General features: G+C 36.5%; 1 protein-coding gene across 1 annotated transcript; it reads right to left on the bottom strand.

Annotated features, from left to right (window-relative positions):
• Positions 1-64,119: 64,119 nt before the first annotated feature.
• Positions 64,120-134,317, bottom strand: LOC108675245 (dipeptidase 1). Its single transcript, XM_018163239.2, has 12 exons — positions 134,201-134,317; positions 124,785-124,968; positions 113,813-113,990; positions 112,302-112,458; positions 76,380-76,512; positions 74,769-74,919; positions 73,629-73,707; positions 71,927-72,103; positions 68,985-69,069; positions 68,594-68,669; positions 65,886-66,024; positions 64,120-64,264 (listed from the first exon to the last, which is right to left on the bottom strand). The coding sequence occupies exons 1-12, from the start codon at positions 134,315-134,317 to the stop codon at positions 64,163-64,165; spliced, it is 1,578 nt and encodes a 525-aa protein (XP_018018728.1). The 3' UTR covers positions 64,120-64,162.
• Positions 134,318-144,179: the final 9,862 nt, after the last annotated feature.

The following is a 144,179-nucleotide window of genomic DNA, read 5'->3' as shown; positions in this document are numbered from 1 at the left end:
CCAATTAATAACGTCACTTCCTGTTCCGTTGCGACTTGTTTTGCAAATTAAATTTGTAAACTTCAGGAAAATTAGTCTAATTTGAAGTGAATGTGAATGTTGATGTATACAGAAATTCGTGTATCCTTTGAAGTATATTGGTAATAAAAAATAGGTGCACATTAATTACGACACTGCAGATAGTAGATGCAAATCAATCAATAGTTTACTAATAAATATTAATTGCTTACAGAGGTTATAAGGAAAAAAATTATTTACTAAATGAAAGCTGTCTCATCTAGCGACGGAAATTAAATAGGCCTGCTTTACCAGACCAATAAGAAACTTCAAAATAGTCCGCAAAAAAATTCTGGCCTGCTTCACTATTTTCGAGACTGCAATCCATTTGAACCTCAATGGATCTCGTGGAATCTGGCTTGAGCATCGGCGTCCAATACTGTTCAATTTGCGGCGGTACTCTTAAAACATCGTCTAGAGGTTCGATACATCTCTTCCCAAACGGTACATGCGCGCTCTATATAAAACAGTGGTGAATGTTTCTGTGCCGGCAAGCGAACGAAGTTTCTTTTATTGACTGGGATTAAGTGAATCTTCAGATGTTAGTAGCAATAGCATAGATACTATCTAATACAATAAATATTTTACTGGACACTACCCAAGACAATGTTCAAAAACATTGCATAGGAGTGAGACTGCGAACATTTACATAATTGAGAAGGCTCTGAATCGTGCGATAGGTGAGTATTATGTGATGCTCTGAGGACAAAATACTTGGGAAAGACGCTTCGTTAATAAAATAAAGAGATGTTACTTGCAGTATGAAGTGGATATATTTGGACTCACTAAGTGAGTGCAGAAGAATCCATATTGTTCGATATCAAATGAAACATGATTCTTGGAAGATTCAAAAGTAAAAATCCACATACTCTGAATGCTCGCAAAATACATAGAAAGTATAATTACTTAACATAAGCTCACTCGATATTATAAACTCTATTAAAGCGCTTCAAAAATCGGTATGAGCTTATAAATTATTTTCTTATCTCCCCCCAAACTGTTGAACGTGTCTGCTTGGCAGATAAACGGATATTCGAGCGAGGAGAAATAATTCAATCTGGGATTGAAATCACATCTGACACGCATACGCTGGTGGGGGTTTTGACTTGACCACTCCGACATCAGTGTGACATATACACTTCATACATATCACATATCACACATATCATCAGCGTGACATATACATACACTTCACACATATCACATATCACACATATCATCAGTGTGACATATACATACACTTCACAGATATACACTTCACAGATATTGACTTCGCAGATGAAAAACGTTTCATCGTCACAGATGAAGTGTTTTACTACAGTCAAACACTTCACAGATATACACTTTAGTGCGTTGTGCAGTCCAATTCCCTTGTGAATTCGATACTGCGCGATAACTTTTAGCGAGCATTATTGAGCCGAAGTGTGTTAATGAACAAAAATGCCGCTGGTATTCGATTACAGGAACAAAGTTTTATAGGTAACCGCTTTATTCAAATACAAGCGAGTCGGTAATGCCTAGAAATAAATGAAACATTTTGTTAGCATAATTCCCACCAAAATCCGTAATAAATGTACAATCGAAATGACGTCATTTTCTCTATCTTTGACCAGAATTTTTTCAACAGTTATTATCAAGTTTTAAACATGTAGTTTTCATTTGTGACTGTAATTGCAGTGTTATGGAAATTTCTCATTTATGGAAAAAATGCACTATTGTGCTCGCCATGTCCGTCTGTCCGTGACCTCAAGTTTTCGTCGACGAGAAAATGTGCTCTCTGTCACTCACTGCAGTGAGTACTGAGTTATATTTTTTTATAGTGTCAATTTGAGCACATTGGCCCCAATTGATATCGTAATAGGCAACTTTCAAGTTTAATAAGCCAGCTAGTGCTGTAAAGTGCATTTACAGCCACTCCACCTACCTACCTGTCATGGCGATGAAAAGTTGTTATAGAATTGTGAAAAACCAGCACAATTACCACGCCTGACCGTAACAATGAAGTGAGCTCTCCCTATCACTGAAACAATTGATGGAAACGGACAGCCTGTTGGATAAATTCATTATGAGCTTTGTTCATGAATAAACTAACCTTGAAATTTGGATTTGAAAGGAGAATGATAATTGGTCGTGATGATGAGTAGTGGAGGTATATAATATAATCATCCCATATAATCATCCCACGTAATCATCTAAACGGCTTACTTGAAATACCAAGTTAGGTTATTGAACGATTTTTGTCTCGAATGTTTGTGCATCCCAAAGGAAAGTATTCAACAGAATATTCAAGGATATATATTAAATGAAATTATTCAAGTCGACCTCCTTCAGAAGTAGCATAACACGTCTTGGAGACTGGAACAAGGAAGTAAAATGATGACCTCGTTCAGCTTTCCGTTTACAACGAGACCAGAGAATCTCAGGCGTCTTCGAGCTTCAAGCCATCAAAATTCGCGCCCCGATCTGTAATTTGCATCTTTCTTAATCGGGCTGATAGAGCCGGCGTGGGGAGCTGATCGATATGCATGCAAATGAGCCGGCGACAATCCTTGCACGACGCGCGAAGCACGGCTTTTTATGGCAGCGGTGAAGCGCAACGCCATATTTACGAAGCTTTTAAAGGACGGAAGCGATGTTTGAGGACGCCGTAGTGACAATGGTTTTACGAATCTTTGGAGATTATGGAAGAGGAACAAATCATTGTGAATGAATGTTGAAGATTACTTTCGAATAAATACTTTTGACTTCGTCGTGTAATTTGTAAAGAGAACTTTTGTTGTTGTAACAGAATTTTTGTTGTTGTAACTGAATTTTTGTTGTAACTGAATTTTTGAGTGCGGATGAAATTTTGTGCGATTGATTTCAACCTTTAATAGCTCAATGATTATATCATTTATAAAAACACATTTGATTGTGTGTTTTTTTGTTCCAAGCGGGAACATAAAATGTCGTGTTGTCCCCACTTCGTTCTACTCACACGTGCTCTTGTCATTAATTCTGGAATAATTTCGAATTAATTTTTCCTGTGTATCAATCTCATTGTCTTATTTTCATTTCGTACCATCGATCACTGATATTAACTTGCTGAATTTTGGACCTAAAATTACAATAATATTACATAAATTATCCTCGAAGCATTCCTTAAATATACTCTTAGATGAATGTTTTTGTTTTTTGCTGAATGGAAGTTGGATTGCATTAGTATGGATTTATGGCTGGCGTAGGCTTTACTACAGCCCTTGCCTTGCTTCTGCTGACATTTGTATTCAAATTTCGGTAAATTTATAACATTACATAAACCTTCGAAATGAAAGTATAATTCATCAAAATAAAACGTAAACTTTCGAGCAGAAAGTCGACTGACAGGAATCATATTTGCTATTAGCTTCCCGTCAGCCCATTGAATTATTGCATTCAAAGTTAACTGTCACGTTAATCGTTATACTTAAATACTATACTCTAATAATACTTAACAAGTCTTTTCTGTTATTTTTTGTGCGTTGTTCTGCTATTCGCCAACCCGGGAGAAAGTGACACTTACCATCACCGACTGGAAGACTTCATCAATGTTGCTGAAAAGATTTCATATGTTAACCATGAACATGTATTTCTGGGCTGCTTGCTTGCAGAGCAAAATTTTAAATTTGTCATTAAATTTTCAAATGTTAAAATAAATTTGTACATTTTAAATTTAATTTTGTATTAAATTTTTAATTAAAATTTGAATTAAAATTTTAAATTCTTAATTAAACTTTCAACTGTAATTAAATATTTAACATTAACAAACTTAAACTAAAGTTGAAACTATACGTGTTCATAATAGAGTGAATAATTTGTTATATGTTAACTCGATCATTGACTGAGATGACGTGACGAAATCTTTCCTGGTCTCCCAATTAGTCCGCTAATAATGAGAGGCCCGCAGGAAACAAGGCCTGAGGAGCACAATAATTCAGAGTCTGTCTCCGCCGAGACCGCACTGGCTTTCATCTTCTTTCTCTTCAAAGAAGTAATGGTTCTATTAAGATTTAAAATTATTTTAGTAAACTTTGTCATAAAGAGACGGAACTGAGCAAGTATTTAAAAGCGAATGTCTTTCTATTAATGCGATAATAATAAATTATTTAGCTTTCTTTGTTGCATTTACTCTCAGGAAATTCAATTTGACTGCCGTTACCGTGTACTCTTCCATTTGGATATTCAAAAAATGGGGAATATATCAGTAATGCACTTCAACCCATAAAATACTCACTTGGCACAAATACGATAATATTATACACTAATATTCGCCCCAAGAGAAATAAAAAATAGTTTGAATGTGGAGAGGTACTATCATACTTCAAAAACAGAAAATTGATAACATAGCTCGAATATAGAGAATTGATATCATCGATTGAGTAAATAGAGTTGATACCTTAGTTTGAGTATAGATAGTTGATATCTAAGTTCGAATTTAGAGAGTTTATATCACATAGATTAACCATATAGAGTTGATACGATAGTTTGAACATATAGATTTGATTTCACATAATTTGAAAATAGAGAGTTGATACCATCGTTAGATTGGAGAGTGTTGATACCATATAGTATATATATAGTGAGTTTACATGCAACCTTCCTTTAATTACCGCGCTCCATAGCAGCGGATGATTGAGGTACGGCTCTCAGGCTGGAGCGTCAGCGTCGTAATGGACGAGCAAATTCTGTATTGTCCCGAAGGGTAGGGAAGTGATAGAATTATTCCCTATTAACTATCAAGATCATCAAGAAGCCCTGCACGGCGACGTAATCTAATTGTTTAGCCGAGTCGAAGGCGATGCAAGGGCTTGTTGTTCAGCTTTAGAACGTGTGTCGCGGAACGCTTGTAGTCAAGCCTGATTGACATCTTTGAGAAAATAATTAATATTCTTGGGTCTACTTATATAACCTAGGCTCATAAAATATAATATAATTAGGTTAGTCTTATACCGTGGATCTTTGAGAATATATGGAATATTCTTAGGTCTACATATATAACCTAGGCTCATAACATATAATATAATTACGTTAGTATTATACCGTGGATCAGATAAACTTGGTTCACGTTATTGAAATTTAATCAATAGTGGAATATATGAATTATTATTAATTTTGATGGTAGGTTTATGTTGTCCTGAATTTATCCATGCGTCTGCAGAGTAATACTCGTAGTGCGTATTGAATTCTGAACGTTTGGAAAAGTGAAACATTTCAGAGCATATTACGATAAATTGAAGCTCGATTAAAATATTAGAAACAATACCCACGTGATCAATTAAAGTTAGGACTGTCTTAAAAAATCATCGTGGCGAGAACTTGTCATCTTACTAGTACTTATTTGCAGTCTATTGTAATACAAACACATCGATAAATTGCAGTTGCTCGTTCTTAACGTGTTATATATTGCTTTCTATTATGGCAGCACTTCGATCATGCGTTTATAAAAATCACCATATTTCAGTTCAGGATAAATATTCAGTTCCAAGTGAAACATTTCAAGCATGAAGTCTTAAATTTTAATGAAGTATTAAAGCATGAAGTATTAAAAAAGTATTCCATAAATTGCAGTTGTTTTTGATGCGATATATAAACTGCTCTCTACTACAGCAGAACTTCGATCAAAGATTTAATAAAGTTACCCAGTGCCACCCTGGACAAATGTTCAGTTCTTCTCAGCAGTCGACAACAGCGTTGGATGGAACTGCGGAGAAAGAAGATTAAAAGTATTTGCCAAGTGCAAGGCATCTTACAAATTGGACGACCACTTAAATAACGAAACGAAACGAAAATACGACGTGGCTGTATCTGAGAGTGATTTCAAGATACTCGGTTCCACTTCTGGCTGTAGGATTTGAGGATTTTGGAGTCTCTACATATCTCCAAACGAAAACCATGTCTCAATAATGCGTTTAGCTCATATAATCTGGAAATAGCGAATCGCTAGGATTTTATATTCTTGTCATACCCCTAGGACTAAGTTGTTCCAATCTAGTCCTGTTTATTTCGATATAATGTTAGGTCTTGTTTAGGTTTTATGTCTGTCTTTGAATTTTGACTTATAAAATGATTTTATTTATTTTTAGTTTAGTCGAACTGCTGATGGAGCTGGACTCCGAAACGTTTTCAATATCGATATGGTGAATTTTCTTGGCGTTTTCTTTGCTTTTAGATTCCTTGAAAACAACTGAATTGCGCAAAATCTTATATATTTTCATTTGAAATTTGGTACGGCCTATATTTTTCAGGCATGGTGAAGATTTGTTGTTAATTCAATAAAGAAATCGTCTCACAGATCCCTCTCGTTTGTAAAAACAAAAATGTTCTTAAATCAGCTATGTCTTCTCCGGTTAGCACCTGCTCTACTAGATATAGTAAAAATAATATGGATATAATGTACGTGAGTTATGTGAACTATATTAACATTTCTCTCCAACCGTACGGAGAAAATACCTCAGCATAACATGAATATATTAAATTATATTTGTACTATTCATTATTCATTTTATTTGTGCACATCAGCCTTCGAGTTTATATCATCACATATAACCGGGTCCTGAATCTTGTACTTACTTTTTAAACATTGCTTTCATGTATGATTATTCAGAATTATATTGTAATTCAGAGGAAATGAGAAAGGCACTGAAAACTGACGATAAAATTTATATGGGCAGTTAGAAAATCATTGACATATATGTTCTAAGATCTAAGATCTCTTCTTTGCAAGAGATAGGGATTCACTCATACAAAAACATGCAAATCATTCTTCTTTCCAAAACTTTTCCGAAATGGCCGTAGAAGCATAAAAAGGTGCTTCTAACAAAACTTAAATTAGGTCAGATAGGTAACAAAAAATAAATTGAAGGACCTTCACTAAGAACGACTTTAAACCAGATTCCTAACTAAGTAAAAAAAATTTTTTTTAGATCCAGACTATTTTCGTCCAAGGATAACTGTTTGTTTAGCATTTTAACCGTCTGGCTGCTACCATAAGACTGCCACTCATAGGGTTCCTCCTCCTCGTAAACAGCACTTGTGTTAATTAAGCTTCTTCTGTTAATTGGCTGCGTCTTTTACATGCTTTATGCAAAATAAAACGCTCAGTATTTACGGACTAGTCGGTGATGCTGTATCAACTTCTGCACGTTAATAAATCAGGAAAAATTTACAACTTTAAAGTGTCTTCAAAGAAATTCAACAGTTTTCAATCTTCACCGAATATTCATTGGTCATGAATTCTTTGTGAGTTCTGAGAATATCTCAACAGAAAATATACTGTGTAGAAATTCTGCTGCAAGGCAGGCAACTTCGACCTCACCAAGAAGCCGGCGGACTGTGCTGATTGAATGTTTACTCTAAAATAAACTTCTAAGATTGAGACATTTTGTCGTCAGGCACACGGCGTCTCAGAGGACAAGTTTATACATCGCTGGGGGTGCATGCGGACGCTGCACAACTTCTATAAATCTTTGTTCCTGTGCAATCTGGCTTTCAGACGTCCTCTAAAAACTGGTGAATTTTTTTCCATGAACGCAAAGTTCAGATGCTGATTATTTTGTGCGACGCTCGCGAACTTCAGAAAGTTTTTTACTTTGCCTTGAAACACTCACAGAAGTACAAAAAACCAAAAGAATCAAAACTCATATAATCAAAAAACCAAAAAACGAAGTGAAATATAGATTTATGTTTAATAGTTTTGTCATACATCAAGTAATTTTTTATATGCTGCTCATAAATGATTCTACTCACTAGAATGATGTCTGTAAGGTTGCAAAATTTCAAGATAAACTAGGTTTATTAGAGAAGTATGAAGAATGGGGGTAAATGAAAAATATCTTCCTTGATTTATGTACACACGAAGCTCCCTTTGAATAGCAATTAAGTGGTACACAGAAGGCACCTGTTAACACTGATTGGCCAAGTCAGAGGTCGTTTGCTCCCATAACAGGCAGTAAATAATGAAGCTCTTTATTGGGTAATTTCTAATGAGCCTAGACTTTTGCCAAACGTTCTGGTGAGGTAGCGGGAAACTTTCATGTGAAGTGGAAATTAGCCAAGCTCTGGCCAGTGCCATGCGTGTAGATGAGGAAATGAATCAGTGGCGAGGTTTATCTCCTTTATGAGGGCAATCGAAGCGTTTGCAAAGAAAGTCAAAGCATGAGGCTCCCGTCAAGCGATTTTATTAATTTTTTAGAACGAAATACAATGTTTACTAAACCTACACGACAGGCAGGTAGATGAAGATAGAGGTAGATAATTATTTATGATGAGGGCAATATACTTTATAAGGGCAATCGACGCTATTACAAAGAAAGTCAAAGTATGAGGCTCCCGTCAAGCGATTTGATTAATTTTCTAGACTTAAGTACAATGTTTTACTGAACCTACTCGGCAGGCAGGAAGATAGAGGAAGATAAGCCTATATCGGATCAGGAGGAATGGTCGTTATGCTGACGATCTGGTAAATACAAGCATAGTGTCCAAATTTATCAACGGCATTTAAGGTTAATATGGTTGAATAAGTCCTCTAAGGTTAAGGTTAATATGGTTGAGGACTTATTCTAAGGTTAATATGGTTGAAAAAGTCCTCATGTATGAGCGTTTTATGAATGCAATTCGTTCTTCATGAGAAAAATCAGAGACGCTCAAACTTTGTGATCTATCGGCAGCTACTAGGGCTAGCACCAACGGGGATGAGGTATTACGGATTTAAAAAACAGAAATGTCTTCTCAATGAATGCACTCATAAAACAGGAATGTCTTCTCAATGTTCTTTAAGTTTTCACGGTCGCACATTTCGTTCAATGAAATCATCTCGTTCAATCTAACAATTTTTATATAAGATAAGTTATCTGAAACAAAAATTATGATTATTATTTCTCTGTGAGAAGTTTTTTTGGCAAGCCTCACTCGCGCGGAAGAAGAACAGGAGGATTTTTTTTATTTTTTTTTTTGGCCTGCCCAGCATGATCGATTACGACGGCACAGCTCCGCTCTGCAGGAAGCCGCCTCAATCTTGCGAGCAAACACCTCGAGAGGTTCAACCACCAAACACTAGACTGAATCACCAAGCTTGATGGAGCCACAAACACAGACCAGGTCGTCCGAGCTTATAATGCCCTAAACATCGCCGAGGTCACCGAAGTTTGTTGTCCAACTGACATACGAGAGAGTAACTGAGTTGATTGTGCAACAAACTTACGAGAGATCAACTGAGTTGATTGGGCAACAAACATACGAGATCAACTGAGCTGATTGTGTAACAAATACGAGAGATCAACTGAGCTGATTGAGCACCGAACATACGAGAGATCACCTGAGTTGATTGTGCAACGAACATTAACTGTTGTGAAACAGTAACTGTTAACGAACACTAACTGTTATGAAATTTTAACTGTTATGAAATTTTAACTGTTAACGAATATTTACTGTTAACGAACATTAACTGTTAACATCAATAATGTAAGCACAATTGCAGACAAAGTTGCCCGGCAAAGCAGCATATTAAAGCTGTTATCGACTTATAGGGAGTCGCACGTGATTGAGTTCATCCAATAAATAAAATCAATTGTAGTTACTTTAATTCATATCTCAAGCCATTAAGTTTTATATATCACACAAATCGCTTGGTTGGCTTTCTAAAGTCGGTTAAATGAATTATGAATTAAACAATAAATTCTTTCTTTCTCGGTTATGAATTAAAGTTACTACAATTGATTTAATTTATTGGATGAACTAAATTATGGCTAACTTAATTACGCCATAATTTACTTCATCGTCAATGTTCGCCATCAAGTTTCAAGTTAAATGTTAGACCAATAAATTTTTTACCGTATTCTAGAATACGAAATGTGCATCCGCTATTGTCCGACGGTGAAACTCTGAATAATTTCAGTAAATACTTTATAAAATACACTGAGGCGTCTCTAGAAGGTATTAGTTCACGTTACAGAAAACACTAAATTGGATCCATTAGCCAGTCCGCGTCTGCTTCAAGCCTCATTTCTCTCAGGTCGCTGTTGAGTGAGCAGCTGTTAGGGGGAGCTTGAATTGGAACTTGGTTTTATTCAGATAATCTACTTCGAAATTCCATTGCTCCTATAATTTAACAGTTACATTGAGTGCCGAGCTCGTTTTATAGGTAATAATGTTTATAAAACTTAAAGTGCACGTATAAAACTTAAAACTATATAAAGTGCAAACATTATAATCTTAGAGCAATTCTAGCAAAAGGATTAGAACAAAACTTTTTCTCAAATTTCCTATCCAGTTAATGACTCAGTTGACTTTTCAAAATACATACTATGCGTAGCCTGTCCTTGACAATTTTCGTGGAATTCAGTTAATGTACAGGTTCCATCTAGATATTCCGTTGGCCAGTGCCATTCTTCAGTCACTAAAAAGAACCCATCGTTGCAGCCTTTAATTTCTAATTTAGAATCTAGCTTTTCGCTTTTACCTTGACGATAACTTTTAAAGATTTCTCAGGACTTCCTGAGAATCATCTGAATCGTATCCCGATGCACAATATACTGCGATCATCTCAAATTAATTTGCTATATTCGACCATAGAATATAAAAATATATACTACTACAGTCCTAATAATCTGCAGCGTTTATAAGAAAACTAAACATGTACCAAGCAGTGAGCGTAATTAGATATTAAACAAATGAAATTCTACATCTTCTAGATATGACCCTCATAAGAGGAAATCTTGGCAGAACTTGTAGTCGTTCAGAGAGAAGTCGAGAGAATCTCCTCAGAATTCTGCTCAAGAAATCCGGTCATTCTTCACCTTTCAAGCCACTTCCGCGCCCCTGTCACAGCGAACGCAGCAGAGCGCTTGTCCGCTGATAGCTTCGTCTCACAGCCACCCGCTGTACTCTTGAAAACGATCCTGCGTCGGCAACAACAAAACTCGAGTTCTTGTTTTAAATTGGAATCATGTCAAATGATGACATGTGCTGCTAGAAGGATTTTATTTCCATCCACGTCATATGATTAATAATTATTTTAGTTTATTATTATTAGTTTTATTCGTTTTCGTGAAATTTGATAATAGAATATTCTGCAGTGTATAGCACATAATTATCTTGTTAGCAGCACCAATTGTGTACCATCAGCTTCCCGAGCCATAAGGGCGCCCAAGAAAATGGATGTAAAAAGTACGCCTCTCTGAGCGTACACTCGTGCGTTTTGTGTAAGAAGTCATGCAAGTGTTAATTTGAAGCAACAGTTAATTTGAAGTTCATAAATGACATACTTTAAGAAATACCCCTCAGTCTATAAGATATTTAATATTAGTGACGTCCTACTTTTGAATTAGATAGTAATGTTTGATAATAGAGCAATTATTGTAAGAGGGAGTTCTTCAGTATTTCCTGAGCCAGCGAAGAGAGCTGCAAAGAAGGGCTCTAGAACAGAGCTCGACAAATGGCAGCGAATGTGAAGCCATCGAGACGAGCAGCTCTGGAGGACATAATTCTCGTCGAGCTTTAAACAAACGGAAGGAAGGCGAGACGCTGGTCGACGAGCACAGAATAAAAATGTACAAGGAAGACCTCAAGATCACCGCGAACAAATCGAGAAAAGAATGGGTATAGATCGTTGAAATTGATGAAACATCGAAGGAAGGTTTTTATGATGCTAGACTCGGCGAAGAAAATTGAAATGATAAAATTAGCTAGTACCCTTCATAGAATATTAATCCTCATTTTACCTTTATTTTATTATCGGGTCGTTGAGATAAATTGAAGATAGGTTTGCAACCAAAATATTGGGTCAAAGAGGAGACAAAAAAGTATTGTCAGATTTATGAAAATTCGGCACCAAATCCTTAAGTTCAAACAGAGTTGATTGATGAAACCGGTCCAGTTCAGTCTTTAAGTAGAAATATAGTACTATTATATAATAATAATTCCAGTGATATGTAAAACATTTAAAAAAAGTAATTAGGCGGCGTAAATAATTTTGATGATGTAAGGGTTAATAATTTGATTTAAGTGGGTAGTCCTCTACACAGAAAACCGACGAAAATTGGTGCACCAGAACCGGGTAATGGCCCGCTACCACAATCGTTGACCGTGAATCTCCGGTGCAAACTGTTCAGTTCAGTTGAAAAAACGCATCCACTGCTGCTAATGAAAGTTGGAAGAAAATATCTACAAAATCCTTACACAAGACTGAATAATTAAACATTTTATCTGGTTCCTAGACAGTTTTCGGAACATCGATGACACAACGGGTCAATTGAAAAACTTGAGTGTGCATCAGTAAATGCAACGAAAAAATGGAATTCGCCATTAAAAATACACGCACTGCAGTGGCAAGGCGTGCCGATGCCATACTTCAGAGCCCAAATATTTGCATGCAGGTGTCATGGTAAGGGTCATCAGCAGGCGGCAAGGCAATGCTCGGGTCTATGCTGCTGTACCACTCGCTGTCGCATAAATAAACTAATGACCTACATGAACATCTCACGCCGCCTTCCTTACCGTCCATTGTCTTGCAAGAGAAGCTAGCCTAACAACGGTGAGGCCCGAACATCCTCTAAAAAATTGTGCAAGGAAGTCAATGTTTGTACGCACAATGCACGCTAGGAGGCGCTCCTAAAAACAATGGAAAACGCGTGCGCGAATGAGGGTGCGTGTGAGCTAATAATTTAAAATCAAAGAAAATAATATTTTCTTTCACAATTGCTTAATATGAGAAAAAGTTTCGGTGTCCAGCTCCATCGTCAGATCAAAACCTGTTAGACAAGCAGAATCGATTAGAAAACTAAAATTCACATTGAAGACAAAAACCTAAATATTGACAATAGAAAAAACAAATACACATGAGGTGACAGGCCTATCTATTTAAAATTTCAAGGGGATAGGAGCTGAAGGCTGCATTCAAACTAGGTTTCTGTTTAAACATATACATGGATTCTGAAATTCGTAGGTCATGGATATGAGCTTTAAAAGTATATTTGTGATGAAGAACATGTGTGTCCGGAGCCCATTATATTAGCTCAATCTGAGAATCGGGTTCGTTGACTAACGCAGCGAAGGTAAATAAGACACATCTGTCCAGATAACGTGTCTTGTATACGGGGTTATAAGACAGAGTTACGGTACAGCTGGGGCCATATTTTCAAAACGCGCTAAGTGAATGTTAGTAGTTACGCTCTATTTTCTTGTCTATGATAGGTGGATTTTGTTTTTAAAAAGCCGGCAATGATTGGCTGATCAACTTACGATCTCTTAACTTTTTTTAAAGTATTGGCCCAGAGTTATAAGCTACGGCGTCGACCGTAACGTCAGAGAGTCGAACGACACCGTACATCGCGGAGCGCTTTTCAACTACTGTGGGGGCCTTACTTAAGGTTGCAGCCCTTATATAGGCTTTGGCTTCCGCCCACCACTAAGGTCTTGATCGCGTGATCTGTCACGTGTTTTCCAGATGTTGACTCGTCATCAATCTCTATCAGGTCAAGTGAATATTACGTCTCAATTACATACAATTATAATATTTTACTGAGACACCGGCCAGATTGACACCGGACATGTGTATCTCGCCTTAGAGTTAAAGCCTTCACTTTTTGATATATTTAGCAAACAAAACCCTAGAAATAGGGCAAAGGAAGCACCACCAATAAACTTCATCCAAGCAGAAAAACAGAACATGTTTCAGTAACATTGCGTGTGAGCTCACATGCATGTCACTCTGATAAAATTTACATGTCTTCAATTGCATGCCACGTGAATCTCAATACTAGAATCGTGTTGAATTCCGAAATAAATTCTAACAAAATTGAATTTGTGAGAATTCTTGTGCAACTCGACCGCCAAAAGCCAAATCAGCTGCCCACTTCCGCATGACGCGACCAGCCTGATGGCTTTCGAGGCGACTTCGGTCGCTTTTAGATTGAATGTAGAAATTCAGCGACAAAATTCATTTCGAAATCATTCTTCAGCGATTTCACGGTCTCATGCAGAGGAATCTTGAACTCCAAGCGTCATATATCGAGTTGAATATTTGTAAAGAACATAGCGACGGGGATTGAATTATTTGATTCTTAAACCATTCGATAGTTTCAAGAAATTTTTATAAATTCGCCAACTGAGATCATGAAAAGACAAAAATTGCGACTCATTGTAATTTATGTCGTGTCCCATTTTCTAGTAGATACAATATTCGCTTAACGATATTATTTAAATGAATGAGAATCAGGAACTAATTTACACAAGTTGAGCGTATTTAAAACTACGTTCGCAATTAATTATTCGCCTCGAAGCCCATTAAATGTATTCAATATCGGCTTAATTAAGGGCTTACGAATAAAATTATCTCATATATTACATAGAGTATCAACATCCTGCTCTACCCAGTTTCTGGGGGAGTAATCAATCATTTAGGCTGTAACATGATAGTAAAAATTTATGTAACAATACTTTTACTGATGTAACACAACAGAAATATCAACCCGATGTAGTCGCTTCATAACTGTAACGTTTCCAGTTGTCGTATATCTACGGCTAAAGTTCCTAACAGGATAGAGGAACCGAAGAGTTTTCTAAGCAGCATGGAAGCAACGTATCGTAATAGTACGCAAAGATCAGCATTTATCGTGGTCTCTGCTCCGGAAAAGCTCTGAAAGCAAGACGGCAGCCGGATTTCTCGAACAGAATTTTAAAAGGATTCAGAACTGCACCAGCCAGACGAGAATGCGGTTAGTTTCCTTGCTGTAAGATCTTGTATTTTCATCCAGTTTAATTTTTTTATTCAAGCCGAGGGTGCCATGGATGATGAAGTAGCGAGAGAAAATGTCTTATTGAAATACAGGTATTTGCAAAAGAAAATTAACTCCAGGAGTTACAACAATGTGTAACAAAGCATTATAAAAGCTTGTGCCATGAAAGTTTTCGCACAATAAATATCGAAATCCATGATATAAAAAAACAGAGACAATGCAAAGTAAATTTGCTATTGATATATTAAAACGGTTTTTATTTTTCAATTTGAAATTCAATTGCACAAGTTCCATCAAACGGATGACTGGATTTACACAGAAGCTAAATCAGGTACAGATTTGTGCACAGACTTACAGAGATCAAAAGCTTAACGCATAACGGCGAAAAAACGTAAAAAACTGTTGACGATTTCAAGTGGACATTAATTACCCTGGAATCTGAAACAAGTCTGTCATTTGGTTGTACTTTTATATTGTATTTTGAACTGAACAGTGTTGCTAGTTTTTGTTGAAAATATTTCTAACATCCTTCTGTAATTTTACGACTTAGCAAGAAAAAATAGAATAATGACCCAGCAGGCATTCGGTGGTTGAATCAACGTTGAATTAACTGCGCATTACGACATTGAAATCGGGGTGAGAGGAGGTTTAGAATGAAAATTGAAGCAACATCTTTCATGCAACGTCGTACTGACGTTACAATGCAACGTTGAATCGATGTTGCTACTACGACGTTGCTGCAACGTTGAATTCTATGGTTGAATCGACGTTGAAACAACTACGCATTACGACATTGAGATCGGGGTGAAAATAGGTTTAGAATGAAAATTGAAGCAATGTCTCTTATGAAACGTCGTACTGACGTTACAATGCAACGTTGAATCAATGTTACTACTACGACATTGCTGCAACGTCAAATTCTCTAATTAAATCAACGTTGAAGAACCAACCTGTTTTTCGTCCGTGGCAGGATTCGAACCCGGGATCGCTGGAGACCGCGCGACGCTTTAGCAATCTTGACCACGGCAGCTCGCGTGCATGAGCAATAAAATAAGCTAAAGAATTGTTCGACGCCTTGAAAATTGAACTGCATTCTCTGGTCATTAATCGTACACTTATGTATAGGTATTTCATTCAATGTTGGTGTGATAACATTAGTTCCATGCTGGTAAATAGCTAAACATTCAACGTACCGATATCGACCATTTTTCAACGTTGAAATAAGGTTGTTTTCAGTCCTCTCCAGTTTTAGTCAGATTTCGACGTTGATCGGACGTTTAATTTTGGTTGTCCAGCATTTCAACCTAAAATCAACATTGATTGAACGTTTAAAAATAAATAAACATTCAATGTACCAATATCGACATTGTTTCAACGTTGAAATAAGGTTGTTTTACTGTTTTGGTCAGATTCCGGCGTTGATCGGACGTTTAATTTTGGTTGTTCAGCACTTCAACCTGATATCAACATTGATTCAACGTTTAAAAATAAATAAACATCCAACGTACTAATTTCGATGTTGTTTCAACGTTGAAATAAAGTTATTTTACATCCGATCCAGTTTGATCAGATTTCGAAGTTGATCGGAAGTTTAATTTCGGTTGTTCAACATTTCAACCTGAAATCAACGTTGATTCAACGTTTAAAAATTAGTAAGCATTCACCGTATCAATATCGACGTTGTTTCAACGTTGAAATAAGGTTGTTTTACGTCCGTTCTAGTTTGGTCATATTTCGACGTTGATCAGACGTTTAATTTTGGTTGTTCGGCATTTCAACCTGAAATAAACATTGATTCAACGTTTAAAAATTAGTAAAAATTCAACATACCAATATCGACGTTATATCAACGTTGAAATAAGGTTGTTTTACGTCCCTTCTTGTGTTGGTCAGATTTCGACGTTGATCAGACATTTAATTTTGGTTGTTCAGCACTTCAACCTGAAATCAACATTGATTCAACGTTTAAAACTTAGTAAACATTAAACGTACCAATATCGACGTTATTTGCACGTTGAAATAAGGTTGTTTTACATCCGTTCTAGTTTTGGTCAGATTTCGACGTTGAATTGACGTATAATTTGGGTTGTTCAGCATTTCAACCTGAAATCAACATCGATTCAACGTTTAAAAATTAGTAAAAATTCAACGTACCAATATCGACGTTATTTCAACGTTGAAATAAGGTAGTTTTACGTCCCTTCTAGTGTTGGTCAGATTTCGACGTTGATATGACGTTAATTTTGGTTGTTCAACATTTCAACCTGAAATCAACCAATAATCAACGTTGTTTCAACGTCAGATGCCTGCTGGGGAAGGAATCTTGGAAGTTTTATTTGTTAAACAATAGAAGTTTTATTTTATTATCAAAAAATAACAATTTTAATAAAAATATATTGGAAAATTTTATTTTTAATGAAATCAGCTGCCTCTACCGTGCTATAAAAATTTCAAATTAATGCTGACATGATTCTAGAAGACTATTGATTTCAGACACGTGCTCACGCACGCCTATTTTTAGCGCATTTTCTCATTTATGGAAAAAGCGCGCTACTGTGCTCGTCATGTCCGTCTGTCTGTCCGTCTGTCCGTGACTTCACGTTTTCGTCGACGAGAAAATGCGCTCTCTGTCACTCACTGCAGTGAGTACTGAGTTATATTTTTAGCGCATTTTCTCATTTTGGAAAAAATGCACTATTGTGCTCGCCATGTCCGTCCGTCTGTCTGTCCGTCCGTCTGTCCGTCCGTCCGTGACCTCAAGTTTTCGTCGGCGAGATAAATGCGCTCTCTGTCACTCACTGCAGTGAGTACTGAGTTACATATATTTTTTTACCAGTATCCTCATCCCGTATGCGCCTCACCCCGTTGAAGTGGCACATGGAATCTTTGAAGCTCAGCAAGCATTTTTAGATGTGATGGCAGACCAAGAATCTGTGACGATTGATGAATGTAGCCTTCCTCATGTCAGTGGAAATGTCGCTATTCAAGTGATTTGCACAGCAAATTTAATAAATACTTAGTAATCTTACTATCCAATCCTGAATGAGATAACAGATTCGAAAAATTGAAATCTCAATGTTGCTATGTACTCGCCGAGTACAGTAAAAAATGATAAATCTTTAAAATTGATTTCGATATTATATTGATAAATATTAGGAGCATGTGGATCGTGAGAAATGTATTATATATGTATTAACTTTCCATTCCTTCTGCAATATTTTGAACTGATGCAAAGATTGATATCGTGCAGACTTTGTACAGAAAAAAATGTTAAATAAAATTTAGGCAACGTCGCAACTTCCTATCAAAGGAATTAATTAGCCAGGCAGATCAGAAGCCGTACAATCATAAATAGTTTGTAACTCCGTCAACCAATCACTGACGGCTTTACGAGCTAAACCCACCAATCATCGACGTAAAATCTTCGGCTAGACGGACTTTCGCCGCACGTGTTTTGATAGAGCTTATGATGGAGCGGTCATTGAATGCAAATGCTTGTCTTATAGCTTCAATGGCTGGGCGGTTGAAAGCTTAATCGAACTACTAAAATTAAACAACATAATGTACTTGAAGTAGAGCTTTATGACGTCAGTTAATAATATACAAAGAAGTATCTTCGTTCGATGAAGGCAAGATGGTCGTCTAAAAACAAATTCCATAGAGTTCACCATAAGTACTGTTTATATTTAGAGTAGATATGAGGTAAAATAATGGTAATTTTGCTATCAGTTTTTATTTAATAATCATCGTTCGGACGCGTGGGTTCCATCAAACAGTAATTGTCATTTCCTGGCTTGGACGAGAAGAATAACTAATTTTTCTCCGGCTTGACCGATGAACTTTTCACGTATTTTTGGAGAGAACGATTCCCAAGATGAGGCCTGGTCGCATTCCTGTTAAAAAATTGGAAAAGTTTTACTGCATTGGAGGTCATTGTGGCCTCAAGGGAAGTCTGTCGACCTGTTGCCTGAGGGAAACGCTAGCATCGTACGGTTTTTTCATCGCCCTGAACAAATGTGATTTTGACTTGTTTGAAATAAACTGGTGATAAATGTGTTAACATGGCTGGAATAAAAATTAAAATTAACTGGTGATCTTTGCATACACGATATGGTAGGTACATAAAGTTTTCAAACTGACAATTTTCTTTTACAGAATGAAAATTTAGTGCAAATATGTTCGTGAGAGACGCACTTCTTGTTATATGTACGTGCAAAGATCGACTGAAGGAAATATCCGTTCAAATTTGACGTTGATACTGTTCACTTCTCAGTTAGGGTAAACAATAATTATTGAAGTAATAAATTTAATAATTATGTTGTAATGTTGTAATAGCCCATCCTGGCAGTGGCGACTAGGGAGGGGGGGTGATAGGTCAGTTTTTCCGGGCACTCGGTGCCACTGGTAGTTCCACGACCATCACTGGCTCGCTGACCCGCCAGAACCATTTTATAGCATTACACAACACCCTGGAAGAGCCAGGTACTCAATTATCAACCAGAGTTGGATGAATGGCAGAGTTGACCATGAGCTGAGCTTCCCGGTAGACCTTGTCCTCAGTGGGACTCGAGCCCGTGCGCTGGGTGCGAGAGACAGAGTCTCTCACCACACAGCTCAATTATGTTGAATATACGGTTAAAATATTAATATTACAATTGTTACTCTCCAATCCAGATTTGAGTTATTTATTCACTTATGCGAATCCCCTTTACAAGAAAAAGTTGAGTAGGAATCCACAGCCTCGGAGACAAAAGGTCAGAAGTCCCAAGAGGCCTGCAGTCAACAGAAGCGCGATCGAAGGGAAGGGCTTCTGTTTAAATAATTCATGAGTCGAGGGCTTCTTGCAAGTGCAAACGAGATTACAGAGACCCTCAGTGGGCATTAAATTGCATTTTGTTACTCTAAGACATTCCAGCTAAGAGTATTTGAGTAAGAATGAAATTCATTTCTCATTCCAGCATGCGCTCGAACTCTGAAAAATTCTGGATGACTCATTCGAATTTGTAAATCAGTTTAGCGTTTCTGTGAGCGACGTAATTCGTAGTGTGTTGTCCATACGAAGTTCAGAACGGAGTACTGGTGTTTATTTAAGAAAATGTGATGGTGCAACTCTGCGTGTTATATTAAAACTTTGTCTTGTGTAATAATAATAATAATAATGTTTTGTTCTTCGATAATGTTGATATTAAGGATTGATATTAAGGATAATGATAAGGATTTCACGGTAAACCCCTAATTTAATGCGTTCAAATAATCAATGATTTTCAAAAAAGCCAGTTAAATCATATATAATATTTCTTAGTAATGACATCAAGAGTTTGTTTTATTTGATCTGCATTTCGATTTTAATTGTTAATGTCTCTGTCTTCACAATAGAGATTTATGATAGATTTACCATGATTTATGATTTACCATGATATGATAGATTTACCATGATTTTAACCATGATTTATGATAGAGGTAAGAAATATCATAGACAGGAACCCTGATAGCAATTTCACCCGCTGCAACTACGTTTGAAAAACTGGAAGCTTCCAACAAAAACTTTCTACTTTATAGTTAATTGCCTACGCGTATGTGTAACTCCTGCCCGAGGAACGAAAAATATTGAGTTGCCAAGTCGAGCAGACTTTTATGATGGTTGGCAATCTTGCGTTGCCGCTAGAGGAATGGTGGACTAAAAGGCAACAAAAAATAAATTGAAAACACACATCAGAAAGTTTGCTGAGGTTGCAGAAAATAACTGCCGACAAAGACCTATTCATTGAATGTCACAACGGCTTGATTAAAAACTCCATGGAAAGTTGAGATTTACTTGTTTCTTTCAGGTTAATTGGAGCAGTTCTTCCAAATAATATCGTATTTATAATCCTCCGATATTTTCCAGCTAATCAATTATCCTGAGCACTCCGTTCATTTCTGGAAGATTTTTTATTCGTTATGAACGTACCTCGATTATTTCTTTAGGAATCTAATTGAAGCGAAGAAAAAGACCACTAAGAGAACACAATAAAAAACATAGAACAATAATATAGGAAAAGTCACCTCCGATTTATTTACGCAGATAGCGGCACCGCATACAAAAAAAATATAACTCAGTACTCACTGCAGTGAGTGACAGAGAGCTCTTTTCTCGTCGACGAAAACGTGAGGTCACGGACGGACGGACAGACGGGCAGACGGACGGACAGACAGACATGGCGAGCACAATAGTGCATTTTTTTCATAGATGAGAAAATGCGCTAAAATGAATATATTCTCTTCTACTTCGAGAAAATCAACGCAAACAGTAATTTAGAGAGACTTTTGTGCCTTTAATGCTCGTTTTTTTTTTCAACCTGCATTTCATTCATCAGAAGCCAGGAAACACTGATGCAACTGATGCATCTTATAGAACATCCAGTTAATATCATCATACAAATTCATTTCATCATCCAAATTAATATCATCATCCAAATTAATTTCATCATCCAAATTAATATCATCATCCAAATTTATTTATTCATAAAAATTTATATCATCATCCAAATTTATATCATCATCAAAATTTCGACATCAGTGTCACTAAAACATATTTCAGCCACTTGTGCTTCTCATTTTTCCAATCTGTCATCCTAGCTCGGCAATGAAAGGTGCAGGAATGAGTATCACGATTGCGTGCTTTCAATAATGTGTTATTCTTCATTACTGAAACGACATTCATCCGTCCGAAATTGTTTCAAATTACGCTACATTTGTCTGGCAAAATTTAGTTGTTTATTGATATCCTTTCAATACAAGTAAAGTGCGAGTGCGAAGTTTATATACGTTATGAAAGCCGGCGATTTTTTGAAATACAAAATATCAAAATAATTTAATGAGAATATTATTATGCTTGAGATCTACCCCAATCGTCTTTATAATCCACCGATATTTTCCAGCTAATTAATTATTCTGAGCACCCCGTTCATTTCCGGAAGATTTTTTTTTCGTTGTGAACGTACTTCGATCATTTCTTTAGGAATCTAATTGAAGCGAAGAAGAAGACCAATAAGAGAACACAATAAAAAACATTGAACAATAATATAGGAAAAGCCACCTCCGATTTATTTACGCAGATGGAAGCACCGCAAAAAAAAAGAATATATTCTCTTCTACTTCGAGAAAATTAACGCAAACAGTAATTTAGAGAGGCTTTTGTGCCTTTAATTTAATGCTCATTTTTTGTCAACCTGCATTTCATTCATCAGAAGCCAGGAAACGCTGATGCATTTTATAGAACATCCAGTTAATATCATCATCCAAATTCATTTCATCATCCAAATTTATATATTCATCAAAATTTATATCATCATTCAACTAAATATCATCCTTCAAATAAATATCGTCATCCAAATTCATTTCATCATCAAAATTTATTTATTCATTAAAATTTATATCATCATTCAAATTAATATCATCATCCAAATTAATATCATCGTCCAAATTTATGTCGTCATCTAAATTTTTATACCAGTGTCACTAAACATATTTCAGCCACTTGTGCTTCTCATTTTTCCAATCTGTCATCCTAGCTCGGCAATGATAGGTGCAGGAATGACTATTTATTTCACGATTGCGTGCTTTCAATAATGTGTCATTCTTCATTACTGAAACGACATTCATCCGTCCGAAATTGTTTCAAATTACACTGCATTTGTCCGGCAAAGTTTAGTTGTATATTGATACCCTTTCAATACAAGTTAAAAAGTGCGAGCGTGAAGTTTATATACGTTATGAAAGCCGGCGATTTTTTTGAAAAACTAAATCTCAAAATAATTTAATGAGAATATTATTATGCTTGAGATCTACCCCAACTCTAGCTTGTCAACGAGTTCGGGTTTTAGATTAAATTAGGTTAATTTACTTTGCTGGTCTTGTGCACACATTTAGCTTAACTTACTTATAAAAATAAATAAATTATAGCGATTAAAAAAACTACTGTTCGGTAAATGTAATCTTTATGGAGTGCAATTGGCAGAGAATAAAATTCACGTGCATATGTTCTAATATATTTAAGTTTAACTGAACTGCCATTTATTCCAATAAAATTTATTGTCGTTTTGGCGTACGCAAGGAACGCTTACCATCTATCGTTTATAAATAAATTGATTAATAAATAAACGTTGATTAGTTGATTTAGAAGCGTGTATTAAATAAGTTTGAGCACGTATTGAGTGTCATGAGTCAAACTTGGTTCATTGCCAGTTGTGTCTTGTTGTCTAGGTTTATTTTGGTTCTTTAGATTTATTGTGGCTGTCTAGGTTTATTTTGGTTGTCTAGGTTTATTATAATTGTTTAAATTTCTTGTGGCTGTCTAGATTTATTGTGGTTGTCTAGGTTTATTGTGCTACTCTAGGTTTATTATGATTGTTCAGATTTATTGTGGCTGTTTTGATTTATTGTGGTTGTCTAGGTTTATTATGAGTGTTTAGATTTATTGTGGCTGTCTAGATTTATTGTGGTTGTCTAGGTTTATTGTGCTACTCTAGGTTTATTATGATTGTTCAGATTTATTGTGGCTGTTTTGATTTATTGTGGTTGTCTAGGTTTATTATGAGTGTTTAGATTTATTGTGGCTGTCTAGATTTATTGTGGTTGTCTAGGTTTATTATGATTCTTTAGATTTATTGTGTCTGTCTAGGTTTATTGTGGTTGTCGAGGTTTATTGTGGCTGTCTAGGTTGTGTGTTTGTTAAAGAATTTAGTGCATATCATTCAGGGCATATCATTCAAATCTGTTATATGGTAGAAATTCTAGAAGAAATTCCCTTTTCATCAGCTCGAAATGAGAATGCCATGAAAACTACATGTAGAGATTTCTCTGGATTTTAAAACTAAATTTGAATGATTCTTTGTCACGTAATAGTTTTAACAGGATCTTCTTTCAGTAAAATTCACACTATTATGAGAATTATAACCTTAGGTTGACACAATCAGAAAATAAATGAAACATTGTCTAAAAAATATAACTCAGTACTCACTGCAGTGAGTGACAGAGAGCGCATTTTCTCGCCGACGAAAACGTGAAGTCATGGACGGACAGGCAGACGGACGGACAGACGGACGGATGGACAGACGGACGGACGGACAGACGGACATGGCGAGCACAATAGCGCCTTTTTTCCAAAAATGAGAAAATGCGCTAAAAAGAACGTACTTTCTGCCTTTGTTTGGGTCATATTTGTTTGTTTGTCCCGGCAAAAGGGCGTGTCTGTGCTTCGTGTATTCTCGGATCTTGTTGTAGGTTTAAAAATAATATGCGTTTAAAAATTACTTTTTAAAGACAACACTTCCAAAGAATCCAGTGTCTCCAATCTTACAAATGTACAATGAATTTCTCATTTAATTTTTAAATTAAAAAATTAGTTTTTCAATTTTTTTTTAATATATAAATTTTTAAATATATAATTTTTTTCAAAATTATTTATTCTATTAATCGATTCATGCATTGCCTCTGACTTCACACAAGTGTGCAAAATTTCAGATCAATTAAGCAGGTAAAAGTGTGTCAAATATCAGTTATAAGATTTGTAACTGACAAAATTATTTTTTCATTTTTTTTAATATTGAAAAAATTTTTTTTTAATTTCTAAAATCATTTATTTTGACATTTGATTTACGCATTGTCTCCAACTTTACACAAGTGGGCAAAATTTCAGATCGATAGGATAAGTAGAAGTGTATTAAATTTTGATTACAAGATTTGTAGCAGACAGACAAATAGACAGACAAACAAGAAGTGAAGTTAAAGAGAAGTGTTGTAATGAGTCATAACTTGGACAATGGCCCATTCATTATCCTCAGTGCCTGGGATTCGTCCAACCAGTCCAATTTACGAAAGTTTATTAATCTCGACTAAAGGTAAGATCAGCGAAACATTCATAAAAATTGGTTCTAATTAAGTAAATGAGCCACTGTGCACTAACTAAAGTCTATTATATTATTAACATGGAAATAATATGTATATTATAATGATATTAATAACTTGTATATTAATAGGTTAACTAATAATCTCGAAAGAAAAAAAATTGTTATTACGTTTCTGAAATAACCAAGTCACTCTCAACAGAGTTTATTCGGATGTTTCTTCTGAAGAAAAAACGCTCAAAGTTCATTTCAGATTATCATGCCCTAATTTTAGAGCCATCTCGAAAATTAACTATCGACATTTTTCCTGTTGACAAAGATTTTGCATTACTCAGAGGAAACTTTCTGATCCTCAACAATCGCGACAGTTTGTTACTAAGCTTCATTGGGCCTCCAGCATCATCGGGATAATGTGGCAGTAATCCTAATTAGATGATTTTGATTTGGACACCACAACTCAATATCGGTATTTTGGACGCTCGTCTCGGTATATATGTAGGAAGGAGGCTTGGCAATCTGCTAACTTCTGATGGTTCTTTTGTCCGGGAAGATCTTAGGTTCCGGAACGCTCTAGTAATTCCGGATTGGCCTTCGAGATGAACGTCTTAATGGCGTTAATTAGCAGCCTGGTTTTCTTTGAAGCTTCCGAGAAGTAATTAAAATATTAAATAAGGTTTATATGCACAGTTAACTTTAAATTATTATTTCTATAATTTTACAACATGCAAATAAGGATTAAAGAATTAAAATTAGGGCAATTGGAAAGCTCATGAAACATTATTTTTAAAATTATTTTCTACCGGTGCCTCTGATTGTAATATACAACTCCGTATAAGTATAGGTAGGTGGGTTGAGTACACTAGGGTGGCTTGATTACAATAGGATACTTGTCTGAATATATCAATGAATGAGGTAATTTGAAATGCATTGAAGTCTACGTTCGGCGTCCGTATTCATTTCTAAATTATTTATATAAAGGAATATTAAATAACTTTTTAAATTGTATTACTTTTAGATTAGACATTTAAATTTACAAATAACTTTTATAATTCGGAATACCGTAACTAAAGATTTGAGTTGCGTGTTCGAGACTGTACCAAGCAATGAATATTCTGCGATGTTATGAATCAGCGACAGACATAACGTCAGCGACAGACCTTACGTCAGCGACAGACCTAACGTCAGCGACAGACCTAACGTCAGCGACAGACCTAACGCCAGCGACAGACCTAACGTCAGCGACAGACCTAACGTCAGCGACAGACCTAACGCTCTAATACATTTGGATTTTCTTCTATTCTCATTTCAATACACTGAAGAGAAATGCGAGAAAGTGAGCTGCGAGAAAACCCTTGGCAATCGCTCAGGCGCCTGCAGCGTCGTGGCTTCTTTCTTGTGCGGTTCCTCGACCTGCGCGCCGCTGTTTTTGGCCATGTGTGTCGGCTTTTTTCTATGATTTTATATTATGAGCTTTTACAATTAGACATTTTGTTTGAAGATGAATCGTAATACACTGTTCAAACACCACTGAAATTTTCATACGGTTAATTCAAGTGAAAGAGAATAAGCATAAGCTACTGAAAGGTATGAGATTTGTAGCGACGACTTTATTAAGACTAAAAATTGAGAATAGAGCATTTCCGTTGTGCCGTTTGTTTAGTTATGTGAGAGAAGGATGTTTTGTTTGAAGATGCTTTGTATTCCACTGTTCAAACACCACTGAAATTTTCATACGGTTAATGCAAGTGAATGATTTTAATCCGAAGCTACTGAAAGGAATGACATTTGTAGCGACGACTTTATTAAGACTAAAAATTGATAATCAAGCATTGCGGTTGCGCCGTTCGTTTAGTTATGTGAGAGAAGAGTGAACAGTGCAGTAATTAAATGGGATTTACTATATAAAAAACTATGATGGCTGATTTTAATGATAATCACCCAGAAAATATTGTAATGAATAATATAATAATAATGTAATAGCAGAATCCGATTTAAATTTGAGAGCTTGGATAATGAATATTAATACATGTAAAAATGAAAATATACGGTATTAAATTATTATTTCTGTTTTAATTAATTTTCCTTTATAATTTGAGGAGTAAATTTGAGACCGAAGTCTTACCGGCTGCACTCGTAAGTTTATAAAGGGCTTTATTTTCGGATAATTCTAATTTCTTTTCGAAGAAACTTCACTTCAAACTCGGGACGAAATTTCGCTGTTTTGACGCTGCAGGCCAAACTCTACGTCAGTGTACTTAGTTCATCGTTATTCTTGAGTCAATGCCCAGCAAAGAACGTTCTTGAGGTTTTTGAGTGTGTTTTTTTACCCAGAATTTCTCAATCATGGGATCACAAAACCCAGCCATCAAAGCCGGGATATTGCGTCGAAATCCAGTCGGAGATATCGATCGTTCCAATATTTTTAGTTTCATGAAAGGCTCTCACCTGAACTGGAAAACCTTGTTTAAAATCGTTCAAAAATTGTTTTATGAAAGTCATGAGAGGAACTGATGAAATTTTCTGTCAAAATATGAGTTTTTTCTTGATCTCAGGCTTCTCTAACATTTGAGAATTGAAGACATCGGATCCAACTGCTTTCAGTGAGAGCTGTCACATGAAAGATCAGCTAACTCCTATATTAATTTATTTTCGTGTGCTCTCTCGCAATACATTTATTTAACTCAAAGAATTTATTTTTTATTTAATCTAATTAATTGAATAAGATATTACATTTATCACATTGTTTGTGCATATTATAGACAACAGTGATGAGTCATCGTGACTCATGTTGGAACTGTACGAGGTTATAACTATTTAACTTCGATGGACCTGAGTATATGTCAACGAAGAAGCCTCATCATCAAAAACGTACATTTTATGTAGAGGAGGCAAAGCATAATAATTAATACGTACATTTCAAGTTGTTCAGGTACATCATACAAATCAAATCGTTCTTCTAACGATAGGGGGCAAGCATCATAATCAAAAAGTATTTATCAGTTAGTCAAAGCAAAACAGAGCAGTGAACTGTCAAACAGAAAAGTGAGCTGTCCAACAGAGCAGTGGGCTGTCAAACGGAGCAGTGAGCTGTCAAACAGAGCAGTGAGCTGTCAAACAGAGCAGTGAACTGTTAAACAGAGCAGTGAGCTGTCAAACAGAACAGTGAGCTGTCAAACAGAGCAGTGAGCTGTCAAACAGAGCAGTGAACTGTTAAACAGAGCAGTGAGGTGTCAAACAGAGCAGTGAGATGTCAAACAGAGCAGCGAGCTGTCAAACAGAGCAGTGAGCTGTCAAACAGAGCAGTGAGCTGTCAAACAGAGCAGTGAGCTGTCAAACAGACGGAACAAAGGCAGTCTTTGAGAGCGAGGGCGCTTATTAGTCCAAATGCTGCCCTTTTGCCCATTCATCAACGTGCCCTAAGTTCCCTTTAGAATTAAACACGCTTAAAACATTGACTTTCCATTATTGTATATTGTTGTGAATTGATATGTGCTATATTTGCTTTCTTGATTCTGAAGCTTATATGTTGATTTTTACATTAATAATTCTCTCCAGGAATTTAAAATTGCAATTTATTATAAAAACCCATGTCTAGTTTGCTGGTGTGGTTTCTGGAAGCGTTGTCATTGAAAAATTTCCTCTCATCAAATTAAAACTTGAGAACTTTCGTGTCAACTTTTTTGCTGCTTCTAAGATTTCCGCGTTAGTAAGGCTTTGCACAGGGGAAAAGCCATTGTGCTATAAACAGTTATTTAATTATATGCTACGGAAAGACTCATGAAAGGCAATTTCTATAGATATTTGAACTTAATATTTGAATGATTCGACGCACGTACGTAAATGATAATAAAATATTCCGAATAATTCGGTTGTTTTAAACCGATATTACATACAAACTTCGTCCTTTATGACCGAAATACAAACTAACAACTGGAAGGATCAAATGGATTATGAAAAAAAAAATTTAACTGGATCTTCAATAGTTTTAAGGCTACAATAATTTATATATTAGGAATTTTGTATTTGGCTGACATTTAATGCGCGATTCTTAACATATTTGCTGTCTCAATAGTCTCCATGTTATACCAATCAGGTATCCATTAATTGTAATTTCCATTAATTGTTATGCATCATCCGGGAAAAGAGAACTCAAAGTTTTTGTTCTGGTTTGCAATAACACTAGAAATTCATAGCAAAATAATTGAGAAACAAGGCGTTTCTACAGGAACTGAAAGAATCGTATGAATTTTCTTGTGCTATATACGCCCACATTCCATAAGCAATCAAGCATTTTGCCAAATTTTAAAGATGAATGACTTAAGCAGCCAGGTCCTTGATCAATTCTTGCTATTCTTGATGCTATTCCTATGGAACGATGATAGAAAAAGGTAAAGAGAATGACTGGCCATATTGCATTTCCATAGTAAATTTTGTTTTGAATCGAGTTTCGTAGGTATAATATCGGTGAGCAAGGCATAAATATCTGCTTGAGAGGATCTAGACAGGTAAACATATGTGAAGTCAAACATTATTATAAAGAAGCCTCGACCGACAAAAACTCCTGGAGCGTAATGCATGAAATCAACATGCATTGTGGGGGGAAGTTATTCAAACAACGTTATTCAAAGATATTTCAACAACAGTCGCTCTCTGGAATACTGCCAAAAATTGTAAATAAAATATATGGTTTCACGCTAAATCTAAGCGGCAAGAGCATGGTGATAAAATGGTAAATAATACTTCAAGTTTAGAGTTTCAATGCGTTGAGGCTTTCGTGAATCGAATTTAGGCAATCATGGTTTCTATCGTAGGTTTAAAAGGATTCGAACGATATAAAATGCCATGAATTTTACGCTGTACTTCTCTTTAAGGAATCTTTTGTTCAGGCCAGAGATCAAAGACCCTTGTGAACACAAAGTAATGCAAGGTTCCCTGCCTATATAGGTTCCTTAAGTAAAAAAACTCTTTGTTACCTAAATGTTAAATTAAAGAGTTAAAATACTCAAACATAAATGAAACTTGAGCCGTTTCACTGAAAATAATTCAATAATCTTAGAGTTTTAAAGCGTTGTTAAGAACAGCATTTCCACTATTTCTCTCATAAGTTTAATATGGACATGGTTCATGGACATGGTTCGTGGTTCTCTCTTAAGTTACCATATGGGCTATGGTATAGCCCATATACCATAGTAATGAATTGAAATAAAACTGACTGAGAGGAACTTAAAAAAATGTTATCATTCGGTCTGAGGTAAAAATCAATATTTAATGAGGAAAGTGATGTTTTTTAACAAAGCGGGTGTTGCAAGAGAAATCAAATGGTATTTCACAGAGGATAAAAATACGTAAATATTTGGTCGTTGTCCCCAGAGCCCGCCACCAGCAGCAAAGTTGTCTGCAGAGCGACGGACAAATGCTAAACATAGATGATCTAATACGAGATCTTATAACCTATGAATTCAATAAATGATTCTAAACTCTTTTGGTAACCAAAAATTTAACTTCCGTTAAATGATTCACTCGTTTAAATATGATTTACTCATAATTGAGTCAAGCGTGTACTCCTGATGCCCGATGAATGAATGCCTATTGATCAACCCAAGTGATCATTAATGAGTGAGTTTGAATAGCAAGAGATCAGATGGTCGTGAATGAATGATGGCTGGCCGCCAATTATTTTCGCTCGCTTTTTGGGATTTTTGTTTTCAGGCAAAATTTTCTTGTCGCCAATCAATTTCTTGCCAAGACGCGGCTTAGGGCAGCTTACCGAGCAGCCGAATCTTGATTAGTGTTGATTGCGGGATCAGTGAAGATTGTCGGGATTGAGAGCTCGTGAACAGATCTGATCGTCACCAGATTGCTGTTGTACGGATTTTTCCCACTGGCTGCATCAACTTTTTTTCTTTTCTGGGATGCATTTTGTCCGGAAGTTACGCAATGCGCGTATACGAAAAAGGGAAGATCAAATGCTATCTCATTGCATAAAAAATGTGTGTCGTAAACTTGCGAAGCTTGGGATGCGTTCTGATGTCAGTTCCTAAGGGCTGAATTTCGATTTATTTTCATTATTCAAGTTATACAAATTTAAATACTAGTGACCCATCATGACATATGAGAAATAGAATAAATGATATGCGGGATGAACTTCGTTGAGCGATATTCGAGATAAATTTAAAATCTTCACAAGTAAGAAAACATCCACAAATGTCATTTTTTCGGCTAGTTATGCTTATCTCTCTAATTCTCAATCGCACTGTTTATTCACTTATTTACATTTTCAACGTTGATTCGCTCACCCTAGAGCTCGAATCGATTGATCGCCTTTAATTGGCAATTAAATTAACTTTTTCTAACCTCCTCTTTGCTGTCAGCCACTTTTCGTAAATGTCTTGTGGCAATTATAAAAAACCGTTCTCTTTATCAAATGTCGATGCATAAATTGGGTCCAATTTGAATTCCAATTTAATGGGGCTTGCGCAAGTTGCAAGAAAAAGTTTATTTTCTTTACTAAGCTTATCAAACATATGAAGCTTTCTATTCATTTGCCGAGGACTTTGGCTGAGCGCAGCTAAAAATAAAAGTTCTGAACATTTTGTAGTGCAAAATGTTATTCAAAAATGCGTATCCACACAATGGCTAACAGTATTATTGATGTTACCCACTAAAATGAAGGAAAAGTTGTTATGACTTCTATATTTTTATAAATAAAAGTTGTCATGAATCGAATAAATCACCTCTAAAATGTTTACAAGAGTTTATAAAAAACTAATTTTGAACGAACTTTAATGCTGTTCGATGTAAACTGGGTTGTTTTTAAATTATAGTAAATTAAGGTTATCCGCTTGATGAATAAAATTGGTATTCAAATTACGATAGATATAATTTTATATTACTTTATTCATTGGCTTTACGGCATAAATTCTTCAGTTTCATGCCCGCTTATAATCGTGAAGTTGAATTATAGGACACTTATATAGGACATTATATAAGTGTCCTATATAAGTGTCCTATTATAGGACACCACAATCCATTATAGGATTGTGGTGTCCATCCATCCATCACCCTTCCTCCATTATAGGACACCACAATCATACACTATATTTTCCGGTGAAAGAAATTTCAGTAGTACGCAAATCTTAGGTTTATTTATAGCAACCGTTCAAAGTTTAATAAAGATTTTCTTTACTCCAGCTAATTTAATTTGCTATGAAGGTTTCTAAATACGCGCCTACTCACGAGTTCAACATTAAGTCTTTCGTTGAAAAAATTAAAATTCCTTATTTATCGGCGCTGTAGAAATCCATAGTTGCACAATCGCTCGAAAAAGTAAGTGCATCTGTATGCTTCCATAAACCTGTGAGCTTATCTTCAACATGTATGATGCCTCTATGTTATTTTAGCCAAATTGTATATGAGCTACAACAATGCCCGCATTGGAATTTGTTTATCAATTGTGCCTGAAATTGCATATAATACCCTCCTGTGCTAGATCATATGTGTGATCATTTACTGCGCACGAACTGGAAAATTATTTCCATCGTTGTCTGAACCTGTAATTGGTTTCAACTGTGCCAGAACCTGTATATATATTATATCCTCCTATGCTATTCGAGTAGCTATTTCAAACTATCATCAGTCATGAAAAGATCCGGTCAAATGACACGATTTTAGATTTTCTGTGAACAAGGCACGAAAATGAAAAGAATCGGCGACAGGCCACATCTGGTCCAATACCTTCAAAAAAAGTAAAGAGATCGTAAGTTCATCAGCCAATCTCTGACGGCCTTTCAAGCAAAATCCACCAATCATAGACAAGAAAATAGAGCGTAAGTACTTACGTTCACTTAGCGAGTTTTGAAAGTATGGCCCCCCCAGGCCTACACTTAAGCGCCGAGATCGCTATGTTATGCAAGAACCTGTACAGGGTAAATAATAAATATTTCCATGGATGGCTCATCGTACATTCATACCAAGTTAAGTAATAACATTCTTCCTGAAATTGGAAGCGAGCAAAGCAGCCTGTTCCTCAACATTTTCTTTCTAAAAAATATCTGAAGAAAAGAGTAGTTTCTAAACTCTTGTTATCTTTTGTAACGCCAGAAACACAACGTAAAACATTTATTTACGAACAGACCGTCTAATAAGGGAACGATTCCCTCGCGTCTCTGGAACGAAATCCTCATTCACGAGTGTTGCTGATGTGGTTATCAGTCACGTCGTCGCGGGATATTAATGAAGGATATTACACTGATCATTTCATTAATGGCTGGTGACGCTGAGTAATGATAGTCTTCGCCCGAGCGGTAGCTTCGGCCCAAAGATGGAGGCAACGTCGGCAAATTTTTACTGAAGTGTCATTAGTCGCACAAGGAGTGGATCGCAAACGAGCGTAGTGTGTTCGATGAGCACTTATTTCAGTTTAAGCTAGAAGTTATGTTTTTAATTGAAGTAAATATGCATTATATATAAATTTTTTTAACATCAAACGTAATGTTTCGGAAATCGAGTTTCTCATCCTAAAAAGTTTTCCTTGTCGAATTTATTAATTGATAAAAACCCTGGATTGAACATGTTAAATTCGTAAATCTATTCATGTAACTAAAAACTCAGGAATGAAAGATAGGAAATTCGTAAATTTATCCATGTAATTAACTACCAATGATGCAATTACTCGGAATGTTTTGAATTTCACTTCATCTGTTTCTTAATTACTCTAATTAATACAGATTTAGAGACACTGCATGTAATAATGTGAAATAACAATATATTTTCTTTGCTGGTTAACTTTCTCTGGATGACGAATAACAAAAATTTTCACGCACCAATTTTTACCGTAAATAACAATTATTACATAGAATTATCGGTAATTTAATGCCGCAGTAATCTTTATCCCGGAAACATTGGAATGAAAACAAACGACCGTCGATGAAAAAGCTTACCAATCGGAGGAGTCCATTTGGAGGTTGCAAGAAAGTTTGTCCCACAAACCAGAAACTTGAACTTTTTACAAAGTCTTCCAGCTAAGAATTTTCTGAAGAAGCTGTTGTTGGTTGAGAGCAGCAGATCAGGAGGGCGCCATCGTTTGTCAGGCAGGGCTCGAGAGCCTCCAAAACACGGCGGCCATCAACTTTGTTTGCTGTTCTTCAATCTGTTCAGTTGCTCTCGTCCAAGACTGCGCTCTTCGGTTGGCTGGAAGGTGGGTGCTGGTGTGGCCACTTCGTGGCGTATGCGAGGTATTTCAACCATTTGCGTTTAAATGGAATTCAAATAGTTGATGTGATTGTTGCAAGAAAGATATTGGAACTTGAAAGGTTCTCGGTGTTACTACATAGCAACAATAAAACCGTTGTAAAGTGAAAAGACAAAATTAATGAGAATTTTAAAATTACTATTTTGAATATTTCTCACGGATAGTATACTTTAAGAGGATGAATACAAATCCAGTATTTCTGCGTAGATTGTTGTACATAATAGGAATTTAAATCTGCTTTCGAAGCTGATTTTGTTTGTGATACATGAAATACATCTTTAATACATGAAAATACTATATTCCAAAATATCAAGCACGAATTGAAACTTTGTTGTATGAAAAAAATTTGCAGCGGTAATATATACCGCGCGGTAATGGGAACAAAATTAGAAAGAAGCCAAAACGACAGCTGAATTAAAACAAAAATTGGAATAAAGGCAGGTAATGATAGATCGATTTTTGATGTTCATAGACATCCTTTGATTTCCTAAGGTAAAAGTTTGGTACCGTATAAGTTTGGCCTCTTATGTTTGGCGTCCCCAAACACTAGAAGTGAAGCGCGTAAAGAAGTATTTCGACTTTGAGTCAACGCATAAAAAATATATTCATCCTCATTGGTCCCGTAACGTAGCACACGAATAGAAGAGAAGCCTATGTTTGTATCTGTTCTACGTCTCGCTCTTGTTTGATGACAATCTGGCTGCGTTTAGCGCCTCGATGAAGGCGAAATCACTGCAGCGTTCCCAAGTAATGGTGAACTCGAGCGCGACAATGTCGGAACAAAGCTCTGCTCCTGCTCCTTATCTTGTTATCGGAGTTTGCTCGTGCGTTTGCTTGGCATTGAGCACGTATGCAGATGTTATGGTAAGTGCGAGTTAACAGGGATTCTACGAGCGTCATGCAAACATATGCTTGGAAGATTATTTCGTCGGTTTTGATGCTACAAAATTGGGACCATTTTCTCCTCAGACGGAAGTCAAGAAAGACACACGGTGTATTAATCGAGGTGCTTGTAAGCCACTTGAGTAGAAGTTGTACTGACATTATACTTATAATTGTAAATAACTCGTCTTAGTTACATTATACTTCACTAGAATAATCTCTTAAAACTCGAGAAAGGTTATTCGTCGACGAGGATACTTTATCCAGAACATGAGCCTTGTAGCATCCTGGCCGACAGCCATCCTAATTTCTAAATTTAATCCACTAAAGAAAAAGCTCGTGTTCTGTGTCAACCTTGCCAGATAAATTTGCACTCGTGGCAGTTCATCACCTGCTCTGTATGCGAGAAAGTAAACTTGATTCACACCTACATTATGATCCAGCTTCTAGCGAACTTCTGTGTATTTTGACGTTACATAATTCAGCAACAGCTACTGATCTTTACAGCCTATCAGACAACTGTGTCAGTTATAAGCAGCAAAAAAATTCAAAATTAATACTATAACTACTTATTGGCTATGAACTAAATATATATTTGTATAAAGTTGTTGCTTTGTAACTTGCAAGACCAGATGCATGAGACCTTGCAGCGCCATCTCAAGTTCTGTTGCCAAGGTTCCCTCCTCAGATGATAGCTCGCTACTGGCATATAAATTAGCATTTGAATGCTACAGCGCCTTTACCATGCTTCCCGCAGCCTTACTCGTGCTCACTTCGACTTCATGGCTTGCGGTATCCAGGCATGAACTGGTGATGTGCTGCAGATGTATTAATAACGCAGATTGCAGTGTTTTTCTGGTGATAGTTTAAATGTCTTAAGATTAATCTTAATTACACACATTAAATTTCGGTGTTTAACAAGAAAATATCTCCTATGGGATTTAAGCGGTATGATTTCTGCAAGTACATATGACTAAAACTACTGCATGCGTACTTCAGTGGCTACATTGTTTTTTACGAGCTGATGAAAGTTTTGTTATAGGAAGCAGTTTATTGCGCCATGAAAATGTTTTGGATGTAAGAAACGTTGTAAGGTTCCTGAAATTGCATTGTACATTTTTTCCCCATTTTTTATTACCTGTTCTGATTCAGAATCGGAATGTTTTATATGTTTTATTGTTTTTTTACTATGGTGCGCTTCCACCAATGCGTGCGCGGTGGGACGGATTTTTATCTACAAATTTCAAAATTCTGTTGAAACTTTTCTTTGAGTCAGAAGCGACTCAAATGCAACGACCTGCGGTCACAAAAATAGGAATTTTAATAGTTATAAAAATAATGTTTAAATAAGGCTTTTCGAAATTATTTCATTCGGATTCAATTTTATTCAACTGTTCCACATAAATGATATGCTGGGAAAATTTGGAGGGCGTATTTCGACATCATCAGGGCACCGACGTTCTCTGGTTTGTTTAACAAGTTTTAGCCGCAACTATAAATCTTCGAGAAGTCTAGTATTTCTTTGCGTCAATTGATCCTGGAAACTCAAGAGTTTGGTGATAAATCTCGCAGAGCTGCTTCACTGTGCAATTTTAAATTCCCAAGGCGGAAAATTTGTTCCTACTCCGCAACGCAAACAGCCTGAAAAATAATCCACCATGTGGACGGTCATTCTGACCCGTTGAATTTTTAGATAATATAAAATCGTTGGATTTTTAAATATGCATTAAGCCAGGAATTTAAAATTAATAAGATTGGCATAAATTTCTCTGTCACATTTAAAAATTTGTAGTTAACTTTAAAATAAATCAGCGATTATAATGTAACAGACATAAATTATGATGCGCCGAAATTCATAACAATGATATGAGTAGACTCCATTTCATCAAACAGTTACACTCCGACTCCTTCGATTGTTTATCAGAAAGATTAATATTACTATTGAACTGAATAAATACGGGAATATTTTAGTGCAATTCATTTAGCCTTTCAAGATATTTAATTATTGCATGGCTTTAATTCTTGCATCGCTTTGATTTTTATACCAGATGAAGTTTGATTCCGGAGAACTTTCATGGGAAGCAGATGTAAAAAATGTGTATAGCAGTTATGTGATCTAACAAAGCACTAAAGACTTCCTTTTCGACCTTCTTTAAGAGTTGGCCGCACTGAATCTCATTGATTAACAGCCGAAAGTTACAAACGACTTTCTGCTCATGAAGCACACGCCTAGGGTGAAAAATAGTTTGATTTGTTATACCTTCAGGTTATTTTATCAAACAAACGTTAACAGAGTGTACGATACGTTGCATTCATAAGTTTCTTCGCTTTATTTGCTAACAGGGTTAAGACAGAATTTGATCGAATATGAACGTTATAAGACTGTAAAAAACGTTGCATTCATAAGTTTTTTTGCTTTATTTCCTACTAGGGTTAGGACAGAAATACAACCTCAAGTATAAAGAACATTGCTTAACTATAGGTAATTTAGGATAATTTATCAACCGGCATTTTCCCGCGGGCGAAAAAATCGGACGCCGGTTAAAATTTCTCGGAAGATCTTCGGTGAGGCCGGAGGGAGGTAATGGCCCATATTTCAAGACTACACGTGACATTTTCCCTCAAGTTCTGCAGGATGAGGAATTTAACGACCTGAAATTGGGGGTTGCTTAATCCCGAGCTTCATCGCCTCACATGCAATCCGACCTCGAAACATTTTTCATTATCTTGAGATTTTTTATATCTATTCTCTCAAATCCTACATAATTGAAACGTAAAATTCACAGGATGAAATGTGGTCTTGTATGAGTAAATGCAGTTATAGAAAATCAAGTCCATGTGCCGGGGTTGATTTTGTTCTTGTAAAAGAGACTTTCTAATAAACTAGTTTTTTTTAACTTGCAATATTCTTTTAGTTTCTAGAGAAGAACAAAAATACATTAGAAAAATATTCGAGGAGAAAGGTGTGAAATAAGAATGTAATGAAAATTTAATGAAACAAAATAAATCAATAATTGAGATATTCTAAACAAAAATCAATTTACCCGAATAGCTTGATACCTCGGGGTACAACAAGCATCTTAATCAAGGTCTCGAAATTAATGCTGGAGGCACAAGTGAAATAAACAGCGTATATAGATATAGTAGGTTACATATATTGCGGCAAATTCTAGGGTGCATGGAAATCGAAGATGTTGATATAATACGAACTGCTGTTATACAGTTCTTTTACTTGTTTAAAGCTTCACTCCCATCACTCCCATTTTGTAGAACAAAATTTTAAAGTCATTCTGCATGACACAAAATTGAAATGGCAAATTTAAACAAGATAAATTGATTTATTTTAGTTATTTCAAATAATTAAATCCAACATTCTTTTAAGCTGATGCAAAAAATTATTAGTTTTATTTCCATCTTATTCATGTTAATTTTTTTACGATACGATACCTTGACAAAATCAATCAAAAATCAAAACAAATTGATAGTATCATCTAAAACAAGAGAATGATTGACTAATTAATACCAAACTAATGCACTTAATTACTTAGTTTTGCGTAAAATTAGTAATGTTTTCCAGGGAAGCAAATACTAGCTGAAACTTTATGTTAGTAACATTTATTCGCTCGTAAATTAGTGATGCAATCTAAGGCAGTTTTATGGCCTGGATCGATGGTCTTCCTTTCAATTCCATTTAAAATATTTGCTATGCATGCATCTCCCCGAAACTGCGGTGGTTGTCGATTGAAAGAATACTCGCTAATTTAAAAGTGTAAATTGAATGCGTCGTAAAAATGCATCACGAAGCTTGCTCAACAAATTTGCGATGATCGGAATTTGCTAGGAAGCGACGTGCTCCGCTGTTATATTTTATTTATACCGTTCATGGATATAAATTGTTAGCGATTGTGTGAAACCATTGAGGGCATGTTCCGCACTCGAATATATTTTTAAATTGAATATATTTTTTCTTATAACAATTTCTCGAGCTCGATCCACCCAGAATCGGAACTACGCTTCAATGAAACTTGGGACTTTGTTCCTTTTTTATGAGTCATCCTTAAAAGAATCGATGACGTTTTCCTGTGCATCCATGCAATGATTGATCCTCGCTCATAGGCGAGGAAAACAAATAAAAACAACTGCCACATCTGAAAATTCTATAATAAATATTTTGTGATTATAATTATTAAACGCAGCTGGAAGACAAACTAGCGACATCACTGTACTCAAAAAGTTGTATTGTCGTTTATCATCTTGTATTTATTAACTCGAAAAACGAATTTATAAGCCGAAATTAATTGATAACTAAATGAGCAAATTTAAGCTCCGAACTGTGGAAAATATAATTTTCATTAATACATTTCCTTAATCAAATCAATTATAGCAAAATGTTTCGGAAGTTTAGAAAATTTTGATACGGGTTCAAAATTTATTTATGACGAATAGGATTTCCAACAACTTTATAAAAAAACTAATTTAACTAATGTGTCATAGACCTGCACGATCAATTCATTTGGTGTGTCATGACAGCAATAATAATCACAGCGATGAAAATTGTTACTGATAATTTAAGTCATGATAACATCACACATTTTAACATTTTTCAACGAACACAAGTTGAAGATACGCCGCCTAGAAAGCGATGATGGGTGCGAGATGAGGGCCCATAAAATATCTGATGAGTCTGCCCTAGATCCGCGTCATTAATCTGCTTCACATCCTTATAGAAATCACGGAGAAGAGCGAACAACTTTTTCAGTCTTTTATGGGCAGTTATCTGTGATCTAAGTTTTGGCAGGAAGCGTATGATATGATCCTGAGACTTTGATTTTAAGCTATATATTTGGAAATCTGGCTGTGATCTGTCAAATATTATAAATATTTGTCACTTTAGAACAAATAATCAAAATTTAAAATACTATCTCGATTGTAATGTTCGTTCAATTTCAGGTTAGTTGTCTTAAGGAGGTGTATACCCTAAAATTTTCGATTTGGCTTTTCCGGTTTTTAGTCTCATCTTAAAACTGACTTTCCGCCCTATCCAACGGTACCATTACCATCTCTGTACGTTGATTTATGCTTTCACGACAGATCATGAAAAGGGGGCGGGTGGGGAAGTTCTTTAACAAATTAGACAGGAGTTAATTAGCTGCTGAGCACTTTAAAATATAGTGTCTACTTGAGTTGCGCTTCAGTTACGTGTTTGGTCTCATCTTAAAGCTGACATTCTGCCCTATCCAACGGTACCATTACCATCTCTGTACGTTGATTTATGCGTTCACGACAGATCATGAAAGGGGGGGGGGGGGGGGAGTTCTTTAACAAATTAGATAGGAGTTAATTCGCTGCCCAGCACTATAAATACAGTGTTTACTTGAGGTGCAGCTCAGTAACCCGCCTGGCGTTGTATGAGGAAGTGCGCATGTAGTCGCTCCCACCATCCTTGAGTGGAATCAAGCTCCAGAAACGTTTAGTTTCGTATCCTAGCTACATAGAGTGCCTATTGCGATGCGGGCGGGACTTTGTCGCGCTCTCCTGAACATTCACACTTATTGTCACGGAAAACCTATCTTCTCCTAGAGTTTTGAAGCTACAGCGATGAGACATATACCATTCGATTAGTAAAGACCATACCTATTGAGTAACGAAGCCCTTTTTTAGATTTGTGCATAGTTTAGATTTAAAATGGGGGGAGGGAGGAAAATTTGACGAAAATGAGAAGAAAACGGGAAAATGCATGAAAGAAAATTTTAAGGACAAATTCAAAAATCGGGCTTCGTCACTCGATTGGTATTGTCTTTACGCATCGATTGATATGCGTCTCAATGTTGTAGCTTGTAAACCCTATGAGGAGATAGATTTCTACAGAACACCACCTTTTTTGTCCGTTTTCTATGAATTTCACGTTTTCTATTAATTTTTTTCGAAAAAATCATTTGAACGAAATGCTCTTGTATTTTGGTTTTACAAATATGTGTGAAGTTTCAGAAAGATCCGTTAGTAATTGTGGAAGTTTTTCTGGAGGGTATACCCCCCCCTCTCAATGAACGTATCATATATGCAGGCCATGATTGATTCGTATAAAAACGTACTCATTGACAATGGATGTCAGCTTAATATTGACTTTAACTGAGCTGCCCTACCAGTTTCAATAAGCTACAGAACAGAAATTACTACTTCATTGAACCTCCAGATATCCAACTTTTTACATCCATCAATTTCAAGCTGAAATTAAAACATCAAATGGGAGTACTCATGAGCTCCATTCGACATCAAACGATGAACCGAGTGTTCCCAATTCTGTACCTTATTCCAAAATAAATTGAAAAAGTATGTGTTTCTTCTCCGACGTCGATATTGGAAATATCTGTGGATAACTAAGGATTAAAAGTTAAGGGCCTATACTTTCAAAACTCGCTAAGTGAACGTAAGTACTTACGCTCTATTTTCTTGTCTATGATTGGTGGATTTTGCTTGAAAGACCGTCAATGATTGGCTGATGAACTTACGATCTCTCAACTTTTTTTAAAGTATAGGCCCAGGACGATCACAGGGCCTGTATAACTTTTACCACAACCGAAGTGGTTTGGGCTGACGATTAGCCCAAGTTACACTGCTGAGAAATCCGGTCCAGAATATTGAAGTTATGGCTAGAAACTCTTATGTTACTCAAATGGATCACTGAATGATCACTTCACTTATTAAAATTGTTTCAATTGTTTGAACTTTGTATTGTGCTCTATGTAATCCAAACAACGAATATATTGTACAAATTGTGTTAGTGTGCGATAAAAATTGTATTGTACTTGAAACACATTATTAGTACATTGGCGATGGAAAATTAAAACCTTGGTAGCACACATATGAATACTGAATGAGCTCAAACAGTGGACCGGAAAAGAACGTGGGCAACAAAGGTTCGGCAAGCGTTATTGCGTTTTCTAATTTATATTTCCCTGTGATATGAAATTGATCTGATGCAGGATCTTTTCATTCAGACTCCAGCCTCAATACTCCTTGAGGTAGCTTTTGTGGGATGTTCTCTTTGTTAGAAAAGAATACATGCATATTTCTGTACTCCGCACGGCCAGGTTACTGTTTGAGGCAAAAGATCTTTTTCAATTGTTCGTTGCCGCGCTGGGCGTACGAGCTCCGGCGCTAATGAGTAAAGCTCGTCTAACTTTGCTCGGGAGATTCCAATTTTTCTCTGAGGTTGCATTATCAACAGGGAAGCTTGCCCCCCCCCTCATAGTCTTGATATTGAATACTCAACCCTCTCAAAAATCTGGAAGAGGCTATTCTAGAAAGTCGGGTGTGAATTTTGCTTCTTCAGAACCTTCAAAGCATTCATTTTTTAAGAACATGACTTCAATATCATATGGTGGTTCAGGGCAAAGCATCTGATAAAGTAACAATGCAACTTCTGCTCAGCAGAACGATAGAAATAGTTTTCTAGGCTTTCTAGTATTTCAGAGGGCGTTCAGTGGACCGTAAAAATTCAAAAAAATCTTTGAACGCATGTCTTGGAACCTTAGTCAGTTTCCGATTTCCTTGCTCAGCAATGAGTTAAAATTCTATATCCGTGATTAAAATGCAACATTGAGAGCATCTATGGATTCCAGTCATAGTGTTAATTACTTAAAAATGTATATGCTTCCTTATAGAAGTGCTGAAATTAGACCTGAGTTCTGGCAAATTTAGAAATTGTTTTCTGACTGCACCAATCAAACTTTATTAAATGAATTGAAACAAGGAAAAAATTACTAACATCATAAATCTGTTTAAATAGCAAGTTCACACAAAATCTCACAATAAATTAATGTCAAGTAAATTTTCTATATCTTCATTAAAAACTTTTTGCAGACCAGCTAAATCCCCAGTATAAAAGTGAATAACAAAAGTACAATTAGTAGGAAAAATTTAATTAACGCGGAAGCGATTGAAGCCTAAGTAACGAAAAACCGTCGAGTGAACATGAAAAGAATTTGTACTGTATATAAGCGCTAGTAAGGCAATTAAACGTTTTTAATGAATTGCCTTATACTAGCGCTTATACAGTAAACGTTTAAAAAAAACGTTTTAATGGAGATATGACGAATATAATTTGGTGTTTTCTTTGCCTTTACATTTTTGACAATGTAGTAATGTTGTATCTAAATTCATATTAAACGTAAAATATTTTTTTCATGGATGTTTTTTTAACGTAACGTATGGAAAAAGATATATATATACTTGCACTGTGCTACATAAATTTTGACATCTTTGCAAACTAGATAAACTTGCGCTTAATCGGTTAATTATGAAGTTTATTTGGTATTGGACTAATCATTACTTAGCAAAAGTTACTTATGCAGTTTTATAGTTAATTCAATCGTGGTTGCGATGATCAACATTCCATTGCCCTGCATGAAAAATTCGATTATTGAGAGGAACTTCAATAATCAAACAGTCCTCCTTCCCGACGTGGTCTTATAACATCGCACGATTCTGTTGCTGTAGCTAATTCAGATGAAACTTATTGAGTTTGTCCTCTGTATTTCATGTCTTCGTTTAGTAGTTAATTGAATGATTCAACTGTGGCTTAGAGAAAAATTATCGTATAATTTTCATCAGGTGGCAATTAATCCGCTCAATTAGCGAATTTACCAATGAATGAACGCGCTTCATAATGAAGGGAATATTGCAAGTCGGCGCAGGGTCAGCAAATCTAATTTCCATTTACCCGTAGAATGCCACACACTGAAATTATTATTTGCGTTTCCCCTTCACGAACTTGTGACGTATGTACAGAATCCGCTTGAATATTATGCCTGAACAAAAAACTTCATGAATTTATATCTCGCGTGTAATCTCTCTTTATGATAACATCAAGTACGACTTGCATGAAATACGGGAATTTTTTCAATTAAATCATGAATTTACAAGAAGTTAATTTTTTGCACGATCATATATATGATCAATAAAATAAGATTTTTTTTGAACTTGATTGTTTTGACAAATGTTGTGACGATGAGCTCGATACTTAAATTTTCAGTCTACATTTTCCCTTTCAATAATTTCTTGAACCATTTTGCTCTAAGCTTTGATTCGAATTCAGGTTGTGCTTGTGCCTTGTGCTGTTTTGAAGCCATTATGTCGGGCACAAGCTACTGAGAATGGAAAAATGGATGAGGGCGAAATGATTGAATCTAGCTTCGGATGTCTTGTCTATAAGCCGCTCTAACCTTCTTATGAGTAGAACGCACCGCTTGGTATATATAGGATGTGGTGTCACTCGGCTGAAAATATTTCACTAATAAGTATGCTCCTAGAGGAAGGTAGAGAACGTCAATAGGTTTCGAGAAAAAGGATTTAAGTCCCGTAACAGTTGTTATGGTTGTCAAATAACATCGGAAATATTTTTTAGCAAAGAGAAAACAACAATTGCCAAGCAGGCAACCGTCGAACTATATTATTAAATCTTTGAAACATTTTATGGCTTCATAATTGTTGATAACGCCAAAAATTACAGCGTAATCTAAAGATAATTGAAGCTGAGGAATTTTTAAGGGTGATGTATTTGGTTGCTGGCATTTGCATATTGTTGGTGAGCGGCTGAGCGGGAATATTGGGCGCCGGAAACTGCGTCTAAAAAGGTCAGGCTCTTGAATGAAGGGTCGATAAGGCACCTCTCACGCCAGCGGTCTGACCATTGAAAAGATCGCCCCGAGAACGGCGCTGCCAAAGTGGATTTTCATATTTAGTAGCGGGCGATGAAGCCAGACTTGCTGAAAGCTCTGCAGTGAGGGTCAACTGAACGAAGGGCGGTATGAGTGAAGGGGATGCAGGTTGTGTAAGTCGATCGCTGCTTGGCAGGGTAGGATAGATTCTCACGTGTTGGACAAAATGAAATATAAAAAATATAACTCAGTACTCACTGCAGTGAGTGATAGAGAGCGCATTTTCTCGTCGACGAAAACATGAAGTCACGGACGGACAGACAGACGGACAGACCGACGGATGGACGGACGGACAAGGCGAGCACAATAGTGCATTTTTTCCATAAATGAGAAAATGCGCTAAAAAAGGGATTGGTCTGCACGTGGAAAATATTGGTTCTCTTCGAGAAGGATTTCTGTCAATGTTTATGAAACATGAATAATGATAAATAATAAGGAATTTAATGATGAATAAATTTTTGAAAGATATTTGCATCACAGTGTACATACTAACAAAAACTTTGAGTTGGGTTCTAGAAAACCCGAGTTTCAGAAAACTCAATAAAAAAATAAAATAAATTTGTGCACACACCGAATTATTTTGGACGGTTCTTGCTCTAAGACAAGGGAACGATAAATCTACTCCAGCGGAGACAATGAGCTCAGCTAAAAGGTGGTAGCAGCGTGTACATGTTGAACACTCAGGACAAGTGAACAAAATGAAAATTAAAATAAATTGTATTTCAGGAAAAACATGTACGTACATTTGATCGGAAATTTCAAGGAAATTCTAACCGAAGGCCAAAAGAAGCAGATTTCATACTATTATGTACACACTAAAATTTAAACCCATAAGTTTCAACAATTACAGTATACAGTAACAATTACAGTATGAGAAGACATGGTTGCAACGAGAGAGTAATGATTGAAAAGTCTAGTGTGGAAAAAGATCTCGGAGTTTATGTCGACAAGGAGCTGAAATTTAGCTCCTTATCGAACCCGGTGGAAGTCTAGTAGCTTCTTCAAACTATCGCCAGTCATGAAAAGATCCGGTCAAATGACACGAGTTTAGATTCTATGAACAAGGCACGAAATGGAAAAGAATCGGCGACAGGCCACATCAGGCCTACACTTCAGAGCCGACATCACTATGTTATGTTATGTTATGTTAATTCTCTGGATCCACCATTTGCCATTGATTTTATTCTTAACGCAGTAAAATGTTTATGGCATTTTAAGCAAATATTCAACTAATGTTGGCTTATATAAGCGGAATTGAAGAGTCTGTTCAAGAGCAGGACTGAGGTTCGTTTAAAAACCCTCTAGGTGCGTCACTTTTCAAATATATTCTAAACGATTATGAATGTTCAACTTTTGAAATATTTTCTACTCATAGTAAAAGAAGTATTCTAATGAAAAATGTACGGAAAAAAGAAGTTACATGAATTTTCCTCAACCAGATAAGAATATCAGTTTTAAATCATGTATGTCAAACTATTCAATAATCAAATTTTAGAGAATTGATAGCAAAAAGCTAATTGAAAAGTATAGAAATTACGTTGATAGAAGATAAATAACAGATTTGTAATTTATCAATAGTTTAAACTTCAAGTAGGTATAATTAAATATCATCCAATGAGATAAACTACATTTGACAATAAAAGAAAACATTTCAGTGAGAACTCCTAGTCTCCCGGGCCCATACTTTCAAAAAAAGTTAAGAGATCGTAAGTTCATCAGCCAACCATTGACGGCCTTTCAAGCAATATCCACCAATCATAGACAAGAAAATAGAGCGTAAGTACTTACGTTAACTTAGCGAGTTTTGAAAGTAAAGGCCCTGAACAGTAAACATCAGCTCAATCAATTAATTCTGAGGGATGACAGACTAATTGAAGAGCAGGCACAGTGCTTAGAAACATTGCTCGCATATCCTCTGCTGAAGTGTCTGAATTTAACGTATATATCCTGCATTCAGAAAATGTGTATACTGTTCGAATTTCAAGTGGTTTTAGTTTGCTAAGGACACTAATTGGAAAGCGACTTACGACTGAATTTTTTCTAAACTTTATAAGTTACTCCTAAAATATTTGCTATTGACCTTTATTTATTGAACTAAACTGGAGTAAATTTTGTAATAGTTTTTTCTGACACATGATTTTCATAACAGAAGATAACAAGTGGCCAGCATATAAGCATTAATAGATAACATCTAAAGCGTCAATGTGGAAATGTACGGGCTACCAGCCGGTGCATAGAACGTTTTGAACGTTTGCACAAAAAAAGTCAAATCAAGAAAACATGCGGAATTAGCATGAACACATCAAAACTTAATATTGTTACTTTAACTTTTATGAAACGATTTTTTTTAAAGTAGCCCTCCTTGCTTCAAGTCAGAATTATAAGAAGATTATCCTATATCGAGAACACTATAATTAATTTGATACTTTTTGGTATGATATTTTGATATTGTTCAGTTTCGATAAAGCAAAGTTTACCTGAAGGTTGTACTGAAGCAAGCAGAGTCTCTAAATCACGCAGGAGTGATACGTTTTGGTATGATATTTTGATGTTGTTTAGTTTCGATAAAGCAAAGTTTCCCTGAAGGTTGTACTGAAGCAAGCAGAGTCTCTAAATCACGCAGGAGTGATATAGTGACTAGGCAGGCATCCCGCCTTATAAAGTACGTCTTCCGCTCCTTAGGAGCGAGAAGCATAGCGCCTGCCGCTCTACTGTACGCCTCTTGTTGCTTTTGTGTTTGTGATTATCATAAACTTTATATAAACTATAAAATAATGATATATAATTATGATAGGTTATATAAATCTGGAATATAAATGTCAAAAATAAAAATAATAAGTAATGATTCTCTTAAAAGATTAACACAATCTTTGATAAAACGATGAAAGAATGAAAGATCTCCATAAAGATTATCACAAGCAACGATATAAAGGTGAAAAATAAATTATCTCTATCAAAGGTTATAACAATCTTTGATATAAACGATAAAAATTGAATAAATTATCCGCCTGGAAGATTATAGCAAACTTTTGCATAAATGACAATAAATGAAAAAAGCCCTATAAAAAATTAGTACAATCTGTCATATAATCGATGATTGAATAAAATATAAATATGAATTTAAGTATAATCTTTTACATAAATGATACAAAATCCTCATGAAAGATTATCAAGTTGTGACAATCAATTATATAAACAATGAAAAAAAATCAAATAAAGGATTTATCACAATTTGCAAACGGCAGATCAGCGGCCAGCGAGCAATATTCGTGATAGATTTTTTTGGGGGGTTAATTGCCACGTTCGCAGTATAGATGTCACATCTGAAAAAATAGTCTTGAATGTTTTCATGCAGTTTGGTAGCTTCGTTGGGTTGAAAGTGGAAATAGTCTTCTCCAGATTAAACACTGAGCAGCCTCGAATTACGCTGGAAGTTTACGAAATTTAACGTTGGCTGTCCATTTTCATTCACATGTATCAAGCAACAGCCTTTTATGACGTATGAAACATTAATGGGAATTAGGATATGACTGCTGACTCTAGATGATATGAACTCCAAGCTATTATATTAAATCAAATTATGTGAATCACAGTACTTTTATCTAGCTAAAAGAACACACATGGGATTTACATACGTTTTGGATGAAAAAAAAATCAAGCAAAATTTGAGTTTGGTGTTTTATCCAAACATCATTATGTACTAAAAGCGCTGAATAGCTAGCTGTCTTATGCATGTATACATGAGCCAGGTTTAACACACGTGTTTCAACACACGTGACGTTCATCTACAGACAATTCAATTTTCTTCCCGAGAAAACGCAAAAACTGGCCGCGCAACACCAACATGACATGATGCTAATTTGCCTGAGGCCGCGGAGCAGCACACCGCCTTTAAATTGGCCTTATCTATCCGGTGGGAAGCAGTTTTTTTCATTACACGGAGTGAGAAAGACAGAGATCGCGATAATCCCTCTGGAAGTCAAGTAATTCTTCTCAGGAACCTTTTTTTTGGATTCAATTGTCGAGAAGGGACAAGTTACGGTCGCTGCACAAAATGTTAGTATAAATACTTTTGTATACAACAGCTCCTGGCAACGAAGAACTTCGATTCGAATATTGGAGCCAAACTCTCCTAGGAAGTATATATAATATATATTGAGTATATATTTTTCTTTAATTTTTCTATGTATGGTTTCGGAAACACTTAGAGTGCACAAGAATGAATCTTCGCGACCTATATTCTTACATCGAGTTAAAAAGCACGAAATTCTCGATCATGAATATTTTAGACGCAACACCAGAAGCAACTCGGATATTTCAGCTTTTTTGAATAGAAGAAAATGAGAAGATTTTTATTTGCGTTCCTTCATTCATTTTCTGTCGTCTTTTGCTGTGGTTTTCGTAACAATTTCAAGATTAGTCGGGTAATTGTGAGAATGTATACGCAATATATCAATACTCACATTAATTGAGAAAAATTCTATAGTTGCTATGAAATTGAATAATCGAGTATTATAAAACTATATCACATTTTTATTAAATTTTGCCCGGTTTAGAAGAAAATCTTACATTTCCTAGACTCAATTGTACCAAATCACAACACAGTTGTCGATTTTCCAAGAAATAAAATATGAACGATTGCCTCTGAGACAGAAATTTCGACGTCCAAATCCTTCCGCCTTACGACCATTTTTGCTCAACGGACTGCGCGACACCTGCGATCCCGACGAAGATTTTCATTCTTTATGATTCCTAAATCCAGGAACAGGCTTGTGCTGTCACCGCTGACTCAGCAAATGTTTCCGTTCCAGGAGACGCTCCGGGATATGCTGCAGGGACAAGTTCATGTGCAAGGTTGTGTTCACTTCGCGTCGACAGTGAGGAAAACTATTGATGATAGAACAGTCGGATAAATATTCAATTTCCGTTATTCCCAATCACAAATTCGTTTACCTTTCCTGATAGGAAATATTTTGTACGAGCGAGAAATAAGGTTTCCACTCAAAGTTCGTCTGGAATTTTCAATCACTTTTCATTCATGTTAAAACTACCATCGATGAATGTCGATATCTGATCCTTCTGTTTGCACTGCCTCTTCCACTTTGTTTCCTTTTCATGAACCTATTTGATAATTTGAATTAGTAGTGATTTCCTCCTTTTGATTGCTTTTCATTCACACTTGATGTGAAGGCAATGTTCACTAGAATGTATTTCCTTCAGCGCGCAGCCTTGACGCGCTTCATGCAGAGGCCATCCTGGATAACAGCCTTATCGTTAGTGTCGGTGTCGTTTACATAATTAACCTTCGTCGCTGTGCATAAGAACATTAATTCCGAACTTGCGTCAAAGATGCGTCCAAAAATATGTGAGCTGTAGCAGTGTTGTCTCGACGCTTATAAGCAACTCTAGTCTCAAAACAATCGTACGTTATCAGATTCCACGGCCTTGGCAGTCAACATTTTTGTTGGCATCCACGACGCTGCCAAAATGTTGATATGCGGTTCTATTAAATCAGCGACGTCGCCTCGCTGAATACCTTATGAATTATGTAATATTTTTCTGGGTCCATGTCGTGGCCACTTTCATACTTAACGAAAATATAGCTTTAAACTGTAATCAAATCTAAGAAATTTACGATCCAGCGTGCAGAAAAAGGGAGTAGAGGTAAGTCAAACATTAAAAAGCTTTAAAAAAATATACAAACGTCGTTTAATTCAATATCTGTCAAAACAAATGCCTGCACTCTTTCTGACTAATGAGCGATGGCATACAAACGGCTATGAGGAGATTTTCGTATCGCAATGAACTAATGAAATGGTTACCATTTATGATTTAAAATCGAAGCTAATGACTCAAATAGGTAGTGTCAGTAACGAAAGATCTAAGTAAAATAAATTTAGTATTTGTGTAGCGCAGAATAACCAAACACATTTTTCTGTAACAATCAGTCCAGGCTGCGCAAACGGGATCTTCACAAAGAAAACCCAATAGAACTCTACTCTAATGGAACTATAAAGGCTGCCAAAGCGCCGTTCCAGCATCAATTCCAGGGCATTCGTGAGGCAGACACCAAACTCTGCTCGCCTCTGCGAACCGTACTAGGTGTCGGCATCCGGGCATTGTCCTATGATTACATTTCTGACTCGAAGTTTTTAGCGATATTTTTTCTTAATCGATATAACACAGAAAAAAGTGTTTCTGCTTTCGAACGAGGTTTTTGAGTTCAAAATAAATTCTGGGATGAACACAGAGCAATATATTGCAAAATTGCAAACATTTAATCAAGTGCTCCACGGATACATTAAGAAGATAATAGGATACAGTGGGACTTGGGGGAGATTGGTACGCTGCAATAGCTTATGTATTAAATTGTAACATAAATAAATATAATTAAACAGTAATAACAACATTTAAGTGCATTAATGTTATTCTATTAATGTTATACTATTAATTAATTGGCGCGTCACCCATATGCCACTACCCGTACCTCACTTTTCCTCACAATCAGATATCCGAACTTGAATCAGTTTCCGAATATCGAACTTGAAGTCTAATTTATTACTTGCAGACTTCTAAAAAATTTGGGTTTAGTCCGATGTGATTTATAAAAAATTAAATGATTATTTATTGAATTAAGAAATTTAATTTACCGGTAATGGACCATTTATCGTTTGAACGAGCGAAGCAATATCACTCCTCGTACCAATTCTCCCGTGTCACAAATCACAATGGCCCGGCTTACAAGAGTATAGCAAAGAATAAACTGCCGTCCCCTTTAAAACCATTGTATAAACTTTCGCTCGATGTGAGACCGTTCTAGGGACAGAGAAAAAAAAAGAAAAAAACGCTCTTTGTCTCTGCATATTTATGCCAGATTGGCACATTTTTCGGTTTTGGGAGCCGATGAATGCATTCCATTACAAAGTTCTTATTATCGTGGTGACCAACAGCAAGCTTGAGCTTAATTTTCAAGAATGTGACTAAACTTAAGACACGGTTTGAGACTAGACCTGAGAATAAGACTGAAAATACTTGAACAAAGTTACCCTAAATATATAACAAAGAATTATTCAAGAAAAAATGGCATCGTATGAATCTTTCTGTTGATGTGAAACAAAACCGTCCGAAATTCTCTCCCGTACAAACCCACGTATCACATACATCACATTCACAATTTCGACTAATTTCCGTTTACTTGATAACGTGTCTCACCTCAAATCAAAATTATTCTCTGTGCACACCTGTTCTATCAAGTCTGTCACAAAACTGAAAATATCTGCGAAATTTATAATGTGCGGCTGATCCTTAACACACGGCAAAATTATTATTTCCAATAATATTTCTCATAAATTAATTCTAAATAAAATTACTACAAAGTTCAAATATTTTTCTATTCTGAAGTGTCCTAGCAATTATTCCAATATTTATCCTAAAATACTGGCTAGACTCAGCAATAAAAGAAATGTAAAGACTCGCCTACACAGCGCTAGGTTGAATAAACAAAGGCGCGTCCATAGGCTGCTCTTGACTGAAGGAAACAGTCAAGAAAGGCACAGAAGCCTTCCAGCGTCCGGGAAACCGGATCTCTTGCAGAAAATTTGAAGGCACTCCGGAATTGGCAAACTTAACTGGGACTTTTTTTTCGCAAACTTTCAACTGTCGCGCTCCCAGGTGAGCTCGAGTATGCACTTCAATGGAAAAAATAATATTTGCTTGAATAATAATATACGCTGGAACTTGAGTGTATATTTGTGATTGAATGATATGTTATTGGGCTTAATATCAGGCTTTTAACATAGTCGTTCATGTAGAATTGTAGACTATAAAGAAAATAAATTTGTGTTTACCAAAAATGCTAGATATGTCGAATTAATTTTATTATTTGAAATGAATCAATGTCCTCTAATTGTGGTACATTCTTGTTCAAAAGAGAAAGTTCATTCGTTAATAGCAAAACTTTGATTACAGTTCCATTATTTTAATATGAAGCTGATTATGTAACTCCCAGTTATAGCTAGCATTCAATTATATTAAAAACGAATTTTTATTGAAATTTCAGACTTTCACTGCCTTTTCTGAATATGAATTGTCCTCAATGAATTGGTTGATTGTCTTTATCATGTAAAAACACCCAGCATGAATTTAATTATAAAAATGAATGGGCATTTTGAACTTCGTTAACATTTGTGTTCGTAGTTTACAAACACTGACCTGTGATGCCTTGCTCTTCCAGTGCTGGATCAGCACAACGGCCGCAGTTACTGCGTCAGTTACAAGAAGTGTAACAACAACTGCGTCAGCTACAAGAAGTGTAACAACAACTGCGCCAGTTACAAGAAGTGTAACAACAACTGCGTCAGCTACAAGAAGTGTAACAACAACTGCGCCAGTTACAAGAAGTGTAACAACAACTGTGTCAGTTACAAGAAGTGTAACAACAACTGCACCAGTTACAAGAAGTGTAACAACAACTGCACCAGTTACAAGAAATGTAACAACAACTGCGCCAGTTACAAGAAGTGTAACAACAACTGCGCCAGTTACAAGAAGTGAAACAACAACTGCGCCAGTTACAAGAAGAGTATCTCTGCAGCTACCGCACGACGGACACTCAAGTAAGCCGAGATGTTTCCTATAACATTTATGGCGAGTGTTTTTCTAGTCGTACTCCCGCAGGCGTTCTAGAGCTCAAACAGGCAAAGAACGTAACGAAAAATAAACATTAAAAATTCTAAAATTTATTCTTACCTTGCAGTAATAATCAGTCTGGTCTTCGAAGTATGTTTGTTGAAATAAAATTAACTGTAAAAAAGTAATTTATCAAAATCAACACTTTTAGAATCATGAATACAAAATCGTTCTAAACAAATTATTTCAACGTGAAATATTGTATTAATTCCTTTTACATTGATTCGTTGTATTCGTTATCGTAGCTATTCCTTCTGGCAAGAAACTATGCGAAAGTAATTTTATATCATATCAAATATCCACGTACGAAGCATCACTAACGTGCAAAGGACATCTCTCACTGAATCATCAATTCCAACAAACTGAATGCTGCATCGGTACTCATATTTTCCACCTATCCGACCATTGCCATTGACGTTCATCGAGAGCGTCGCCATCTATAAAATGGCCATGACACAACAGAATCTTCAGCAACTCTCAGTCACTGCCACGCCTAAATTCGAACCGCAGGAAATATGTGTGGTGTGCCACAAGACGAATCGCTCACTCTTTCTTTCAAACGGAGAGCTTTGGCGCGTGAAAAATGGTGTCGGCAGGGATAGTGAGCCATGTCGGGTGGACGAATGGTGCTGAGGGCTTCATATTATCGGACTGAAGGGACTGAAGGCTTGTGCACGACTGGAAAAGATGGCCAAAATTGAAAAAAACTGTGTAATTGATATCGCAGTATTTGTTCTCTGTGAATCCGTCTAACATTCATCAACAGGCTTTTTCAATTTTGTTTTTGATCGAAGATTTTTCACACTATATGGTTCAAAGAATGGACGTAATCTTGATTTTACTAAATAAAATCTTACACGCTTCGGAGAAAATTAAAGAATTAATAAGGGAACAAGGACTACTACACACAGGACATGCATAGCCTATGTCCAGCCTCTGCTAGCAGAGGCGATCGCCTACACTATGAAAATGCTGTTGTTTTAGGGGCATCAACAAATGATATGCCCATAATTGTTTCATACAATAGTATTTTGTAATACTATTGTATGAAACAATTATGGGCATATCATTTGTTGATGCCACTAAAACAACAGCATTTTCATAGTGTAGGCGATCGCCTCTGCTAGCAGAGGCTGGACATAGGCTATGCATGTCCTGTGTGTAGTAGTCCTTGTAAGGGAATGAAAGAACCAACACAAATACTATTATTATTTAATGCAAAAATTTTCAGAGTGGAAAGAAAGCATTCGATATTTAATCTGATGAAGGAAAATTGGCAGCTATAAAATCACAATGAATTTATATAGTTATCCAATATTCGAGTAGTTCCTATATGTACTCGTAGAATATTATGAAGAGAATATTACTCGTTAGTTTAAGCTCTTTTCTATATGTTGAACTTTTCGTGATAACGAGCGGGAGAAGCAGCAGCACAATCAAGACGTTTCAAATGATTAAGACTTTGAAAATCGGAAATGGGTGATGTAATTAGACAAGGCAATTAGGCGCGAATGTGCATGTGCATGCATTCGATGCACTGTCTAAATGAACTGCGAGAATGCGCATGTGCATGCATTAGATGCGCTGTCTAAATGAACTATGCTTCAGCCACAAAACTCTCTCCTTTCGCTAGCATCCAGGCATTCATCCTCCAAGATGATGTTGCTGAGACTAATTATTTACCTGAAACGAATTTTCCGTTTGGTTCTCAAAACAATCATGTTACACAAAAGTTCAAATGACTTTTAAAATGGAGATTGCGTGCAAATAAAATCGAAATGAAGAAGATCAAAATAATTTTCTAAATTCAACTATAAGTATTTCACCCAGCAATCAATTCAAAGGAGGTTAGTTCATCTTAGATTAAATTTTCATCAGATCAGACGCTCTTTTCAAAAGTTCAATTTTGAACTTCCGGCGCTAGCATTTTAGGATATAATCGTTGAATTTATTTTGCTGAAACTTGAATAACTCTCATATCTTTGCCTGAGTTTTTTGACCAGGCTGATCTCATAATCCTCGAATAATTATCTAAAGAAAAAATCAAGTCTTCAATTCCTTTGAAACAATTCTCAGAGTTTTGACAAGTCCAGAGAGGTGATTATGATGTCAAAGTTTGGCAATAAATCTTGTAAAAGATGGGCCGCTCGTTAGTAATCTTTTTAATGTCCTCAGAAATCTGATTCGAATTTCAAGTTAAAGACTTTCAGTAATAGGAGCATTTAAAATAGTGCAAAAAAAATGATTACGACGTTAGTTTCATGGATCAGATAATTCTATGTTTTTCTATCGACAAAAAAATAGGGAACTAAGAATTGAACCATTAAATCGTTATGATCTATTAACCCAGAATAACCTTGTTCGTAAAATTTATGAATGCAAAGAGAAAATAAAATTAAATTCCGTTGAATTTTATTGTGTCAAGATTTTGGTGAATAAAATCAGATTTAAATTCAGAATCTCAGTTGAATACATTAGTAATGTAATAACATATATAATGGTGTATATATATTATTTTATATAATTATATTATTTAATAATATATATATATATAATATAATATAATTAATATAATGTATATATAACACATTATATTAGTATATTAATATAATAATAGTTAGTTGTATTATTAAATTCAAAGTCCGTTGTATTTTTTAATGCATCCGCCTCAGATGCAAGCATAGAAATTTGTTGCAAATGAGAATATGTTTTGAGTTGATTTTAAGGGTTATCGAAATATAAGTTAAACTCTGCTGAAAATTCATTTAGGATAATATATTTTTAATAATTCAAATTACTTATAGGCACTGAAAAATTAAGCAATTACGCCTATGCTGCACTGAAAAAAATAAGCTGGAAAAAGAGAGTTAAATTTTTAGCTGAAACCTGCAAAATCCTTTTTCATTTCTCCTGCATTCAACTTTCATGAATGTATTTAAGTATCGCTTTGCCCTAGCAAACGATCAGTCTTCTTAAGGATCTCTCAAGTGCGGTAGCGCTGTACCATTGGGATACAGGCCGTACACTGGCGACATACGGGCCGTACACTGGCGACATACGGGCCGTATACTGGCGACATACGGGCCGTATACTGGCGACATACGGGCCGTATACTGGCGACAAACCTTGCTCTGTGAGGGCGAAAACACTTGTCAGGGACAAGGCAAGGCAGGGGAATACCATCAATACTGTACGACTGCCGTCTGTTGCCTAGCATTCTTCTATCTACTTTTGGCAAACTTCTGTTGTGTATGGAAAGTCTTTCTTATTTTTCTATTGTGAAACTCAGGAAAGGAATGAATTAAGATGAGTACACATCGAATGTTCTCTTTCGTTGGATAACTGACTGATCTGTTAATTTGAGAGTTAATAAATTTCCATCGAAAAATTGAGATTGAAATCATGGCACCGTACACTGTCACATCTGTGATGTATACATCAAACAACTCAATTTGTCATTAATAATTTCCCAGGAACTTGCAAGAAAGACACAATTTTTTTGCCTTTTCGTTGTCATCGATGGGATATATAAATGCTTTTCTTATGACAGTCACTGCACGTTGACGCAATTATTTATTCTTGTCGAATTATCTCTGATGGTTGCAATTAAAGTTTTTTATATAGTATAAGTTCGTCAATGCTGGTATCTATGCTGACATTTTCTGTTGTATTTCAAGTTTTTTTTACATCAGCGATCATTAGGAAATCACAGTCACTTGGGTCACTTCACTTCCTGAGTAATTTAATTTCTCGTCGATATAATATATAATTATTGTAGCATAAATTACAGCACGCAAATCTTGCTAAAGTTTAGCATATTTTATCATGAATAATATCCTTCTTTCGGATGTTCAAACGAAAAAAAATTATATGATTGCTGTATTTGATCTCCATGTAAATTTTTATCTATCAGCAATTGACCACGGAATAGATTAATAATTTCTCAATATTTGATCACAGATGAGTTCTAATAGAAGGTTGTATCATTAGTAGTAATAAGAGGGAAATAAGACACGAGTTCGAAGGAAAAACTGTACTAGCAACAACTGACGCTTCATCTCAGATGTAAAATACGAAATGAAATACAACGTTGCAACTTAAACCTTTAATTCGAGCCTGAATTCTAACAGTTTAAATAGATAACCTACTCTTTATTTGAGAAATTATTCAAATAAACATCTCACTTCTAAATCTCTATGAATATATAACAGAGTATCATATGAATTTATGGTCAAGGGAATTAACAGAACAGTATTTATTCACGATGTGTGAACTACAATCAAACTTCAGCCTTAAATGAAGTAAATGTATGCGGTTGACCAGAAATTTAATTATGTTTCTCTCCATGAAACAAAATTAGGACAATAAATAATCCTTGACGAATGCTAAAATAAACTTTAAGATTTTCAACAGCACGCAATATATTGTAAGTAGAGTAAACCACGTGAAAATACAACATCAAAAAGAAGACTTTACGAACATACGATCGGGAAATATTTTGTTATCAATAGAAAACAAATAAAGTTTATTGAAACTGGCGAGATAAAACGTCAAATACAAGCTGAGACAAGAAATGTAATCAATATTAGCAATACAAGTGCAAGATGAGGTTTGTGCGATTGGATTGAGTGGGCGTCTTTCTATATCAAACGAATTTATTTATCACAAACGCACTATAAAAACATCAGAAATTATTTGCAACGATAGTTGTACGATCGAGATACATAATGAATGAGCTCATGATCATTTATGAAGATTTAATTAAATTACTTTACGTTAGAAATGTGCTTTCAAAAGCATATATTTTACGGAGAACTTGTTCCAAAACTCCCGAAACTTCGTTATTGAGCACAAATTCGACTAATATATTGATAAGTTGCGGTTTTCGGTTAATTCGATTTTATGTATTTTATTATAGAAAGAGGAAGGTTTCATTAGCCATAAACTCTGTATGAACGCGCTTGGCTGTTCCTTAACTTGGATTGTAGGATGTTAGTATGTCAAACATTTTAAAATAAAAATTGCAGAAAATATCGCTTACAGCCCGATATCACTAAGGTTATTTCACGCTAATTAATGATGCTATGGGGGCATTTCCTATATTAGCTACCACTCGTCGACTAGTAAACAATAATACTACATAACCAGCTCTATCATAGAGCACATCTCTATTAAAACATACATAGAGTAACTTTGACCACAAACTAGGAGCAAATTCAAGTTTTCTAGTAAATCGATTGATATCCCGATAGAACTGTATTAAATTTCAGGTTCAATATTGCATTAATTTTGGTTGTGGTGTACAGTTTATTAAGAAGTAAGAAAAAATATCTACGCATTTACCGTATAGTTAAATATAACTTTTATAGGACTCGAAAAATTGGTCCGTGTCATTCGTCTATTCCGGAGATTTTTTTTAACTTCACGGTTCTTTGATAATCATTAAGATAATTCGTGTAATATTCAAAAATATGTTAAATGTTGCAATTTCTTGCGCTGCTCAGTCGGCCAGCATGTTGAAGGCGTTCTTCCTACGTTCCGCAAACTACATTGTTAGAAAAAAACGGTGAAAAAAAACGGTCCCACTGGCGTTCTAGTGGCCGGTCGGCCCGTGAAAATAAACTGTTTCGCCGTTTTTTCATATGTTTTACGGATTTCTAATGTTAAATTAGAATAAAAACGGCGACACGGTGTTTCTTTTCATGTGCCGACCGGCCACTGAAACGCCGGTAATACCGTTAACGGTAATTTTTCTAACAGTGTACATATCATCCCTTTTTCCCTACGGTCAAGTACTCTCTAAACTATTAGTAGATAAACTCTATAATAGGTTTGGAGAACAAACTTTAGCTCTACTTATGGGTAAGGAAATTTCATCCCCAAAAAATTATTTATAAATGTTTGGCCACTTAGAAATTGGAAAATTGTTACAACTTTCTTGGCACATGGCATTCAATTTCTCAGTATTTGAACATTCGGTACAATTATGTACTTTAAAAATTAATTTCCAGAGAGCGAAAATGACATAAAAAGTATTCTTACAAAGAAAGAAAAATAAGAAACTCGTGCAGAGAATTGTAACTTAAAAATGAAAAAATGTATTAAATAATTTTTAACGATCCTGAGAGCAGCTTATTTTATCAGATCCCTAAAGAAAACATTAAGTGAAGTACTTACCAGATTTATTTTCAATTAGGATGATATAGTTGGAATAAAAAACGAGTTAAAACTATAAAATTCATACACATACCATCTTTCAAATCACAGATAATTTAATCATGTAAATAGATAACCGTCCTCCAAAATGAAAGCATCATGAGACAGGAGCATTATTCTTTTCATGCTAAGGAAAATATTCATCAGTACTCCTGATAAAGTTTCTAGAATTAGGGGTTTTCCCCTTAAAGAAACACATCAGCATTTTGCTTAGGACTATTTATAAAACTTTTTCCAACACTAATTGTTATGTCAAATTTAAGTCACGTTAAAAACATAAAATTGCGCTACTTCGGTATTGAAAAGAAATTTATTGATTTAGTTTTTCTTTTTAGGCAAAACTCTTCATGTGTGTCGTAGGTGACGAAGTGTACGTAAGTTTACGAAGTGTACGTAGGTGACGAAGTGTACTTAAGTCGCTTGTCGTCTTGGCATGTCGTGCCCCGAGTGGCTGCGGCGGTGGGGCGCTGGCGGGGGCAAAGTCGCTACCCTTCAGGCAAATGACGTTGAAATAACGTTGATTAAGAATTAATTTCATTGAAACAACGTTTAATAAACGTCAATTTAACGTCAGATGCCCGGTGGGTATGCTGAAGCGAGCTTAAGGCCGTTAGAGCCTCACCGCCCGCGGTTAATGTAAGGCACTGGCATATAAGTAACGGGCACGACACTAGCCAGGTGCGAGAGCGACTCGTGGTCGACTCAAAATAATTAATGTCACAAGAAAATTGCCTTATGCGAATATTTTAGCTCATACAAAATTATATATGAGTTCACATTACGAGACAATATGCGAACAAAATATGCTGGTAAAAATTTTTGAAACTCAAAAATGAATACGAAAATTTTAAATCCCTTTTCAGACATTTCCGGATTATTAGAATACCAGAATCCCATCACCAGAATGGACAAAAATGGACAATGCAGGGATTTTGACTCCAAATTAGAGCCAATAGAAAGTAAAAAGCTGGACCAATTGACTGAAAATCGGTCAGTTTGAACCCTTGGTGGATAAATATAGATTTTAAGAATAATAACAATAAATCACACGAAGTACAATTAAGTTTACAGAAAACGATATCACTTAATACGTTCAATAACACAACTACGCTAACATATTAGATCGCGCGATCTAACAATAGGCTTGAAGATTATCGTTTTTTTTTATAAAATACTTTTATCTACTGTATATTCAAAACAATTATTGTAAGCAGATACTGAGAGTACCAGACTCTCGCGTGTCATTAATAAACCATAAACTAAAAACAGCAACTATTTGATAAATCAAAAATTTTAATTTAATTTCATTTACTATTTCCCTTACGAATAAGCTTATCGATAAGTCAATCGTGAGCAACACCGATCGTTTCCACATGGTTCAGCCAAACTGTATATTATATAATCTATTACACAGTTGTGCGGTAAACAATCTATGCATATCCTATTTCCACGTTCATGGATATCCCGATACCGCCATAATATTTTGCATTAAGAATATTTTTTGTTCAAAGCTATGGTACAGTAACGATATGCTATCTATCAGTTATTTATATATGTATAGGTATAAACATGATGACTTATTCAGAGGTATAGAACCATTAGAATATATTTCTATTATTTTTCTCAATAGCCAAGCTATTTATAGAATATTGGCACAAAAATAGTTTTGGTGTCAGCTCCTAGGAATCTGTTCTGAGCTCAAGATTGTCGCCTATTAAGCTTAGTACAGGAAATATAGAGGGATCAAGTTCTCACGTACTTCGAAAAGTGCGAGAATATCCTTCATGTTTTACACTGTACTATCCTTCATATTGTACACTGTAATATCCTCCATATTGTACACTGTAATATGTCCTCCATATTGTACACTGTAATATATCCTCCATGCTGTATACTGTAATGTCCTCCATGTTTTACACTGTAATATCCTCCATGTTGTACACTGTAATATGTCCTCCATGTTGTAAACTGTAATATCCTCCATGTTGTACACTGTAATATGTCCTCCATGTTGTAAACTGTAATATGTCCTCCATGTTGTACACTGTAATATGTCCTCCATGTTGTACACTGTAATGTCCTCCATGTTTTACACTGTAATATGTCCTACATGTTGTACACTGTAATATCTTCCACGTTGTACACTGTAATATGTCCTCCATGTTGTAAACTGTAATATGTCCTCCATGCTGTAAACTGTAATGTCCTCTATATTTTACACTGTAATATCCTCCATGTTGTACACTGTAATATGTCCTCCATGTTGTACACTGTAATATGTCCTACATGTTGTACACTGTAATACTAATATCTTAAATGTTGTACACTGTAATGTTGTAAAATATTTACGACGCTAAGCAGAGCTCGAACAACAGCTGACATTGACTGCTGTAACCGTCATAAGCTGAACTTCTTGCTGCTGTTAACCTTCAACATTGGTACTTGAGCTCGAAGACTGATTTATTCTTTGTTACTTTACCGCTGAACTTAGGATCATTCCTCAAAGAGAGAAAGACAAAATTCCCCTTTCTATTGTCTTTGTCTCGATGAGGCTTTATATAAGTTATAGTTTCATTCAATACTATTTTTCATTTCATGAATCATTGATCTTGTCTTGTAAAGTAAGTTAGTTGGCAAGCAAACGATCTGAAGCCTGATTGGCTTACTCACCAAAATTACGCAACTTCCGCTGTTTTGTTAGTTATATTAACTAATTTTTCAACAAAATAGTCGCATGCCGCCAGTATGATAATGAATTAATTAATAAATCCATTGGCTGGAAAATAAAATGAATATTACCATTCATGTATAGATGAATAAATTATTTGAGAGATATTTGTATCAAAATACATCGAAGAAAGCTTCTTTCCAGCTCCATTCCCCCGAGAAAGTTGGAAAAGAACTCGCTGTCGATATTAAAAAAATATATATTAAAGACATCATAGTTCATATGTCAAAGAATATGAAGGCTGTCAATGACCTTGGTCAACTTCAAATCATCTAGGAAGTTTTTTATGTAACTCTTCAGCTAAAATCTTCACCTGAAGAATAAGTTCTTCGGGGTCTAGTGATGTATGATGCAGTTCAATTAAATTCAGCAAATTAACTTTTTTAGTTTCTACTTTTCATATAACAGTTTTGGTCTTTAAATAAATTAACGTTAAAGGTTCCATTGTAACGACAAACGTTTAGAATTTGAATTAGTGTTGAATAAAAATAGTTCGATTTTGAAATTTCGTTGAATAAAAATAGTTCGAATAGTTGAAACTTCGATTTTGTTTGTATTGAGCGCCATTTCGATCAAGTACACTTATCAAGTCTCAATCCATCGTGGCCTGGGACTGCTATGTCCCAAACAAGTACCAAGAAGTGGATTCTCTCATCAACTTATGTTCACGGAGAACATTTCATATCATCTCTTCATATGGCACAGTTTTATAGGTAAAGGGTACATTTTATTATGATGAGCCGGACACTCTAGTCTAAATATAACGCACCGGTTGTGTATAGAGTAAGTATACGCTATTATTAAAACATGTAAAATAGAATTTCATAAGTGAACTGTGCGCCATTGCTGTCTACGTGATAAAAAAATTCTGTACAAACATTTCAACCTCTGTTTATGAATTGTCTCATAGCAGCTAAAAAATATCTATAGATACACCAGAAGTAATTCAAACCATTTCAAGGCAGCACAATAACTTCAATTGCCGACAAAATTGACTATCTCATATAAGCTCTGATCTTTTCAAGACCTTAGAGATTATATAGTGTGTAGAAAATTTAAATATGAGCAACGACCCTGAAGTGTACCAAAATCCTAGCCACCTGCATAACCGCAAAGTTTATGCTTCACACTCAGCTTCCCTGTGGAAGTTTTATGTTGGGGCTCAAAGTTGTTCTCCAAGCCAGCCGTTTGAGCGCTGAAGTTTCACATCCGTTCTGTGCTTTTAATTTGAGTCGAGAGAAGAAAAGTTCATAGCAAAAGAAGAATGATTCTCTGACACTGAACACACGGCCTGCCGTCTCACAGTTATAGATCGAGTCCATTATATTGATCACAAAGACATTTTAGATATTCTGAAATGAAAAATTGTTTTGATTAAGGTATAAATCTTTGGTATGAAAATAAATTCATGACAAATCTGTGGTATGGTGAAGATTTGACAGTCGTTCATGATGCAAGGAAAATAGTGTACCATCGAGGAATAACTCAAATAGTCCAGGAGACGAGAGTCTATTTAATGTCTATTATTCCCAAGTGACTCATGCCTTGCAGATTGTGTAACATTCCTTTCACTTCAAAGAAATCACGTTGCCCTAGTTGAATAATTGCCGTTGATACTGCAGGTATTCAATAATTGATAACTAATCTCATTTATAAGTTATTTAGCTTTTCCCAAGCATCAAATACTGGGACGAAAGACGGAAGCTCCAGACCAATTCGATGCTCTTGTAAATTCTTGAATTGCAATATCCGAAACCTTTCCAGTGCCTTAAAGTCAGTTTAGGAAGCTTATTTATATCATTCTTCAGCCATTTCTGATCATTTCAGTATGCTGTGCACATAAATATTGTCAGGCATCAGAATTCTTGATGAAAGACAACCTTCTTTCCTTTGATGTTCTCACATACGATTATTTTTGGAGTCTCTGTTTACTCATCTAATGTTTTCTTATGGATCTATGCCATAATATTCGCACATAGGTTTTCCTAATCAAAGGAATAAGTGCAGTTGCTTTTTCCTCTGAGATATTCTGGGTGCAACTCTTCTTCCTGTGGCTGGTATCCTGCTGCCTGAAGCTCATCTCTTTTCTGAAAACACAAAATAAATCCATCATTGTAAGGTAGAATTCAGTTACAGGTCATGAAAATTACTTCTTTAAAACTAATTTGTGAAGTATAGAAAGTAAAAATTGCATAAACATACAGCGTAGGTTAGATCAGTCAGGTAGCACTGCAGCGACTCAAAGAACATGACTTAATTTCCTGCGGAGAACAACATCAGTTCCATTATTTTTAATAATTCATGAGCCCAGAGTCTTGCTCGAAATAATGAGATTACGCGGACGCCCGGGGTGCATAAAATTGGGCATGGATGTTACTGCTGGAGGCGACTCGTGTGAGTGAATTACATAGGAATTATTAGAGGCTGGGATTACGTGTAAATATTTGTTGGCAATGGCAGAAAAATTTGCGCAGTATCATACAGAATTTTTAGTTATTAAATGAGCATTGATTTTTTCTCAAAACATTTAGGTATTAATGGATATGATAATATAATTCTACGGTAAAAACTCCTGACATTTAATTACCTCAGTTTTACCATCAATGAGGCGTTGTATTTTCATTTACTTAAGAATTTAAAAAATATACATGATCTCGTCAGAATTTCCCAAGAACGTCAAATGCATACTTGGCTATCATAACATCTGCGGCTTCGAAAATTCTAATCGATGTGACTCTAATAAACATATGGTGATTTCATTTTTAGATATTGTCTTTTCTTCTAAATTATATCATTGGTAGTGATCTTATGAAATATTCGTATTAGAAGTAAAGAAACGCAACAGGCAACTGATATTAGCGATATAAACAAAATGAGGTCTTAAATATGTCTTTATGTTTTCAGTGATGTTCTGGTAAAAAAAAGCAAATTCTAGAAACGACGGCTGTACAAACTAATTAATATTCAGAATCAGCGGAATCTAGGGCGATCTTTAAGAGCAATTGATTTTATTGAAATTATTATTGGATTTACTTAATGCAGTTTGTACCTGTTCAAAACTACAACTTGGAAGTTGAACAATAAAATAAAAATATCAACTTCAAGCCTGCCCGAATATGTAGGCTGAAATAGAACTATATATTCTTCATAAACTTTCCAATTTTATTCCTAATTTCCATTGAACGTTAGTATCGTGTCCCATAATTAGGACGACATGGATCAATTTAAGTGTTAATCGCAGCTTATGCATTCAATATTATTAATATGATTACTCTAACACTTATTTGAAAGTCAAGGTTCTCAAATTTATATCATTTTTAATTGCATTAACTTAGAATTAGACGCATGTTTCGCCACATGGCAACCCAATATTTGTTAAATTAAAATTTTTTTGCATTTCAATTTACAGAAAGAGTAGATGATAAAATAAATTAATGCACACGCAATAAAATTACAAAAAAAAAATCCGTTTTTCAATCCTGTTGCTAGAGAGTCCCACTCACCTTCTCCACTTCAGAGAACACTCGTATTACGTCCCACTCACCTTCTCCACTTCAGAGAACACTCGTATTATGTCCCACTCACCTTCTCCACTTCAGAGAACACTCGTATTATGTCCCACTCACCTTCTCCACTTCAGAGAACACTCGTATTATGTCCCACTCACCTTCTCCACTTCAGAGAACACTCGTATTATGTCCCACTCACCTTCTCCACTTCAGAGAACACCCGTATTATGTTGCCACCGATCAGTTTCTTGATGTCGTCGACACTCCAGCGAGGATCTCTTAGTAACTCGGCTATCAGATTGGGATAGGAGCTGACATCCTCCAAACCTTGAGGAGTTCTGCGGTAATATAGACCGATCAATTTTAGATTAGGATTAACAAAAAGAAAACACCTGAGCGCTAATGAATTTTTATCATCGCTAATACTTTTGCTCAAGTCGAGCATATACAAACATCTTTAAATTATTCGTTTTAACAAAAATTCACGATTTGCGGTGGAATTGAAATGTCTCTTTGAGGCTGTAGGTGGAATTTAAACTGACTTTAACTTTGGAATCGAATGAGCAATATTATTATAATCCCTATGAACATAAGTTATAAGAATTGCATATTGTTTGGAAATAGCGGAATGTTATCTCAATTCATTCGCCTAACTCTCAAAATAAATACGAATAGTGACGCAGCAGGATTTACCGCTTACTTTTTAAAACCTTGCCTTGGCGTGAAAAATGTACGAATCTATTGTTCACTTCGAAAAAATAGACGAGAAAACAAATGAGTCTGGTTACGACAGGAAGTGAAGAGACGTGTTCTATTTCTCGTATGAAATAATTTTTTTTAAGAAATAATCTTCTTGAGATGAATATTGAATCGATAGTACACACTAAATCTGAGTTGGTGGATATAATAATTGACGAAAAGAAAAGATCTGTGATGACATAGCAGTTAAATTTTATTGATCGACATTCAAGAAAATCATGAATCTCAATAATTTTCCTCTATAAAAAATAACTCTGAATGGAAAATAAGTTTTGAATTTCAACCGTAGGAGTAGCTTTTGATCTCATTTGATCATTGACCATCATTAATAATTTGCAACAATAAACAGAGCATTTGATGAACGGTCGATAACAGAAAAGCTGCATCAGAGTGACCTCACTAAAAACAGAGTTTCGTTGTGCCAAAACCTTACATGTTCTGTAATTTCAGCAAGAAGTTATCAGTGGTTATTCAGACTAATCATGCTGCATGAAAGTTACACTCAACTTCAAATGTAATTCAATAGCATTTGGAAGTTTCCTTCAGAATCATACAACATCAAAGCTTATATTAAACAACGTAATTAGATGAGTCAGTACATACAAGTCAATTGAACAGATTAGCAAAGTGAAGCAGAAGTTCTGCAGCTGCATTCTGCAGATTGCGAGACAAGGACTTCTTGTTGCTGTGTTTCGGATGGAAAAACCTGGATTACTAATGAGATGGGCTTACCCCATCGCGCTCATTCGTGAAACTGCAAGCTATAACAATTCATAGGCTTAATGAGGCGAAACCATTGAGTTCAACTCGGCCGGAATGTTAAAGGATTCAAGTGAATCCGCGAGGATATCGTAGACCGCAGCACTGCGCTTGCAGATGACCGGGCTGGTGCGGACATGAAGGGAATTCGAGGCCCTTCGAGTATATTTAATTCAGTAATAAAACAATTTAGCATTGAAAAACTAATGAAAATGTATTAGTTGTGACACTGTTAATTGAAAAATGAAATTTCAGCTGAGAAATAGCTTATAATTGGTATAGGGATATATTTATGGTCGAATCTTGACAGCGATGATGTAAGACTGCCAGTTATTTTCGATATGATTTAAGATGTACTACTCTCGTAATTACGCACGTTGAATGAAATATCAAGTGAGTTACAAACCATGCTTGCTGCATCGTCTTATTGCGAACTTCTCTTTACTAACGAGCGGTTTTCTATGATGGCCCTTATAGTGGAACTCGAGTACGAACCTCAAAGAGATTCTGGTTAAGATTAATTTATTCGAAGCCGTAAAACTCCGCTAGTTTCTAGATTCAATTTGAATTAAAACTCAGAAGGATAATGTTTTCTGCCGACCACATGAATAGGACGGATTTTTGTATTGCATTTTATGCTGGTAAAACCTTTTACGGCGGTCTTACTTTTTATGCTTCAATGCTATAAAAAGTGAAACTTCGAGTCTGGGTGAAAAGATTAATTCGAGAAGTGAAAAGATATAAGGCAGCAAACTTTGTTCCAATGAATGCGTTCGACGTGCATGCATCAATTCCTTGTTGGAGGAGAGGGGAAATTTAACTTTGTTAATGCGATAAATGAAAACGTTAACATAATACACCTGTCCATGGAGGCAAAAATAAATGACTATAGCTATGTCAGCACAATTAGCATGTAATCACAGCATATATCGTATGTTAATTGCTTGTGCCTACTTATAAATAAATTTTTTACGTTTCGTGATATGTTACGATGAACTGTACATGGATTTCATTTTTTGTCAATTCAACTTAGAGTGCGAGTCTTGACATTTAATGACTTCGTGGTTACGGATTTAGAGAACTTATAAACTGGTTTACAAAAAAATTTAGAGGGAAAAGAATCCATGGCTGAATATTTTCCCCGCTCACAAAATTCTCCTTCGTATGAGTGACATCTCACTTATTCGTTGGTCTATGTCTCATTTGGAACATGTTGATGTTGTGCGAGCTGCAGGGGATAGGTTCCTGATATTTGCAAGTTATAGTTAATTGAAGGAGTAATTTCATGCTGTGCTCAGAAGTATCCATCTAATTTAATAATTATCTAGTTGAAAATATATATAAATTGATTAGTAATGGCAATTGTAATAGAGAATTTAATTAACTTACTTATTGATGCCATCAAAGTCTGCTCCTATGCCAATGTGGTCCACACCTGCTACGTCCCTGATGTGGTTGATGTGATCTATTTTAGGGCAGAAATTCGACGAACACTTAGCAATTTTGATATGAAATGTTTACAACAGATCATTTCAACTGCAGTTGAATTTATTACTGATTACTTAACTTTTGACATGTAATCAGTTGGAGCTATAATTTATCACATGTGAACACATGGCTTTAAAAAGCATATAATATTGCATTCCTTGAAATTTATCACATAAGAAATTTATCACAATATTTGTGATAATAAAAAACCTTGAATTTATCACAATAACGAAGAAATGTTATACAGAAAATTACGATGTTGGTATGAAAGCAAGAGTTATTAAATATTCACCTGCCACGTGAGAGACATTGGCATTGCCATCACAACTTATGTGGTCGGCGTAGAAGGATACCATGACTATTCCTCGATTCAGTTGCTGCACAAATAAAAGAATTATCAGGTTTTCTTGAAGTGAAGTTACATTTAATTCTCAATGTTTCTGTGTAGAATAAATCGTCAATGTTTGGGTAGAATATATTATCAATTTTTAATGTGAAATATCAAATATCTCGCACAGAATTGAGCTCCGTCTGTGATTTTAACTTTTACCGAAGCCACTTAAAAATGTACAGCAATTAGACTGTTGTAATAATTGGCCCAATTATTCACTTGTTGCTCCTCTATCTGCATAAAAAACGTGTTATTTTTTCGCCATCTGATAGTTCACAAGCATCAGTTAAACGAAGCCTGAAAAATGTTCTCTGCCAGCGGGTGGAGAGCGAAAAAATTATCGTAAACTCCATGTTGAGCGCGAGATCAAAGGATTGCCAAGAACAAAGACGGATGGACAAAGAGAAGTGAAAGAGCAGGCTGTACCGAGGAACACTGACACTACAAGTTTGAGAAAAGGATCCTTCGATACAAAAGGAATATACGTGGAGAGCCATTATCGATTATAAATTTTACAATGTGAGTTTGTGGGTTTGTTTGATATCTGCTGCAAAAAAATGTGCAGAAGAAATTTAAGTACATATCATTAATGTTTATTGAAACTGTTATGTTTTCGTGCGGTATTGTGAGAGGGGTTTGGAAAAAGTAATTCGTATGAATGAAATTTCATGCAGATTTAAATTTGATTTTTTCTCGAAATTTCTCCACGAAAGTTCTATGAGTGTATTATGTCAAAATACATTTTAAAAAACATATTTTTCAGCAAGCTTTTCCGCGCTAGAAAATTATTAAAGGATTTGAGATTACGAGATTTTCAAATCTTTGGGTTTGTCTATCCCGATCGTCGCTGGAGCTTCGACGCTGGGGCTGAGTTTTAAATATTATAAACAGTTATTCTATTGTTTTTTATTTTCTAATTGAACTTTCGTTGGATAAATTTTAATGTCTTATTTAGTGTTTAAGGCTCAATAAAGAAATATAGGGCTGCTCGAGAGCGTGTGCACAAAATACCTAACGTTTCGTGTTACTTTTTTAGCTTTAAATTCTATTAATGTAGGCAGAATCAAATGGCACTGCAAACCAAAGTTTTAGCAACCCAACATAATGAAAAATCTTTCACAACTGCATTTTTACGCAAAAAATATTAGGAATTTATTCGGATTTCTTTAAACTTTATTTAAATAGACATCTTATTTGGAGGTGGCTGTGAAGAGGTTTTCTGTAATATACAGCGGTTTCGTTTGAAAGCTACTATGACTGGAGAAAACACAATAAGACGAAAAGGTAACTGTAATGGTATTTCCGTATTTCTCGTCTTTCTCTAGCAACACTGGGCAGATTCAATAGTTTTTTAAAGATGTTTTTAGTTTTTTTTTTGCTTGCGACATTCATGATTAAAAATATTTTAAATATTTGACCACTATGTAAATCATTTATTCTTTTTATTAAATGAACTTTGCACGCAAGCGAAAGGATGGTACTCGAAATCGCTTTTTGGATTAAGAATACATTTTTCAGACGTAAACAAAGTCCGAGTGCTTTTAGAATCTATCAAGAGAGTCCTTGAGCATTGCGCAAAATTATTGTTGGAAGCTTACGATTTGATGAATTCAGTCCCATTTGTCGAGCCCAAAAACGTGTAAATTGAAGCCCACCAACTCTTTGGATGTTGAAGTATAGTTTTAGTTGCAGTTAATTGATGTTACCACGCATTTTTTACTTTGTAACTGCATAACCCCTTCAAACTAGTATGTTCTTTGCAGGAGCCAGATTTTTTTAATATCCTTAATAATGGGAAAATAAATAATAGTTTGAAAATAGTTTGAAATAATAGTAATAAATGAATTACGCACTGATTATCAATCATTATATTGATTGCAATGAGAACCTTCACGAAATTCACTTTAGGTTCCGCTTGTATATGATGCTGCTATCGTGATCCTTGATGAAAAACTACACATCAATGAGTTTTCTGAGAATATATTTTTTAGCCTCTTCATCGAACTTGCTTTCACTCGTTAAGTTCTAGGAGCAGGATATTATCTTTCAAATACATTTCGGCAATTACAAATTGTATGACAGCCAACATTATCAATCTGCAGTCGTTATTTTGCTCCCACGTATACGCGTATGCATGCCTTCGCACGTCAAGTTCTGACGGCAATAAGGGCCTTCACAACACGTCTGCGGCCATCACAATCAACGCTTGTACGGTCTTGTTAGCCACCATACGATGCATAACAATATTACAATGCCACGTTGTAAGCTGGTGTTCTTTATTGATCTGCCATGCAGTAGCACGCGGCTTGCACATTTGTATGTCCGCTTAGTACAATTTGTTTTGGCAATGTTAGTCTAATCTGATTTGTTTAAAAAGAAACATTTATTACAAGCGGTGAAACCACTTCCATATTGGACGTTGCCGCAATCTGGCAATCTAGACTTGGGACCTGCAAGTCCTCATGTCAAGCCAATATGAACTCGGGACGTCAGAACTATTTCCATTAAATGTGTCTTAAACGAAGCAATCACTTGCATAACAACAAACATGGCATAAAACACAACAGGAATTGTTATTTGGATGAAGAATTTGATTTTTGTCATTGTCAAATCCATTCTCTACTATAGACTTTACACCATGGATATTCGTATGAATGCACAATACTCACGATCTGTCTGAGTACATCATCTGGCACATTCCTTGGATTATCACAAATTTTCCACCATGGATATTCGTATGAATGTACAATACTCACGATCTGTCTGAGTACATCATCTGGCACATTCCTTGGATTATCACAAATTTTACACCATGGATATTTGTATGAATGAACAATACTCACGATCTGTCTGAGTACATCATCTGGCACATTCCTTGGATTATCACAAATGGCGCGAGCGGCAGAATGGCTGAAGATGACGGGTGCCTGAGTGGTGGCCAGAGCGTCGCGCATCGTTTGAGTCGACACGTGTGACAGGTCCACCATCATGCCAAGTCTGTTCATCTCCAGCACAACTTTCTGCATCGTCACGCAAAACGAATAGCCATTCAGAATTATAGTAGTGAATATCATTTGATAAAATATAGGCAAAGTTATTTTTTTGAAACTAAAATAAGAATGACCGAATAAATATTTACCAACGATACTCTCCTTTACGCGAAAAGAAAAATGTATCGTTCTCTTTAGAATTTAGTAAAATACATTGTCTGATTGACAATCGAGTCGATAGTCGAAAGTGTGAAAAGGGAAGAAAAAAGAATTCGTATGCATGAATCGGATACTATTTTACACCATCATAAAATTACACTCTAAGTAAATATATTTAGGCGTAATTTGAAAATAACTGAATCGCTGTTATTGTCGATCTACAAAGATGAAACGGCTATGTTCTGTGCCAGTAAATGAAACTGGAAGACACATTGGAGTTAGAACAAAAATTAATTTTAGTCATACTTTAGACGTTTCCGTTGTAAGTTGGTGACGATTGTCAATTATTGTAAGAAAATTAATAGAAATAGATACATAAGTAAAATCTTATTTTGAGAAAATGATAGAGCTGAACGAATGAATAATTATAGTCATACTCTAGATGTTTCCGTTGTAATAAGTGGGTGACGTTGTCAATTTATATAAGAAAATTAATAGATGCTTAAGTGTAGTATTATCTTGTGAAAATAATAAATAATAATAAAAATTAATTTTAGTCATACTTTTGACGTTTCCGTTGTAATAAGTGGGTGACGATTGTCTATTTATATAAGAAAGTTAATAGATGCTTAAGTGTAGTATTATTTTGAGCAAATAATAGAGCTTAACGAATGAATAATTATAGTCATACTCTAGATGTTTCCGTTGTAATAAGTGGGTGGCGATTGTCAATTTATATAAGAAAATTAATAGATGCACAAGTGTAGTATTATTTTGAGAAAATAATAGAGCTAAATGAATAAAATAAAGCTGGGAGAGCGTTCATTGCGAGCTGCCACGGTCCACAGGTTGGGGAAGATGGCCTCGCAGAAAGATCTATTGTGGCGTTACGCCAATCAACTGATTGCATCAATGGGGCAAATATGCTGAGTAGTCATTTTTATGGAACTCTATGGAATTGCATAAAGCTTGAATAAGAGAGACAGCCAGGGCTCTATTTGGGACAAAGAAAATGTTCCTTATGATTAAAACGATTGATGGTCAAAGTCACCTAGATAAATGGTCAGTAATCTTAGATTGCTGCCAAAACATGCAAAAAATGCCCTATGAGTTTTTGCTGGTATGTTTTATCGAAAAAATAGAAATTTGTTAGAAATTTCTATTTCTTTATTTGCCACCTGTTCAAATTGTTCATGTATCAAGAGAAAAAACTTTATTACATGTAATTTTATATATATTAATTTTATTTCTGTGGAGCATAAATGTCAATCTAAAAATAATTATATAGCGAGAGATCGGAAATTTTGAAGAATTTTCCAAACTTTCAGAGGATTTTTGAGACACCTGCTGAGCATGCCGTTGTTTGATAGCAAGGAAGCCTCATTTTTCATATCACCTTGCCAAACTCGGAGAGGCCGACGCCTACGTAATCCATCTTGTTGTTCTTGCTCGATTCCACGATGGAAGAAGTTGCCCTGCAGCGGACGAGAACACCAAAAAATTGCTCCATAGAATATGCAAATGCAATTTGAGAGCAATGCATAACAGAAAACCTCCAGCACGGAAGTTCAGCATCCCTCGGTATTCGACAAACTTAACTTGCTTACATGGACAAAAAAATAATAATGTAGATCACTGGTTGTGAGGTTATTAATTACCTATCGATATAAATGCATAAATAAAGTTTTATTTTAGAAAAATACGCGAAAATAAAAAAAAATGTTTGAAGTTCTTCTATCATGTTACGATGACAAATTTTAATTTGAGGACAAAAATGTAACAGCATTTGGTTAATTTAACAAGACTTGAATACATAATCTAAAATATACAAACATTTCATTTAAGTGCTAAACTAAATAAAACAATAAACCTTCTCCTTAATTCACCCCAAACAACATATCCTTCCCGCAAGTTTGCACTAATTAAAAGTTCCCGCGTATGCTCGCATCAAGGGCAGCTGTAATTCAAAGTCGATAATGAACTCGGTGTCACTGAAGCAATACAAGCTCTCAGGAACAGACGGTGGGGGATTTGTTACATAACCTCTGGTATAGTGGCGTCACTATTGACGTTATCGTTTGTGTACGTCCACATCCATTAGTGCCGGCCAATGCAGCAGTGATTTACGTCCCTGCCAGTGAATACTCCTAATTTGCTCTATTCTCTGAACAAGCTACGCGTTAACGGCTGAGACGAGGACTCGACACCTCGCTTGATTTATGGACAACTGCTAGCCGGCCGAGCAACGGCCTCCACATATAGAAATTAATATGATACCATTTTTACACAGCGCCAGTTAATTTGCATCGTTTAATCCATCGTAAAATAAGGAAGTGAAATATTCATTATGGAATTGAATACATGAGCAATCGCTATTCTAAGTTAGGCTATGCATTTCATTAATTTTTCATATTTAAGTGAAGAAAATGCTGTGTGAGCAACTCTATTCATAAAATATTTAGATCCAATCGAACATTCTTACCCTCCTATAAAATACACCAAAACAAGCGCACTCCAAGCTACGTTAAATACTCACCAAGGCGTGTTGCACGTGTGCGTCAGCGTGAGGTACCGCACGCCGAGCTCGTACATCATTCTTAGAGACCCGAGGCTGTTGCCAATTCCATGGCCTCCCTCGATGCCAACCATGCTGGCCATCTTCCCTTGCTTGAACACCTTCAGAATCTCTGAAATATAACGTAATAAAATATGATATCAACGTAGGTATATATTTTTTTACTATATTATCACTATCTTGGTTATAAATAAGAATTTTATAACTTTCACTATGCTTGAAGTAAGCCCAGGTTAATGAGGGATCGTAATATGGCCGAAGACTTTACGGCCGTATCTAAAAAAGAGATCTGAATTTAAAGCATTTCGCTCGTATCTGGCCACGAAGTAATTTTTGTGGAGAAAGCTCGTCATTTAAAGAGGCTTCTTCATTACAAAGTAAATCTCTCGTTGGTGTGTCAAGCCTTCATGAGCAAACAGACCGAGCTGCCTCGTAATGAACTGTCATCGAAGAAGGCGTCTCGCCGACTTCTGTGGCGCTGCCGCCCACGCTCCAACCATCAAAGGCAAACAAGACTTTGCGTTGAAACATGAAACCCTCGATCAGCCTGACTTGAAATTGGCCGTTAAACTATTTTGATTATCTTGAAAAGAAAAATATAGAATAAATGTTTATTGAGAGTGATTTCAAAACATGGAAGAGGAAAATTTGATTATCTTGAGGAGGAAAATATAGAATAAATGTTTATTGAGAGTGATATCAAAACATGGAAATGTCATTGAATTATCACAGGAAGGAAAGACACTAAAAGTTTCGAATTAATTTTTAGAAAACGATTTCATGAAATTTCTTTTTGATCTAGAGCACACACTAAATTCATCCTATCCATACGCATCCCATCCCATTTCAGAACATGATTATCCCTTGCAAGAACTTCTTATTTCTGAACTAACTTACCCCCTGGCCACTCTCATCACTGTGATGCCAGATAGAAAAGACGGAAGTTGGAAGCATTTGCTTAGGAAGCTAAAAAATCCTCTTCATTTCCTCTAAGCTGTAAAATATCTCATTGTCGTACAGAATTATTCGTAAGTGTCTTCCTGAAGACTTCCATTAAAATACGCTAAAAGCGCCTATGGCCATTTATGAACCGTTGATCTTGCAGTAAAACTTTAACTGCGTAACTAATTAAACAGGATTCCCCTATAATTACGTCGCTGTGAGAACCTCGAGCTTACTTACACAACATTAAATCATCCATTAAATCAGGAACCAAAGCGGGCAAAAAAATCAACTGGACTATTGAAGTTTGGTCACACTGCACTTTTAAATCTATTCTCCTAAATTGGAACTGTTTCATATAAGATTCCACACAATGTTATAGTGCTCAAATAATGCATAATGTATTGTAATAACATGAATTTTCCAGTGCACCTTGTGAAAACCATTCATCGATACATAAAATCGCAATTTAATATATGAATTGTGCATGGAAGCTGCTACTAATATTAGTTTCACGTATATGATTTATAATAATTTAGGTTAGGTACCTACAATTAAAGAGAGAATAAATAGCGTTGCTCTAATTTTTTAGCAATTAAAGTATTTCTACAGCGAGATAAAAGTACTCACCTTGTGAATTTGTTACTAGCTGCATGAAGTCCGTGTACTTGCGTATTACTCTTTTGATTAGATCAATTTGTTCTAGAGTGAGTTGCACAGAATTGAGATACTGCGAGGCGCAGGGAGTGTAAGCTACCCAGAACTGTCAAGGAATAAAGAACAAATATTAGCATAGAGCATAATTTAATATACAGATTATAATGAATGTCAATTTTATTAATAAATGAAACATTTTAATGGAGGCAACACTAAAGTGGCACTAACACAAATCATGAGTAGAAATATCGAAGAACATACATAAACCTGTCATCTTTGAAAAGCTTCGTCGTAAAAATATAACATTAATTTTCATAGAAGTTTCCATATGCAAGAATTAAATGTTATGGTACTGAGTTAATTAAAGAGTTCAATTGTGGTTTCATGAAAATACAGGAATGTAGCTTTCTAGCGCACCTAACCCCGAAAGGAGCATAAACAACATCCAACGCAGCACCAAGGAAGTATCTTCCATAATTTAATAGAAATTACTCGTAAGCATTCAAAGATAAAAATACAACGATGAAGACAAAGGCGATGAAAATAAATTATTTGCGAGCGTGCAAGCAGATAAAATACAAGTACATAGATAAAAGTTGTGTGTTATGACACACAATTTTTATCTACTTGTATTTAAGATTAAGGCCAATAAAAATTTCTTTGTGGTTTTCAAAAAATATTTTCATATACGCAGGAGGTGGTCGCTTGCGTATTTGAAACTTGAGGCCCTCTCCCAAAAAATACGTGCAGTTACCGCTCAAGTCAGCATAATCATCGATATCGTTTGCTGCTAGGACAAAAGTATATATCAGTAAAATACCGCATTATCGATGCATTTATTTTGATATTCTGAAGTGGAAAAAAATTGTGCTCAAAAACCTTGAAACGGTGCGTTTCACTGACGCAGTTTTTTGTTAGTCGGCTTCCATTGTATTCCAATTCCAATTGACTTGTTGATTGTATTTTAAATTCCGGATTTTATTGCGAGCTGATTTCCTTGACATTTATAGTTTTTTATTCATATAAGCTTGCCGCTGCGCAATAATTGTTTTTTAGGAGCAATACGCAACTCTTAATCAGCCTGCATCAGCGTATAAATTTCAGACCCAATATTAAACATTCTCTCGAGCAGTTATCTTGGTTGCACAGGCTGAGGGCATCTTCAACTGAGGGGTAGGGGCGGCCGTGGATGTTCCAAGCTCGTGACTACGGCGATAACTGGCGTCGCCTCCGGTGATAGCTGCGGGCAGTCGCTCACAATTGCATGGCGCGCGAAATACCGAAAAATATAACCCAGTACTCACTGCAGTGAGTGACAGAGAGCGCATTTTCTCGTCAACGATAACGTTAAATCACGGACGGACAGACAGACGAACAGACGCACAGACAAACGGACGGACATGGCGAGCGAAATAGTGCATTTTTTCCATAAATGAGAAAATGCCCTAAAAAGAGAAAACTTCGCCTCATCGACGCGTTGGTGATACATATTCGTTGTGTCCGACGACGTAGCATAGGATCAGAGTTAAAGGGTTTCATTTTTAATGGAACATCACATGTTCAGTTTGAAACTAAAGCGATTAGCTTAATACAAGTTAGCAAATACAAATTATTACAGATACAAATTACAAATACAAGTTAGCAAATACAATAAATTGAATCATAAAAAACAAGAATGTACGTGAAATGTTTTTACTTGTTCAACTGAACAATGAATTATGTTTAGATCTAAATCATTGAGACGCTTCACGTTCTTCGTGAATTAGCTAAATATTAGGAATGTAAGCAGGAAAGTTTGTCTCGTAATCATGGCATCCTTTAAAGCGACTAGAAAATTACTGTGTTTTCTAGCACGAATTTCTTTTTGTATATCATTCTATAATATATGAAAGTTTTGGACTGAATACGTTGGCGCCGTAGAATATCAATTCGCCATCCTCTTAATAAAACATCAATAAAACGAAATAAAATGAAACTTTCGAATAAAATATAAATCACATAGGTATTATACTGAATTTTTATATTTATTTACTTTTAATTCCCTTTTCCAAAGATGAGAAGCCGTGTTCAGCGTAGTCATCATTGGAATATACAAGCCTCTACTTTCCTATCAATAATGTTCAGTGAGACCACATTTCCATATCACAGATGCCTTATACGTTACGCTGCAATAAATCTACCATTGGTTGCCACATAGACCCTTGGTATTTTGGAGCACTAAGACATTCTTTGTAGCCCATAGCTCAGACGTTGTCTTAGATGCTTGCGTTGCATAAGCTGCAACTAGCGATTCTAGGTGGCATTTGGCCGGTGGCGCTGTCTTGCAGGTTACAAATGGTAGTAAATGCAGCAGCACAAATGGTAGTAAATGCAGCAGCACAAATGGTAGTAGGCGCAGGAGCACAAATGGTAGTAAGTGCAGAAGCACAAATGGTAATAAATGCAGAAGTAAATGGTAGTAAATGCAGCAGCACAAATGATAGTAAGTACAGCAGCACAAATGGTAGTAAATACAGCAGCACAAATGGTAGTAAGCGCAGGAGCACAAATGGTAGTAAGCGCAGCAGCACAAATGGTAGTAAGCGCAGCAGCACAAATGGTAGTAAATGCAGCAGCACAAATGGTAGTAAGTGCAGCAGCCATTCAGAGCCATCTTGATAAATGGCAGGTACCGGCAACTGTTTCATTGAAGATCTCGCTGCAAACCATACAGCAATTCCCCGCTTTAAAATGAATTTACTTCCCGTGTCGCTGTTAAATATTTTCAATTAAAAATTATTGCAGGAAGGCATCTCAAAATTGCTTACATTTTGAGGTTCATTGCCGGAACGGGGCTCGAAAATTTGACGTGGGATGAAAAATATTGAGGAGTGAAAGAGTGAAATTAAATTAAAAGAAAGCAATATACTCTGTTTCAAACAAGAGATTTTTCTAACATTAAAAAAATGAGGAAAAGAATTCATTGAGGAATCTACCAGTTTTCATTTAACTAACGAAGGCTTCAAGAAGTTGCGCGCTCTCAGGATGATTAACACTATTTCTGACGCACGAATCACCTTCGTCCTAATGTTGTATAAAAAATATCATTCGAATTATAAAAATATTAAAAACACATTTACGTTGCCTAATACGGTTTGAATATACTGTTTTCCAGCTTTTTGAAAGCATTAAGAAACATCTCAATGCTCTCTAAGAAGCTCATTAAGAACTTGCGGTAGTTTCAGAAATCACACAACTCAACTTTCTACAATCATATTCAGGCATTTGAAAATGCTGAATGTTGAAAACGGAAATGCGCGAACCCTTAATTATTATTTTTGGTCCTAATAATTATTTATCTCTAGATAAAAAATATGAATTCCTACTCAAAAGAAGAGCTTTTTTCATTGAATGAATTATTTAGTCTGTTATCTTTGCTTCTATATTTTCGAAAAGTAGACGGATCTCGAATCAATAATTTCATTAAAAAAATTTTTGAGCGGCTAAGAAAACTGCCAGATTCATTCCATTATGGAAAATACTAGCAATTTTAACTAACCCTGTAGAATAAAATACGTTATCGGCATGGGACACGTGAAAATGCTCCTCAGCCATCGACATTGCTCGTGCAGGCTCTAAGAGGTCATATCATGAGGCACTTAGAGAATTATGACACCAAGTTCACGTTAAAAAGAGGCCAGAAGTGCTCTAAATCTCGGAAACGGCCGCTTGCGGATAGACAGACCACGTCCGACCAATGCTAACATTCGCGATTAGGTCAACTGACTCAGAGTTGCGGCGACATAAATCTTGCATTCTCCCAAGACCCATCGTGTGTCTGCACCAAGACGTTGCTGGAATGGCTGAGCGAATTCCTCTTTCATTTGCGGGAAAACTGTTCGACCGCCAGATGTTTGTTCCTGTGGTAGACGTTTATGCCAGCACTCATTGAGGCGTAAATGAGAAACAGAACGTGCAAAGCGTTCAAAATTGCGCATCACTTTTACTCGATGATATAGTTCTGAGATTTGAAAAAAAATTCTGAAAGCATTTGGAACATAACTTGAAAAAAGTAGCATATGCTTTGAATTAATAATATTGTCAGTGTTAATTAATTAACGTAAAAAATGTCATATGTATAGTCATATATATAAAAATGTAATATGTATTTCCACAACTGTAATTAATGGAATTTTAGTAATAAACCAAATTATATTCGTTGCAAGTTCGAATTGACATTTTTTAATGAAAAAATTTCTCTCAATCTTTACCCTGCGTAAAAAATCAAATTTTTTCATTTGTGAAGTTATCGCTGACGCGACCGTTTCCTTTGGCAAGAGCGGAAGCGAAAAAAATGAAGAAAAATTTCCGACGATGAAGGGTTCGAATTTTTTCTTTCCGGCGCCGATTCTTTAACTTTCTTTGAGCTCTCAAGGGGCAAAATTCTCGTCGATAACTGTTATTGGGCCCTCATGGTGGATGATTGATGAAATTGGACCGATTTAGTGCAGGGATGAAGCTTCAAAAGATGAAACTCGAGTGAATCTCTTGCTCATTTCTAGGACGCTTACAGCCTGGGTAATTGCTGCCAACGAGATTCGTTATGTGGGATTCACGATCCAATCTGATGAAATTTTTTATGATCTGTGATTTTCCGGCGCATATGTTGCGAATGATAGATTTCAATAATTTCAATTGGACGATATTTATATCCGTGACAAGACCTCTTGGCAACTGATTGCAACTGCACATCCTTTAGCATTTGTCACGTACGTCAGATACGTCGAGAATTTGAGAATATTATTACGTAATGAAGGCGACATGTTTCGCAGCGGAAACGTTGAATAAAATATTAAATGGCCCAAAAATAGAGGTAGAAACCGAACTAAAGGTATTAAATAAGAATACGTTGGTATAAGATTTTTTCGTTGATTTTTCATAACTCACAGCGTGCCTGATTGCAAAAATTACTTTTAACAACGGTGCTATTGCAACGGGCATATAATATTCAAATATCCATTTGAATTTATAATCAAATTTCAAACTATTTTTGATAATTTCAATTGCTCGTTATTATGAATAACCTCTCACTTCATGAAATTTTACAAATATGATTGGTCGTTGGCAGCCTGTTAACTGGTGCGTGCTCACTGCTCTCTCATCCCAAGTTCAATGCTAACCAAAATTCTATGTTCCGGAATTTTTTTGAGAATGTCTGTATATAAACCTCTCAAAATTTAGTTGTATCGTTATTTGATGAGTGATACGATGAGTGATATCAAAGATAAAGTAGCCGCGATTAAGTCAACAAGACAGCTATTCAGAAAATCTATGTTTAGACTTAAAATGAATTTCAATGGACAGTGTGAACTGAAGTCTGGTATTCTAAGAGCATATTTGAATTACTATACAAGAAAACCTAAATCGAACATTTCCTATGAAAACATTTTTGAGCTGTGAAATATTGCATCTGTAAGGTATACAGCGTGGAAAAGCGATGGTGGTACGGCGATCGATGTTGAATTCGATGCTAGAGTACGTGTGGAATTTCCTGGTAAACCATTGGAAAATTCAATTCAGAAACCTTTTTCAGCTTACTTTCTATCATTAATACTCAATACATATCTTGGAATACTTTTTTTCTGGAGATTTAATACAGTATAGTGTGTTTAACGAGGACCAACATAGCTTTCACTTTCCTTCTCGTTCCACTAGCCTTCAAACGCTGAGAGTTCAAAGCGTTCCCTCAAATCACGAAATGTGTGGCGAGTTGCGAGCTTCTTTGGCCTCGTATGATGGCTTCACAATGCAACTTCTTTTGGATTTCAATTTTCTCTCATGGCAGCCGAACCGCGGCAATCGTCTTGAGTTACCATTAACGGAGAACCACAGGCCTTTAGAATGGAATGCCGAAAATAGCCGTGCATTTACCCAAGCTTTCGTGAAACCAAAAACTCAGTAGTTAGTTTTGGGAAAAGGGAAAGTTATGTGCATACAGTTAAGTTAACATGCCACGTAGCAAAACTCACTGTCAATGCCGGTTTCTGGTGCCCGTGTCCTCGCGTTCCCATGAAAACTTTAAATATAATTTTAAAAATGCAACCATTATCCCAAAAAATAACGTTTTAAATCCATAATTGTGATAAGATGGTTCGCACTAAATTGTCAATCATCAACATCACATAAATCAATCCCACTAATCACTGAAAATATGCCTGGAAATAAATTCAACTCAACCGTGGAGCCATTACATGAGCGCTGAGGAACCATCAGCCGCGCGGACGACATGCGAAGCGTCTCAGTTACTGGACCGGCGACGTCAGCCGTCCGCTGCTAATGATCGAGTCTGTTTGGTCATTTCTCGAGTTCCGGGATTTCCTTCGAAAAGAAATCCTTTAACAAATGGAAAGAAAATAAGAAGGCGATCGTTAGGACGATAGCCTTCTATTTGACGTCGGTGATTACTGAGAAAAGTTTAGCGCAGATAAGAGTAATTATTTGTTCAGATATTGTATTACTTTAGGCAGGTTTCATTAAAGGCCAGAGAATTTGTTTTATTGACGATTTTCTTATTAGTTTTTTCAACATATCGAACAATATTTTTCGTTTGCACAGGTAAATCGAAAATCATGGTACCGATGGACATTTTTATTTCGTAAACAACGTTTCGAATGTTTCAATCATTCATTATCATTATCGATTAGCAAACGAAAAATATTGTTCGGAATTTTGAACAAACTAATAAGAAAATCATCAATAAAACAAATTCTCTGCTCTTTAGTGAAACCGGCCTAAAGGAACAAATTCTGCCAATCTATACTAATATTATATTACTTAGACAAATTCATTTGGGAATGAGATTTCGATTTATCTGCGGAGTACATCTTTTTCCTGTCTTAAAATTGTGCTGATAATAATAATTTATCCACTAATTTTTGTATATTCATAAAAAAGTAATATTTTAACCTTAGAACTTTTGTTGCAAAATATTGACTTAGGTAACAAAAGCCCACAACAGAATCTTTGACTAATGAGGAAAGGGACAGAAGAAAATGGGTCATTTGTTAAAGTAAGAAAATTACCGGCTCTAATATCGTATAGAAATTGAACTTCTTTTCATGTTATATTTATAGCATCTGCGATTAAAATTATAAATGACGAAATTCAACCCATGTTGCCTTCTTGATTTTCTCCAGGGCAATTTTACTTCGAAAAAATAAGTCACTTATGGCCTAATAGATAGATAATAAATAGAGATTAATAACGAATGTTATCAGTAGCAAAGGTCAGAGTGGCTTATCAACATTCTGTATCAAGGTCTCATTGAAGCAATGTTGAATTTGTATTCGAGGCGAGCAAAAACAAAAGATTCATATCGTGGTGAGTCTGCTTCCTTTGATGAATATGTACTACTGGACGATGAAGCCACCTTCTCAAAGGGTTGCTCTATGCTGCAGCTTAATATTGAAGCAGATCCAGTTCACTGTTACTGAAGTGAAATGGGAAACAAATTCATTTACACGCCCGAATAACTCGTTTAGTTTTGAGAAGAGACTTCAGAAGTTATGAATGAACGCAAGGAGTGCACAGTAATTAAATGTTCGATGCAGGCAAATGTTGCCTATATAACAGAAATTGGCAAGCTGTAAACCGCATTTAAAATTGCCCTGAGCTTCATGATTAAAATTTTCCTCTTGAATTTAAAGAGAAGTATTTATTGCTCAGAAAATTACTTGGGATGATCCTATAAACACGAAGTATTACGTTATTAAGATATTTTCTAGGGTATCATATTGATAAACGAATTACAGATCGGATTTTATCGGGCTCGGTCTATTATTGTTTAGACGGAAAGTTCTTGCATTTAAACCCTATCTTATTCTGGGTCTACAAAGAAAAGGTGATCAATATTAATCGCGAAAAAATATGCACGAACTTTCTGTCTAAACAATAATAGATTGAGGCCAATAAAATCCGATCTTTAATTCGTCTATCAATATGATACCCCCGAAAATATCATACTAACGCAATACTTCGTGTTTATAGGATCAGCCCAAATAATTTCTGAGCAATAAATATTTCTCTTCGAAAAAATTCTCCGAGTTTACGCTGGCGAGTCGATGATCCTGTCGCTGGCACACCCCATGGGAGCCTCACACCAACACAGACAAATCTGCTGTCGTGGACGCAAGGGTCTTTGGGAAGAGCCCCATGCAAGGGTCTTTGGGAAGAGCCCCATGCATGGGTACCTGGGAAGAGTCCAAGGTCTCTGGGAAGAGCCCAATGCAAGGGCCTCTGGGAAGAGCCCCATGCAAGGGTCTCTGGGAAGAGCCCCATGCAAAGGTCTCTGGGAAGAGCCCCATGCAAGGGTCTTTGGGAAGAGCCCCATGCAAGGGTCTCTGGGAAGAGCCCCATGCAAGGGTCTCTGGGAAGAGCCCCATGCAAGGGTCATGGGAAGAGCCCCATGCAAGGGTCTCTGGGAAGAGCCCCATGCAAGGGTCTCTGGGAAGAGCCCCATGCAAGGGTCTCTGAGAAGAGCCCCATGCAAGGGTCACTGGGAAGAGCCCCATGCATGGGTCTCTGGGAAGAGCCCCATGCATGGGTCTCTGGGAAGAGTCCCATGCATGGGTCTCTGGGAAGGGCCCCATGCCAGGGTCTCTGGGAAGAGCCCCATGCATGGGTCTCTGGGAAGGGCCCCATCCCAGGGTCTCTGGGAAGGGCCCCATGCAAGGGTCTCTGGGAAGAGCCCCATGCATGGGTCTCTGGGAAGAGCTCCATGCATGGGTCTCTGGGAAGGGCTCCATGCCAGGGTCTCTGGGAAGAGCCCCATGCAAGGGTCTCTGGGAAGAGCTCAATGCAAGGGTCTCTGGGAAGAGCACAATGCAAGGGTCTCTGTGAAGAGCCCAATGTGAGAATCTTTTGGAAGAACCCCATGCAAAGGTCTCTGGGAAGAGCACAATGCAAGGGTCTCTGTGAAGAGCCCAATGCAAGAGTCTTTTGGAAGAACCCCATGCAAGGGTCTCTGGGAAGAGCACAATGCAAGGGTCTCTGGGAAGAGCTCAATGCAAGGGTCTCTGGGAAGAGCACAATGCAAGGGTCTCTGAGGAGAGCGCCATGTAAGGGTCTCTTGGAAGAGCCCCATGCAATGGGCTCTAAGAAGCCACGTGCAGCGCAGCTGACGCAAGCACGGTGATGCTCTTGACTACAGTTCTCGGCGTATACATACTATCAAAATTTTCTTAAGTTCACGTATCGTCCTGAGTACTATATATAGTAGCTGCATGTTTACCGTCTGTGATGGGTGGATTTAGCTTTAGAAGCCGTCACTGATTGGCTGATGGAATTACAAAATCTTAACTGTTGTTGTCAGCGCGGCTATTTACAATTGTCAGAATAGCCGTTTGTTTAAAATTTGCTCTAAGACGAAAATTGGACGATCAAAGGCATGAAAATTTGAACTTCTTTTGAAAGAATGAATTTGATTAAAACCTGCGGGTCCCTGAAAAGGGCTCAATTTTTTTCGGAATGAGCAAAAGAACTGCCGTAAGTTCTCGAACAGCTTTCCAAGTTAATTAAATGTCACAAATAATTTCACTTCTTCTCAGCTACTTCCGGTACCTTATTTCATATTCCTCAAAACATGAGCTTTAACTTTCGATTATTTCAAAATTCATTTCTTTCTATTTTCCCAAGTGGTAATTAAAAACGTTTTAGAAACGTATGTGTAGCTGAATACACTATAAGTGTAGCCGCTATTCTCATTACACTGAAATTATCAAGTTTCATTCAGTTAGCGTGCGCCTTAACAATGCAATTTCGACAGGTGAATACGACCATTAACTCTCCACGTTACGGCCCCACGTTGCTGCTATAATGTTCTGCAACGAAGAGGGAATATGGATTTAGCCATGCGCTGAAGCCGCGGCATCATTGATTTTATGCGGAATTTGATTGCACTTTGGCGGCTGGGCAAATTTCCGAGACATGGCCGGTTTTTTGCCTTTCGATGACTGTGACATGAAGTCAAAAGAGCCAACATGAATTTCCTGCGACTAACTGAATTAGCGGCGGCGCTTGCAGTCTGCCAACTAAGAGTGAGCCGTGGTGACCTCAAAGACTAAGTCTTCACACACGTGCAATTAAATTTAAAAAAATTAGGCCGCCATAACCAACGAAACATGAATTTGAGGAGATCATATGAGCAATGACTGCCTGTTGGTAGATTAATTACATCTTAATGTAAAATTAATATTAGTTGATAACAATTATTTCTTTATTATTTAGGAAGAGAGTTCTTTTGGTTATCTGAATAAAGCGCTGGTGAACGCACGTTGCAATTAATACGCTATTACTCTTTAAGATTTACAAATACTCGCATTTTAGGTGTTAATTTTAGAATCTAGGTGATGGTTATTAAAGACAGGTAAATCGTTTCTTAAATTTAACATGGAGTTCTCTTCTAGCTACTATTTCACAATTTGACGTAATTTTGAAGATTTAACACAAGCGAAAAGTTCAATTTCAAAAACTGAAAGGGCAATTTTAATTTATTTATACAACCTCTTTCCAGCATCGAAATCAATCAATATTTCACGTTTGCGGAACATCTCTATATAATTGATAGCAATGATACGAGCTTAAGTAACAAATATATTTTAAATTTAGCGTCTCAAACATATTAAAAAATACTAAAATGTAACTGAAATTTATTTATTTTTTCTTGGAAATTTCAGCAAGACAAACTTTTCGAGATCCAACACGGCTCTCCCTAAACCCATACTCCTAAAGTTCTAGAAGCGTTGGGCTATCTTTGTAGATCGATGAATTTGAAATGGGATTATAAGTTTGGTCTAAATGGATTATATGAATTTTAGAAAAGCTCTAACGGCTCGTATTTTAAAAATAAAGTTTGGATGTGAGTCATCATGCTAGATATTTCCAGCTAAGCTTGGTTGTCAACCAAAGACCAGGTGCGCAAGGGGCTGAGTGGAAGTAAAATAACATATATTGTATTAGAAAAGTAGTAATATATTATCAACCAATTGACCTCAGTTTTTATCCATGAAAATGTATGTCACTTGAGTTACACTTAGAAAAGTAGTAATATATCATCAACCAAGTGACCTCAGTATTTATCCATGAAAATGTATGTCACTAGAGTTACACTTTTTAGCGCAAGTTCTCATTTATGGAAAAATGCACTATTGTGCTCGCCATGTCCGTCCGTCCGTCTGTCTGTCTGTCTGTCCGTGACCTCAAGTTTTCGTCGACGAGAAAATGTGCTCTCTGTCACTCACTGCAGTGAGTACTGAGTTACATTTTTTTTTCTAATTTCATCACATAGACAGTCACTACTGCATATGCTTACACGAACTCTTGCATGTACGATATTATGGCGTGCTCTTGCATTTCCTTTCCCCTGGAGCGCTTATTTTTTCTTTCCATATATACAATTATTATTTGATTAACTTTTCTCCGTTTTATCGTGTTCCGTGCAACCCGTATTAGGTACAATAGTTCCCATTTTCCTAAGGAGGAGGTTTATTGTAAACTTGGCTTTGAGGAAAACGTGCTCTCTGCACGAGGCTTACAACAGTACTAATTCTTCGATTACTCATGAAATAATAGTAGATACTATTTGGTCGAGCACTCTGTGCATTCGTTTCTTCATGAACTCGTAAATTTTCCTTAATTAGGAGAAAGTGTAAATGTGCACTCGACACCTACCATCGAACTAACCTAAACTGAATTACAGATTCATTTTTGATAATTTTTTATCCTGGTACGAGCTAAATAACTTTTCCCTGGGTGTTATGAATTAACAATGAAAAAGCATTGTTCGTAAGGCAGGATTTTGTAGATCAAACATCAAAGGATTTCCAATATTTTCAAGCCATTCAGAAATTATTTCTTTTGCATGACTGAAAAAATGAAAATTTTAGTCCGTCAAAGGGTGCGTTTCGTTTGTATTCTGAAAAAGTATGTAAACTGAACAAAACTCGCCGATTCTACTCTGCAAGAAATGTTATAAACAAAACATATGTGTGTCGATGAGCACGGTAAATTATGATAAAAACATGATAAATTTTAGCGGTTGGTAACGACGAATAATTTAATTTGAATCAGGATTATATTTGTTGTAATTTTAGAGCACGTGTAGTAAGTATCATGATTTAAAAAGAAAGTGGCTTGGTCTGTGTTATCAATTAAGCGTAGCGCGTATCACAAACTGAACACCGCCAAAATTCACTCAGGAATAGAACATGTAAAGCATAAATCTGTTGAAAATTTAATAAGAAAATCAAATGATGCGACATCGGCGCTCGCAGTGACACAAATCAATCGTGATGGCGAGGCGCCGACGCGCCGCCGGGCTCGCATTTCATTTGGAAATGGCGTGGCTGATGAGCCATGTCCTGGGTAATCAATGCAAATATAGTAATGAATACATTTTTGCGTGATGAATACATAGATAAATTATCTATGAATAAAGGCTAAAACTAAAAAAGTTGCATAAAACATTTTACTGAATAGAAGTCCTAGATAAACAAAACAGAACGTTTCGGCCCGAAACGTTCTGTTTTGTTTATCTAGGACTTCTATTCAGTAAAATGTTTTATGCAACTTATTTAGTTTTAGCCTTTATTCTTAAACTTAGAAGATCATGGATCTATTATCTATGAATTAGGAATTAATGTAATGCAGAATTAAATTTGATAACAAAGATACATGGGCGTGAGCTGAAAGTTTAAAATCAGTATAAATCGAAAAATTATGCATTAAGAAAAATATTAGCCCAAATAATTTGCCTGCACTCTGAGACAAAAATAAATCCACACTTTCTATTAAAGACGCAAATCTCAATGATGGCCTCAAGTGAATTTAAAATTTATCTGAAATTTCCACGGCAATGAATTCTTGAGCACAAAATAAACGGGACGTTTACATCGAAGCAACAAATCGAACGATTTTGTTATGTGGTGATCATACATTGATCACCGGGGCATCCTAATATTTTCTTTAATACTTGTTGTTTATATTGTTAAAGAAATTCTTCAAATGATATGAATCTTTGAGTTAGATAAAATTAATCTACGTTCTTTACATTTAACTAAATGATGCCGATCTCTCCCCAACGCTCTGTGAGGGTTTCAGGGTTAAATATTGTAGAGTCAGATTTTCTTTGCAACTTTGGGATAAATCATCGGCTGCCCTATTTGGGGTAAAAATATTTTACCCCATTTTCATAAATAGTAGGTATCTAAATATGCTTTGTTTTTTCAGATATGTATGTAGAAATTAATACAAACACTGTGAGCAAAAACTATATTTTAATAGGAACTCTGGGACAGGTTTCTACAATAGGAAATAATCCTTTTCAAATCCAGCTTTGAAAAATTTCCTCAAGTTTTAATGCTCCCTAATAATACTGCTAGTTTAGGCTTCATCGATATTTTTTTGCAAGCACACTAAGAAAATCTTACGAGAATATCCATTTTCAGAATCATTTAAAAATATTCATATGTTATAATGATAACTACATGATCAACTTCGTACCAAATTTACACCTGTAATAAATAATATTGTTTGAGTATCCAAACTATTACAGAAAGTTTTAAAAAGGGTACTCAGACAATTGGGCCTCGCATTAATTGAAGTCAGTCTGAAAGCGGATTGTGACTCCTTATATTCGGATTAATGTTTCACTGCACCGTTAATCCCTGGTTTGTTCTCTTCCTTTCTATGTGCTGTTGTTCCTCACATGAGGATTATTCTACTCCAGAAATGAATGATTCGGTAAGACGAATTGATTCAAACAATATATTGGTATTCGAAGTTGCTGCAAAATGCCGTACTGAAGACCATAAGTCCTAATTTTAGCTGTGGATTAAGAGAATTTGAAATTGAGACTACAGATTTATTTTTTAATTCTTATCCATTACAAATTCATGACATAAAACACCAAATAAAACAAAATTATTTTGTATATGGAATAAACTATCGCTGATAGCATTAAATTTTATCTGATATAAACCAGTTTATTATTCAATAAGTATATTATTTGAACACACGTTCAGAAATAATCTCCATTGTTAGATATTCGTCAACAACGCTACAGTTAATTAATTGGTCGGATCGGTAGGTCGGAATCGGAAATAGATCGTAAGTACTTACGATCTATTTTCTTGTCTATGATAGATGGATTTTGCTTGCGTGGCCGTCAATGATTGGCTGATGAACTTACGATCTCTTAACTTTTTTTGAAAGTATAGGCCTTGAACTATAAAGTTATTGACATCTGTCTAGGTTATAAGATGGAGGATGAGATAGGATTTCGAGGAAAACATCGCTCTATAAACAATGTCATGATCAATTTGTTTGAGTTAAATAAAGCTTCCTCACAACTCTTCTGGCAAAATGGGTCGTTGAACATGCATACAAAGGAATTTCTTATTCAGACACATATATATATAATACGATTATGGCAGTATTTTGAAACTCCAATGTGAATCGTCAGTGAATCAGATATGGACGTCCAATAAAAATCGAACGGCCCAGGTAAGGCTTGCTTGACTCGGATTTCCACTAATGAATGTGCTTAGAAAATCATTTAAAACGAAACACTTACTTTAGGAAATTGTCGTCGAAGTTAGATATCGCTTCTGGGTAATCATCTATCCTAGGAGAGGAGTTTACTTGTTATCTATGGGCTTACAGACTTGAAAATACGGCTTTATCTCTCTGACAATTATTAGAAAGTAAAGAACATTTTTCGGCACTTCTATTTGAAGAAATCGATTGAACGTTTTTTTTCGCGGCGACACACTCTAAATTGTGTGGGTGAAATTTAAGTAGTGCACGTTCCCGGGCATCACTGAACAATTTAGCGGTGAATTATGTGGCGGAGCTTTCAAGAGATATTAGAGTGACAGCCGAGCTCGGCGCTTGCGGCTGGCTTCATTTCCCTGGAATTCGTGCATTCTTCTTCTCCCCTACGCGGAATTTACAGTCGACCGGATATTGACATCGTCTGCGGAAATCCGTCGAAATTCGAAAGGATTTTTTCAAGGACAGAAATAGGAGATTTGAGGATATTCAGGCACTCGCTTCCAATACCCAATGCCTTCCTATCAATGAGATCATCTTAGAATGAAAAAAATTCTCTTGGCTACGATTTAAACAGGTTTTGAATTATCGAGCTTTTGCAAGTTTAAGGAAGTATGCTTGGATCGAGCTATGAAGAAATGCATTTATTCTCAATAATTCGTGTACAATGTTGGTCAAATTTGATAAGGAGTAAAACGATATCATATATAAAGGAAAAATGACTGGGCTTCAGCGTCTACATTCTTTTAGCGCATTTTCTCATTTATTGAAAAAAGGCGCTATTGTGCTTGTCATGTCCGTCCGTCCGTCCGTCTGTCTGTCCGTGACTTCACGAACGGACGAGAAAATGCGCTCTATGTCACTCACTGCAGTGAGTACTGATCCAATTTTTTCATTACATCGTCTCGGAAGTTTCATAGTGTCTAGACCTGGATGTTTACGATAATTTATTTATAGGTAATGTTTGTCGAGAAAACCAAAAATCTGTAACGTTACTGGTGAAATTTGGTTAAAAAATGTTGATGACCAACCGCGTAACATACATTCAAATTTAGTTGAGTTGATGAACATTGAATCAGTTCCATTTTTAATGAAATGTTCCAATGAAATGAAATCTGAACGAAAACTTAGAAGGCGAATACCCGTTATTTGGAACACGTTTGAAGCCTGCTCAAAACCTGTTCATTCTGCGTCCGCTTGCCAGTTAATGCGCGGCAAATCAGAGCGAGATTCACGCCCAATGTTGAGCCAACTTTGTACTTTGTGTTGGAAATTTCACTTTTTTCGCCCTCTATGAATGGATTAAACAAAAACCTGCTCTGACAGTATTTGGAGCGATATGAAAAATCAACTCAGAAGATATATTGAACTAGAGAAATAAATAAACATTGTTCTTCAAAGGGTCATACTGGGTTACTAAGTCGATTTCGACTTAGTAACCCAGTTCGGTCCTTAGAAGTCAACAATCTCAACATTTCTTGCGAATAAAGATAAATTTTAATAAAGGCCGTCGGTTTTGCTGTACTCGCAACAATATTAAGTTATTTCAAAGGCGTAGATATCAATGAGGAAATGTAGAAGTTATTTACTCATGAATACATAAAAGAAAATGAGTCAGCCAATGACAGTATGAGTGTTCCTTATATCGATGCGGAAGTGCTCTGAATACTGACTGCAGTGCAGTGTTTATAATATTCGTATCTAATACTTATTTGTCCTAGAGAGGTATAAGATAGTTTTTCATTCTCATTTGTGTTCTCGACCGCATTTTTGGCCGAATTGAGGTTAAGAATAGAGGTACCAATGTAACTTATCATATTGATTAGAATATAATTCGTTTATTGTGAGCAATCGATAATTCATCGTAAACGTATTTCGTTATGGTTGAATTTTTGGAAATAACTGAGACGCGTTTCCGTGCTTGCAAAGTGGTTTCGGGCAGAGATGGAGGCAACAAGTGCCTACTATGAACAAACAGGAAAATTATTAAGTTTATAATGAAGCAACCAAGAAAAATAATTTATGGATGTGCATAAACTTCAGGGCTTTGCTTAGTGCCAACCGCGATGTGATTATTGCAATTTAAGGAAATCAGCTTTATTAAAAATTGGTTTTAAATTTTCAATACCGACTTTGAAACTAAGTTAAAAAGTATAAGTCCGTTTTCTCATTTTTGATTCGGTTCTTGCTCTCCGAAGGTTTGCAATATGAGTAGAACTGCCATCTGATAAATAAATGCTTTCTATTCTTCTAATATTCTTCAATTTGCAACCCGGAAATACGCGATTCAGACTTCAACGTACCGGCTCATTAGTGTCAATATTTTAATCAGCCTGAGATTAGCGCCACATCTCTCTTTAAAATAATCCGTTTGTTGACTCGTTAATTTGTGGTACTCTTAGATTACGTAAAAATTATCCTTTCCTCGTTGTAAATGGTCTCCTGACGAGGTTTTAGCGCAGCACATTAGCGCTGCACATAAAAACTGTCCGGAAACTTTTCGGGCAGCTATTAAGAGTCTTCTGATTCGGCAAGTTCGACTGCATTGTTTCTCTGTTTTTATATCACAAGCGAAGCCTTGCGTCTAGTGATATTAGATATGATTATATTTTTATTATTATCATGTATTTTATGTGAACTACTTGAGTACCTACGTGCAGTGAAATTTCGTCCACATTTCTTTATGATGCATTTGCACTATTCATCGATGATTTATTTGCCCTCAGCGAATTACAGTGCATGACAAAGATTCTACTGCATTATGTTATTACTTGTTTGCATATTAATTAATGGGAACTAAATAATTGAAGGTTAGTTCTGTTGGCCGCGTTCGTGAATCCTGGAAATCAGTCATGATGTCATGAAACAAAGCTGTGGCCTTCGACAGTATTTCTTCTCCAAAATCAGAATCAGACATCTAAAATCTGGTATACAAAAATTATTTGATCATGAGCGAGGAAATTAGAATGCTGGTTCAATGCTAAATCATTACTTCAAACAATTATTTTAATGCACTCGAAATATTATATAAATTTTCTACAAATGCGTTTAGATAAAATTCAGATTTATCGTGCAGATTTTTTCTGTTATTTTGTTTACAGCAGAACGCATGACTGAAATGGTTGTTTCATTTAATTAGTGCTCAATATTTATTAAAATTCAACAATTCATTACTGTTATGATCTTTTTTCAACAGTCATATATTCACATTTATCGGTAAGATTTGAATTTTGAAATCATTACTCCGATTGAAATTTAACTACTGCACATGCGGCTTATTTAAATAATATTTATAGATTCATTGTTATTTTAATTAGGAGCAAAAAATGGAGCAGGGAATGTCGGGACGAAATAGCGATGAGCGACAATATAGGGCAACGCTTCACCATCTCACCTTTAATGAAACGCCACGTCGCTAAATAAGGGCAGCCTCAAGTCTGCCGTACACATGCTAAACGCCACCGCCGCTAAGTAAGGGCAGCCTCACGTCTGCCGTACACATGCTAAACGCCACCGCCGCTAAATAAGGGCAGCCTCAAGTCTGCCGTACACATGCTAAACGCCACCGCCGCTAAGTAAGAGCAGACTCACGTCTGCCGTACACATGCTAAACGCCACGTCGCTAAGTAAGAGCAGCCTCACGTCTGCCGTACACATGCTAAACGCCACTCTCAAGTCTTCCGTACACATGCTAAACGCCACGTCGCTAAATAAGGGCAGCCTCAAGTCTTCCGTACACATGCTAAACGCCACGTCGCTAAGTAAAGGCAGCCTCAAGTCTTCCGTACACATGCTAAACTCCACCGTCGCTAAGTAAGGGCAGCCTCAAGTCTTCCGTACACATGCTAAACGCCACGTCGCTAAATAAGGGCAGCCTCAAGTCTGCCGTACACATGCTAAACGCCACCGTCGCTAAATAAGGGCAGCCTCAAGTCTGCCGTACACATGCTAAACGCCACCGTCGCTAAATAAGGGCAGCCTCAAGTCTGCAGTACACATGCTAAACGCCACCGTCGCTAAATAAGGGCAGACTCAAGTCTGCAGTACACATGCTAAACGCCACCGTCGCTAAATAAGGGCAGCCTCAAGTCTGCCGTACACATGCTAAACGCCACGTCGCTAAGTAAGGGCAGCCTCAAGTCTGCCGTACACATGCTAAACGCCACCGTCGCTAAGTAAGGGCAGCCTCACGTCTGCCGTACACATGCTAAACGCCACCGTCGCTAAATAAGAGCAGCCTCAAGTCTGCCGTACACACGTAAAAAAGTTGCTATAACAGGGATTTCTTTCATTTTGAAAAAAACTATTTGTATATATCAACGTTGCATAATTGCATGTGCATAGTGTGTTCCTAGTGTGAATTGAATTTTCATAAACAATTTTCGATCGTTAAAATTTGAATGTAATTTGGAAAATAAATCATTATTTCTGATTTTCCCTCAAATCCTTTTTAATATTAAAAAAATTATTAGTTATTGAGCTTTGAGTATTGAGTTCTCAATGAGTTCATTTGAGTGATTTCCCAATATTACTTATCTAATAATTTGGGTAATTAGCCTATTGTTAAAATTGACTGCTCTACAAAAAAAAAATTCCGAAAATTACCAGCATTAAACTGAAAGTTTAATTTGAATTCGCTAAATTACCGTTTATGTGATATTTCGAACTCTTTGTTGATGAAAATTATATCAATGAAGTGAACGAGTCGGGGGACTGAATGAAGCTTCGTCCATCAGTGGGTGAAATTCTCCCCAATTAACATAGTATTAATGCTGTAATACAAAAACATGAGGCAGAGTACGTACAATGATGGGAAGAACATTAGGCATATGCCCGCTGAGACCCGAGTGCAGATCATAAGCGCATCCTTATTGGAATTTTGATGGTGGTTAGCTACTGAATTAAGGACACCTTTAGCTCGCCCAGCGCATAAATTAGCGGCTCTGTGTCCGCTTCACGCTCTGGTTGCACGAGCAAAATAAGCGCCTGATTAGAATCTGGTAAATTAACTGACAATCGTGGGGCGAGATACCACTTGATATCTTCGGGGCGGTCACGGTCGAATCTGGAAATGCTTTGAAAAATGCCCCCTACCTTCCCCCCTTATACTGGGGGGAAGGGAGAGGGCATTTGAATATCTACACGCCATACACAGGGGTTGAACATTATAAGGGAAACACCTGACTATTTGATATCGTAATTTTTGAACATGTTGTACACAATTTAAACGTGATATATTTTGTGTTTTTTGTTTATTGTTGCTGCAAATTTTGCTGCTAATTGATATTTTATCATTGCACAGATATTTTTGGTACATTTTTGTAACTTTAACCTAACCTATAACCTAAAAAAGTCATACCTATCTGACTTTCAATGAAGCCAAATTGTTTGTGCACGTATGACAGGTGCTAGTGAGACAGAAACTTCTCGAAGGCTTGACGTTTCTAGAGATCCTGTCTCGAAAGTAATGACTGCTTTTGAAAAAGAAGGAGAAACGTTCTCAGCAACGCACAGGTCTGGCCGAAAGTCGGAGTTGCCTGATAGAGACCGTACTAACTGATAGAGACCGAACTAAATCTAATTTTAAGCAACAATCGAAAGACCACGACTGTTAAAATTACTGCAGACCTCAATAGACACCTGCAGAACCCAGTTTCCATAAAGACTGTCCGCCGAGATCGAGCTGCACAGATCTGGATTCTATGGAAGAGCTGCAATCAGAAAACCTCTAGTTTCAAATACAAATGCTTCAAAGCGTGTAGAGTGGCGTAAAAACTACAGAATTGGTCCCTCGAGCAGTGGAAAAATGTGATTTTCTCTGACGAATTATCGTTTACCTTATTTCCATCCTCTTTTCGAGTATAAGTTTGAAGACAGCCAAAAGATTCATTTAATTCCGACTGCCTCCTCCCAACCGTAAAACATGGCGGGGATCTGAGATGATCTGAGGTGTTATTTCATGGAAATCCGGTAGATGAATGATTTCTCTTCATTGAAGAATCAACAGCCGTGACTATATAAGAATGTTGGATGGCCAAGTTCATCCAATGGTGCTAGCTTTGTTTACGGAGGGTAACACCATCTTTCAAGATAATAATGCCCCGATCCATGTAGCTGAAATTGCTGAAAAATGGCGCGAGGAACATTTTAATGAAGTTGAGCATCTCATTTGGCCACCACAATCACCAGACCCGAATATTATCGTGCATTTATGGTCGATTTTAGAGAAGCAAGTCAGATGTCGATTCCCACCGCCATCATCTTTAGAAGAGCTGGAGGGAGTTTCAACTGAAGAATGTGTTGAAATTCCTTTGGCAACAATACACAAATTGTATGGATCAATACCTCTAAGAATTGAAGCTGTAATTGCCGCAACTACCGTAACATTTACTCTGGTGTTACTTCTTCTGGTGTATTGAGCTACCTCCTAGAACCACCGCAAAAATTTTATGTTGTCAATAGATTAAGTGGAAGTGAACTGGTTTACGTTATTCATATGTATTATTCATCATATTCATGGCGTGGTAGTATTGCACAGAAGTTGACAACTTCCACGTGCACAGACGATGTGACTTATGTGCACAGAAGTTGGTATAAAATTGGATTCTGGTATTTGAATTGTCTAATTAAAGAGCTCTTCTGTCTCAATTTAAGCAGATGTGCCAAAGTAAACAGAAACGCCTACATACGTGTCAGGGTAAAAAGAAGCTTCTTAAATACTAGGTGCGTGAGTTTGTTTATCATAGGCTAAATTAACCATGCGATATGTCAAGTTCAAGTCGACTTTCCTTTCGTTCCGTCGTAGTACATAGCAAACCGTGTTTATTCATCGTGTATATTCATCGACGCCATTCATCGAGCGGAAGATGGTCATGGTTCGCGCAAATACCTCGCCTAGTCTCTAACCACGGCCGTCATGCCGCAGCCTGACCAGCGTCTGTTCAGCGGTATCATGAGGCAGCTTTACCAGCTGCTTTTTTCGGTTATATTATACAAACTCGGCAATCCGGGCAATAGCCTTCCAAAAGATGCAGCTATTTAGCAGCCGAACACATTAAGGGGACTTATCCACGCCTGATTCACCTCTAAGCAGTTAAATTTATTGATAAAAAAATTTCGACGTCTCAGTTTTCGTTAATCGCGGCCTCAGCAGCCTCATTGTGCATTTGAGGAGAACCCGAGAGTGGCGCCATCTCCGACGTGTACCCCGCACGCTCATTAGGAGCTGTAATTTACTCCTCACTCATAATCAAGGTTGCCAGTGACTCTGAATGAAAGAGACTCAAATCTTATTTTTAACGACAAATGGAAGAAATCGAAACTCTCTCCTTTGCTTACGAATAAAATTGCATCAAGCAAATTAAACATTTTCGAAAGTTTAATGGAATGTGGAATTTTATAATTTAATGGATATTACCGGTAAAGTTTAATATATTATATATATCATCTATTACAATGTATACAATCTATATTAAATGTTTATATATAATATATAATAAAAATATTATAATAAAATTTTGTGTTTATGATTTTTTGAATATTATACGTCTCTCAATAACAACCCGTTCCATCAGTTTACTGTTAGTGTTTTTTAAACATTATGTAGATTGATAATGAATATAATGAATACACTCCAGGCTCAGTGTATTCATTAGCAAGAAACTGTCAGTCACAGTCACACGCCCGACGTTGCTGCTCGCTACTTCGATGGGGGAGGGAGTAAAGCCACCTTTTTCCTCAGCAAATGACCTCCAAATTGCAAACGTATTGCGATTGATTGTTCATCTGATAGCGGAAGTTTTTTTGAAAGGTTTCGATGACCGAGTATTTTGAGTAACTTCGATTTATCAGCTTTACATAGCCGTATAAAAAACCGTGTTGTTAATTTTTCTTCATTCCATTTGGCAAGACAAAAATTTTTAAGATAGAAAATTTGAATCTTCAAGTGCAATGCGGTCTCTAGCTCAATAATATTATTGTAGTTGCTACGTAAATGCGAAGAGTCGGAGTGAGTGGGCTCAGCTTCGGGCGTTCCATTAGTGAGCGTTGTTCGCCTCCTACGCGTGAAGCTAAAGAATCATCTCATGAATTCAGAATTGTCAATGCCAAATTGAAAAGCTTATAATAAATGGATGGAGAAAGGAAGATTTCGGCTTTTTGCAGGTATAGCCGACAACATCAAACAGCGAGAGAAGCTAGAAACACAGTAGTTCAAGCTGAATACACAATTCCCTAAGTTACATCTTTCTTATATAGTAGATAATGGATTGATCAGCTAGGCATACTTTTTTTATCAATCTGGGTTGACTTATATTGAAATAAATACATATTTTGTAATAATAACGCGTAAACTAAAATGTGCGCTCGGTAAAGCTACCCTCTGATGAGGTGTGAAAATTTGATAGGGTGTGAAAGAATCTACCATTAAACAAATTTTTGTCATATTTCCATTTCTAAAACTCAGTACCCGAAGTATTTGATATTAAACATTGAAATTGAATTGCCTGCATAATTCGAGTTGTAGCGATGCGAATTAATATTAAAATGTCGCTTGGCCAAGGAATATTTTTCTGCATTAAATTACGGATCTCTTTGAAGGCTGTGTCGGCTCAGGTTATTGGTGATGTCTAGGCTAATTCAATCGCGCATGACATTAAAAAAAATTCTGGCATTGCTAAAGAATTCTGCGCTCGACCAATCGGCGACGAATAATTTCTGTGTTTAAAGTATAGAGAGAAGCTATGTAAGGGAATTTGAAATGAAAACTTTTAAATGAGGAGGATTTTGTTCGTTCACGATAGATTCCGGTACTTCCTAGAGCAACTTTGCTCTATAATTCTTATGTGTGATTGAAGAAATTACCTTATACTTCTAGCAGTCAATGTAATGTAACTACTGATTATCCGCAAGTGAAATTAAAAGCTGAATTACATTAAATGAGATCTACAGAAACTCTAATTATTCATCATTTATTTTAATCAATATTCATTTATTATCTATTAAAATACTTTTTTTGCTTCGAGATTTTCCGGCATGATTTAAGTCAAATTATAGGTAAAAACTTCATTCAGCTAAGCAGTTTGATCATATTTATCTCTGGTAGTATGAAATTGGATGCTGCGTGGACTTACTAGCCGAAAATACATCACTTCAAAGACACACACTTTTAAGACAGTAGCATACTTTGGCTAGTATAGGAGACCTTACATGATTTGATATTAGAGAAGTGCACGATGAATGCACTGAAAATTATGAATCATTTCAGAGACATGCATGCGCCTGTTACTATACATCATGTAAATTATGTGACATTATTTTATCGAAAGTGCCGATGCGAGAATTTGATCTATAAAATATTAAATTCAATATGTCTTGCACTTTATCGGATTCAATTACACTGTACAACGAGTCTCTAGCTAGCTACACAAACCACTAGTTTGACGCTTAATTTCTACCGCTGAATATTACTCAAGTATACAAGGCTGAAATTACTAGAAAATTCCCCCAACTTGTTTATTTCTTCTTCCTCCATAAATGTTTATGTGGCTGTTGTGGTATAACATTTAATTGAATAATCATTTACGGGTCAGTTAATAAGTGGAATTATGGATAGAAATCGTAAAGTGCGGTTTATTTTAAGCATTATTTCATTTCACTGTCAATCCAAACTTTAATTCATACTTTTTCATGCTCCCACTTTAGTGCATAATGAATAATAACCTTAGCTAACTACAAAAATTAATGGCGTGCAAAGATTGGTCCTCGTAACTTAAATTTTTCTGCCGCCTGTTACTGCAATAAATTATTTTATATATTATTTAGAAAATTTAAATTGCGTATTTTTTGTCTCGTCATACAAATTGCGAACCAAATAGTCAGAGTGTGCGTATTTTATACGTAATGAAGAAATTCATTCCTCATGATGTTCGCACGCGCTTATTTTTAGTTTTAGTTAAATTTTTAGTTTTTCAGTTTTAGTTGAATAGATTTATAACATGCTTCTAATTAACTGTTCATCTTCTACCAAAATTATTTAGACGATGGATTGAGCTCCAAGTTGTTGGGGGACTATCTCTTATTAAACTCGCGTCTCCCCGACACATAGCACGTGATCGTTCTTCAAGACTTTAATTGACTTTTTAAGACCAAGGATTTTCTTCAAGGAATAAGCAGTTTTAAGTAAATATATATAACAATGAATAAATAGAAAGAAAACACAACAAACCTAACACCCTAATCCTAACCTCACTTTAACTTGACTTTAACCGTGCGTTCATTCACTTTCAATTCACTAATCAAGTCCAAATATAGTTCATAACTTGAACTCATATATCGAGTTCGAACATCGAGGCCTTCCTCCACGGCAAGAACACTAGACACAATGACAGGTAAACGCAATGTTGCTGGAGGTCCAGGCTAAGGTGATTGAACACTGAAAATGAAAAATCAAAATCCTAATATCTATTACATTGCTACTTATGTCTATATATACATGAATAAATCTATTTCCTCTACAAAGTCATGTACAACTGAGAATCCCATGTTATTATACATAATCGTGTTGAATTGCTGCGGTGTTTCTTATATCTTGATAATTCTTCATTATCTCAGCATTGCTGAAAAATTTACATCGCTCGTTGGAATGAATGGTTTTCAACTAATAACTTTCCAGTTAGCGAATGGTAAAATTTATTTCCAGAGGTTAAATGTTCAGCTATTCTCTTTCCCTTGGTATTATGCGAAATTTATAGGAAAGTTCCCCGCATTAAGTGGCTACTTCCGTCGGAAATTGTTTTAAAAATTATTTCAGAAACAATTTCTTGAGTTATTTTTAAATTGGTATCGTCAGGCACTATGCTTAAGTTTCCCCGGGGGGAGTATTGTTAGAGCTTAATACTATTCTTTTTATGGTTTAGATGGTATTTCTAGTAATTGTATAAATGAATTACAATTGCTACAGTCAGTATTGCAGAATCATAATCATCCAAGAGAAACTAAGCTGAATTACTAACAACTGAAAATTATTCAAACATGCAGCAAATGCTTAGCTGCTCACCATTATCCTCGTTTAGTTCTCATTCGTAATTCATTGCAGCTCTAGCGTTCATGGTTTAAAAAGAAATCTATTTAAGATTCTTTTTGGTCGCGAGTAAGTACTTCTGTCAAGAGCACTCCAAGCGCCGACATGCATTTTTGAACAATAGTCTTAGAAACATTAAAGTGCGCGATTAATTTATAATCGAAGTTATGTCTCGGTTGGTCGAAGCTTCAATTGAACATCGCTTTTTTAGCTTTGGAATTTCAAAGAGAATGCGGTGCAATGCTTCTAGAATTTACTGCTTATCCAATTGAATAAATTGTGATGAAATTTATTTATCCTGTTTGGTAATTTTATAATATATCATATGCATCAACATTATTATTATTCGTACATGAATTTATTCCTACAGTTTACGGTTGAATTATTTTCTGAACGTTTGAATCCAAGCTCGTGCTTTTTCATGCGTTTAAGACTTTATTTATAGAAACTTTACTTACTTTATTTATAGAAACGATGTTTATCTTAAATGATGCAGATAAGATACATGCGAGTTTGGTAGTGTTCTCGGGGCATCTTTCAACGCAGGCTCCATATTTGAACTTTGTTCATTAACTTGCAACGGTCCAAACAAAAAAAAAAACTTTCAAAGGAAACCAAAACAATAAATATTTGATAAAATTCTACAGCGTGAACGAGGAAGCCTCTATGCGAATCCGTGCACAAATTGCTATTTTTAGTGGAAAGGTTCAAATCTTCGAACAATTGCAGCATTTTGTCCTGCCTCGCCGTAGAAGACAATCCTTTAAGCTTGTAATGGCCTGCGAGAAAAGGTAACCAGGTCACGACGTCGTTCCTAACTCGCACCACAAAATACCAGCAGTGCAGATAAAGACCAGGGGCCATACTTTCAAAATTCGCGAAGTGAACGTAAATACTTTCGCTCTATTTTCTTGTCGATGATTGGTGGATTTTGCTTGAATGACCGTCAATGATTGGCTGATGAACTTACGATCTCTTAACTTTTTTTTTTGAAAGTATAGGCCCAGCCGGGCATCTCAGTGCAGCGGTTGTTGCTGCGCTACTTGATGCCTGCTGGCGCAATTTAGGAATAAAAAATTTGAATTTTTCGTTTTTATACTGTCGAAATTTGAAAGGGAGATATATCTCTTTGAAGCCCTGGAATTGATTCGTTGATAATTTTATTTTGAATTATTCGGATTGCCTACGCTTTTTAACAAATAGGTTTGAATGAGTGCATACATGACGTTGAAAAAACGATGGATGTTTTCCTCGATAATATCGAATTTAGAAATAAAGTACATCATGATGATTGAGACTGCGGATTGATGCAACGTTAAATTAAAATTTGATTGACATTTTTCAACACAAAACTGCCGATTCTTGATTGCTGAATCTATAATTAGTAGGAGTTTATAATTCAGCTGAACACTTATGTTTGTGGTCAAAAGGAAAGAACGCTCGTCATTCAAATTAAATAGAGTTACGAGAATTGGTAACGAGAAAAGCTAATTAGAAGACTTAAATTTCCGAATTGACATAAAATTGACAACAAAATTCGAATCAAGCCATGGTTATGAAGATTACAAATGAAGATAATCGAGGTTATGTATCGCCTCAGAGCGGTTTGAGAGCTTTCTCATCGTATACATACATATATCCAGGTTTCACAAATAAAAACGGTTTGTGGTTTTTGACCAAAGACGAATTGCGCGGTTAATGCTAAACCACGTGAGTTAAATTAGTTATCACTCTGACTATCCCTTGCCTGAAATACTTGACTCGTGGATTATTCATTGCTATTAGGGACTTTATTTCGTTAGTATAATTTATTCATGAACGTAAATAACGTATCGTTTGGCTCTAACAAATTCCAACTTATATATATTCACTTATAATTCACTTTTGATTGAATATTATATAGAAGGTTCAATTTTTTAGCGACAAATTCGAAATCTTGCGGAGCTGCTCTATAGGATCTGGTGCCAGCGACGGAACTAAATAAATAAGAAGAAATTAGTTCAGGGCTCCGACCACCTTTTGTGAAGCAACAAATCCTGGACGCAGGAGCGAGAGAAATTCGTTTTCTGTTCAGTAAAAACGAATCTTCGCCGAAAAAAGTAGATCTAAGAGAAAAAGAATAAGCTTTGGTTAGGATAAATCGAAGAAAACTCTACAAATCTCTGACTAAAGGAGGAATACTTGGTAAAGATAATTTTATACAGAGAACTTTTTAAAATATTGCTAGTTGTTGAAATGCTTTCGTTGCAATCAGATGTTTATTTTGGTTTTATAATAAAATAACAGGAAAGAATTAGAAATCTTACATTGAAATAATCCATTAATAAATGATGATTTGAAACGTTTACATTATTAAATGATGATTTGAGACGTTTATAGCCGCTAGTTTACCATGCATCCTCAGTCCTCATCTCCTCTCTCTCCTAAATCGCAAGTCGTCGAATGTCAATTTAGCAAACACGTACTTTGCTTTATTTTTTGCGTGCCATATCACAAAGGAACGTACAATACATGCGGTATAAAGTGCAATAAATCACGAAATTACCAGAATCATCACATCATTAATTAACAGAAGATCAGACCATAGTACTAAGACAATTCCAAACTGTAAGACAAACCAAATAATAGGCGCCGAGCTGTCTCAAAACTAGTTTATTCATACGATTAGTAAAAACTACGAGTTGCGATCCGGATATTATAGTCTTATTTTAAACGAATAAGCATTTTTCGAAATTCGTGATCTCTAAAGTAGTTGAGAATTTTGAGTACATTAATTATTAATTTTAACTCTGAAAAGTTTTTGTTGATAGATGCATTGAGGATTACATTAAATAACTGTAAAGTGTCGCTAATACTGAAGTTTATCAATAAAACGAATGTTTATGGCCTTTGCATAAATGCCAGTATCTGCGAATTTAAGAAGCGTTAAAAACTCAGTACAACTGTTGTTATAAAAGTCGTTTGGGTTTTAAAAACTTTGATTCGTGGCAATATCATTCCAATTGCGAGTCCTGAATTTTACCCGCTATAGATAACTTCTCTCTTCCCCATGCGCAGGGCAAAAATATAGAGAATTTTTGTTTTTCCTGCGGTGGGGAATTCTCATTTAAAAATCGCGGATGAAGCTCGGAGAAAATGACAATTGTCGGGGGGCCAGCGGCAAGAACGATCCTTCCCTAAAATGCAATTTCTCTTCCTAAAATCCACCTGATGTCTCTGAAGTTTACTTCCTCTTTCATTTTCTTTCTTTTAATAAAATTAACCTTTTCTCTCTTAAATTTACTTTCTTACTTTAAAATTTGCAAACTCTCTCTAAAATATATTTTATCTTGTTAAAAGTTACAATCTCTCTCTAAAATATACTTTTTCTTCCTAAAATTCAGTATTTTTGATTAAAATATAATGTTTTCCTCAAAATTTTACTTTTTCTGCATAAAATTTTCCTTCTCTCCCTGAAATTCACTATCTCCCCCAAACATTTTACTTTTTCTCCCTAGAATTTACTTGATCGCTGGGGCGGTGGAGGGCTTCACTCTGGCCGGTCGTAGGAGTGCGCAGGACGCCCGAACATGATTAGTTGTGTCAGTCGCCGCGAATTGACTGTCAGTCGGAGCGCTTGGTCGGTGCTGACTCCGGTTAGATACGCGCTCCCTCGCGTGCCCAAAGAGAAATAAAATAACTTTCGAGGTAGCGTTATTAAGGACCAGAAAAAAGAATACCCCGGTCAGGTCAAATGGGAGGCGAGAAGTGGTGAATTGTGGACGAACGGTGAATTGTGGGAGCCGTCCGGCATAATATCTGCAGGACGAAGCCAAAAAATGCGGTGGATGTTCACCAAAAACTTCCTAGTGGGGGAACAATCTAAAAGCGGTCAAAGATCTTTCCTTGATTTTGAGTGCTAGAAGATTATTTTATTTTTTTAGGGTTTCTAACTCAAGCTCTTTTGTATACTTCTGGGTCTGGGAGGTAAATTATTTTCAATATATTACTGTGTTGATTTTGATAATAAACGAACTGCCCACTCACACTCTGCACGAAGCACTGATACACTATTGTGTTATAATGCAGACTTATCCATGAATTGTATTTTGCATCAACAAATTTTCTGTATTAGGATCATGGCTGTTGAAATACTACGGTACTTGGAAAGAAATTCCCTGCATCAAATGATCCGAGTATATGGTAAAAAATTATCATATATGATATATACTTTATTCCTATTCTTCAGCTGGAGCCAGTTCGAAGCTGAATTCCAGATGCTGGGAAATTTTAAATTCAGAAATACCATGAAATTATTCATTTCAGATAGTTTCAAAACGCAAATACCTTTTCAATAGTCCATCCTCCAATGCCTGCGTCGCATTTTGCTTAGTCCCGCTTTTTTGCACAGGCGATATGAATAGAAGCTTCTCGTGCTGGAAAAACTGCTGAGTAGTGAAGACGAAATCTTTTCAAACAAAACTAATATTTGGTATCGGTATTTTGGCAGCAGCTCAACTTTAAAATCTACGTTCATTTCACGTAGCGAAGTTGAAAATTTTCCGAGCATTTCTGAATATTCTGGACCAAAATATGTGGCTAACAAAGCGTGAAAAATTGTTTCTATGGGATGAAAATAAAATTAAATTAGCTTATAACTCTTGAAATTGGTAGACTAATTAAGCCTCTATAAGTAGGGCTCAGTTAGTTTCAGAATTAAATTTCGATATAAATGTGTTCTCGTTGGTCTGTATACTAACCGAGGCCATGCGTGCACGGAACATTTGTTTGGTCGTTTCCCCTCATCGCGGATTCTCCGAACAGGCAACTTTTCTTTATTTTCATTCATCTGAAAAATTAATTATTAGTCAAATCGTCCCAAATCCGGTAAAATTTGATCGCGCGCTTTAATGTGATTCAATCAGTATTGCCTCATACACACACTTCTTAGCAACATAATTTATATTTCCACATCAATCAAACATTCATTACTGATGCACACAACAGTTGCTCGAAATGCCATTCTTCCCGAAACAGACGAAATATTTTTCGCTTTGTCCTCCACCCTTACGACTCGCTAATGGAGAGTCACAAATGAGAGGGTGAGTATTTCACAAAAACTTTTGTAAAGATCAAAGCTTCTTTTTCTTCGTAGCTTCTCACTGAGAAGAAATCTTTAAGCTCTAGCGAAGCAAAGGATTCATAATTACAGAGAGTTATGGAAGTCTAAAAGATACACAATTTCTGAAGATACAAAACACCTTCTTTGACACAAAACGTAGATGAATGAACTGTCATAATTGCTGTAAATTGCAAATGCTTGCGCCGTGTTTCAAAGAAAAAAAAAAGCGGTCCAAAAACCAGGATTTTGATTCATCAAAGGCTTTGATTCGTCATTCAACACAACCAGGTTTTCGATTCCTTTTTGATTCATCATTGAGAGTTGGAGAACAAATCAGAGTAAAAAAACACATACGACATACCAGATAAATCCGTAAAGATATCTGCGTTTTGCTATAGTGTTCTTACTAGAATAGTGACTATTGAATTTATTGACATAACGACAAAAACAGATCATGGCAGCGTAGGCGGAGTTTCGGTTCCAAAACGACACGTGGCCGCACTAAGAGAAAAATTAATGGGTAAAGTACCTAAATACCGTTCAAAAAATTGTATGTAATGACGGCATAAGTGAACCGATCCCCTTACTTTACTGTCAGTATTGCACATTGTTGATTCAAATAGTTGAATTCGCATATGTTTGCCGATGACACTCAAATTCACGACTACTGTGCACCGGCTGACGCTGCAGCGTTGCAGAACCGGATGTCCGTCTGCATGGAAACCATCTCAGACTAGATGTGCTTCAACCGGCTCCAGCGCATCATCAACTGGCATCAAAACGGCATAAATATAATAATTTGGTTCGCGACTGCTCGGCGCCAGCATCAGCTTCCGGCCAACCATGTTCGCGTGTGAAACTATTTCGTCATGCCTGCGTTTTCGGTGTGCAATCTCGGCATTCTGCTGGACTCAGATCTTTCTATTAACAATCACAATTCCAAAGTCACCACCGCTTGTTTTGGCGCTCTGCGACGAATACGTAGTCGACCAACAGCTGTCTCTTGTTCTGACCGGACTGAACTATGATAATGCCACACTCTATGGACTTCCAACCACTTCAATAAAATACAATCCGTAATGAACACTGCTGCACGACTGGCGCGCAATTAGTTAAAATTAGACCATGTGACGCCGATATTGCGCGATCTTCACTGGCTGCGCAAGCAGCAGCGCACGCAATTCAAGGTCGCTCCTCTGACGTTCCGATGTCTTCACGGTCTGGCGCCTCCTTATCTCGCGAAATGTCTGCAGCGCCTGTCAGATCTGCTTTCTAGAAGACGACTGCTTTCGCCATCACCATGAAACCTCGTCGTTCCCTATACACGTCTAGTCGTCTATGTATCTACCGTCGGCGACGTAGCGTTTCCGGTCGCCGCCGCTAGAACCTGGAACAGTCTGCCGGCTTCCGTAACATTGGCTCCTTTGTTGCAGGGGTTTCGTCGAAGCCTAAGGACGGAATTATTTCGTATAGCCAATTAATTAAGTGCTTAGTCATTTTTACCGTTCTCTTCCCATCTCGTTTTTATTTATTTTTACAATGCTATTAAATTTATGTGCAACGACCCACGAAGATCGATTGAAGCAGACGCCACGATAAATGCTTCGTAGAATGATTATAATAATAAAAATAATACGTCCGTTGCCGGAACAATCTGGGTCAGGTCGAGCAACATACCGTCACCACTTCCCCACCAGACATCAGACGTTGAAATGAATGTTGTTTTGATCGAATCAACGTTTGATTCAACGTCTTTTAAACTACTTTCGTCAATTGTGCTACTATATTTGTATGAATATTGCATTTGTATTCCTCGTTTATTCGAGTGAAAGTTCTGTTCTGATGCCTCGGTGATTTGGCTGCCTGCTAGCGTGAATTATTGAATAATTAGAAATTCTGGTGTGCATCGCCGTGATTATGACCTCTGCCATACCATGTGGATTAATTGCCATTTAATTGTTTATACCTGCACGAAATGGCAATTCTTTTAATAACCTTTGCAATCCATAATTCCGGGAGTTCAAAATTTAAGCTGACACCAATGGAGAACTGCTCTGTAGCGGTCGCTTGCACCACAAGCTCGAAAGTGATTTCGATGTATGCATGCACTGGATACGTAATTCCCAAATTTATAACGTGATGGAATATCCTATATATTAGGTTCATTATTATTTTCATTAACAGATCTAACATCAAAAATTACATATTCATGGACTTTGGGAGTTTCATAAAGAACTCCTGTTTCGACTTTGGGTTGAAAATTTTTGTTATCCGTTTCATAGAAAAAACTCGATCTGTTGAAAATAAATCAGAGCGAACATGTCCAGAGGGCATGGATGTTCTCGTTGGTCTGTGTGTTTTAATGCTGGTAAGACACTCGCCTATTCGTATGCATACGCACAGGCACCAGGCTTGATAAATCCACAGTTCTTTTCCTCAAGTCCCAGTTTGAACTAAGCTCATTATTGGTGGGATTAGAGCCATCAGTGAACCGTAATACGAGCGTAGAACAAACCAATGCCACTTAAATTGTGGGCCTGGAAAGCTGGGTTCAATATTCGTTATTAATGGCCTACCGCGGTAGCTTGTTGAAAATGAAATGATGCATGTTTGAAATTTCGTCGATGACATTCATGCAAAATTCCGTTATAAAACTCTCATGTTAAAACTTACAAATTTATGCATGAATTTACAGCAAACTATGATCGGGAGAATATAACTATTCATGTACGGCAAAAATGATATATGCATTTTTATATCAAATATATGATTCAAGTTATTGCCAGTCTAGAGGAATAGTTACACTTTATATTAGATAAATGATTATTTTTATTGCTTTACATCGCAATACATTAGAAAAAAAGGACGCATGACTATATCTCATGATAACATTGCTGAGATTAGTTTATGGTAGTTCCATCACAATGGTTCGAGGATCCGCATAAGCGATCAAGAATTGCTAAATCATCATTAGTAAGTATATCGAAGTTTTTTATTATACTCAGATTTTGTTTTAAGCCGCGTGTTCCGAGGAAATAATTAATATTTAGTTTAGTTGACGGTACAAAGTAATAACCTTTCTTTATCCATCTTAAACCTTTCACTGCATTTACCTTCAAAATGAACAGAAAATTTTTCAATTATACAGTGCAAGGGAACGTTCCAGGAAATATTTTTGGTTAACTTAGAATTGTTTTGTTTTGTTCCCACATTTATTGTCGGAAGTCAAAGTAAATTTACATTTCTACGAATGAAACAATTAGTATATTGATCCTTCAGTTATAAACTCAATATTTTTCGACCGTATTTCCCTATTTTTTTTTGGTGGTTAATATACGAAAGTAATTTTATTTTATTTATTTCCAGGATTTAATTTCAACCTGTAAAAATTTATCCCGGCGAAACATCATAATTGATTTTGCACTTTCATGCTAAAAAATAAATTCTCATCTCAAATTGAGGTTAAGTAAAATTGAGTATACATGCAGAATACGATGAGAAATAGAAAAGAGAAGAAATTGTAATCTGGGATTATTTTTTGCCACTTTAGCTGAATTAAAATAAATCCATCATGTTTTAGGATTGATAAGATTACAAATTCTTCAGAAGTAACAGCATAACATGGATGAGCCTTATTTTTTAGATATCGCAGCATAAACTAATCAACTGTGATGATTGAAAATATATAATTTATATTTGCGCGGCAATTGCTAGGTATTCAAACAACGTTTGCGCTCAAAAATAAATTTGCAGCGCGAGTGAAAGAAATTAAATTGGTCGGTCGCTGTTGTGAGCATCTCATTCCTGAAGAATTTAAGCACCTGCTATAATGGTTTAGCTGGCGTTAACGTTCTCATGCTCAAGTGGAAACTTGGCGCAAGTTTGGCAAGTTTGAGAACTTTCCCGGCGCGAAAATTGACAGCATTGCGCTTGAATACGAAAGTTCTGTTGACGATTGGTCAGCGGAATTTGGTAAATATAATTCAAGTGCGGCAACAACTTTATAATCATCAAGTTTGTGACTGATATATTGAGACGACTTGAACCGTTCCTTTACCGCATTAATCATCATTTAGGCGAATAAAAAAATATATGTACGCCATAAAAATTTTTTATGCAAATCGTATGTAAATATTTTAAGTAGTAAAACATTTTATCCATTGTTCTGTAAGTCAGGGTAACTCAGTATATATATGTATAATACAACATAGGCGGCACCACAAAAAAATTATAATTAACCGCAGTGGGAAATTTAATACAATGATTTTTTAATGTCATCAAATTCTCACAAATATTCCTTCAATTATTCATCCCAATTTTCACGACAAAGCCATAGTCTCTTGCAATAAAGGATAGATTTAATCCTTGTAGCCGGATTGCAGATCAACGTTCGATTAACGTGACAGCTGATTTACACATGTCGAACACGGATTTGCATTTGCACTCAATTATGCATTGGAAACAAAAGCAATTTTCAACTTAGATCCCGAATATATCACTAAAAAGTTTAATGCCCAAGTAACATTTTTCATAAGGTTTTACAATTTATTGATAAAGTTGCTCAGAATAGATTTTTCAAATTTTTTATTCAATGCAATAAATAATTTATTAGTAATTTTAATCAACATTCATTCAATTGTGAGAAGTTCACTTGCTTTAAACTAAAGCAACGACTTAACTAGTCGTGCACGCGGGGAATGACTTGATTATTCGTGCAAATGAGGCGTGACTTGTGTAGTCGTGCAAGTGTGGCATGGGTTAACTAGTCATGAAAATGAAGCATGACTAGTTATTTAATAATTGAATAATAATATTCAATTTAATAATAATTAATTAACTTGCTCAAATAACTGTGCAAGTTAGGCACGATTTAACTAGTCATGCGAGTGAAGAATTTCTCAAATAATCGTGCAAGTTAGGCATAACTTAACTAGTCGTGGAAGTCAGGCAATGCTCAACTAGTCATACCAGTGAGGTATGACTTAACTAATGCCACTGCATCATGCAATAATTATTCGTCCTAAACATCATAAAATGACGAATAATTAATAAACATCATAAAATGACGAATAATCATAATTTTTCGTCCTAAACATCATGCAAATAAAAAATATCTCGTCCTTCTTACCTGGCCCCCGACCATGCCTTCCTTCAAGCGCGGGATGTCCGTGTGCGACCAATTGCTCAGGCTCCAGGGCTCCACGCTCTTCAGACTCTCGTTCAGCTTTAACTTCTCCAGTTGGTTGTGTATGAACTTACGAATATTCCACGGTAAGTCGTTGTGCCTGAAACAAAAGTTAACAGAGCATAAATGACTAAAGTAGCATTTTCTTGTGTCGCTCCATCCCTGAAATGATGGACGATAAAAATTTCAACTCAGTTTTTTTTCGTTGTTGAGAATGGAAAAAAATAAAGAAAAGAAAAAAGAGAAAGAACAGTTTCTATACGTTGGTTCATATTTTTCTCAAAGGCATTTTGACTCATAACATGAAAGTGGATGCGATGGTTACCAAATTATTCTCTCCTAAATTATATGTAAAGAAAAAATCTTTACAATGCGCATTTGCATTTATTGTCTTTCTAAATATTCAGATAGCACCACTAACAAATATATCTCTAAGCCTTTGTATTTATTTAAGCGTGGTCTAAACATTCCCTTATCGTAAAGAGACAAAAGGTCAAATAACCAAAACTTATTCCAACTAGTAGGAATATGGGAACTAATAAAGTGGGAACTAATGCATTTCCTAGAGCATTATTCTTCTGACTCACTATTTTTAAACTTACAGCCTCAATTTGTTCACGAATCTAACACTAAAACTCAGAGCTCAAGTGAACACCCGTTACTTTAAATCCAGTCAGCAACCCAGTCACAGTATAAATAACTTGCACTGCTCGAGCAAGCTTGATGGCTCGCACACTGACTAGCTCACTCACTCGCTCTCTGACTCGCTTTCTGACTCGCTTTCTGACTCGTTTTCTGACTCGCTTTCTGACTCGTTCACACTGACTCGCTTTCTAACTCGCTTTCTAACTCGTTTTCTGGCTCGCTTTCTGACTCGCTTACTGACTGGCTCACTGAATCGCTTATTTAATCGCTCACAGACTCGCTTACTGTTTCCATCACTGACGCACTTACTGAATCTCTTACTAACTGACTTGCTACTGTTTCGCTTACTGACTCTCTGAATGAATCATTTACAGATTTGTTCCCTGACTCCCTTACTGATATAGGCTCACAGACTCACTGACTTTGCTTACTGCATCACAGACTCATTCCCTGACTCCCTTACTGACAGACTCACTGACTTTGCTTACTGCATCACAGACTCATTCCCTGACTCCCTTACTGACAGACTCACTGACTTTGCTTACTACATCACAGACTCATTCCCTGACTCCCTTACTGACAGACTCACTGACTTTGTTTACTACATCACAGACTCATTCCCTGACTCTCTTACTGACAGACTCACTGACTTTGCTTACTGCATCACAGATTCGTTCTCTGACTCCCTTACTGACAGACTCACTGACTTTGCTTACTGCATCACAGATTCGTTCTCTGACTCCCTTACTGACAGACTCACTGACTCTGCTCACTGCATCACAGATTCGTTTACTGACTCACTCACTCACCCATCAATGAGCGGCGCCTCAGTCAAGATGCTGCGTGCGGTGGCCAGACGCTTAGCGAGCGCGTGTGATGGATCTCCTCTGAGCGCCAGCGGGACGCCCACGCCAACGCCTGCCGTCACTGCCACCAGGAACACGAGCCCCACTAGCCACCAGTGCTTGGGACTCAGCTCCCCTGGCGCTGCCATAGAATATAATATGGAGTGAGGAGTTGCAAGAAAATAATTAGATTAATATAAACTTGGAAGGTGTTCTAATAAACATAAGGGCTCAGCTCCCCTGGTGCTGCCATAGAACATGAGATGGAATGAGGAGTTACAAGAAAATAGTTAGATAAATGCAAACTTGGATAGTGTCTTAACAAATATATGGGGCTCAGCTCCCCTGGCGCTGCCATAGAATATAATATGGAGTGAGAAGTTGCAAAAAAATAATTAGTTTAATGTAAACTTGGAAGGTGTCTTAACAATCATATAGGGGCTCAGCTCCCCTGGCGCTGCCATAGAATATAAGATGGACTGAGAAGTTGCAAGAAAATAATCAGATTAATGCAAACCTGGAAGGTGTCTTAACAAATACATAGGGGCTCAACCCCCCTGGCGCTGCCCAAGAACATAATAATATGGAATGATAAGTTGCAAGAAAATAATCAGCCTAATGCAAACCTGTAAAGTGTCTTAAGCATGGGGCTCAGCCCCCTGGTGCCCCAGAAATACGGTAAGATGAGAAGTTACACGAAAAATAATAAGATTAATATAAGCATGGAAATATTCAAAATATATAAATGTTTTTATTAGGAAGTTTAATAAAATATATTTAACGTTCTCGAGAAACCGATGTTAGTATGTATCGCGTCAGTGCAGGTAACATGTATTTGTGTGTCGTCGTAAACGGTTATATCTATGCTCTCCTGGCCCTGCCCCAGCAAATACGGTGCAATGAGAAGTTGCTAGAAAATGTATCGTGTAATGGGAGGTAACTCGTAATGACGTGTCGCACATTACGATATTTCAGATCACCTGACAGCTGGAGAAAATACACTGGAATGCAAAGGTTGAAGGAAACATTCTAACCATACAAATTTTCGATATTAAATTTAAGTTGGCAAAAATCCATCGCTTGTATGTATAATAATGGTATGTGTTTTGTAATGATATGTCGCGCAGAATGATGTGTAAAATTGTTAGTTTGTAAGCTATCGTATCCTACATATATGGCGTAGCGTGAGCCATGGCAGTGAGCCATTTCTCTACAAGTGCATGCACTTGTAGAGAAAGTGTTAGGACGAGCAGCTTTCTTTACGTTGGCATCACATTTGGCGTATGGAACCTTCTGCCACTGAGTAAAGGTAAATAAATATTTGTTTTCCGTGAACAGACTTGGTTTGCTCACATTAAATTTCATCATTATATAAGCAAAACTACCCTCGCACTCCCCGGGTTCATGTTCAGGCCATTTATTTTTGTAAAACAGTAATTATTTGTATATTTACACACCATAGGTAAACCAGAGCAAATGTACAATCTTTAAGCAGCATTATTTTTTGGACCTTGTTTAATGTATTCATGGAAATTTTTAGCTAGCTGACAAATGCATAAGACAGAATTAGATAACGACTTGAGCTTAGCAGCAAAAGTTGAGTGAGGGGAGATGCCGCTCAGGGAGACATGATAAACTTCATGAGAGGAATCGACTCAAGCTTCCTCCCAGTGCAAATTTACAGACGCGGCAGCTCCTGATTTGGATTACCAGAAGCTGAGGCGACTCTAAATTTTGATAGGGTTATTAAGGCACGGATGTGTAATTCAATGCATCACGTCGCATATTGCACTCTGTCGCGCCTTCTAAAATAATGCATAATTGTTTTGTTGCCGCTTGCTTTGGATAGATAGAAGCGAAAATGTGAAGACGCATTTTTAAATCTCCGTTTAACAGGGCGGAAAAACTGTTAGATATAAATAAAATGAGAGATGTATAAAGTTTTGTAACATATTTACTCCATTGATTAATTATCATTTGAGTAAATAGACTATCATTGATTTATTATCAATGCTAATCGATTGACTTATTAAATACGCGTAATTAAATCGTATTTAGAAACAATAATTAATAATCGGGAAATATTAAGAAGCAATAAGTGAGATATATCGTTAGTAAAATAGCTGCAGTAAATAATGTTCTTTACTACGAAAGAGGAAGAACGGTAATCATTGCATGACGCCACAAATGAATTTCCTCCAAAAAAACACAAATAAATAATCATCATCAATTCTACAAGCCGTGAACAATAATACTTAGCCAAATCTTTCAGAGAAGATTAAATTTTTTGTTAATTTATTTACCGGGTGAATTTTGTTGAAATTTCGTTGAAAATGGCACCTAAAAACAAAGTTACTGCAATGTTAGGAACTCAGCTTGCCAACACATTTTTTTAACCTATTCAGAATCGGCAACAACATGGACACACAAACACCAGTCTTCTGTTACCTGGCCTCAGTACTTGATCTGCTCGCTACCCGTCTCCTGTTAGCCGCGATGTGCAAGGCAGGCGGATTGAGAGGGTGATTCATCAGCAGATATTAGAGCAGCCGATATAGCACTCGATATCGAACGATCCTAAATCTCGGCAAGGATCATTTCTCAGCGAGACTCGTCAGAAAGACGCCTACGCAAGTGCTGGCGCTTCTCTACAGTCGTAATATCGGCTACGGCGTGCGTCTAAAGTCCTTGAAAATGTTACCCGTCGTCTTCGATGAGACTTGGAGATGCCTCAACCTGATATCAGTATGAATCTATTGTTAATAAAGTTTAATTAATACTGATTAATAGAAGTTTGGCTTGATTTATTTCTTGATTGTCGATTGTCTACGATCGATGCTCCGTTTTTATCATCCAAACAATGAACGCAATGATTAATTGTTTGCCATTATTGGCAAGTCATTGTTAACGCTTTAGCTTCTCACAGTTTAACTTTTGGTTCACCTCTGCTATTTCTGCGTAAACTTTTCCCAAAATATAGGAATGTAAATTTTTCTGTTTATCGAAAAAAAACTCATTTTAAGAGTGAATAAACTATCCATTGTGAATAATATATCACTGCTTCCTCTTGAAAAAATTATGCCTTCAGTTTTTGTTATTTTGTTTTTGATAGTATTACGTTACATAGCTTGCTTAGCTCCTTCACAAGGTTAATAGGGATTTTTTAAGTTTATAAACCACGTGGAGTGACTATGAGTAACTGATGTTCTTTCTGTTTTTTTTTTATTTTAACCGTAATCGAACTACAATAAATACCGTGAACAATATAACAGTAAGCATCTTAGCTGTAGAACCTCAACATCGAGAGACCGTCTCTGAACGGCCATGTTGAGGCTGTATCCGTTAAATAATAAATTTATTGAGCTTCTTGAAAACGTCGAGAAATAATAACCCGAAATAAATAAAATAAAACACGGAGGATTTAGAAATAAAATTTTCAAATCCTCCTGGAAATTCGCTCAAAAATGAAGTCTGATCCACGACATGAATTTCTCTAACAGCGTGGGTCTCCTGGTGGGCGACAAATCCTTTTAAGAAGTTGAATTTTCTCGAAAGCTTCCGTTAATCAGATTTCGTTAGATATTTATGCTATAAATTCAATATCATGTAGAAAATGTCTGACTCTTTATCATAGAGCATTATTCATACATTTTTCGACTCTCATGCAAAATTATTCACATTTATCATATCATGGGGAAGTATTTAGAATTTACTATATGGATGTTTTCAAATTGACACAAAATATTGCAAACAAATCAACATAATTTAAAATTAAACTGAACTAATAGTGTCTTACGACCAACTGCCAGCTTACGAAATTAGTAGCTTGTTACATGGCGATTGCTACTCGTCACTATAATTGTGGTGGCCAACGGAATTAATTGGAATTGACTTACGACTGAGTATAAGCTAACAAAAACAGTAGCTTGTTACATCACTTACATGGTTACTGCAGCTGACCGCTATAACTGTACACGCGAACGTTATCGCTAAAGCCTGTGATTGCTGTCGCTATATAGCTGCCTTCGTCCCTAACTGCATACTCAACGAAGATCATAAACTAAATCTCGTTCATTCATTGTATTCTGCTAAAGTCGTATGAGGCATAAAAAACATATCACTCTCAAGCTTGTCACCGTGCACCGACCTATTAAAAACTAAAGTTGCAATTCAAGCTATTTACTGCCGGACTGAAGCAATAATCTAAAGAAGCATTCGAGTCCTTACATTTTATTACGAAGAAAGTGTTGCTCTTGTTTGAAGATACGACCGAAAAACATCTTCCTGTTGTTTGATTTTTGAAAACAAAACACCAACGAAAGATTTAAAAAAAAAACAATGTGTGCCCCGAACTGCCAACTCACAGCAAGGTAAAAATTGAGGGTAAGACTTTTTTCACTATTACTTTTTCGTTTTCATTTGCAATTATGCTCTGAAGCACGAATGTTAATTGAAAACTTCGTTGATAACGATCACACTTAAAATGCCGATGATTTGCTTTCAAATCCAGGCGGTATATATTCAATAAATTACAACTGTCACAGTTACTTCATGCTGGAGCTTTTTTAAACAGAATCCTTCTTTTCTGCGTAGCATCAAGCTTTTATTATTAGTCTCTTTGCCGGATAAAAATAATTACTGCATAATCCACTTGTGAAGATTAAGTAACAAATTGAGAAGCGAGTGGGATTATATGAAGACAGAGAAATGTTTTGAGTGTTAGAAAGGTATTCGTGAAATCACGCAGTTTTTATTGTATATTTACGCAGGTCACAACGCATTTGTGGATCTTCATTGTTGTGCAGGCTATAATCTCTTTAAATCTTTTGTAATCCCCAGTAAGCTTGATTGGTCTCATGTGCACCTCATATGTTAACAGCCTATCTCACTCACGAAATGATAACGAGATTCACGTCTAAAAATTTGTGAAGATAAATTTATGAACGAAAATATGCCGTCCATGGAACGTGTGAAAATTGCGAACCAATCATTCTATATTGAAAAAGTCACTAGCTTCTTATGAATTTATTCAAACGATCAAGTAAAGGTTTTTTACTTGAGGAACAGAGATAAAAACACTTCATAATCCACCCAGGCAACGCAGTCGCAGTATACTGTCAGTACGTTGTAAACACTGCACCATCCACCCAGGCAACGCAGTCGCAGTATACTGTCAGTACGTTGTAAATACTGCACCATACACCAAGGCAACGCAGTCGCAGTATACTGTCAGTACGTTGTAAACACTGCACTATCCACCCAGGCAACGTAGACGCAGTATACTGTCAGTACGTTGTAAATACTGCACCATACACCAAGGCAACGCAGTCGTAGTATATACTGACAGTACGCTGTAAACACTGCACCAACCACCCAGGCAACGCAGTCGTAGTATACTGTCAGTATGTTGTAAACACTGCACCTTCCACCCAGGCAACGTAGACGCAGTATACTGACAGTTCGTTGTAAACACTGCACTAACCACCCAGGTAACGTAGTCGCAGTATACTGACAGTACGTTGTAAACACTGCACCAACCACCCAGGTAACGCACTCGCAGTATAGTGACAGTACGTTGTAAACACTGCACCATCCACACAGGCAACGCACTCGCAGTATACTGACAGTACGTTGTAATCACTGCACCAACCACCCAGGTAACGCAGACGCAGTATACTGACAGTACGTTGTAAACACTGCACTAACCACCCAGTCAACGCACTCGCAGTATACTGACAGTACGTTGTAAACACTGCACCAACCACCCAGGCAACGCAGTCGCAGTATACTGACAGTACGTTGTAAACACTGCACCAACCACCCAGGCAACGCAGTCGCAGTATACTGTCAGTACGTTGTAAACACTGCACCAACCACCCAGGCAACGCAGTCGCAGTATACTGACTGTACGTGATTTGCAGAGGCGTAAAGAGGCTTTTCGGTTAACACAGATTAAATTTTAATTGGCCGAGATGAAAAGATGAAAGCCGCTCCAAAATTCTTTTTCGGTTGTCATTACGAAGTATGTTTGATTTACGTTGTATAATATCAGATCATTACGATCTACAACGAATTATATTTCACTTTAAACTGCATTTATATCAGTCCACATCGAAGGAAGGTTTCACTTTAGGTACCCTTATTTTCAGTCCATAAGGAAATTATCCGTCGTTGAACGGGCGCATTTCCGATTGAATTTGTGCGCTTACGACATCGAGGGATCGTAATCCACGTAATCAGCAAATATTTTCCCCTTATTGGTCTGTTTGCGCAAGGTGAATAAGCTTTCTTACGTTTTTTTTTCAATCTCAAAAAAACAACACGACTTTCAAATATCATTAAAGTTTGACTGCTGAGAAATTAACAGCATCCTCTGATTTTTTGGAATTTGGGTAATCTTTAGTTTCAGTTAATAGTAAATAGACGAACCTATGTCATATAATTACCAGCCTAGAGGCTCGTACACTGTTTGAAGAAACAGCTTGAGTATTTGACAAAAATATTTTTTAGTGCCAAAAAAATAAAATAATGAATTTAGAGTTTCATTTCTATTATATTGTCTTCAAAATTGTCCTGACAATGTAATATAAAAGAAAGCACGGACTGACATTAAAAAAAATTAAAATGACTGTTGCATGAAATATTAAGACAGCTTGCTCCCATTTGTATGGAAGATGAAAGGCTTCTGGGAATGATGAGACGATTTGCTGACAGTTATACGAGAGGAATTCTCAGAATGATATCAGGAAAATCCACTTAGGAAATCAGCGAAGACATAAGCGTGAGGGCGGGAGGCTCAAACTTAAGAGGGAATTGAATTTTAAAAGATGAGGCGCTACCACGATTGTAATAAATGAAAATAGCGCGTGGTGATAGGGAGGTTCTCTCGTTATGGCAAGTGTTACGCGATATAGCACATCAGATGACAGATGCATTATAGCACATCAGATGACAGATGCATTATAGCACATCAAATGACAGATGCATTATAGCACATCAGATGACAGATGCATTATAGCACGTTCGATTACACATGCATAATAACGTATAAGTTAAAAAGCAAGTGTGTACCGATAGCACGACAACGCTTCGTGGCTGTAAACATGCTTACTCAAAATCGAGAACTTGTCGGTGCCACAATTTCTTCTGAGAAGCAAAGTGCTCACTTAATGTCTTCACAATATTCGAGAGAATGTATCTGATAAATTGGGAAAATTTAGACTCCGATTTATCCATACCAAATTGTTCTCAAATATAACTAACATGCATGAATAGTACTTTGTTAAGTCTACTTGGTATAATCGTGAACTTCTATTAAATAACTTTACGGAATTTTCTGTCCGAAAAAATTCCTTTAATTAAGTACCGCATCGCTGTGTAAAAAGGCGTGTAGTCTGAAACAACGACACACAAGGTTTTTGTGCAAATACAAAAATACAAATAGAACATAATCGCACGAACTCTGGTCTGAAGGGCAGGCTATGTTAAAGATAAGGCGTCAGAAATTCTCTATTCAGAAGCTTATGGCCAAAGCCTTGAGTTGAGTTGGAAGCTCTCATCTACATGCATCAGCAGCCTCGCTCGAAGTGTCTTGTTCAAAAACATTCTATGTTTTCCTCAGCATTTATTGGTCAAATAACACGTTATTGGCTTCCGTGGTTCGATATCGCAAACCACTTCTTCAGATTGGAGGTTTTTTGCTAGGGCGCCGAGAGGTTTACACTCACTAGGAAAAAGCGATAAAAACAAGGAAACTTGTTTGTGAGACGGAAAGAAGCGATAATAATTTTGCTGCAAATAAAGAAAGTGTCGCAATCTAGCAGAAATCAGGTTTCAGAATAAAAAAACTTTCTTTAAGTTTCAATTCCTAAGAAAATTTATCAAGAGAGGCAATTTGGCCGTCAATTTTCACGTTAGAAAACCAAATTCCTAAAACTATTGTTATCAGCATTAGTCAGCTTTGAATTTACTTACAACTAATTCACGAAATGAAATTCAGATGAAAAAGTCCAATGTTTAGTGAATAGAATCAAAATTTGAAAGAATTCCAATAATATATATAAGTAACTTTCTTTAACCTTGATTCAAGGAGCATTGAATCCATCATCCCTTCCTGTAGTTAGAAATGATCGCGTCTATCAGCATTTGATGCTTACATTTGTTCTCCTTTATTGGACTTCCTCGGTCTGAATTGAATCAAGTGGAGCTACGTTATCTTTCCTCTCGCTGGGAACCACCAGAAATGACTGAAGTAATGTGAATTTTGAAAGGCTAGAATTTCCTTCAAGTTCGTCGTAATATCTAATGAAATAGAATACTACCGCTAACTATCATGGTCGATTGGTTATAGTCGTCAGTTTCAGAATATTTAAATTAAGCTGTCAGTATAATTAAAGTTTTTCAGAATTATTTAATAGTTCGCGTTGTGAATTATGTCATGATAAGTTAAAAATTTAACAATTATTGTTATATTTCGTTATGATAAATTACTTCTCCATGGCAAAAAGTTATGGGAAGTGATTGCTTTGCTCAAAGAGAGGCAGAAATGAATGTCATCATAATCAGATCCGTAAGGTGAGTATGATTAACCTCAAGAATCGAATTTCAAACGAATGGAAAATCGAATTTCAGTCATGATTGGAAAAATTATCTTAGATCCTGAAATTGAGCTTAGATTTCATTTCCCAGACATTTGAACAGGGGTGGATTTGATTACTACTGAACAAAACTTGAAGATATTAAGATATTAATTTATTAATTACCCTGTTAACAGAACAAAATGAAGCGACGTTGAGCAACACATTAATTCGCAAGTTTATTGAAAACAATGAATGCATATAACTTGACTTGTAACTGAAATAAACAAGTGAGTTTCGGCATTCTTCAACACTTAGAATATAAGAAAAAAAGCTCGACGCGTTTGAAGTCGATTTTTACAGCAAGAGCGGGAAAACGCGTAATGGTAAAAGTTTCAGCATTTTTCAAAATTTTCACAATATTAGTATTTAACATTTAAGGGGAGCGTCTACCTAAAAATTATCTCGGCTATTTACAGTCGGATCACTCTGAAACTTGGTACACATATGTAAAATGCAAAAAAACTCACATTTTGTTCGTGTACATTTTTCGAAAAAAATGAAAGAAAACGTGAAATTCATAGAAAACGGCTATAAAAGGGGGTACTGTAGAAATGGATCTAGTCCTAGGATTTTCAAGCTACAACATCGAGACACATATCATTCGATGCGTAAGGTCTTCATCCACAAAATTAAAGAGCCGTCATGTAAGTAAAAATTCACGTACACAGATGGCAGTGGTACCGTTGGATAGGGCAGAATGCCAGCTTTAAAATGAGTAGAAAAACCGAAAAAGTGAAATTTTTCAATTTTAGGGTAGACGCTCCCCTTAAACGCGCACACATTTTGTTCGTGTTGTATATAATTGTATGCAAAGCATTATAAAATTCCTTCATTTTAAACTGAAAATGATTTTAACGCCGTGTTGGGCTTTTTACAATGTGCAGAAAATATCACCTCAATTATTTCACAATCAAATGCAGCCTGCATACAGTATAGAAGCAGCCATTGGGAAGACACTCGAATGACAGTTATACGATTCAATCGCGATATAAAGAGAAAAAAGAATAATATAATACCTGAATTCACTGATATTTTCTTAATGTACACAAACAACGAAAGCAGTAGGAACAAAATGTTAGTCTTTCCTTGTCTTTTGTTGAGATAGGTGGTATATGAAGATGGTGCTTCAGGAAGAGAATTTAAAATTAAATTTGCTGCAACATTTATTGCGTCAAACGATCTCAAAATTATTTCTGATCTCATAAATTTTCTAGAATTTCACTCGGTTTCTATCAGTCGTAATGCTAATGAGGCTGTTGATTCGAAAAGCGAATGTTTTGCACCAAAAAAAAAAAGAAAACATATTTTTTTAACTTCGGCCTAGAGATTATTCTTTGCTAAATAAAGTCAAACGCAATTAAACGTCATATTGGCCCTATCCATTGAGCAAACACGGTTGGACAATTTTTCTCTTCAATTGGTGGAACCAAATCAGCGTAATTAGATTTTAAGTGACAAGTTCTAACCAGCCATGCGGACACGATTAGAATTCCAAACTGATGATGTGGCTCTGACTCTGCTTCTTCTGATAATTTTAGATTTATATTTATAATGTCATTGAATTTGATTTGTTTGAATGACTAGTAATTAGAGGTTGATGATGAATTTATTGAATGGAGAATAAAATTGCTCTACACTTCAATACTCGTGGATAATGGAAAAAATACGTTACAAGACTAGCTTGGTTAAATAAAGATCACAACTAAAGAAAAGTCTCATTAAATATTTATGGGAGCAAAGTTTTCAGTGAGTTCATAAGTTTCCTTTCAAAAACTAAGCCGTCACTATTTTCTGTAAAAAAACGTCACGAATTGATTGCCCAGTCCAACTTACATGCATGAACATACTCGAGCTCGGATGAAAACTCACATGTGACCTCAACTAATATCATGACACTAATTATTTCAATAACCTTACGGCAATATTGATCAATGAAACAAAAGAATCCTCAATGGAATAAAAAGCCGGATGGTGAAAAAGGTCATAATTGACAACCACATAGTAATAAAAAATTGTTGAAATGTTTTGCCTTATAGTCTGAAATTGGATCGAATCTCAGTAGCTTTTTCAACTCAGCACGTTACTGCGTTGGAGTCGGACAGACAGATGACAAAACTGTAACAATATCCTGTAGAAATTACAGACGAAACTGTCTCATAGCTGGACACAATACAAGATAAAATAATTCTCCAAGGAGAGTCGAGCGCATTGCCTGACGCGGGCTGACATGCAACGTTCCACAGCCCCATTGCCTAACTCGGGCTGACATGCAACGTTCCACAGCCTCATTGCCTGACTCGGGCTGACATGCCGCGTTCCACAGCCCAATTGCCTGACTCGGGCTGACATGCAGCGCCCCACAGCCTCATTGCCTGACTCGGGCTGACATGCAGCGTTCCACAGCCCCATTGCCTGACGCGGGCTGGTGCTGTCCTGACTCAGCGGAGCAAACACTTCGAAAAGTTTCCTAGCCTGCATTACCTGACAGAAGGAAATATCACTAATTGAACGTTTGAAGGACGATATTAAAAATAAAATATTAAAATATTAGTATTATAACTTCATAGAATAGATAATAAATAAATATAATAATAAATATTTCCACAGTTATACTGTAAGTTCTAGACAAAAATTATTACTGTGATAACCTTTCAGAAGTTAGAAATTCAGTACAACCGTATATTTAATTAATTGTATTGAGTTAGTTTTACTGTTGCAATGATCGTCAACTGTTGCTAAAGATGCATTATTCGCCGTCTATTTCAATTTTGATCAATAATCTTAACTATGCAACATGTGAAGAGTATTTAGTAAGTCATGAGTTTGAGCACAAGCGCTAGAGAGAAAGAATTTACCCACTCACTAAAAACTCTAGTGTTTCAAGTTTATTTTATTAGGGAATGCGATTTACTATTCCTCGTATTATTTAGTAGAAATTTTTCTCACTTATGGGCCAGCAATAAAATTCTTTATTTAAACTAATGTCAGAAAAATAATATCGTCAACCTATATTGGAAGTTCACTGATCACTATTATTCAAAAAATTTCACAGTCAAAAAAGAAGGGATTGGTAACAGCGTCTAAAAACACTCCCAACTTGCTATGCGAAACTGATTTAATATTTAATAAATTTATACAGATTAAAATAAAAAAATTGGACCACCGCTAAACTAAAAGAAATTCGAACCAAAGAAATGAAAACCAAAACATCATTCAGACCCGGTTGTACTCTATTTTAAACCAAAGCATCTTTAAGGCCACATTCTAGACCCATGTGCACTCTATATGAAAAGAAGGCTCTTGACTTCGTAACTCCTATCTCACAGAGTTCAAAGTTCGTCAATAAAATGCTGCTTCGAGAGTTTGCCTCTGCGAACACTGGATGCGAGCTTTCTAGAAGAATGAATCATTTAGCTGGATAGTGAATCTTCTATAATCTATAGTATGTCGACATAGCAGGAATGGCGCAAAACTTTGCTGTTACCAAACTAATAAAAACATTTCGATAATGGAGATAGATTACACTATTTTTGATGAAAATATTTAGGTACACATTTGTTCGAATAATTTCCTTTAAATCATTTGAGGTGAATTATATGTTGAAGGGAAGATAACTAAACTATCTAAGCCAGTTAAAAAATGCAAAGAATGATGAAAACACGTGTAGGAAGAAAACTAAGTTCGTGAGATAGAGAAAGAGAGAAAGTTCAAAGAGAAAGTCAATTTTGCTGGGTTGGGCTTCAACTCATCGAGATTTTGCTGGGCTGAAGCTAATCCCGATGTGCACTTGAGAAATTACTAGAGCTTCTTAAATGTTTGAATGATAAGTATAGTTATAAATAGCGGTAATTTACACTTTTTAATTTTATGTTCCAAAAGATTCATTGAAATACTATATATTGTGAGATTAGCTTATGAACTATTCTATATGAGCAGTTGACTCCAATTTATCACAAAAAACAGCAGAAGTTGAAGGAAATAGAAAAAAATTACTACTTAAAGACCTGATATATAATTGGTAGATTCAACGCACGCAATAAATGACTTGCAATATCCTTAATATATATTTGTATAATACTTCATTGCAATATTTTCATCAATGAATATAGAACAGTGTTGTCTCTTTATCACTTTGTATATCTTCAACTGAAAATTCCAATGCGGATTGAAATATGGGCAACGATTCCGTATCGAACCTAGATTGATTTATAGTGTGAACTTTATTTATGTAAATTAGCAAATTATCTTCCATCTAAGTAAATTTGAATAAACTTTGCAAGAAAAAAATGAAACATTCGAAACTAACCTAAGCAAAGCATCAGCACTAACTTGCTTAAAAATTCAAAAATAATAACACGAGCATGAAGATAATTGAATGTTTATCCTAATTTTGTGCTATTCACTTCTTCCTATATTCCATTTGGGGTTTTAACAGACAAAAGAAAAACAGACACTCTAGTTCCGAAAATTTTAGCCAAACAAATATTATTTTCATTTTATATACTTTGCTAAGAATTTATTTATCTATGCTAAATTAATCTTTGCTACAAAACATAAAACACAGAGAGCTTCGTTATAGCAATCCGATCTTTGCGGCAAAAGGAATGTGCAGTGTTGGGTGTTGAAGCAATTCAGTTGGCTTTGAGAATCATCAGCTGCGGTTACATTCAACTCGAATTCATCCTTTAATTTCAAAGTTATTCATGGGCCGTTGGCGAACTATTGTTCCGAGCTTCATGGGCAGGCCGACAGACCTGCTGTCATAAAATATGTAACAGCATAACTTATCCCACATAGAAAGACTTTGTTTCTACATAATTAATATTCAAACGGATTAAAGACTTTCAATAAGTTTCCATTATATAAGGTTTCAAATATCTATAATATAAGGGACCGAATAATTAAGGGTCCGAATGTCGATAGCAAATAATAATTATTTTTATATATTTATGTTTCAAGTTTCTGAAAGTTTACTTTATTTGGGCTCTATGCACGAGGTCACCTGGGCGATGAATAAAGATAGACATTCATTGACCACTACTGAAGATCCGGAGTAATGGTTCATGAATTGTTATTTACAATAGGTTTGTTATATTAGTGTTATCCATATTTGTTTGTCTAAATTATTTGTCTCTTGTATTTCAGAATTGTTAAAATTCCGTAGTATATGGGAAAATACATTGAAATGAAGATTACCTTCGAAATGAAAGATTAATTCAGAGCACATCTATACTATATCCAATGTCAATAAATCATACCTGTTTACTGACTCCAATATATTCAGTCTAGAATTGATGCCCCATTATTCAATTAATGCCCCCATTGTTCAATATGAAAAAAAAATTTCAAGGGCTAGGATCCTAGATTACGTATCAAGGCCGGTGCCTTCCAGGCATTCAGCCGCTTCTCTGAATTGCCCAAATTCTCTGCTAAAGGAATGTCCTTATTCCATTAAGTTCTTGAATTTAATATTCAAAACCAATAAGTGAAAAAATTACTATCTATTAATTTTATTAAATTTCCAAGTTTAATTATCATATTTTTTCGTGCAGCTAATTTGATATAAAGGCGCATGAATGAATACCATTAACCAACTTGTTCTGAAATTGAAACTGCATATGAAATTTTTATAAATTGTAATTATTAAAATGTGATGCAGCATATGTAAGATCTTTCACTTGTTATCAAACAAATCCATCTGTTAAAATTTTCTACTAACGCCACACGCAATAAAATTCTCATTCTAACCGTGGGCGCATGGAATTAAACCATATAAGTCGTCTTTCTATACAACAGGAACGAAAGCTTGTCCGACTTCGCGTTCTTCAACAATTTACTGATATCAAAAGTAAGAAGAAATTCTAAGGCTCAAGTCTTTTCGATTATCTCCTTTTTTCGGCTTTGGAAAGTTTGTTTAGTTTCGGAGGTTGGGCTTCAGCGTATAGAGAATAGAGAGAAAATTCAACGGTCCCTGCAGGACCACCATGTTAAGAACTGATGACTCCCGCGACGCAGCTTTAACAGTCTAGCACTCGCAGTTGACTAGTTCAACCTGCACTAAGGCGAGTGTTCGCTGTAGGCTCGATCAGCCTGCACTGAGGCGAGTGTTCGCAGTAGGTTAGATCAGCCTGTACTAAGGCGAGTGTTCGCTGTAGGCTAGTTCAACCTGCACTAAGGCGAGTGTTCGCAGTTGACTAGTTCAACCTGCACTAAGGCGCGTGTTCGCAGTTGACTAGTTCGACCTGCACTAAGGCGAGTGTTCGCAGTAGGCTAGATCAGCCTGCACTAAGGCGAGTGTTCGCTGTAGGCTAGATCAGCCTGCACTAAGGCGAGTGTTCGCTGTAGGCTAGATCACCCTGCACTAAGGCGAATGTCTGCAGTAGGCTAGTTCAACCACTAAGGCGAGTGTTCGCTGTAGGCTAGATCAGCCTGAACTAAGGCGAGTGTTCGCTGTAGGCTAGATCAGCCTGCACTAAGGCGAGTGTTCGTAGTAGGCTAGTTCAGCCTGCACTAAGGCGAGTGTTCGCTGTAGGCTAGTTCAGCCTGCACTAAGGCGAGTGTTCGCAGTTGACTAGTTCAACCTGCACTAAGGCGAGTGTTCACAGTAGGCTAGATCAGCCTGCACTAAGGCGAGTGTTCGCAGTAGGCTAGATCAGCCTGCACTAAGGCGAGTGTTTGCAGTAGGCTAGATCAACCTGCACTAAGGCGAATGTCTGCAGTAGGCTAGATCACCCTGCACTAAGGCGAATGTCTGCAGTAGGCTAGTTCAACCTGCACTAAGGCGAGTGTTCACAGTAGGCTAGATCACCCTGCACTAAGGCGAATGTCTGCAGTAGGCTAGATCACCCTGCACTAAGGCGAATGTCTGCAGTAGGCTAGATCACCCTGCACTAAGGCGAGTGTTCGCAGTAGGCTAGATCAGCCTGCACTAAGGCGAGTGTTCGCAGTAGGCTAGATCAACCTGCACTAAGGCGAGTGTTCGCAGTAGGCTAGATCAGCTTGCACTAAGGCAAGTGTTTGCAGTAGGCTAGATCAACCTGCACTAAGGCGAATGTCTGCAGTAGGCTAGATCACCCTGCACTAAGGCAAGTGTTTGCAGTAGGTTAGATAAGCCTGCACTAAGGCGAGTGTTCGCAGTAGGTTAGATAAGCCTGCACTAAGGCGAGTGTTCGCAGTAGGCTAGATCAACCTGCACCAAGGCGCGTTTTCGCAGTAGGCTAGATCAGCCTGCAATAAAACGCACGAAACTCTTTTTAACATTGCTGCACTCCCACTATCTGCTCTGGATAATTTTCGTCGTAGATAATATTTTCCTACCTTCGGGTAAGGTTAAAGGAAAGTCATAAATTAGGACAATTGGGCTTAGAGGCGGAGTTGCTGATCGAGAGACCGTTTTAGTGAAAGATGTCTATTCTTGGCAGGTACTAATTTATTAGACCGACTTTTATTTCGTTGTGCTTTAATTTGAATGCGTCGTTGAAGGCGGTCATTTTAAGATGTTTAGACATTTATTAATCATATACTTTGAATAAATAAAACTCCGAATAACAACCCAAAGTACTGATTACGACATGAATATGGATGTAAATAAATATCGTTGAAGGAAGATGAGAAGTAAAAAAAAATGAAAGAGTAGAGTAGACAATTTTGGAAGCTACTTTTTCAAAAACTTCTATCAGTATGCTGAACATCAGGCGTTGAAGTACGTTATTTCCTCTTAAGTCATTAATTTTGTTTAGTTTCCGAATTTTTCAAAGCTTAATTCAAACTGGTCTTAGGTTTTTATCTCTACATGGTGAGCTTCCACCTCTCAGTCATGCCATACCAAGAATCAAACAAGACTTTCAGCTCATGATATCAAAGATGTGCTAATAAATCGGTTAGTTTCAACCCCTATGTCAAAATAAATTGGTGATAATGATAAAATCATAAATTGCAGAAAGAAAATGTCATTGGATCGACTTTTAATCCCAGTTTTGATCAGCAGTAAGCCCATTACCTTAATTGAAACACAGACGTCGAAGTGCTCTTTATTGCACTATGGTGAAACAAAATCAGAAATCAAAAAATTACCTTGTAAGTAGAAATCAGTCCCTTTGACCATCATGCCCACCAAAATTCCGGATAACAGTTGTACTACTGCCCCAATTTGATATTCAAGGATTACTCACTCGTATCGAGACTTTCAATGACATAACGACTATATAAACGAAGAATATTTATGTCGTGGGTGCCTATCAAATTGGTATAGCAGAAAGATCTGAACAAATAACAAGTGGATTGCGAGAGAGAGAGGGCGAAGTTCGAATGAAAACACATGCCGGATCCTTAAAAAGAAGCACAAGTAAATAATCCAACCGGAAAAATCAATACTTTCCTGCATTTAGTGGTAAAAGCCACTAGATGGTCCACACTAACGCATTCCGTAACTTTGCCTGTCGTCGGATTATTAGCCTTGTATCAAGAAAGATCGCATACAGTATGTCGGTCACGATCAAGCAACGGTTACTGTCGCTGGCGATGCTATCCGACGTTAGAGTGAAAAAAGCTTTATCTTACGCGTCTGAGTGCAAGTAGGAGGAAATTGTCAACCGACATCATCACACACATTCTATTAGAAATATGACAGAGATCAGGCTAAAAACACATGAACACTGTTAGAAAAAACGGTGAAAAAACGGTCCCACCGGCATCCTAGTGGCCGGTCGCCCCGTGAAAATAAACTGTTTCGCCGTTTTTATCAGCTGTTTTACGGATTTCTGGTGTTAGGTTGAAATAAAAACGGTGAACGATGTTTCTTTTCACGCGCCGACCGGCCACTGAAACGCCGGTAATACCGTTAACGGTCATTTTTCTAACAGTGTATACACAGCAATTAAGTTGAAAACAATTCAATTGGGCATTCATAAATCGAAATTTATGCATGCAGCATGAATCATTTTGTAAGTCGAACAACCCACAATGCTCGCAGTGATATATTCCAGAAATTGCCTGAATTTCACATAGATTTTTTAATTTATAAAAAATTGCATTGAATACGCCGACATTGTCATTGCGTGTTCTGCTGGTAACGGCATCAACTGGACGCTGTTGTTCCGGTTTCTTCACAGTTGAATTCCTGAATTTAAAGTACTAGCAATATTTACTGCTTCCAAAATCATTATTAATCCTGAAATTTTACCGAAATACAATTATCTAACACTCTGTAATAAAAACACCAGCTGCATTCACAGGTTTCTATTTTGCGGCTAACAAGTTTGAAATAATAATTAGACAAATTCTTTAACAATTAAAATTTTACAGACGGTATCACGGCAGAACTCATATGCCGCTAAAAGTCTGGAAAATCATCTAACCGATCGACATTGGTTGACTTTAAATTGCAGCAAACAACATTCTGGGATACAGTTGTTAGCATGACATTAAAGATTATAAAAAAGAAGTTGTGAATGAGTATAATAAAATAGCCGGATAATTTGTTGCATGTATTGATATGCATTGGATTGAAATGCTTGTTGAATTATATTAATGGCATTGCGTGTTTTGCAAAGAGTTTCTACCTGAAATAAATATTTTTGCTTCATCTTTTCGACAGATATATTGAACAGATATATTCAACAGATATATTCAACACATATATTCAACAGATATATTCAATAGCTATATTCAACAGATATATTCAACACATATATTCAACAGATATATTCAATAGCTATATTCAACAGATATATTCAACAGATATATTCAACAGATATATTCAACACATATATTCAACAGATACATTCTACAGATATATTCAGTTATTCCAGCGTTTACTGTCATCTGCGACCAAACAAATTTAACAACATTGGGCTCTTGGCAACGCTCGTTGATCTCCTTGACGACGCGATATGGAAGTCAGAAAAAGCGAGCTATAAATCTCATGGCAGGCAAACAACGGTGAGATCCTCAGTAAAAGTTTCAGCGCGGGCTGATGGCTGTCGCTACGATAAATATTCTGGAATATCTTACATTCTAATCTTGGAATACCATCAATCTCGGCTAAAACACTTTTTGCATGCGTTTCCAATAATTTAGAATAATTCAGTTTAATCGATGTTCCTAGGAGAAATTCGGTGCGAGTCAGTGCAATTAAAGCACATACCATTGCTAGAAGAAGAAATGATTTTATACTAAAAATCCATCACGGAATGTACTACAGACTTAGTTAGCAAAATAAATTAGTTATACGGAGTTTATCGTATTGGAAGCCTTGGAAATTTTAGCGAATAAAATTTATTGAAAAATTCAGATTGCTTCATTTCGTTGGATATCGATGACAGACAGTATGCCTTTCGTACGTTGTTCTCCGAACTACAGTAAAGTATTTGAGTTTTTTTAGAAAATTTGCAACCTTTGTGAATTCTCATTGGCAATTCAGTACATTCTGTAACAAACACACAGAAGATTTAAAAAACCGGCACGGGACAGATAGAGTAAGATCTCAGTTAATGAGAAAAATTTTCAAGATAAAAATCCAAGCCCCCAATTGTATAACATTATACAATTATCGTGGATAATTAAAATTCTCATAAATATTAATGATTCTTATCAACTGACTTCGAGAGTAAAATCACGGTCTCAAAAAATCAAAGGCATTGAAATTTTGGATTACAAAATCTACAGACAAATCCCACATACATAACCACGTTAAGCCAGTCTTTTTGGTCAAAGTTATGCACGTCCGAATTGACGATGCTGAGGAAACTGTACGATCGCTTTTATTTTAATCTGCCATGTTCGGTCGTAAGTCTCGAGAATGTTTACGGAGCGCTGCCAAGCTCAGGCGCCGCCCCGTTATCTTTAAGTTACCCCTCCAATAAACATGAGCAAGACGATCAACTTCGGCGGGAAAGTTTAATGGCAAGGAAAGGTAGCGCCTTTCTGTTCAGCCTGGTACCTGTTGGAACAGTCTTCCGTTCAGGTACCTGTTGGAACATTCTTCTGGTCTTCTGTTCAGGTACCTGTTGGAACAGTCTTCTGTTCAGGTACCTGTTGGAACAGTCTTCTATTCAGGTACCTGTTGGAACATTCTTGTGCTCGGGAGAGAGAGAAAGGTAAGAAGGCATATCATTAAAAATTTGCATTTGAGTTAAATTTCTGTCTTAAATAGCTGTTGAGGTGGTGATGAAATAACGGTTAGATAAACAGTAGGCATACCTTTCACATTCTATATGTATATGTCATATTCAAATGCCATTTTAAATCTGCATCTATGCCATGGGCAAGTTTGGGTCTCCGTTTGTTTCACATTATTTTTTTTATCGAATATGAAGAATAATTAGAATTAAGATGGAACATAATATAATTATAGTTTTTATCGGGTAAAATCTGTTTTATTCGCTTGTCGTAATGTGTTTATAAATCATAATCTCATAGCAGCGGAGCATTTGTTGTTGCAAAGCAATTTTGAGACCCGCTATCTCTCTAATTGTCCTAATCGTTCATTAAACAAAGCGTTTGATCGCTGCGCGCTGAGCCTGCGACAACCTAAATAGCAACTTGTCACGTGAACACATTCTTACCAGCATCATGCATGTCAATACATTTGTAGCGGCATCATGTACCGTCAATACATTTGTAGCGGCATCATGTCACTCCAATACATTTGTACCTGCATCATGTCACGTCAATAGATTTGTAGCGGAATCATGACACGTCAATACATTTTTACCTGCATCATGTCACGTCCATACATTCGTTCGGTCATCGTCTCGTCTGAAGTCAGAAGGTCGGAGTTTGCAACACCGTCAGGATTTCGTCTGAAGACAATCGCCCTCACACGGGCCATTACCCGCAGCTGCTGCCCCGCTTCCTATACCAAAAGACGGCCATGAATCGACCATCTCGAGCCGATCCTTGGCAATGGATGGCCTCAGCAGCTCAGAAAGATGTCCTCTGCCTCAGTAAATCTATATTAATGAATTTTATTTCAAAAAGGGGATATGTCGTGCTTGGTTTACACGAGTTACATTTGTAATAATCGGCGGCTTTTGGCCTTTACGTAATGTTAACATTCATCTGTTTGTTGTCTGTCATGCATGCTGTTGATGTAAATTTATAACTATTTTGATGCACGAAAAATATTTACTAACATAAAATTTTGCAGCACGGTATCATAAGATAAGAAAGTCAATGATAATCAGTACAAAAAGTTTAATCGATCGTATAAAAAGTTTTCCGTGGGAATTTCGACCAGAAATTCAAATCGCAGTTACTGGACTACAGACTACGGCCATAATTTTAGGGATGGAAATATAATATGGACTAAGATTAGGCGTTCTTCGCTTTTTTAGGCGAATATTTTTGCTACGCCGAATATGCTCGTTTGAAAATAAGGCCAAACTGCATTTTTGATGTCAAAAGTTTCAATGTTTCGAATGATCGTTTAGCACGAATAAAGAATGAGAAGAAACAAAGAAAATCGAATAATCTAAATTAGTTTCTTTCATCTTCAGCCACATGCCGCAATCAATGCTCTGCAAAATCGGTATAGCAAATCTCCTTCTTAATTTTTTCTTTGCCAATCCCATGAATCGTATACTTGTAGGAACCCTCAATAAATTTTCTAAAGGATTCAGGTAGAGGCTTCGAGGAGGAAAGTCCACCACAGAATTTGCTTCATCATTAAGAAAAGGTTACATAACTAACATTGAGGCGAGATTTTGTGTATGACTGATTGTTAGATTAAAATAATCCTGCATCAACATACCTACGATAAATTGTGTTACATGAGATGTTATTCCTTATCATATTCACTAATTCTGCGAAAAATTTTTTAATGAGTATCAATGTGCTCCCATGTAGACAACAACAATAAAGCGATTTTTTTGCCCGTACCTTATTCCAAAGGTCATGCAGTTCATGCTACGCACTCATTACACGATGAGCGACCTCTTAGTGCAGAGCCCTCGTAAGATGACGGCTATTAATGATATTGACTTCTTTTTGTGATGGCTGGCAATAATTATTAATTTTACTTCCATAAAGATACGTTAATATTTTGATGACACCATTAAGCTTCGTATCGTAATTTTACTGTCGTGTGTGAGTAACTTTCAGTTCCACTAGTAGTTTGGAAAAAGTTTTTATCCAAGTTTATCAGTTAAGCGGCAAGTTTTTTTAAGACTGGACGGGTCTCCATTTCCCTTCAAAATAATTAACTTCAACAATGAGGAAGGCAATTATGTAAATACCACTTTGCTTAATGTATGATTAACGCATTGCAACTTGATCTATAATTGCATATAATCATTATATTATAATAACTATATGCAATTAATTATAATTAATAATGTTATAATTATTATTTATAATATCAAATGATACATAGATTCATGCATAGACTTCGTCTCGCCTCGAATCACCGACATGTGGAACAGCCTCTCTGATTACATCGTTAATGACGCTCCAAGTATGAACGTGTTCAAGACCAGACTAAATAAAGCTACGGAGAAATATATGTTCAGACTTGAAATGCCTAGCACCATATCGAACCTGGTGGAAGTCTGCATGGTGACCATTTCACACTATCGTCAGTTTTGAAAAGATCAAGTCAGTGGACCTGTTTTTAGATCTCCTGTGAACAAGTCACGAAAAGTACAAGAACCGGCGACAGGCCACATCAGGCTTTCAGCGCCGACATCACTGTGATATGATGTGAAATGAATCATTCATAACGCTCTGGTATTTCATAGCGATGGATGAATCTTTCCGAAATCGCTCAAGCATTTCTGAGCGATTGATGAATCATTCTGAAATCGCTCAAGCATTTCAGGCCAATGGATGAATTGATGTCGCGCAGTCTTTTCAGGTAGAAGGACGCATCATTTATTCCCGAAGTCATCATATAGTCGTCAGTCTAAAACGCTTGAAAGCTCGCATGCCTGCTTTATCCTTGTAACATCCTAGCGCTGGGCCGCTATACATACTCAAGCTGGACCAAAAAACCCTTGCGCTAGCTCGTTACATCCAGCGCTAAGCTCTACATACCTGCATTAAACCCCAACATTGCAGAGCTGCAACGCCACATCCTCTCCCTGGGCCGCTACACCCTCACCCTGGGCCGCTACACTCTCTCCCTGGACCGCTACACCCCCTCCCTGGGCCGCTACATCCTCTCCCTGGGCCGCTACATCCTCTCCCTGGACCGCTACACTCTCTCCCTGGGCCGCTACATCCTCTCCCTGGACCGCTACACCCTCTCCCTGGGCCGCTACATCCTCTCCCTGGGCCGCTACATCCTCTCCCTGGGCCGCTACATCTTCTCCCTGGGCCGCTACATCCTCTCCCTGGGTCGTTACAGCCTCTCCTTGGGCCGCTACATCCTCTCTCTGGGCTGCTACATCTTCTCCCTGGGCCGCTACATCCTCTCCCGGGGCCGCTACATCCTCTCCCTGGACCGCTACACTCTCTCCCTGGGCCGTTACATCCTCTCCCTGGACCGCTACACCCTCTCCCTGGGCCGCTACATCCTCTCCCTGTGCCGCTACATCCTCTCCCTGAACCGCCACATCCTCTTCCTGGGCCGCTACATCCTCTCCCTGGGCCGCTACATCCTCGCCCTGGGCCGCTACAGCCTCTCCCTGGACCGCTACATCCTCTCCCTGGGCCGCAACGTTCTCTCGCGTGGCCGCCTCACATAAAGCAGTGATGGCCGCGCACGAGAGGAAAGAGAACTCTTGCGTCGGCCATTTGTGTTGATGGCCAGCCAATGACCACCCATAACTCAACCTCGACAGGGGCGAGCTCTCAGGACTAAACGCTCAATTTTTAGCAGTTGTCTGCTTATGGTAAAGTAAGAGTAGAAAGTTTTTGAAATGGGGAAAAAGATTCTTAAAACGGACCACATTTCGACTTTTCGAGAAATGTAAGACAACTTACTACGCGGACGGGAATAATTGGAAATACGAAAAAAAGATTCAAATCTGTTACCGATCTACTCCATCACGAGGGCGGTGCGAATGGAACAAATATGTTACCGGAAATCTAAAATAAATTGAATTTTTTCATCCTGAGCTGACACGTAACAATAGCACGCTGTTCTTTTAGGTGTTCATACCTAACGTAACTTATTAATCAATCCACGTATAGATGAAATAATCACTTAACGCTTACTGCAAAACGTTTAAGCAGGAAACTGTATAGTTGTTAAGACTTTCTTCTTATTTGTCCAATGTAAGGCCAGAACTCCTAATGTTTTATTGAAGGGAGAGACTGTCCTTTAACCGCACCGTAAACGTAATAAAAGCGAGCGTCCCTGCGCCGGTAAACGCGATAAAACGTCAGCTTGTGTTCGAGAGCCTACATCGAACTGGCCGCTGCAGTACAGACTTTGGACACGCCTTTTTCCCGGACGCCTTTGTCCCGGCGCGCGTTTTGACGTCTGCTGCACATACAGTTAAGCAAAGCACCCTATTTCAAAGCAGAAAGTGGGGTAAAATGTCATAACATTGCAGTATGAAACTTTGAGCTGCAAATTGCGTTCCAGAATGGGTATTGAACACGCTCTTTGATGCGCAATATGCTGAGAGAAATAAAGTTCGTTCACAATTGTACGGGAAAGATTGGAAAAATTTAGGAACCTGGATTTAAATCATGTCAACAAAACGAGGTCTTTGTAAGCTAGCATGCACGAAAGATTGTTAGATTCAAGGATAGTAAATCAATTAAATTCCCATTGGTCGTGATAATGTTCTATAATCTACCTTCACTGTTTAGCACGAGTTAGCTGGGCAGACGTGTTACCACAATTGCGTGCCAATTGGGTCTCGCCTTGAAGTTTTCTTTCGTAAATTTATTTGAAATAATATTATATATGAATATATGTTTAGCATATTTTAAAGAGAACAATTTATGTTGAAGTTTGTAAATTTTGATATCATGAAATCGTGATCACGATGCTCTATACAAATCCCAATAAAGATATGGCGATTTCTGTTTGACAATGGAATATGCATATCTCAGTCTCAAAAAGTTCTCATACTTAGATTATTCTCCGGATTTACTGAAACATTATTGATCTCCTAACCAACGAAATGAAACGCTCCCAGGTCCCATTCCAGACTTGAAATCCCATAATGTCAAACGCGGTCTCTGATATATAAATTTTTTCTGATCACTTCTTCTCAGGACATTTTTACTGCTACGAAAAACCGAAGATATTTTAGGTGCGCAAGTGATCGGTTATAAAAGTAGGACATGAACTTTAGTGCATGAAAGCAGCAAGGTTCCTGTGTACGGATTTTCAGATTTTCTCATTTTAGCCATTTTGTCGTGCAGAATAAAATGATCTGAAGCGTCGTATAAACACCGTGGCTTGTGAACGTTGAAGGAGTCTCAGCATTTGAGATGCCTACCAAATATCGCCTTGCTTTCACAAAAGAGGATAATATTAGCTCTGAATATTGAGCTCCTAGCACTCTAGATCGGCCTGATATTGGAGGCCAAGTGACAGCTGCCATCAGAATTATTGTAATGTTCAGGTATAGCGAAGAAGTTTTTAGGCAAACCAGAATTAGGTTCAAACAAAGGATGCATGAACTTCCGACGGATGGTTACCAATTAACACTTTTGTAAAATAACATTTAAAAATATCCACACATGTAGTTTTGTCATTTATTATTAATCGTAAATTATTGTGTCACCAACTTGATTGGTTGCCAGGAGACAGCAAAATGCCGCACAGCTCGACGACACTAACCGGAACCTTCAATGCAATCAACTTCAAGAAAAACTTTTAAAATGGAATATGCTGACGAAGGAGAATGTTGCGAGGAAATACGCTCACGAAGGAGGATGTTGCGAATAAATGCGCTCACGAAAGAGGATGTTGCGAGGAAATACGCTCACGAAGGAGGATGTTGCGAAGAAATACGCTCACGGAGAAGGATGTTGCGAAGAAATACGCTCACGAAGGAGGATGTTGCGAGGAAATACGCTCACGAAGGAGGATGTTGCGATGAAATGCGCTCACGAAAGAGGATTTTATGAGGAAATGCGCTCAGGAAGGAGGATGTTGCGAGGAAATACGCTCACGAAGGAGGATGTTGCGAGGAAATACGCTCACGAAGGAGGATGTTGCGAGGAAAAACGCTCACTAAGGAGGATGTTGCGATGAAGTGCGCTCAGGAAGGAGGCTGTTGCGAGGAAATGCGCTCACGAAGGAGGATTTTGAGGGGAAATACTCCCAGAGGGTAGATGCTCCAGGAAATAGCCTCAGAAGGGAAAAAGATGCTGCTGGAAACGCTCATATGGGAGGTTATTGTAAAAAAATACCTCACGGAGTTCTGGGTTGCCAGGATATATTCAGAGGTTGAAGCTTCAGGAAATAGACTCGCAGCCAAGGAGGCTGGCGGAAAATACCGACACAGGACCAAAATTGGTCTACAAATATTTTAAAACTTTTGATCTTTTATTCTCATAATCGACGCATTTCAAGTTAATTGAGAGAACAGGAAAATACCTGTTCACACCCAGAACGTATCCTGAAGTTATCATGACTCCCAAATTATTGAAGTATAATAGTAAGGAATATATAAATGTATTGCATCGATGATTAATCATATCATCACGTTTCATACAAGTATCAAGCACGTTTCAATTCAAGTATCTATCAAGTTTAACTCGTGCATCAAGAAAGTTTAAATCCAGGCATCTAGAAATTTTAAATTCAAGTATCCAGCACATGTCAATCCAAGTATCAATCACGTTTCAGCCAACGTATCGATCATTTTTCAATCCAAGTATCACTCATGTTTCAATACATTACTATATAATTATCACGAATCTATTCAAGTATTAATAACTTTTCAATTCAATCATGTACCAGATGTATAGGTACTGTAGAAGTTCTGCAGAAAATCATCTTGTCTCCATGTTTCAAAAAATATGTTTCAAAAGTCTTCCATGTTTCAAAAAATGAATACCCAAAATGGAATTTTCTGAATCAAAATCCTCTTCCCACCAATAATCTAATCAACAATCGTGATTAGTATTCTTTAATTGGATAGTAAAATATTGTTTAAAACCATATTTCAACTGTTACTCCTGTGGGCATGATGACGAGTAATTTTGTATCGTTAAATGGAAAAAGCTGCTCATGAAGCCATAATAAATCTTGATGGCTTCATTATAATTACTGAATAAAAATAACTGACAATTTGCCAGCTAAGTTCTCTGTGGATTAACTCTTCCTTTTAGCTCCAAGTGGAAAAGAGAAGTCAGTGATTAAATCCTTTTCGTATTTAACTTATTCAACTTCTCAGCGATTTAATTGTAAAAAATTCTAACTATTTTCATTCGATTTATGGTATAAAGGGCTTCAGCGTCGTTGTTTTCTTTTGCTTCTTAGTAAACAATTCTAATGGAATAGAACATTTATTCACTCCCTAGCGAAGCCCCCACTGGGAAATGAATATTCATCTCTTGTAAAATTCCCGGAAGAAACTTATTATTCAGATTACTTGGGGTGGGGTTAGACATGGAAAGAATTCAGGAAATGAACTTAACGCTTTGGTTATTATATCCTATTATCCCCACGATACACAAGTAAATAAAATACAGTTTAATGCTGCGAACAATTTCCCAGAAGCTGATCCCGCTGATTCCGATGAAGCATAAAGCCTTTTTAATGTTGCAGTGTTTGCTCTGCAGGCAAAATAAAAGTGCAGCTCTGAATGCTAGGTATATAATAGGTCTGCTTCACGCTCCATCACACTCAATTAGCAAATTCAATTGCTCCTCGTAAATTCTAAGCTCTTGAGGGCTTTCATTTGGAATGTTTTCCAAGTTAGGTTCCTGCATCCAGCCCACTCGCTTGAGAGCGTCGCCCTTCTTATCGCAGCGGCTGCATCAAGCCCACTCGCTTGAGAGCGTCGCTCTTCTTATCGCAGCGGCTGCATCAAGCCCACTCGCTTGAGAGCGTCGCTCTTCTTATCGCAACGGCTGCATCAAGCCCATTCGCTTGAGAGCGTCGCCCTTCTTATCGCAGCAGCTGCAGCTAGCTCGGCAGCCTTAAATTTAGTATGAGCATAATCTGTGAGCCGCTCTTCAAAAAGATTTTCTAACCAATACATTTATTCCTGTCATTCTCTAATATTAATAATGTAAATTAATAATAAAATTGATTTAGTCAGACATTATATTTCGTTGGAAATTCAATGCGTTTTTTTTTTTTTTGCAGTAGAACGTATATTCGATTTGACGAATATTGACATATTCGAAATTCAGAGACTGAGAAAAAAAATATTTTTATTAGTTCAGCAATTATTATTAGTTCAGCAATTATTAATTATTAGTTCAGCAAACATTTAACATTGCACTTCAACTTAGTAAAATAATTAATTTGTAGAAAGTATTAATTTCAGGAAATGCCCTTAGCTCTTAATTAAACATTTAACGAATTTTTTACTGAATTAAACGGCCAGATTTTTTTATCTGCGACTATGGCATTCAAATATGGGCAAATAAGTTATGCAAATTTTATAACTGGCCAGTGGACTGAAAAACCAAGAGGCGTCTGAACGGCCCATTACCAACATTCCCAAATAATTTATAATAATCTAATTCATTACTTTTGCAAAAAATGAATGAAGATGAAAACAAAGTAAAACGCTAGAACAACGGAAGAATAAATAACTTGTATAAATGAACAACTGGCCATTAAACTACACTAAAAATTTTCTGTTCTCTTTGCATGGTTCAATCTGCTACAATAAGTACGCTTAATTGATAATATAAAGGTATGATGATAATTATGTTTAAATTTACAAATGAAAATAATTTTTAATAAGCCGCAGTTTGTGATAATCAGACTCACAGAAAAATAAATATTAAATATGAGATGATTTTCGTCTTCACTTTTGTATATCACTTAGAACCCTCAGTACAAGAGGGTTTAACAATATATATGTAATATGGTATGAGGCTCATCGACTCAATATAAGAGTCGATGTTTATGTTTCAGTTTAATTGTTAAATGACGTGCAAACATATCGTGTTAAAGACTGGCTATATATCTGTAATCTTGATGGATACTTGAGATTATCATTCATCCGAACCTCAACGCAGTACCAACAAACAAAGATCGTTAGTAAATACTGTTCAATAATATAATTTGGCTTATTTTCATTAATAATTAAAATCTACCCTTTAACTGGATCAGTCATTGAATTACTTGTACCTAAATTATACTTATTACTAATTATACTTTAAATATACATACTTATACTTGCTTATACCTTAAAACCTATTTATGCTTGCATAGTTAAAAAACTGTAAAACTTAATATTGTTCAATGAGAGCCTTCAATCAGGGTGAATTAACCAGAATACTCCTAGGATAATTGAGCATGCAATTCTAACCAAACATGCAACTTAAAACAATCCTAAAAGGATGTCTTAACACAATCCTAAAAACAACACAATCCTTCACAACAATCCTAAAAAACAATCCGTAAAAAATCCATGTACGCAAAACATATGCGCATGACTGCCGAAGGGTTTCACATATTCGATTACTGGTGGATTGCAATGCACGTGATTCTTAAGTGAACGCCTGCTCCTACATGCCTTTGTCAACCAAAGTTAACTGTAGTTACCATGTGTGTAGGTAACTTAAACATTCGAATTTTCCAACAGTTTGTTTTAAATAATTGATAAACATTATTCGCTTTAAGTGGAAGCGTACTCGCTACCGTCTATACCGATAAAGTCACCACATCACTTAAGTCGCCGACCATCAATAAAAATGATCTAATTCATTAACAAAACCAAATGTTTCCAGCGCGATCAAAACAGCTTCTTGGTAATCATGTGGTTATCTAACCCTACAAATCACAGATCTGGCAAATATTATACGGTTTTTAGTGATGAACGTTAAGGGTGGTGCTAAATCTACTGAGTGGTGACCTATGTGTCATTGACGTTAGAGGTCATGAGATAAAAGTGTGCCGGGGTCCGAGTTGCAGTATCTGGACCTATACTTTCAAAAAAGTTATGAGATCGTAAGTTCATCAGCCAATCATTGACGGCCTTTCAAGCAAAATCCACCAATCATAGACAAGAAAATAGAGCGTATTACTTACGTTCACTTAGCGAGTTTTGAAAGTATAGCCCCAGCTCTGTGCCTATACTTTCAAAAAAAGTCAAGAGATCGTAAGTTCATCAGCCAGTCATTGACGGCCTTTCAAGCGAAATCCACCAATCATAGACAAGAAAATAGTGCTTAAGTACTTACGTTCACTTAGCGAGTTTTGAAAGTATGGCCCCAGCTCTGTGCCTATACTTTCAAAAAAAGTTAAGAAATCGTAAGTTCATCAGCCAATCATTGACGGCCTTTCAAGCGAAATCCACCAATCATAGACAAGAAAATAGTGCTTAAGTACTTACGTTCACTTGGCGAGTTTTGAAAGTATGGCTCCTGGTGTTGATAATTAGCTGCCTAGGACGACCTGTGACTCTAAGTCTGATTTAAGGAGCCGCGTAAGGCGGTTATAAGCTCTATGAACGTCGTTAGTGTCCACCTCAAGGCCCTCACACGCCACCCAACACCATTACTTCTCTATGAGGCTCATATATATATTATCAGCTTTACTGTACGAGTGATGTCACTAGTTAACTGATATTTAACAGATCTATTTTGCACTCTACGTT

This window comes from Hyalella azteca, unplaced genomic scaffold (assembly GCF_000764305.2).
Source record: "Hyalella azteca isolate HAZT.00-mixed unplaced genomic scaffold, Hazt_2.0.2 contig2100, whole genome shotgun sequence".
Classification (NCBI taxonomy): domain Eukaryota; kingdom Metazoa; phylum Arthropoda; class Malacostraca; order Amphipoda; family Hyalellidae; genus Hyalella; species Hyalella azteca.
Note: the sequence above shows the minus strand (reverse complement) of the source record. Positions and strands in the feature narration are given on the sequence as shown.

What these genes read in the sequence shown, in the direction of transcription:
- LOC108675245 (XM_018163239.2), bottom strand. Translation starts at nt 134,317, where the DNA reads ATGGCCCGTGTGAGGGCGATTGTCTTCAGACGAAATCCTGACGGTGTT. An exon ending in ATGATGTACTCAGACAGATC is followed by an intron (nt 69,070 to 71,926) that starts GTGAGTATTGTT and finishes TTATTTGTGCAG; the next exon opens with CAACTGAATCGAGGAATAGT. An exon ending in TGTTCTCTGAAGTGGAGAAG is followed by an intron (nt 64,265 to 65,885) that starts GTGAGTGGGACA and finishes TTGTGTTTTCAG; the next exon opens with AAAAGAGATGAGCTTCAGGC.